Source organism: Sarcophilus harrisii, chromosome 2 (genome assembly GCF_902635505.1).
Source record: "Sarcophilus harrisii chromosome 2, mSarHar1.11, whole genome shotgun sequence".
NCBI lineage: Eukaryota > Metazoa > Chordata > Mammalia > Dasyuromorphia > Dasyuridae > Sarcophilus > Sarcophilus harrisii.
In genome coordinates this window covers 178,688,067-178,832,245 of record NC_045427.1, presented here as the reverse complement: position 1 = coordinate 178,832,245, position 144,179 = coordinate 178,688,067, and the positions used below count along the sequence as shown (strand labels likewise).

Here is a 144,179-nt window from a genome sequence, read left to right as displayed (position 1 = left end):
ATGTTTGAATAGAGAGCATCCACATCGAAGGAATCTGATTGAAATTTCAGACAGATTTCAGACCAGAGGAAAAATAATTAGCTCAAGATCACACAAGTTTTACCTAAACAGCAAAGTCAACATTCAGACCCAGGTTAATTGATCTTGTATTTTGTTTTCTTTTCATTTGCACCATACTGTCCTGCCTTATCATATAACATAGAATGTTGCAAGCAGCCAAGGAGAGCATTGTAAAAATATAATCCCTTTATCATCTAGTAGGTGATACTAACACCTAATAGTTACTAATTTATCAATCCAGAGCTGAAAGTGATAGAGTCAGAGGTATTTCCTAAAAGTGCATTTCCCATGGGCAAATGTATACATTCATTATATATTGGTGCCACACATATTATTTCTATATGGTTGCATGCTTCTCACACAGTATGTATGTATTTATGTGGGGTTCTTTTTTTAAGATAATGTTTTGTGGTTATTTTATATATATTTCTATTTAATTAGAATGTTCATTATGGACTAGTTAATTTACTATATCATTCACCATAATAGCTATTTCAAATCTTCTCCCCTCATACTTTCTACAGCATTTCTTATTTTCTCATTGTAGTACAGAAAAGAAAAAGTGACCCTTGACTCAGAGGACTTGAGTTCAAATCTTATCTTTAATGCCTCATAATTATGTAATTTTGAGCAAATCCCTTGGACTAGGAGATGGTCATGACAACTCATAAGTATTTTCTGCTAGGATGAGAAAGGATTGTAATTTGAGTTAGCTAAAGGAGCATCCACAATAATAAAATCTGTTTGAATTGTTGTTGCCTCCTTAGCCCTCAATTTTCTCATCTGTGAAATGAAAGATTTGGATTAGGTGGCCTCTAAGATTCCTTCCATCTCTATATTTAGAGTCTTGTATTTTAGTATCATAGTCCCTTGGCATGGAACCCCCACTATTTCCTCTTTTCTTCTAGTCTGTGATGAATATGGTCCTCATTTGATTCTATCTTCTCTTGTCTTCTCTAGAAAATCACCCCCAATGTGATTTCCCATTTCTTCAGTCTTTCCCTATCAACTGGGCTCCCCATCACTGCTTACAGGCAGTCTTAAAAAAAAAAAAAAAAAAAAAAAAAAAAAAAAAAAAAAAGCAAACAACCATCATTAGAACTCACGATTCTTGCTAGTTATTGTTCCACATCTTTCCTCCCCCTTTTTAGTCTTTGTCCTTGAAAAATCTCTCTGAATTTGTTGCCTTCACTTGTTTTCCTTTCTTGTCTTCTACTCAACTGAAACTTTGCTCTCTGAAGTTGCTAAATCTAATGATCTTTCTCAGTCTTCATATGTATTTACCTCTCTGTAGCCTTTGACATTGCTGATAACTTTCTTCTCCTAAATTCCATGCTCTCTTTAAGTTTTGTAACACTGTCTTTCCTGTTCTCCTCCTCTTTGCCTAGTCTCATCAAGTCTCTTTAGAGAGTCTCTTTTAGAGTCTTAGTCTTTGGATCATCAACCATGTCATACCACCTAACTATGGATGGATCTTCCTGAATCCTATATTTCTTTACATTCTCTAACTTTTTTACTTCATCAGTTTTCATGGGTTCAATTATCATCTCTATCTTGATGACTCCCAGATCCATATTTCCAGCCCTAGTCTCTCCCACTTGAGTTTCAGTCCCATATCACCAACTGCTATTTGAACATTCAAACTGGCTATGTTGAGATGATTCAAATTCAAATGTCAAGAACATAATTCATTAATCTTTCTCAAAAACTCTGTCCTTTTCCAAACTTTCTTATTAATATTTAGGGTACTTTTATCTTTCTATTCATCCAAGTTCACAACCTTACAACATCCTTATTCTTACCCACCTCACATAATCTGATCAATTGCCAATTTCTCTTTGTTCTATTTCCACATTTTGTCCCTCAAAGGAGAAATATCTTGTAATCATCCCCCTTTCTTCATTCACATTGTCACCACCTTAATTCAAGTCTATCACTTCTCATCTGAACTATTGCAACAATTGTTTAATTGATCTCTTCTACTCAAATATATCTGCATTACAATCCTTCTTCCACTCAGCTAACAAAGTAATTTTTCTAAAATGTGTCACCCCACATTAAACAAACTCCAGTGATTCCATATTAACGCTAGGATCAAATGTAAACTAATCTGTTATTTTAAATTCCTTACACGTCCCCATCCTGCCTTTTAAAAGATTGATCGAAGAAACAGAAGATCTTAGATTTTGTGCTAACAGAAACCTTAAAGACTTTGTTTAATCCAAACATCTCATTTTGTAGATTTAGTCACTTATAACAAGCCTTTGTTGTTCAGTCATTTTTTAGCCATGTCTGATTCTTTAATAACCCCATTTTTTTTTGGCAAAAATACTGGAGTAGTTTGCCATTTCCTTCTCCAGCTCATTTTACTGATGAGAAATAACTTGCCTAGGATCACACAGATGGTATGTATCTAAGGTAAGATTTGAACTCAGTTCTTCCTCACTCCAAATCCCAAACCCTTGTTTCTCTGTCACTTCCCTCTCCCAACACTCCTTGGGGCAGCCACAGTGGTCTATTTGCTATTCCTTACAATGTTTCTTCACCTTCTATCCCTGTGACTTTGTACAGGTTGTCTCCTGTACCTCTCTCTTAGGCTTGGAATGCACTTCCAAGTGCCAGATAGTTTATTTTATTTTATTTTATTTGTTTTTGTTTGTTTGTTTGCTTGTTTGTTTTTTTCAGATACTTTCTTGAGTGCTTTATCTCTGCTTCCCTGGTTTTCTTAAAGGCTTAGCTCAAGCACTTCCTCCTGCAAGAGACTTTTTAAAAAATCCTTACAGATGATTCTTTCAGGTTACCTTGAATTTGCTTTACATAAGTTCAGTGTACATCTGTTTATATATTGGTGATGTGGGTAGAGGGCGAAGTCTGGAGACTGGATGACTTGAGTTCAAATCTGTCCTCAGATACTGTGTGACTGTGGGCAAGTCTTTTTGCCCCAATTTTCTCATCTCTAAAATGGGGTTAATAACATCCACTTTCCAAGGTTGTGAAGATTAAATGAAATAATATTTGCAAAGCAGTCAGCACAGTATCAGGCCCAAATAAGCACTCTATAAATGTTAATTATTCTAACAGTTGTTACATTTAAAGCATATATATATATATGTATATAGTGTGTGTGTGTATATATATATATATATATATATAATGTTTATTCTCTGGCTGATTGATAAAAACAGAACAGAATGAAACACATTGATGTGGGCTCATAAACTATGGTTTGTAGAAGATCCTAATCCACAAAATATCTGATACTTGGAGTATCTAACTGGGGATCCAGAATGCAGCATGGGTGCTACATGAATATAAATGAAAATCTGGTACCTATAGTTGTGTCCTGACTCTCCCCAACCTCCCAAGTACAATGTAAGGTCTTTGAGGTCAGGGATTAATAATTTTTTTTGTCTTTGTAGCTTAGTGCCTTGCACATAAGAGGTGCTAGTGAAATGTCCAGTGAAGCAGTGAATGAGTAAATCTTGGTTTTAAGCTTAGGAATTCTTAGGTAAGGAATGAGAGCTTTATTTCTGACTTCTTGGGCTATGTAGTCAGGGTCCTCCTCTGATTCTTTGCAGGCATATTTCCTTACTGTTTGTTCACTGATGATTACTTTGGGTGGTTGATTTCATACAGATGCCATCAATTACTGTCTGAATCCCTGTTTAGATATCCTCAGCCCTTAAGGAGACATCTATTATTTTAGGACCAGCAGGTTGCTAGCACAGTTGGTGGTGATTTAATTTGAAGAGGTTGATATTCTCAGGCATAATCATGAACAAAGGTGTGTTTGCATTCTTGGGTAAACAGTCTGAATACTGTCTGAAAGATCCTCTCCTTTGTTCCAATAGGGAAGAAAGCAGTTAAGAAATAGGTGACAAATTGACAAAAGGAACAGGGCACTTGTATCAGGTATTCTCTGTGTTGTTAGAATCATAGGTTTAGAGCTGGAGGAGACTCAGGAATCATAGTCCAACCCTCCCATTTAGTATATGACAAACTGAGGTCCTTAAATTCGATGATTTCACAAACAAAATTTGAAGCCCACATTCTCTAACTCCAGACCCAAAGTCCTTTCTATATTGTTTCTTGGTGCTTTAAGAAATTGTGTGTTATCATAGAAAGGCACTGGATCATGGATGAGGAAACCTGGCTTTTTTCTTCAAGTCTCAATTTTTTTTTCATCTGTAATATAGGAATACATGAATGGCTTTCCTGCCAACCTATATGGTTTTGTTATAAGGAATAAATAGTTATGTTTATGACAGAATTTTGTAAAGCACTATACAAATGTGAAAGATTACATTATTATTCTTAAGAATATCTCTGGAACAATTAATTGCAGAAAAGAAAAGGACATGTTCCTTTTCTTGGTAGAAAAGTTGGTGATATTAGGTACAGAATGTTTCCTATGCTGACACGTGTATTCATTATCTTGGTCAGTTTTATGTAGTTGGGAGATAGGGTTAAGATCACAAACTGAGAACTGCAAGAGCCTTAGGGATCTTGTAAATTCAATCTCATTTTACAGATAATAAAAGCAACAACAGCAAAAACAACAATAAACATTTATACATGGTCTTGAGGCTTGCAAAGCACTTTATACATATTTCATTTTATTCTTGTGTGTGTGTGTTTGTGAGAGAGACAATTGGGGTGAAATGATTTGCCCAGGGTCACACAGCTAGTAAGTATTAAGTATCTGTGGTCACATTTGAACTCAGGTTCTCCTGACTTTGCAGCTGGTGCTCTAACCATTGAACCATCCAGCTGCCCCCTCATCTCATTTTATTCTTATAACAACCTTAAGAGGTAGGTGCTCTAATTTCCCTCATTTTACAAATGAGCAGATTGAGGCAAACAGTGATTGATTTATACCATGTTATATAGGAAGAGACTGAGGCAAGATTTGGACTTAAGTCTCCTTGGGTCCATGTCTAACAGTCTAATATAAACCTCTAAGATAAGAAAAAGGAAGCTTAGGGAACTTAAGTGACTTATCTAAGGTTATAGATACACTAGAGAAAGTACATGAACCCAAGTCTTCCAATTCCAGATACAGTGCTTTTCCCACTATACCAGTGTTGCCTTACTATGGAGCTATGTAGGAAAATATCTGTGGTATAAAAAAAAAAAAGAAAAACATCATTTAAAAATATGTTTAAAAAATACCTCTTAGAATTTCAAAACTGAAAAAGGAATAAAAGACCACATGATCCAATACCTTCATTTTGCAGTTGAGAAAATTTAAGGTTCAGAAAAGGGAAACTGTATAAGTCTGTGACATTTAAAGCTGGTAAGTCATATGAATTGCCCAGTATAATTTTCTTGTTTTACAGATGAAGAAACTGAGACTAAGAGAGAGAATATGATTTGTCCATGGTCACACAACTAGTATATGGCAGATCTGGAATTTTAATCTGGTTCTCTGACTTAAAATTTAGCGTTCTCTTCACTGTACCATATCCCACTATTCCAAGTTCATTGAGTCAGGACAAATCAATGATAAGACTCATCCTCACAATGTTTTCTGGTGAAACTTTTCTTGTTTTTCAGTTAAAATGGTTATTTTAAATCCAAGGTCAATGTTTGGATAATTGCCCATTTCTTGGTCCTATCATGAAGGCCTAGGATGACTGTTAATGACAAACACCACAGCACATCTCAGTTACTGTACTAGCATCTTTGGGAAGGTTCTCAGGGGGTGGGGGTGGGAATGACTGGATGGTAGTGCTTGTAGTCCAGGACTGACATTAATGAGGAGCTAGTGAGAATATGCAGAATCTCATTTTTGGCACCTTTTGGTAGTTGATTTTGAGTATCCTAGAGACTAAAGTCTTGAAATCCAGCAGAGAAATCTCAAATGCCTGTCTATTTTGGAGCAGTAGGGAAAAAAAAAAATGAAATACCACACAGCCTTTTGCATCCAGAAATCTAACAACCTTTAAAAATATCTATTTCATAAACCTCAATTTTTCATCCTCTTTTAAAAAAATAAACATTTTTGCACAAAATGTTGTCATCTTAATGCTGTTAAGTCATCTCTTAAGTAAAGCTTTAGTGCCAAAGGGGGCCAGAGAGACCATTTTACAGATATAGCTTGCATTTATGCAGCACTTCAAGGTTTGAAAAGCACATCACAAAAGCTATCATATTTGATTTGCACAACAACCCTGGGAGGTAGACTCTATTATTATCCTCATTTTAGAAATGAGGAAATTGAATTAGATGGAGATTATGTAACTTGGCCAGGATCACACAGCTAATAAATATTTGAGGCCAAATTTGAACCCTCCAGGTACAGTGCTCCAGTTGGTGCAGAAAACTGAGGCCCAGAAAGTAAAAGTGACTGACCTAAAGTGTAACCAGTTTGTTAATTAATAGCAGAGACAGAAGTAGAACACGGACCCCTAACTCCTAGTTTTGTTTCTTTCTCCTGTGTAACACTGTACTGTCTTTCTAAAAAGTCTCCTTTACTTATTCTAGCCAGTTCTGGTCACTCAAACCATTATAATTACTTCCAATATTCCTTCCCTTCTTAATATTTGGAAATACACACACAATTTGTGAAAGTTCCCTATGTGGCTCTGTATATGACTTCATTATGCATGTATGTGCAATAATAATAATTACTGCAAAATTCATACAGTGTATCCCCAAAATAATGGCTTGTAACTATAATAATTTTTGAAAACCCTGTTAAAAATTTTGAAGTTGCCAAACACTTCATATGCACTCTCATTTGAAAGTCCAATGAGGCAGTCCAATGGGGAAATACTACAAGCATCATTATCCCCATTTTTCAAAGAAACTGAGTCTCAACCAAAGCTAAGGTGATTTGCCCAGATCACACAGAAGAGAAGAAATTATGATACTGAATATAGAAATCTATTCAACATCACTCTTCCTCTCATGTTATATGACACATTCATATGTTTTGTATCAATCTTTTTGGTTAATACATAACATTCCCTTTGGTTCCCTTTTTCTCCCTGGATCTAAATATTCAGGATGTCTAGTTTTATAATTCCACTTTGAAAGAGACAAAGGTAAATCCCTGAACATCAAAAGGCCTACACTCTAATGGCCATTCTAGTGTTAGTTTGCTGAAAATATTATAAGACCTTGGGGCAGGGTTTTGTGTCTCGGGTGAGATGAAGATTGTTTGTAATTGACAATGCAATATAGGAGAACCTTTGAATGTCAAAATTTATTTAAAAAGTATTAGTTAAAACTTCTACAGAATAGTACAGAACACTGTCCTAGGCACTAAAGGAATTAGATATAGTTTATTTAAGACATGATACCTGCCCTCATAGAGCTTGCATGGAGTTAAAATGGGGTGCAATGGAAAGAGTGCTGGTTTTGGAGCCATATTCTCTAGTCAACTACATTATATTAACCATTTCTCTTCCCTGGGCATTAGATTTCTCATCTATAAAATGAGGAGAGATATCATCTAAGGTCTTTTAAAGCTCTAAGTTTCCAGTCTCACTAATCTTTTGTTATGTTTGTGGAAAAGCTAGAGAAATATGAGCTAAATAATAGCACAGAAGGTTCTCTCCTCTTCAATACATCATCCACTCACTTGCCTGAGTGATAGTCCTAAAGCTCAGCTCTGACAACTTCACCCCATCTGCTCAGGAAGCTCAGATTCATCTCTCGTACCTCTAGGATGAAATAGATACTCCTCTGTGGAGGATTTAAATTCCCTTACAACCTGGCTTTCACCTGCATTTCTAGGCTTATTAAAGTCTAGTCAAACTTCTTTGTTTCTCACACATAACATTCTATCTCAGATCTCCATCCTTTTGCCCTGGTTGGTCCCCCTTACCCAGAATTTGCTCCCTGTTTTTACTTCTTAGAATCACAGGCTTCTTACAAAGCTCAGCTCAAATACTGTCTCCTCCTACCAGATCCCCACAGCTGCTAATGCTTCTCCTATCCTAAAATTCCTTTAGTAGCATCCCTTTTGGTTTGATTCTCCCAACTCCTACTCCCCCATACAGATCGAACCTTCAGAAGGCAGTTGAGTGTTTCTTTCTGCAGAATTCTAGGTTTAGTTACATTAATTGGGCTTGGGAGTATGAAATAGCCATATTATATTTATATTTACTCTGTAAATATTTTGTGCATTCTTATTTGCACATGTATCAGTTAGATGCTAAGGAACTATTTCATTTTTGGTCTTTGTATCCCCAATGTCTAGTACAATGCCTGGCATGTAGTAGTTATTTAATAAATGTTTGGGATTAATGATACATAGATTGGACCTAATTGATGATTGAACCACCCTCTCCTCCAAATAATTTGATAGTTTGCTGTCAGCTTGAGTGACACTTCTGGGGGAGTGACTCACAGCATTATTCCTGGCCCTATGCTATTTAATTTTTTTGTCATTGCCTTGTCTGGAAATATAGGTGGAATGCTCATCCAATTAGCAGATGACAGAAAGTTGGGAAGGATATTTAACATAGAACTTGACAGGTAAAAACATTGAACCAAATAAAATGAAGTTTAGTAATTGTAATTATAAAGTCTTCCACTAAAAGTTGATTCTTTGAATCCCAATATGAAATGGAAAAGGAACGGCAGAAAAGAAAGTCTGGAAGCTTTCATAGAACATAAGACCAATATATGATAATTGTTAATAAGGTGGCCATAAAAACACAAGCAATCTTAAACCTAAGGCACACATTATTGACTGATTTAGGACTGGAAAGGTCAGAATGCATCTTGAATATTGAATTAAATTCTGGGTGCCACTTTTTAATTTTTTTTATTAAAGCTTTTTATTTACAAACATGTTGGAATCTTTACAAACTGTTAAGCCATTAGAGTTGATAGAGACAATAATTATCTAATTTAGCATGGTTTAATATGATTGATTTGATCTTAGAAGGAGATATTTTGGGTCAGAACTTGAAACAAGGTACTAAGTACAACTGATAGAAACGATGCTTGTGTTCATATCTTTAGAGAGCTCATAGAAGCAAAAAATATTTAAGTATTCATTGGAGTTCACATGTTTGGGAGATTTCAGGTTTAGAAAGAGATATCTGAATTCACACCTCCCATTGAAGCTCTTAGGGTCAGAGAGCATGCCGGGAGATATCCCACAATCCCACTCTTGGAGAAGCAGCATAAATACAGCTCCAATGAGCCACTTGAGGGAGTTACTTGGGAACATTCCCAGGGGTCGGAGAGGAGCACTTTGGGAGGAAGCCTACAAGCCCTTTCTCCAAGGCAAGAAAGATTCATTGCATCTTCCACCTTGGTGCTGGCTTGGGTCTGAAGAAAGCAGAGGCAGAAGCCAAGGATAAAGCTGCAAGAGCTCTTGGAACCAAACAGAGAGATAGGCCTGAGCTAACCGGGCTATACTGAAGGACACAATAAAAGATCTGAACTTTTATCAGCTGGCTGCGATTTTGGAGTAATTATTTACTTGTAACTGAAACTAAGGCTGCCTCCAGAAAACCTCCCTGAGAAACCTGCTTTCTCCCAGAGAGAATCATCATTATTATATTTTAAAGAACAAAAACACCAACATTTTGGCGCCCAAACAGGGACTGACAGGTTCTTCAGTGGATTTCAGTGGAAAAGCTCCAACCCCTGGGAAATTGCATGGGTAATTTTTCAACACTGACTCTTGCAAAACTTTTTGTTCCAGAATTTCCCCTCCTTTCCCTCACCTCCTCTCCTAGCTGGCAGGTAGTCTAATACATGTTAAATATGTTAAAATACATGTTAAATCCAATATATATATATATATATATATATATATATATATATATATATACATATTTATACAGTTATCTTGCTGCACAAGAAAAATCTGATCAAGAAGGAAGAAAAAGAAAAACTGAGAAAGAAAACAAAATGCAAGCAAATAACAGAGAGAATGAGAATGCTATGTTGTGTTGCACATATGTTCCCATGGTCCTCTCTCTGGGTGTAGAAGGCTCTCTACATCACTGAACAAGTGGAACTGGTTTGAATCATCTCATTGTTGAAGAGAGAGCCATGTCCATTAGAATTGATTGTCCTATAGTCTTGTTGCTGTGTATAAAGATCTCCTGGTCCTGCTCATTTCAGTTAGCATTAGTTCATATAGGTCTCTCCAAGCCTCTCTGAAATCATTCTGCTGGTCGTTCATTTCTTACAGAACAATAATATTCCATATTATTCATATACCACAATTTATTCAGCCATTCTCCAATTGATGGCCATCCATTCAGTTTCCAGTTTCTTGCTACTATAAAAAGAGCTGCAACAAATATTTTTGTACACGTGGGTCCCTTTCCCTCCTTTAAGATCTCTTTGGGATATAAGCCCAGTAGTAACACTGCTGGATCAAAGAGTATGCACAGTTTGATAAATTTTTGAGCATACTTCCAAATTGCTCTCCAGAATGGTTGAATTCATTCACAACTCCACCAACAATGTATCAGTATCCCAGTTTTCCCACATCCCCTCAACATTTGTTACTTTCGTTTCCTGTCATGTTAGCCAATTTGACAGGTGTAGTGGTGTCTCAGAGTTGTTTTAATTTGCATTTCTCTGATCAATAGTGATTTGGAACACCTTTTATATGATTAGAAATCGTTTCATTTTCTTCAACTGAAAATTGTCTGTTTATATCTTTTGACCATTTATCAATTGAGAATAGCTTGATTTCTTACAAATTTGAGTAAATTCTTTATATATTTTAGAAATGAGGCCTTATCAGAACACTTAAATGTAAAAATGCCTTCCCAATTTATTGCTTCCCTTCTAATCTTGTCTGCATTAATTTTGTTTGTACAAAACCTTTTTAACTTAATATAATAAAAATTATCTATTTTGTGATCAATAATGATCTTTAGTTCTTCTTTGGTCACAGATTCCTTCTTCTATAGATCTGAGAAGTAAACTATCCTATGTTCTTCTAATTTGTTTATAATATCATTCTTCATGTCTAGATCATAAGCCCATTTTGACCTTCTCTTGGTATACGGTGTTAGGTATGGGTCAGTGCCTAGTTTCTGCCATAGTAGTTTACAATTTTCCCTGCAGTTTTTGACAAAAACTTATCCCAAAATTCTTATCCTAAAAATTGGGGTCTTTGGGTTTGTCGAATACTACATTGCTATAGTCATTGACTATTTTGTTCTGTGAACCTAACCTATCAACTTCTCTATTTCTTAGCCAGTCCCAAATGGTTTTAGTGACCACTGCTTTATAATATAGTTTTAGATCTGGTACAGCTAGGCCACCTTCATTTGCTTTTCTCTTCATTAATTCCTTTGAATTCTTGACCTTTTGTCCTCCCAGATGAATTTTGTTATTATTTTTTTTTCTAGGTCAGTAAAATAGTTTCTTGGGAGTTTGATTAGTATAACACTAAATAAATAGATTAGTTTATGTAGTATTGTCATTTTTATTATAGTCGCTCAGCCTATCCATGAGCACTTAATATTTTTCCAATTGCTTAGATCTAAGCACTGAGCTTAGTGCTGATTTAGGGCTGGAACATCATTTTAGAAGACTATCGATAAACTGGGGAATGGACAGAAGACAGAAGAGAGCTTAGAGTTATTTTGTTTGACCCTAAAAGGCAGAGCTGGGAATGTTGGGTAAAAATTAAAGAAAGAAAAACTTTCCAACAAGTAGAGCTATACAAAAATAAAATAGACTATTTTGAGAGATTCCTTCCCAAAGAAAGTCTTCAGGTAAAGATTATTGGACACGTCCAGTACTATAAGGTCTGTAATTCCCCATTCAAGGGAATTCAGAAAAACCTTTTCTTCCCTCCTTCCAAACAAAGGCGCACACTTCCACAAAAGGAGATTAAGGATACCAAAGAAAAAAATCAAGAACTATAATGTGATTATACATTTCATTTAATCATATAGGTTACTTACATGGGACACAGTCTGGCATAGCTGCTAGACAATCAATGGAGCTGGATCCACCTAAAAGATCCTCATTAGATCTCATAGTAATTATAGCAATCAAACAAAAGGAGGAGGAGCTTCAAAGCATCATTACATATGTCATTGGGGATTTGCATTATACTTATTAAGCAGTTCTAATTTTGGGCTTGGGTCCCATCATACCAGCATCACACTAGAACTCTTGGATAAGTGTCTAGACACCTAAGATTATGTGGTGAACACAGTGAAGATTATGTTCTGGTCATGGTGTTCTTGTTATGTCTTGCTATAGCTTGCACTGGTTACTATATTCTTGTTATGGCTTTAATCCAATACAGACTCCAAAGGCAGCTAGGTGGTACAGTGAATTGTATTCTGGGCCAGAAATCAGAAAGATCTGAATTCAAATCTAGACTCAGATACTCACTAGCTGTGTGGATGTGGGCAAATCACTTAATCTCTCCTTCAATTTTCTTATCTATAAAATGGAAATAGCATTTACTTCCCAGGATTCTTGTGAGGGTTCAATGAAATATATTTGTGAAGTGCTTAGCACAGTACCTGGAACATATAGTTTTTACACAAATGTTAGCAATTGTTAATATTATTATATTGTATAGGGAATTCCTATTTAGGTGGGGGTTAAATTAGATGACTCCTGTGTTGTCTTTCTAACTAGATTGAATCTCTAGAGGATAGTTGACTACTTTTCTATCCAGAGTTTTAGGGTTATTTATATTAATTGGGATTAAGAATGTGAAATATCCATGTTATATTTGTATTTACTAAATGTATGCTTTGTATACTTTTATACATGCATGTGTTAGTTTGAACTAACTTTCTTTATTATATATTTTCTTTTTAAAAATTTTCAAAAGTATTTTATTTTCCAAGTACATATAAGGATAATTTTCAACATTCATTTTTGTAATACTTTGTGTTCCAAATTTTTCTCCGCCCTTCCCTTTTCTCCCCCCTCTCCAAGACAGCAACTAATCTGATATAAATTAAATATCTGCAATTCTTTTAAACATTTCCCCCATATTTATCATATCGCATAACAAAAATCAGAGTAAAAGGGGAAAAATATGAGAAAGAAAACAAACAAGGAAAAACGATGAAAATACCATGCTTTGATCCATATTCACTCTCCATAGTTCTCTTTCTAGATGCGGATGGCATTTTCTATCCCAAATTTATTGAAATTGCTCTGAATCACTACATTGTTGAGAAGAGCCAAGCCCATCACAGTTGATCATCACATAATCTTGTTACTATATGTACAATGTTCCCTTGGTTCTACTCACTTCATTTAGCATCAGTTCAAATAAGTCTCTCCAGATTTTTCTGAAATCAATCTGCTCATCATTTCTTATAAAACAATAATATTCCATAGCATTCATATGCCATAACTTATCCAGCCATTCCCAACTGATGGGCATCCATTCAGTTTCCACTCCTTGCCACTACACAAAGGGCTACTACAAACATTTTTGTACATGTGGGTTCTTTTCCCTCTTTTATGATCTCTTTGGGAAACAGACCCATTGGTTGTCCTTAATTTGAGACAGAGTTTCACAAAGCAATCTCACATCTCCCTCCCTGAGTTTTGGAAGTCCAGTGGCAGAACAAAAGTCCAGATGACTGGGGATGGCTTGGAAAGCAGTGGAGGACTTTCAACATATGACCAAACTCTAAGCAATCAACAACACCTGTTTCAGCTGCCTTCGTGGTCATTGGAACACATTGTTCTCATTTACCCATTCCACCTGGGGAAGCCTTCATATGCTTGGGGTAGTTCCCTAATTCACTGATGGGTTTGAAGCCTGTAGGTTACCTCCAATCGGTTTAACCTGCCTGCTGAGATGATTTTGATCAGGATGTGGTTGCTGAGCATGGTGCAGCTTGTGAAAGCCATCACCAAAGGTGGACGAGCACCTTTCACAGCAGAGGTGTTAATCCTCCTGAAAACTCCTGCATATATCTATATATTTATATCTAAATCTATATCTATCTATCTATATCAGTCAGACCAAGTTACCCTTGCAGCAGGATTATAAGCACATCATGACACAGCAGATGCTCTTGTTTTTCACTTCTTCCCCTCATCTCCAAGCTACTTATCACCTGTAGGACCTTGGGGAAATAATGACTTCTTTGAGTTTTAGTCTCATCATCCATAAAATAAGGGAATTAAATTAGATGGTGGTGGTGGGGCTTCTAAAGTTTCCCTTAGTTCTAGGTCTATGACTCTATGAAACAGTATAATAAATATAAAGCATTCTGTAAGCTTGAAATCACCACATAAATGCCATAAAATGTGAGTGCACACAAGGTTCCCTCTAGCTCTAACATCTTACGATCCTATGATTTCTTGTGTATCTTTCTGTTTCTTCTCTGAAATGTCACATTTTTCTAGGTTTATCTCTCTTTCTTTGTGTTTTTTAAAAAAAAAAAAAACATTCTTTTTTTTTTCTTAGCTTCTGTCTTTCTTTTAAATCTAGTTTCTAAGTTCGATTGAGAGGGACAATTGAGTCCCCCCCCCCCTTCTTTTCCTGGTATTATTAGCAGTCGAAGCAGGGTGACTCTTATAATTTCCGCAGTCTAGCAGCAGTATTGCAAACAACTTCATGACACAGCAGAGTCATAGGTCTTTGTGCTTATAAATGGGCTTGTGCTTTTCCTGTTCTCATATTTACTTTCATACTCTGTGAGGAGGGGCCATTATAAATCCTTTCAGTGTCCAGTCTACTGCTTGGCACATTCATTTAAGTATAATCCATGGCTCAGGATCTTAGATCTTAACTCCTGTGAACTGGGTTTGATTTGGGGTTTTCTGAATTTGAAATTAAAAGTGACTTAATTCCCTCCTCCTTTTCTTCCATCCTGTACAGTTTTAGTCCTTGGGAGCACTGAAATTTGTTTCAGGATTTTCAGAGATATAAAACTTCTTCCTTCTTGCTTCCTTGTTTCTTCTAACATCATTAAAGGTCTGGTTTATGAAAATAGGAGTGAATGAGTGCAAGTTGATTAAGTAAATCAATCAAATTACCAGTCCTATTTAATGTAAATGACAAAATGTTACACTCCAGTACCTTAATCAGGAGATAATGAGTCTCAAACAATCACAGTCTTTGAATAAGTGTAAAAAAAAAGTGCACAGGAAGTGTGTCTAGATTGATTGAGGAAACTTGATAATGTCCTGTGAAAGTCTATATAAAATGAGATGGCTAGATTAGAACCCAAGAGATTTGAGTAAGTAGAGAGGAAAGAATGATCTGTCTAAAACTTTATAAAAGGAATTAATGGGGGCAAGGGCCAGAGGATCAGCACTCTGGTCTCTCCCCATACTCTAATTTTTCCAGGGGAGGACATTGTAAACTTTGGAGGTACAGAGGACTTCCTATTTCCCATATCCATCCTAGAGGTGTCTTGCATAAACTAATGGAAATGGAAGTGTCTACAAATGCAAGGTATATATAGACCCAAAGTTCTACAAAGAACCTAGCAGAAGAGCCACATTCTACCTAAATGATACACTTTGAAGACTCTAGTAACTGAACTTCTAAGAATGATGAGTTTGCTGTGTGATCTCTAAGGGTGACCCTACTTCTTTCTAAATTTTCGTGTACCAATGGACAGTATATAAGCATAATCTATGGCAGTGACACGTCTATGTCACAGATTTTGGGGGGATGTTTAATTCCAATTATTCTTATGAATAAACACCTCTCTCTAAAAGCTAATTTAGTGTGGCTGACTGATTAATTGGCATTGCTAGAAGCACATTGATAGCATTAGAAAAAGACCCCCTCCCTACTCTGTTATCAACCCCTTAGGGCTCTTAGATCACTAATGGGACTTAGTAGCCATTTTCTGGAAACTGGACTCAATGAAAGCAGTATTTGGGATAGTAGCTCCAGAGAATGGTCCTGGGAATTCTAAGAACAGATAATAGAAAGAGCTGCTTCTTTAGATGAACTCTCATCCCAAAAGTCCCATAGCATATTCTCCATTTTATAGTCTAGAATTTAGTCCCAGTCTAGCATCTAGTGAATAGATTTGAGGGCCTCAGTTGAGGGAGAAGAGTGTTCAGATTATTTGCCTACTCCTTCAGGCATTTCTTCCTTTCCCTCTTATTGATATGTAAACTGTAAACCCTTATGTGAAAGGGTGGCAAACACTTATTTTAAAGTATTTTCAGGATAATTACTTGGAAGAGAGATGAGATTTGTTCTGCTTAGCTCTGGGAACCAAAACCAGGAACCATGGAAAAATTTACCCTCAAAATCAATTGATTAGTCAACTGACATTTATTAAACATGTACTCCAGGCACCATTTTAAGTACCAGGAATATAAATAAAAACAAAAGTCAGTCTTAATTTTCATGCAGCTAACCATCTAATTGATGAGACAAAATAAAAAAAAACTAGGTATATACAGTATATACTTATGTAGATATATGTATATGTGTATATATGTACATATAATAAATTGGAGATATTCAATAGAGAGAAGGTACTAGCAATAAGGCAGATCAGGAAATGCTTCTTGCAGAAGATAGGATTTTGCTGTGGCTTGAAGGGAGCCATCAGGGAAAACTCCCTAATAATCTGAACTATCCCAAAGAAGATTGGACTGTCCTGGTTTCTTCCCTTATTGAAGGTCTTCTGGCAAAAGATGGATGATCATTTGTCATATATGTTGTAGTGGGGATTCCTTTTTAGATAGTGATGGACTAGAGAGCCATTGAGGACTTTCCCAGTCCATCAATATACCCAATATCAATGTTTTTCCAATGAATCCCATCTTCTCATTATGTGATCAAAGTATTTTTAAGTTTCAGTATTTGTCCTTTCAATGAGTAGTCTGAATTCATTTTAAAAATTTTTACTTAAAATTTAAAAACATTTAAAATATTGACTGATTGGGGCAGCTAGTTGGTGTAGTGGATAAAACACAAGCCCTGAAGTCAGAAGGACCTGAGTTTAAATCTGGACTCAGACACGTAATACTTCCTGGCTATGTGACCTTGGGCAAGTCACTTAACCCCAATTGCCTCAACAAAAAACAAACAAGTAAATAATTTTATTGACTGCTTTGATCTTCTTTTTGCCCAGGAAATTCCCCCAAATTTTCAATTTAAAAGTACTGAATTTGTGATGTTCAGCTTTCCTTAGAGCCCAACTCTTACAGCCATACGATATTATTGGATAAACCATAGCTTTGACTATACCAGCCTTCATTGGCAAGATGATGTCTCTGCTTTTTAATATGCTGTCCAGATTTGCCATAGCTTTCCTTCTAAGAAGCAAGCATCTTTTAATTTCATGGCTGCAGTTGCCATCTGCAATGATCTTTAAGTCCAAGACACATGTAAAATATGACACAGCTTCCATTCTTCTATTTGCCAGGAAATGATGGGACCAGTTGCCATGATTTAGTTTTTTTTTTTTTTTTAATATTAAGCTTCAAGCCAGCTTTTATACTCTCCTTTTTTATTCTCAAGATGTTTCTTAATTTTTCTTCACTTTCTGCCATTAGGGTAGTATCATTTGTATATCTGAAATTATTGATATGTCTCCCAGCACCCTTAATTCTGACTTTTTGACATGCCCCCCAAAACTACCCCAGGCAAAATGGAGGGAATCCTCCTGACTAAGAAACAGATGCTTCTCCTATAATTATATTCTTCTTTGTCACTTGCAGCCTGGCAAGAACATATACACTTCTGTACAACAAAAATCATAGTCTACACTAAAAACACTGGATTAAATGGCTTCATCTATAAACCCAACAACTGAGGGCCATTAAACCAGCATCACACATTGACTTTGTTTTAAAATGGCACATTATCTATGTGTTATTCTATTGTTATTTATCTTGTTATAGTACAATGGATCGAACATTGAACCTGGAGTTAGGAAGAGCAGAGTTCAAATCCAGACTCAAATACTTACTGCCTGTGTGACCCTGAGTCACAATCTCTTTCTGCCTCAATTTCCTCATTTATAAAATGATTAATAATAACAGCTACTTCCCAACATTTGGGGATCAGATGAGATAAACACAGTGGCTGGCACATACTTTAAAGGCTATATTAATGTTAGCTACTATTAAATATTTCCCAATTACACTTTAATTTAGTTTGGGCTTTACTCAGGAGTCTTGTGGTAGAGTCAAATACATAGTTGAAAGATCTGATCCAGGGACTGTTATGCTTAGACATCATTCTGAGAATTGTCACAGCTGAAGGTATTCCTAGAAACTTTCCAAATTTTGTTGTTAAATGAAAGAGACTGATTAACTTGACAGTGTTAGAGGGAAATGAATCTTTTAAAAAATTGTTTTCACATTATTTCAGTCTCTAATATAGCCTCTCCTCTATTCTTCTTTTGTAATTAGTCATTGTTTGTAACAAAGATTAGAAAAGAGACTAGAGTTCAGAAAAACTGATCAACACATCAACTGTATCTGACAGTATATGTAATATTCCTCACTCCTGGCCCTCCCTTCTATAAGGGAAGGGAAGGGAGGAGGGTTCATTTTCTCAGCTCTTCTCCAGCTCTTATAAGCCTGGCCATTATGAACACATTCTGTTCAGTTTGTTTTCTTGTTGTTTTTTTTAAAAGTTTGTTTTTAACTTAAAAACAAAATAGGGAAAGGAAGAAAAATTTGCCACATGCACAGCAGAACATAATAGAGGATTCAAAATATAAATCAATAAATTTCCATTTCCAGAAAGTCTATATAATAAATGAAATAGCTCTAAAATAGCTGTCTATCTTTGCTTTCTTGTAGATTTTTTTTTGTTCTCTGCTGAACACTTTTTGCTTTATTCTTTTTTCCTCCTTTCCCAGAAGACTATAATTAAGCATGGAGATACACATACATACCCCTATATGTATGTATATAGGTGCATATATATGCATATGCACACAATACATATACTTACCCAAACATATATACATGTACACTTACATATATGACATGCATATGCATAGATATCTATAGTCATAAACATATACATACATATATACATTCATATGAATCTATATAAGACCACTGTTTGTCCTCTGTTTTTCTAAAGGTGGATCATGTCTTCACGCGTAAGCCCAACCCTTTCCATAGTTTTCTAACTCCATCAACTCATTATTTCCAACACTACAGCAATATTCCCACTTTATACTGTCTAGTTATTTAAAATAGTCTACAACAATATTTATTAAAATGACTGACATATAATGTAGTTTGCCTATTTTTCTCTTTTGATTAAATCTCTTTTAACTTTAACTTTTTTTGAAATCATGATCATTTCCCTTGCCTTTTTGTATAACAAATCCTACCCCAATCTTTATTTCATGTTTATGTATATCCTTTATTTACTGTCTCTTGACTCCTCTGCTTTACTTCTACTTGCTACCTTGTTTTCCTCATACTTCACCATTTAAATTCCTCTGTGTCAGTTCTTCCTCTCTCAACTCATTTGTAAAAGATAATTAATCTTTTCACTTTTTCCTACATGATTTTTGCTTTTTAGAATCACACCATACTCAGCTCTAATCTTTCTATCCAATTACTCATGGCAATCTTAAACACACAGTTTATATTTTTATGCATTAAAATAGTTTTACAAGATATGAAGGTATGAAGGGACTCTACTGAGTCCCTTGTAATTAGTCTTTGATGTTTACCTCACATTTTTCTTGGATTTTGTATGCTAAATTTTCTATTAAATTCAGGTCTTTTTGTAATGAAATTCTAAAAGTCTGGCAATTCATTGATTATCTTTTTTTTTTTCCATTTATGCTTAAATTTATTGAGAATGATATTTTTGGCTACAATCTCTATTCTTTTGCTCTTTGATATATAGTGTTCCAAGACCTGTGTCTTTTAATGTAGTCACTTGTGTGACTTTAATTGTCATTCTACTATATTTTAATTGTTTTTTCTTGTTGCTCATAATATTTCTCCTTGACATGGAATTTTTAGAATTTGGCAATGATGTTCCTTTAGGTTTTCCTCATAGGATTTCTTTTAGATGGTAATTAGTGATTAGTGGGATTTTTTTCTTTGTCTACTTTCTCTTCTTTTTCTAACACTTCAGGACAGTTTTCTTTAAATATTTCTTGTATTATTATATCAACATTCTTTTTTTTTTTTGATGGCTTTCAGGTAATCCAGTTATTCTCATGTTTTCTCTTGATATGTTCCCCAAATCAATTGTTTTTCTTCTGAAATGTTTCACAATCTCTTCTATTTTTTCCTTTGTTATTTCTTGGTCTCTTTTAACTTTGTTGACTTCCCTTTGCCTAATTCTAAATTTTTAAGGAGTAATTTTCTTCCTTAAGATTCTATATCTCCTTTTCCAGTTGCTTGAATTTTCTTTATACTCTTCTTGTTTTTCTTGGATTGTTCTTATTTTTTAAAAAAGATTCCCCCTTCCCCCAATCTCTTGATTTTTAAAGTCTTTTTTGAGTTCTTCAATGAAATATTTTTGGGGCGGGTGACCATTTGATGTTAATCTTTGGGGTAGGAGAGGCTTTTTTGCTTCAGTATCCTCCTCTGAAGATGAAGCACAGTCTTCTCTATTCCCGTAGTAATTTTCTGTGATTGGGTTTTTTCTCCTTTGCCCACTCTTTTTTACTTTTTAAAAAAAAGTACAGTAATTTATTATATTCACCTCTATTCCTGGGATATAGGAGATGGTGTTTTTGGCTCAAGTCTTCTTTCAGTTCTTCCCTCTGGCCTGGAACTGAAACTAAGATCTCTAACCTCTGTAAGTGCCCACTGCCAGTAGTGTCCTTGCCCCAAAGCCTCTACACTCAACCAGTATGTGTTGGTTCCTTTTCACTCAGGGCCCAGTCTCAGCAGCATAGCTGGGCCCAGTGTCCCTTATCAGCAGAATTTCTTCAATCTTTCCCAGCTCAAATGTCCTGGAAATGGAAATCCTTGTGGCTGAGGCCTAGGTTACCTTCTAATCCATTTAGCCCCAGGGTTTCCTGCTTGAGCTCCATACTGGTATATTTCTTTGGATCTTTTCCTTCTTGAGATCCATTCTGATATATTTCTTTGGATCTTTTCCTTCTTGAGCTCCATTCTGGTATATTTCTTTGGATATTCTACTGTTTGAGCTCCATTCTGGTATATTTCTTTGGGTCTTCTCCAGTTATCTCAGAAAAAACACTATTCTACTCTGTCTCTTGTTTATTTTTACCACTCTACATTTGCCCTGAGGAGCTATTTTACCTTCTTTGAGGAGGAAATCTGGAGAGCTTGGAATTTTTTGTCCCCTTCCATCATCATTCCAGAATCCTCTCTGTTGTATATATGTTGTTGTCTTGATTTTACTTGCTTTATTCTGTAACAATTCAAGTAAGCTTTCCCATGTTTGTCCGAATTCTTCATCTATGTCATTTTATGTCATTACATTTATGAATTCAGTTTGTTCAGTCATTCCCCAATCAAGAAACATTCTCAGTGTTTCCAGTTTTTTGCTATTAGAGAAATTACTTCTATGAATATTTTGTTTAATATGGGATTTTTCATTCCATCTTTGATTTACTTGGGATATATATCTATTAGAAAGTAGAGCTGAAAATTTGTCTAACTATTCTAAAAACAAGTTTGAATAAAACTCCCTTTCCCCCTCTTTTTCCCTTCTCCTCTTCCCCCCAGTCAAAAAAGTGACTCAAATATCCATAGCCATCATTACGAATTGCTTTTGAGAATGTTTGGACAGATTCACAGCTGTACTACTGTCGTATTTTTTCTGTCTTAGCAAAGCCCTTCCAAGATTGATGAATGCTATGTTTGCTAATTTGCTGAGTATTTTGCTGAGCATTTCTTTTACATTTCTTTAACAACTTGAAGTAGTCTTTCACATGGCTGTTAATAGACTGCATTTTTTTTTTTTTTTGGTAGAATTTTTAAAGAAAGCACACTAGAGGTAAAGGTACTGGACTTTAAGTTCATCTCATTTCAGGCACTTACAAGTGATCCTGGTTACTTTTCTGTTCCTCAGTTTCCTCAATGTAAAATTAGGGAATTGAACTCAGTCTTTAGGTCCTTTCTAGCTCTAATTCTATGAGTTTATGATTCTATTAGCTATACATATATACTTTGACTACAGCTCTTTTTAGGAGATGTCCATTAACTCTTTTTGATCAAGCCAAGAAGACTCTAGGACCTGGGCATTCATTGTCAACCAGACCAAATCTGTCTCTAATCTGTGGATGACTAGAGCCAGGAGAGTCAAAAATCAAACATAATTTTAATTTCAGGTGAGATAAACAGCTTGCAAGCAAGGAGAAGATCTAAAAACATGTGCCAGAATCCTACCCCTAGTGGGCCTAAACCTTTTATGTACTTATGACTAGATAAAAAGTCACCCTGTGGTATAGCATTGTCCTGAGGCACAACAGCCGCAGTGAGGCAAGGTTGTCTAGTCGCAAAAAATTCATTCATAAGCAAGGCTTCCTGTTTGGGTCTTTTGGAGCTTTTCTGAGCTCAGGGACCAGAAGGTAAGTGCAAAGGATTGTTGTTATGTCAAGCTCAGGACACAGCTTACCTGCTGAGCCTTAGCTCTGGAAAACAAAGTGTCTCTTAATAGTATCTTGAAGTTAGCAATCCATTTACGTTTTACTGAAGATTAATGTCTCAGAATGATTCGATTAACTAAGGCTACCATGGATTTGAGCTACCCTTTGGATTGGGCCTAACTATAAATAAATTGAATTAACTGGATTTAATTATTCATTCTCAATTATGTATAAAAGGACTGATAAGTGCCTGGGCTACATGAGACTTCCATAACTTTCTCAGAATCATGTCCCTAAAAAGACTGAGATCCCTATAATGTTATCAGGTTGATTGAAATCCAGTCAGCCCTTAACACTATTGTGCTATAACTATTCAGTGATACTTTATTAGCTTCAAGATAAAATAGAAAATGCTCTGGTATTCAAAGCACTTCATAACCTGGCCTACTGCTACCTTTTCAAATCTTTCCAAGAGTTACTACTACTATCACCACACCACCACCAGCACTACTGTTAACTCCCCCACTACTATTTATTACTACTACTACTACTATAGCTACTACATTGTCATCATCATCATTGTAGTTGTCAAACTATTGTTTGTTTGTTTTTTGGTCCAAATTTTTGTTTAGTCTTGAGGAAAATAGTATGTAGTATTGTTTAATAACCAAGATAACTCTGTAATCTATCCTATTTTTCATTTTGCCAACATCCTGGTTGAATAATATGGCCACTTCTTGTATTTATTAAGCTAACTACTTGAAAGTGGACCCTTGTTTTGTTTATAAATAAACAAAAAATTAGCATGCTCTGGGCCCATCCCCAGAGGATAACTTGTCAAAGTTGGATGCAATTTTGTCCCCAAGGGGAAGACTAACTAGGAGATCCTGATTAGGGTAGTTCTGATTTCCTCACCAAGATTACTAGAAACAGCTGAGATCCATGAAATAATTAGCATTCTTCAATTTAGCCACACCAGAAGGCCAACCAACTTTCCCTAGCAGCAAACTAATTTCAGGATTTCAATTCTAAAGGATTATTCCAGAATCCCAACTAAAAAGTAATAGTGAGGGGCTGAATTAACTCATTTCCTCATTAAAATGTCTACCAATTGGTATTGTCTTACCTTTGCCAGGGGAAATCCAAATGATTTACTGAGTAATCATTTTTTTTTTTTTTTCCTATCAGGGTAATCAGAAGGAATAAACCCAGGTTTAAAAGACCCTATTGAACCTCACTTGGGGTCTTTGGTCACTGAGAAAGAGCATTGACCTAATTTATTGGTTGTTGCTAGCCTAACTAATCAATATTCATGCTTAGGTCTCTGGCTTTGCTGTGGTGTTATGTGTATCACTATTTAATATACAGTAAACTGGCTCAGGAGAAAATTATTTCTCAGTGTCATTTTACTTGCCACTGTTCAGAGCTCTTCTTATACCTTACTCATTCCCATAGACTCTGCAATACAGTGACATTGTCCTCCTTGCTGTTTGTTTCACAAGATATTTTAAATCCCGATTTCCAGAATTTTTCAACGGCCATCCTCCATTCCTGGAATTCTCTCTTCCTCTCTCTGCCTCCTGGCTTCCCTGGTTTCCTTCAAGTTTAAGCTAAAATCCCAATTTCCATGGGAGACCTTTTCTTATCTTTCTTGATGCTAATTCTGACCTCTTGTTAATTAGCTCTTAATTTATCCTGCTGTATCTTATTTGAAATTAGCTATTATCATGTTCTATTAGACAGTGAGTTCCTTGAGAGCAGGACATTTTTTTTTGTTTGTTTGTTTTCTTTTACTTTTCTTGGTATCCCCAGACTTTAGCACAGTGAATAGCATGTAGAAGGCACTTAAAGACTTATTTACTGATTGACTATATTTGCTTGCTGAACCATACACACACTCTTTTCTTTAAACCAGTAAAGTTTTGATGAGTAATTTTGCATTGTGCTAATACCACAGTCAGAACCAGAAGCTGAACTCCCAGGGGACAACTTTTTTCAGAGTTTTTCATACAGCGCTGTGGTTGTTCATTAAAGAAAACTGTTCCTTAGAGTCAGATGTCCTTAGGGCATTGTGTTTGGGGAGTCACATGCAAATTATTTCCTCAGTTCTCCTAGGTAACACTGCCGGATTGGGTATTTATTCTTTAGTGGGGAAAAAACAACATGATATCTATGGTCCATCATTAAACCGAATAAGATCTATGACTATTAGCATTGCTGATACTCTCAGAGAAATGACCCCATGTTAAATTATTTAACCTTTCTGTTCCTATTTCCTCATATGTAAAATTAGGGAGCCAAACTCAGCTTCTAGGTCCCTTTTAACTCTAATTCTACAAGCCTATGAATCTATGGACTGTTCACATATACTTTGACTACACATCCCTTTAAGGGATGCCCATTAACTCCTTGTTGAAAGAGCCAAGAAGGTTCTGGGATCTGAGCACTCAGTTATATTCCACATTTATATATTGTAAGTTTTAGTGTCTGATACCTACTTCCAGCGTGAAAAGGCAATATCATTGTACAGTCAGCTTGAGATAAATCCCCATGACACGATTAGCCTATTATCCTTAGGATAAAGTACAAATTCCTCCATTTTGCAGTTAATGCCCTTCTCGGACTGTTTCTGGCCTCTCTTTCCAGATATTTCACTGTACTCCCATCTCATGCTTTATTTTTTCAGCCAGGCTAGACCACTTGCAATTCCTTAAAGGAAACAAACCCTTTCTCGATTGTTTGCTTTTGAATAAGCTGTCCCTCATGGATGGAATGCTTTCCTTTCACCAATGCCCCTTGGATTCTCTAGATTAATTCAAGGTTCAGTTCAAGTACCAACTTTATATGAATCTTTCAATTCTAGCTGTCAGTATTTTTCTACCCTCATTTCTTTGTATATATTTGCTATAAATTTTATAGTTATCTGTATATAGATTATTTCTCTATAAATTTTATACTTATCTGTATATAGATTATTTCTCCTTCAAAGGAAGGCAAACTGTTTGAGATCAAGGATTATTTTCATGTTGACTTTGTATCCCTAAAGCTGAGCACATTGCCCTGCAAATACTAGGTGCTTAAAAATGTTTGTTGAATTGAATTGCCAGTTTTTCCTATTGGTGCCTTTACAAAGCCTCCTCCATAAGCAACAGAGTACAAAGACATTTATCTTGACTGTACACTCTTTCACAGAATGGTGACAAAATCACATTTATGGATCAGATATAACAAGGAAAGAAAAAAATAATATGAACTTTGCTCTGAAACTTTGAAAAGTGGAACATTGCAGAATAAAAACTATAAAATTCCTTTTTCTGTGTCTTATTATGATGTATATTCTTTCTAGGCAGGACCCTGACTCTCCATTGCACTTTGACTATCATGCAAACCTCTTTACTTTTAGTGCTTACTTTATCTCTAAATACTTCTTATATTGGAGGTACCCTTTGACCCTGAAATCTCTCCCTCTGCTTGGCCCCTCCCAGTTCTTCCATTTTCAGGAGGAAGTCTAGGATAACGGTGGGAAAACATTATTGTGTTGTTTGAGCCTGCATGGTTTGAGAAATCAGACCTGTTGCTTAGAGACCAGATATGCTTAATACTTAACTCAGCACCTAGGTTTCAAGGATCAGAAATCCAGTCATATCTAAAGATTAATGTAGAGTTTTTCTGGCTATACATCTCAAACTACTCATGTTTCTTATCTGGAAATTGCCTCCTTGTTGGCCAATTAGCTACTGTTTCTTTGCCTCTTTGTTTGAGTCCTATATGATGTGTTAATTATAGACACCTTGGGGAGTGAGTATCCCTTTGTTCATTTCCCTCCTCTGTCAGATTTTTTCTAAATTATTTCAGTTCTGGGCTTTGTTCTCAGTTCACATAATCATGTGTGCATTTGTCTAGAGGTTGTTCTGGCTCTCCACAGGACTTTCTGTACCATGCCCCTGAGCTTTGCCCCTTTATTTCTCCCTTTTCTAGCTTCCCCACCCCCCACTTTTAGCTCCTTTTTATGTTTTCTTTCCCCATTAGGATGCAAGTAAGCACTTTGAGAACAGATTGTCTTTATATATTAATTTGTAATCCCAGTATTTAGCACATTGTAAACATTTTATTTTATTTGAAATATATTTTTTATTAAAGCTTTTTTATTTACAAAACATATACATAGGTAACTTTTCAACAGTGACCCTTGTAAAACCTTGTGTTCCAAATTTTCCCCTTCTTCCCCTTATCCCCTCCCCTAGATGGCAGGTAGTCCAATACATTGTAAACCTTTTTAACGCCTTTGCTTCTGATTGACTGGAGAAGACATTAGAATCTTGAAGGCAAAAAAAGTGAGGGTTACCTTTAGTAGGTGCTTCCACAATTAGAAAATCTTCAAGTAGAGGTCTGTTAAATGCCAAACCAGCTAGTCTGGTGACATTCTTCATCAGAAGGTTGACCATTTGATAATTATATCTACAGCCACAGTGTCTTATATCAAATATCAAATTATAAATTATAAAGCTTAGGAAGGACTTCTCAGGTGATTCAATAGTCTACATTATCTAGAAATGAGAATCCTCTTTACAAAATCCCTGATAAGTGTTTATCCAGCCTTTGCTTGAAATGAGAACGAACATAGTACCTCTGAGACAGCCCATTCTACTTTTGAATAGCTAAAATTGTAGGAAATTTTTCTTTACCTGAAACATAAATTTGCTTCTTTGAGGCTAAGACGAATAAGTCCAAACCTTCTCCCAGGTAACAGCTCTTCAAATGCTTAAAGAATACTAGCCTTTGTTATCATTTTTCTTTTCTCTAGGGTTGACTTAATCTCTAGCACTCTCATCTGGTTCATCCTCTTTTAGATATGCTCCAACTTGTCTATATCCTTCTTAAAATGTTTTATGGATGCTCTTTTGTAATTGCTGTCAGTTTTCAATGATTCCTCTCCTACAAGAACAACCTGTCATCCATGAAGACATTTCCTATTTCTTGGATGGAGGCTATGAACCAAGAGAAGTAAGACAATCCTTCACCAGACATTCAGGGTCTTTGTGTCAAAAGAGTCCGGGACACAGGGGTTACTATTATTGCTCCTACTGCTACTAAAACATCACCATCATCAAAATGAGGTACAGCCCTTAGAAAGAATGTAGAAATATTCCAAGGCCACCTGGCTTTGGGAGTCATGTAGTTGGAAATGATGTATTTCTTTCCCTAGGCTATCCTGCCCCAGCTTATTCTATATGACCAGAATGCTAGGACCACAGATATTGCTGGCTGTCAGATAACAGCCTCTTGGTCAGTGATAACAGGGTTTTTGAAACTAATGAGCAATAGTAACGAGATGCTTAAAGTTGACTCAAGCACAGACCAAATTTGAGTGTCCACCACTTGACTCAGTGACATTTCAGACCTAAAAACACATCCCCAGAAGGTTTCCCTCCTCCTCCCCACCAGTTCTGCCCCAGAACTTATGGATATTGTATCAGTCAGAGCTGGATCACTCCTCAACTCCACCTCCAAGCTATAAAATTAGCATATCAGTGACATGAAGCACCTGGTCTCTCTAACTTGTCCGTAGAAATTTACCTTCTTGTTCCTGGTTCTTTGCTAACTTCTTTTAGAATTTAGCCGGCTTTAATTAATATTATAATAAATTTTGCCTCTTGACTTGGAGATGGATCCAAGCCTGAAAATTCTTTTGAGACACCTTACGATGCCATCTGGAATTCAACAATTTGGGGGTTCCCCTTGAATCCCCCACATCATCAACATTATCATCACTAATCAACCAATATTTATTAAGTGTCTATTATGTGCCAGATGTGCTAAACACTAAGGATACAAGAAGGGGCAAAAGACTATGCAAGATAAGTAGGAAATAATCATCAGAGGGAAGGCATTGGAATTAGGAAGGGTTGAGAAAGGTTTCCAGCAAAAGATGGAATTTTAGTTGGGATTTAAAGGAAGCCAGGGAGGTCAATATTCAGATGGAAGGATGGAGACCATTCCAGGGATTGGAATAGCCAGAAGACATATTAGAACCAAGAGAGAGAGAGTCTTGTTTGTGGAACAATGAGGAGGTCAGGGTCACTGGATGGAGGAATACATGTTGGGTGACAAATTGTAAGAAGTCTGGAAAGGTAGGAATGGATTAGGTTATGAAGGGCTTGGAAGGGCAAATAGAGTATTTTGTCTTTGTTCCTTGAGGTAATAGAGAACCACTGGTGTTTGTTGAGTCAGGATGTAACATTTGTGACTTAATGAGAATGGTTTGGAGTCAGGGGGAGGGTTGAAGCAGTCAGACTTACAGCAGGCTATTGCAATATTCCAGGTATGAAGTAATGAGTTCCTGTACAAAGGTGGGGTGTCAGAGGAGAATATATTTTATTTTATTTTTTGCTGAGGCAATTGGGGTTAAGTGACTTGCCCAGAGTCACATAGCCAGGAAGTGTTAAGTGTCTGAGACCAGATTAGAACTCAGGTCTTCTTGACTTTAGGGCTGGTGCTCTATCTGCTGTTTCAATTAGCTGCTCCGAAGAGTGTATTTTAAAGATGAGGCAATGGTGAAAGCTCTAGGCTTAGGCAATAGACTGGATAGGAGGGGTAGGAAAGAGAGAAGAATTCAGAATAATTCTTAGGGTTGCAAGCCTAAGGGATTGGGAGGATGGTATTGCCCTCTATAGGAAGGGAAGGCACGAAGAGGAAGTGAGGTAGTTAGGGATAAGATAATGAGTTCCATTTTGGACATATTGAGAATAAAATGGAGTGACAAATTTTTTATATACATATTTTTAGGGCTGCATTCATATGCTAAACATTATTCAAACCACCACTATGTGAAACAAAGAAAAGAAAGATGGCTATTCATAAAACACAGCTGGTATACAAAATGAATAGTATACTTGTTGGAGAAAAATTGTATACTTAGCTTCAGGAGATAGATAAGGGAATTATTGTTGGAATATAGCTGGTCTCACTAACCCAAAGAAATGTGATCATCAGGCTAAGTAGGAAAGAGAATTTTTCCAAGATGCTCAAAACTTCTGTCTTCTTCTTCTTCTTCTTCTTCTTCTTCTTCTTCTTCTTCTTCTTCTTCTTCTTCTTCTTCTTCTTCTTCTTCTTCTTCTTCTTCTTCTTCTTCTTCTTCTTCTTCTTCTTCTTCTTCTTCCTCCTCCTTCTTCCTTCTTCTTCTTCTTCTTCTTTTTTTTTTTTAATATATTGATAAAAGGAGAAAAAGAAACACAGAAGAATAATGACTTCTTCAGCTTGCAGTTCACTAGGAGTCATTTACAGCAAAATGGCTGATGCAGAACAAAAATGAGCCAGCATGTCTTGAAGCAAGGCTTTTTCTAAGGAGGGAAACTAGGACAGAGTAGTGTCCCAAAAACCTAGAGAGAAGAAAGGATCAGGGAGGAAAGGTTGGTCAACAGTGTCATAGACTAGAGAAGGGTCAAGGAGAATGTGGATTGAGAAATGGCCATTGGATTTAAATAGTGAAATGATGAAGTCACAAATCAGATTGAAAGGGGTTAAGAAGAGTGAGAGGAAAGAAAGTGGAGGCAACTCTTATAAATGAAGATTTTGAAGATTTTGGCTACAAAAGGCAAATGAGATTATAAAATGGTAGTTAGCAGGGATTAAAGGATCAAGCGAGGGTTTTTCTTCAGGACAGGGGAGATATGGACATATTTGTAGATGGGTAGGGAAGGAGCAAAATAATTGAGATAGATTGAAAATAAGTGAAAAAGTAGAGATGAAAGAGGAGACGATCTCTTGGAAGAGGCAGGGTTGGAATGGCATTACTTGAACAAACAGAGGGTTATCTTTGCAAAGAAGTAAGGTTACATTATGTGAGAAGGGTGAGGGAGGAGATAGTGGAAGAATGCATATGAGTAATATATGAAAGGGAGGAAAAAGGAGTTCACCACAAAAAGACTCAAATTTTTTTTCCCTGTAAAATATGAAGCAAGATTCTCAGCTGAGAGAACTGGGGGAAGAAGAACCATATACCACAATTTATTCAGGCATTCTCCAATTGATGGGTATCCCCTCAGTTTCCAGTTTCTGGACACTACAAAGAGGGCTGCCACAAATATTCTTGTACATACAGGTCTCTTTCCCTAATTTAAAGTGTTTTAATCCTTATTTTTTCATTTGGGCTTGATAAAAACTCTGTCAGACAAGTGATTTATGTATTATCCCATTTTTTCAGATGAGGAAACTGAGGCTTAGAGGGGGAAAGAGAATCCAAGTCTAGTGATAGGTACTCCATAAATATTTGTTGGCTGAACAGTGATTAAATAAATGGATGAATTAATGTAGTCAAGATTAGAAAGAATACACAAATCTATTCAGTTTTGTATATGGAAAAGCTGAAAATAATTTTATGACACTTCTTTAAAAAAGTCTTAATAACTCATTATGTATATCTTAAAGTATTTGAATTAAAAGATAACAATTATCTTTATAAATAATCTCAAATTTGAAATGTTATTAATATTCCTGAAAATAAGGATTTATAAAAGAAAAAGTAAAATACAAAATTGTCAATTATATATTGAGCAAAATTCTGACAAATATTAAATCAAAGGACTTTAAGAAAAATTGAACTTTAAATGAAATGAAAAAATCTTGATAAAATACTGTATATTTTTTATAAATTGAATACATATGAGTCATCCAAAGTGATCCTCTATGTATATATTTTATTCTTTTTTTTTCTATTGTAAAATGTAATCGAAAAGTATATTTTTCTTCTTTGTAAAAGAGCAGTAGTCAGCAGAAGAGTATAGCAGAGGCCATTGGGCTCCTATGGAGCACATTCAGAATGATCATTCCTGGTTCTAGGAGATAACTTGGAAGCTGGTGGGGCCCGCTTTCAGTCATGTATGACTCTGCTGAGGGTTTTACACCAGGAGAGGATGAGTCCTCTTATCATCTAAGGAACTAGAAGAACTGAATACTCAGTGAATATACAGAATGGAGGAACAGTGCCCTCAGCTCAAGTACCACTTGGTTCACTAAGCCTTTCTTGATCCTCTCAACTTATAGTATCTTACATGTATTTAATGTAATATTTACATGTATTATAAGCTCTTAAACACATATGTAGATATACTATCTGTTCAGGTAGAATTTAAACAATCCAGGCTGGATGATCTTTTAAGGTTTCTTCCAGTTTTGAGATTCTGTGATTCCAAAAGCAAATTGAATAGCTTACTTACAAGCTAATATTTAAAAGCAGATTTTCTGACTTCATGTTTGCTGCTCTTTACATTGCATCACACTATCCCAGTTGGTAAAACAACTAACTTCTCTGCTGTAAATTTCTTTGCTCATCCACTAGGCTTCAATAGTATTTCCATATATTTCCAGTTTAAAAAGAATAAATTTGGGGGGGATAAGAATTGGATGAGTTTTTAGCATTTTGGGCTTGATGTGTGACTACCCTCAAAAACTTTTATTAATCTAGGCAATCATCACTTCCCTCTGAGTTATACATATACCAACTATTGGAAAGTTAATTAGGACCCAGAATGCCTAAGACTTCTTTTTTTTTGGCTTCAAGTTGTTTCTGAAAAGTGCTGCTTAGGGGGCAGTATAAAAAGTTTTAGTCATAAGGAATTACAGAATCACAGAACTGCTGAGGTGAAAGAGATTCTTGTGGCCATTTAGTTCAACCCATCATGAAAAAATTCCTTCGACAATATGTCTCAAAAGTGGACATCTAGTCTTTGCATGTACATCTACAAAGAGGAAACCCCTTTCACTTCTGGATATATTTCATCATTAGGAAAATTTTCTTTATTTCAAATCTAAATTTGCCTCCTTTTAACTTCAACTCATTGTTGCTTTTCTTAAAAAGAAAAAAAAATCCCAATACATTTATTTATTTTAGTATTTTAAAATTAATTTTATTTTTTTCAATGATCAAATACTTATTTTTTTCCCCCCCTCACACTTCCTCAGTGGCAGAGTGGGTGAAAGAAAAAAATAAAACCCTTTTAACAAATACATATAACCAAGGTAAAACAAACAAACCCCTCCCAGAAAGGCCATATCCAAAATAGTATGTATCATTTTGAATATTAGTTCATTACCTTTCTGTCAGGAGATAAGGAGTTTTATGCATTAACAATTGTCTGGAATCATGACTGATTACTGTATTGATCAGAACTCTTAAATCTTTCAAAATCGTTTGTTTTTATAGTGTTGTTGTCAATAGTAAATTGTTCTTTTGGTATTTCTGCTTACTTCATTTTGCATCAGCCCATAATAGTATTTTCAAGTTCCTTTGAACATCTCCTTGTTTATATAATAGTGTTCTATTATGTCTACATACCACAATTTGTTTATCCCTTCCCTAATAGATATGTATCCCATAGTTCATACTTCTTTGCCACCACCAAAAGAACTGCTATAAATATTCTTGTACAACCAGGACCTTTTCTCTTGTTAGATCTCCTATAAGTATAGGTCTGTTTTTACTGGATCTACTAGTATTTACTTAGTCTTTTTATAAAGTAGATTTACCAGATCAAGGATATGCAGCTGAGTAATTTTTGAACAATGTACCAAAAATCTTTTACAGAATGGCTTTATCAATTCACAATTTCAGCTCTTTCAATATCTTTTTTTGATCAACTTTGCCATTATGATGGGTATGAAGTGAAACCTGAGAACTGCTTTAAGTAGCATATGTATACATACATACATACACACACATACATATGTGGTTTTTTAATGTGGATAAAGATGGCCTGGATCTCTTTCTCTGAAAGGTGTCCATATTTTTTGATCATTTCTCAAGTAGGGAATGGCTCTTATCCTTTTTTTTTAAATTTTTATTTAATATCCTTTTATTTACAGGTTATATGCATGGGTAACTTTACAGCATTAACAGTTGCCAAACCTCTTGCTCCAATTTTTCACCTCTTACCCCCTATCCCCTCCCCCAGATGGCAGGATAACCAGTAGATGTTAAATATATTAAAATATAAATTAGATACACAATAAGTATACATGACCAAACCGTTATTTTGCTGTACAAAAAGAATCAGACTCTTGAAATATTGTACAATTAGCTTGTGAAGGAAATCAAAAATGCAGGTGGGCATAAATATAGGGATTGGGAATTCAATGTAATGGTTGTTAGTCATCACCCAGAGTTCTTTCTCTGGGCGTAGCTGGTTCAGTTCATTACTGCTCCACTGGAAATGATTTGGTTGATCTCATTGCTGAGGATGGCCAGGTCCATCAGAACTGGTCATCATATAGTGTTGTTGAAGTATATAATGATCTCCTGGTCCTGCTCATTTCACTCAGCATCAGTTCGTGTAAGTCTCTCCAGGCCTTTCTGAAATCATCCTGTTGGTCATTTCTTACCAAACAATAATATTCCATAATATTCATATACCACAATTTATCCAGCCATTCTCCAACTGATGGGCATCCATTCAGTTTCCAGTTTCTAGCCACTACAAAGAGGGCTTCCACAAACATTCGTGCACATACAGGTTCCTTTCCCTTCTTTATAATCTCTTTGGGATATAAGCCCAGTAGTAACACTGCTGGATCAAAGGGTATGCACAGTTTGATAACTTTTTGAGCATAATTCCAAATTACTCTCCAGAATGGTTGGATTCGTTCACAACTCCACCAACAATGCATCAATGTCCCAGTTTTCCCGCATCCCCTCCAACAATTATCATTATTTTTTCCTGTCATCTTAGCCAATCTGACAGGTGTGTAGTGGTATCTTAGAGTTGTCTTAATTTGCATTTCTCTGATTAATAATGACTTGGAGCATCTTTTCATATGACTAGAAATAGTTTCAATTTCTTCATCTGAGAATTGTCTGTTCATATCCTTTGACTATTTTTCAATTGGAGAATGGCTTGATTTTTTATAAATTAGAGTTAATTCTCTATATATTTTGGAAATGAGGAATGGCTCTTATCCTTACAAATGTGAATCAGTTCCTTAAATGTCTTAGAAATGAAACCTTTTCTTTCAGAGAAACGTCATGTAATGTTTTTTTCTTCTAGTTAACTGTTTACCTTTTAGTTTTAGCTGCAATGGATTTGGGTAAGCATTTTTTAATTTTATGTAATCAAAACTGTCCATTTTATCTTTTTGTGATTCTCTCTATCTCATTTGGTTGTAAACATTGCTCTATTCTTAGACTTGAAAGGGAATTTCTTCCTTTCTCCTCTCCATACATTGTTTCTAATTTTGTTTTCTGTAATCAAGAAAAACTGGTTCCACGTGTTTCACATGACAGGCTTCCAAATAGTTAAACACCATTATTTCTATTCTCCAGGCTAAACTCTCAAAAGGTCCTTCTCTTTAACAAAGCCTCCTTCATATGACATAATCTTGAGGTCTTTCACTATCTTGTCACCCTCTTTCCAGCTCTCCAGCTTATCTGTCCTCCTAAAATGTGGCATCAAGTACAGAACACAGTATTCTAGATGTGGTCTGATTGGGACAGAATACGATAAGACTGTCATCTCCATTATTCTGGATGCAACGTCTCTCTTAATGCAGCCTAACATTATTAGTTTGTCGCGATTTTTTTCTTGTTGCAAGAATGTGCTCTTGCAGTTCACTAAAACAACTAAGATCTTTTTTTTTCCCCAGAAGAATTGTTTATTCTTGAATGCCTCTTTTATCTTATTCTTGTAAAGTAGACTTAAAAACATATTTTGTTTTAATCAGCAAAAATATGCTGTCATTTCATTGTCCTACTCCAACTCCCCTCCATTGCAAACAAAATAAAAATAAAACTCATTACAAGCAGGTATCCTTAATCAAATTTCTATTTTTGCCATGTCAAGAATAAATTTGTCTACACTTTGATTCTTTCATCTCTCTATCAGGAGGTTAAGAAATGTGTTTCCTTATTAGTCTTTTGGAATCATAATTGGTTATTATAGTGATGAGAAGTCCTTATTCTTTTGAAATTGTCTCGATCACAATGTTGTCATTGTGTTCTCATTTTGTTCATTTCATTCAGCAATAGCTCATACAAGTCTTCCTGGGTTTCTCTGAAACCCTTTCTTTCATAACTACTATTACCACCACTACCACTTCTCCTCCTCCTCCTCCTTCTTTTTTCCTCTTCTTCTACTTCTTCTCTTTGTATTTTATTTTCAATTCATGGAACAAAACAAGCATTTCTGTAACATCGTACAATAAAAAGATGATTGCATATGAAACTATAAATTTGGCATACACAACTGGCTACTCTAAATATACCACAAAGCTGTTGTGTAAATTTTTTTCCCCCTTTTTTCTGTTCTCTACCCTCCTGCCCAAGAGATGACTACCAACAGACATAAATATGTGTGTATATGTATACACACACCTACCTATATATACATTTTGTAAAATTATTCTATATATACTTCAATTTATCAGTTCTTTCTGTAGATGCATATATCATCTTTCTTCAAATGTCCTTTATTTTTAATTTGTGTATTTATAATAGTCAAAATTATTTAGTCACTCAAAAATCATTCTTAAAACAATATTGCTGTTACTATATGCAATTCTCTTGGTTCTGTTCACTTCGTTCATTATTTCATACGAATTTTTCCATGCCCTTGAGCATACTTAATACTTAATGTTGGCCAGCAGGTGATGTCCACGTGTAGAGTTACACTTTGGGTTATTGAAAAAGTGTTTCCTATGACCAGGGAATTATCTTGACAAAACTCTTATTAGTTTCTGCCCTGCTTCATTTTGTACTCTGAGGCCAAATTTGCCTGTTATTCCAATTATCTTCTGATTTCCTACTTTAGCATTCCAAACCCCTACCATAAAGATCTTTTTTAATATAATTTCTGGAAGATATTGTAGGTCTTCATAAAACTCATCAACTTTGACTTCTTTGGCATTAGTGGTTAGATTTGTATTCCTGTGATGTTGATTAGTTTGCCTTGGATTCAAACTGATATCAGTCTGTCATTTTTGAGATCATATCTCAATGCTGCTTTTCTTATCCTTTTTATTAACTATAAGGGGTACTCCATTTATTTTAATGGATTGTTGCCTACAGTAGATTGTTCATCTGAATTTAATTCACTCATTCTTGCCCATTTTAGTTCCCTAATATTCAAGATGTTGATATTTAATCTTTCCATCTTCTGTTTGACCATATACAACTTATCTTGGTTCATAGATCTTACATTCTAAGTTCCTATGCATTACTGGTCTTTCCAGAACTAGAGTTTCCTTTTGTCACCATACTAGAGTTATTTGTAGTTGTCCTCTGCTCTTCCCTAATAGTATATTGGACATCTTTCAAATTGAGGGGCTCATCTTCCAATATCAACTCCTTTAATATTTTAGCATTGTATGGGGCTTTCTTGGTTAAGATACTGGAATGGTCTGCATTTCCTTCTCCAGGATTACCTCTTCCATGATTTGTATGGAATAGATTCATTGAGCTATGCAGGTGCTTCTACCACAACAAGTTAGTGAAGCTATAGAAAATCTGGATAGTATATTAAAAAGCAAGGGCATCACCTTGCCAACTAGGGTCCCTATAATCATAGCTATGGTTTTCACACTAGAAGGGAATTATGAGAACAGGACTATTTAAGGAAAGCTGAATGCCACAGAATTGATACTTTCAAATTGTGATCCTAGAGAAGTCTTCTGAGAATCCCTTTGACAGAAAGGAGATCAAATTAGTCATACTTCAATAAATTAATTCAGACTATTCCCTATAAGGTCAGATACTGACATTAAACCTTAAATATTTTGGCTATGTAATGAGGTGACACTTAACTGTTTATGGTCCATTCCTGAAAAGTTCCTGCTCACCAGTGCTCTTACCCCTCCTTCCCCAGCCATTGTGTCTCCCGATTGCTGGAGCTATAAAGAATCCCTGGAATTCTTCACTCAGTGCTGACTGCCTTGAGATGACAGTCCAACTCAGCCCTGGGGGCAACATGGATCCTGTTTTGTCCCCAGCACAATCTCTCCCTCTCAAATATTAAAAACTCTAATCTCTATCTTGCCTCAGTTTCTTCAGCATTACACTACACGATAGGCCCAGCATCAACATCCCTTGGAGAACTGCAATTCAACTTTTTCATTTATTACCAAATATTATCCTTCTAACAATTTCTTACTGTTTCTCTTTCTATGTCTGTATTAATTAGTCCTGTACTACACAGGAAAAAACTATTCTCAACTCCCACTTCCTGTTCTCTCATCTCCATATTCCTCAGCCCTACTTTATCCATGTCCCATATCAATCTCTCCTTCTATTACAAGTGAACACATTTTCCTTAATCTAGAACTTTTTTTTTTTTGCTAATATTTTCATCAACTAGTCCTCACTGAGACCTGGATTCCCTCTCCTTCCTCTCTACAATAATACATAACTACATCTTTGTCTCTTTCCTACCACTGACTCTTATCTTCACACCATAACCTTATTTTTCCCCTTTTATCCCTCTCCCTATTGGTCCTGGTAGGGAAATTAGAATCTGTTTTGTTCCTCATTCCTGTTTAGGAGATTAATCCTTTATCACCAGCACTCATCAATCTTTCCTCCTTTGAAATTTACAATATAAACATTTTCTACCCGATCCAGATTATAGTGGCTGTGGTGATATGTCACCAAGTACATTCATCCTTCTTTCTTAAAGAATTTAGGACTTGGTTCATCATCTTTTACTTCTCCTTAGTTCATGCCCCCCTTATATTAAGAGATTTCAACATCCCTGTTGAAGTTCCCCTAAGCTTCTAATTCCTCAGTTTTCTTAAATTCCATGACTTATCTAGCACAGCAGTTGTGAACATCAAATGAGATATTTGTAATGTGCTTTGCAAATTTCAAAGTGCTATATAAATTGATGGTTATTATAATAGTCATCATAACCATTATGATGATGATGATGGTAGTATTACTCCTTCACAGCACCTTGCCCTCCCCCCCCAAAGTGATGGTCACATTTTGCATCTCTCACTATTACTCTCAAGTATTCCATATTGCAAAAAGTCATGAGCCTCATTCTCTCTTCCAGTCATCCAAGTTCAGAGGCTAGACAAAAGTTAAGATTTTCAATGTTTCAGGATGCAGTAGGTGACCTTGGCCTAAGTTAGGTCTTTCTTGGGTCTCAGTTTGTCTAAAGGAAATACCCTTAGAATTTCTGTCCAGAAAAGAAATTAATTGCTATTTATACCATGTTAAGTCATCAAATCCTAAACAATGAGTCACAAATGCTTGGGTTGGGGGCTTTTATTGGTCATTCAATTTAAGTCTAATGACTTAGGTTTAAAAGCTAGTTAAATAGCTCCATTTGAAATAATGGAATTGTCCCAGCTTTTTGAAAATGAGAAAAAAATAACAATAAACAAGAACAATTTTTTTAAATCTAGGCTTGAAGCCTCAAAATGTTATATAAAGTATGTGACCAAAATTCTATTCTTGTGGACAGTGCACCCACATTTAGCATATGATGTCACAAACCACAGTTTAAGAAAAGCTGAAGGATATAATAGTGCTAATAAATATTAGGGGCAGAGGCTTAAGTTTCTGATAGGAGGATGCTGAGTAGGTCTAGGACACCAAGAAAAAGAGTAGGTCTGGGTCAAGCAAGCCACAAAATGTGGCAGCTGTCATGAGAGAAATGAATATGCTTTCTGGTAGCCACAAGGAGCAAAAAAACTAAAACTGATCATGTTTGAGACTTAGGAATCCTAGTGCCAGGGCAACACCAGCACCAGCAGGGGAAACAAGTGGGCTCCTGAAAGAAAGAAATAGGCCAGGGGAATATTGTCATTTGATTGAGACCCTTGAGTTGGTGAGATCCTCTTCACCAAGAGGCAAGGTCACCAAAAAAAGTTATTTCTAAGATCTTTCCCACCTTATTGTTATTTTGAATAAAAATATTCTTTGTTCAGTGATTTTGTCAGTCACAGATCAAATGAAAGTAAGAAGACTAATTTAAATAATCCCCCAAACCCCTTCAGGCTCTAACATTGGGATTGATCAAATCTAAAAAGCTACCTCTTACTGTCAGTTTAATGGAGATTATCCCATAAAGCTAAATTTAGATAAGCAGTGAGATAAAAGAAAAGGAAGGGGTCAAGGAGAGAGAAAGGATTGGGTAGAGAATAGGGTTGACAACTGGCTAGAATTTGACAAAAGAAATTAGTTACTTTGCACTTATGGTGGTGTTATGGGCTTTTTTTTTTTGGGGGGGGGGGGGGAGGATTTGACTAAAAAACAAACAAAAACTCTAGTAGAAACATGATTGATCATTCAGTTTTATGTCCCACTCCTTCAAGCCCCTAGTTCCCTAGATGAAAATTCTTTTAACTCTTCATCCTGTCAAGTAAAAGGATATTCTATGTTATATGAAAATTATTATCAGTGAAGAAAATGAAGTAAAGAAAAAAATAATCGAAATGTTTGAAGATGAGACTGCTATTATTACAAGGTAGGTCTCATTTATTTCTATTTTCTAATGGAGTCTGTATTATTTTTTGCAAACAGACCTCAAAGTATACTACTAACAGTTCTTTCCCTAGGGTCCAACTTTGGGGAAATCCCTTCATTTTTCTGGGCCATTTCCTCATCTGTACCATGAAAAGGCTATACTAGATTTCATCAGACCTCTGGAATTCTGGGATTGTGGATCACTTGAACAGTGAAATGGTTAGAATCTTTGATTGCTACAGCCCAAAAGCATGCATAGAAGTCACCTAATCAAATCTCCTTTTTTAAAATGAAAGTTTCAAATTTTTAGAAACAATGCAAAGCACAAGTGCAGGTGGCAAGGAATAGGGACTAAGATTTTAAACCAGATCTTCTGACTCCAAATCTGGTGCTTTTTCCACTATAAAATAGCAAATGTTCTTAAAGTCTGTAATCCCATTCATTCCTCAAAAATCTTAACAACAGACACCTGGCATCAAAACAGTTCTCAAAAATGAGGGAAAATGAAGCATTCTAAAAGAATTTTAAAATCTAGTATGATTTTGACATTTACAAAATTTATTGTAGCTTCAAGACAATAGTTGATTTGATTCCACAAAGAATATATACTTTTATGTTTTGTTTATGGCAAACAGAAAAAAAAAAAAAAAAGAATCTCAATGTTAATTGAAGATCTATACTTTGAAAAAATTAAATGTATAAATAACATTTCAATTCTAATATCCTGATTTTAACATTTAAAGTCTTAGGTAAGACTTAGTATTTACGTTGTAGAAGCAAACTAACAGACATCTTACCAATTTACAGTATCTGATTAACACTAAAAATATAGAACTTTTTTCTTTTTAAAGCCTATTTTGGCAACTTCAGTAAAGTTCTCAGGCATTTCATATTTCTTCTTTCAGGCTTTTCCCTATTATTAAATTTTAACTCGTTGTAGATGAGCCTCCGGACCTTATTTCCTGGTTCCTTACTGGAAGGATATCAGTAATCCAATAATGAAAGAGAGTTGCAATTTCTCTTGCATGATCTGAAAAGAAAAAAAAAACCCAAACAATTATGCATTATAAATTATAATTCTAGTGTCTGTCATATACAAACTTTGAAAACCAAATAAATTGTGAAAAATTTGCCAGAAGGTAAATCTGACAAGTAGGAATAGCAAAATACACATAAATGTAACAAATGTGATTTAAAGATGAGAAAATTCTGATGTGTATGTTACTTTAGCTTTGACTCTTGTAGATTTTAGAGTTCTCTTAGAAAATAATCTCAGAAACTATAGTAAGCCAAATAATATTTAATTTGTTTCTATATGGATATCATTAATATGACTTCAAAATTCATCACCAGATAGCCAACTCTTCAGTGTTGAGCCTCTCTGAATTTTGCTAAACTGAGCTTCAAAATGAAGACACTGGAACACAGGTGTTCAATAATTAAAGTCTTTCTAACATAATAAAACTACTGAAATCCAGGGTTGCTTTGCAATAGACTTATTTTTAAAGGGCTGGCAGCAAGCATTTATTAAACCCTACTATGTGCTAAGCACTGTGTTAAGTAGGGAGAATACAAATCCAACAAAATTAAACAGTTCCTGTCCTCAAGGAGTTTACAGTCTTTTCTTAAAAAAGAAAAAAAAAAAGTTGTATTGATTTTTTTTTAAGTATAATTATCAAGTATTTTTATTTCTTCCTTCCCAGAAAGATATCCCATATGAAAAATATTATTGTTAGTGGGGGAAAAAAAATCAGTAGAACTGGTTGATAGTTATCCTTTCCACACTGAGACTTTCCCAATTGTGGTTTCAATATATCATGGATCAGTGTGAGAAATTAAATGGGAATTTGGGGGAAGTTTTGCAGATGACATAAAAACGGCTAGCAGATGACATAGAGTCTAAGATCAAATACTTAATCCAAATTTTGCAGTAAACACCCCACAAAAGGAAAAAAAAAAATTCAGATTTCTTCTCCAGTACAAAGGGAGGTCCCATTTGATCTTTATAATTTAGTGTGTGTGTGTGTGTGTGTGTGTGTGCGCGCGCGCGCGTGTGTGTGCGTGTATAATTCCCAATTGCTAGATATTGCAGTGATGGTCCTGGAATAAGGACGATTCATCTTCATGAATTTAAATGTAGACAACATCTGTGTGATCCCCAGCAAGGCACTTAAAGTGTTTGCCTCAGTTTGCTCATTTGGAAAACAACCTAGAGAAGGAAAGTAACCACACCAGCATTTTGTTCAATGGAGTCACAAAGAGTCAGACAACTGAAAAATGACTGAACAAACAACTGATGGGCATCTATTTTGTTTCCAATTCTTAGCTATCACAAAAAGTGCTAATATAAATATTATGGAATACATGGAAATTTATCTATGGCTTCCTTGGCATATGTGCCCAATAATGCAATCTTTTGTTCATGGGGTGTGGACTTTTTTCCCCTTTATTTGCATAATTCTAAACTGCTTTTCAAAAAAGGTCAGATCATTTCACAGATCCACCAACAATGTATTAGTGCATCTCTTCTACCATACCCCATTCAACACTGCCTATTGCCATTTTTTTGTCATATTTTTTTTTCAATTTGCAGGGTGTGAAGTGAAATCTCAGAGTTGTTTTCATTTGCATTTTTCTACTTATTGATTTGGGTCATTATTTTAAAAAAATAGTTCGCTATTAGTTCGCTAATGTTCTCTTTCTATTTTGTTATTTGGCTAAAGAACTCGCTCTGGTATTTGGAAGACCTAAGTTCAAGTTCCTTCTCTATGGCATACTGGTTGTATAATGCTAAGTAAGTCACTTAACCTTTCAATGCCCTAGGAATTTCTCTATTAAGTTGCACTGTAAAAGGAGTTTTTTCCTCCGGGAGTTCTTCATATCAATGATGTCACACATTTAGTCTCCAGTTTCACTATTCTTTATTCAAATATTTTAAAGGATAATTGTTTCTATATTATTCTTTGATCCACTTATTATTTAGAATATTGTTACTAAGTTTCTATTTAGGTTTGTTTCTTTTGTTTCTATCACCTTTACTGACTCATTTTTCTTGCAATATGATCTGTAAAGGATACGTTAATTATTTCTTAATTTTCACATTTATTTATGATGTCTTTTTGCTCTGGTATTTGATCACTTTTTTATGAATGATCCCTCTGATGCTCATAAATAGGGCTATTCTTATTTGGAAACTGCCAAGGATGTTTCAATTCTAATTTTTCCAACACTTTTTTTGGATCTACTCAACCAAACTAGTTTTAACTTGTACATCATTCTCTTAAGATTCACAATATTAAAGCATCATATAATTATTTTGTTACTTTTTGCAATTTATCTAGAGTTTCCTTTAGGAACTTGAATACTATGTTATTTAAAAATAGATGTGTATGTGTATGTATGCACACATATAAACATGTATATCTATTTCTATATCTGATAATATTCTTTTACCTTCTTTGTTGCTTTTATTGATAATAAAGTTTTCCTTTTTACCTCTCTCTTGACATGATCAATTTTATCTTTGCCTTAAATCATGATTACAATTCCTATCTTTTTGGGGGATTGAACTAAAATATAATACATTTTATTCCAGCTTCTAATTTTTAATATGTAGAGGCTGGCCTTAAGAGTTAGGATATCTTTGTTTCAAATTCCATCTCTGGCATATACTACTTGTTATCTAACTTTTTAATCTCCTAGGAAAGTCTATAAAACTACCATCAATTACTGATTTGGAAGAGTAGAAGGTGTTTCATTTTTGGGAGCTTATGTTTCTGTTGAAATCACATGCTTGGAACTCCCCCAAGTCTCAAAAGTATTTATATCTTTTTTTTAACTTGTAAAATCTATTTCATTGATGACTTTCATCTTTCCATTATAGTCATTTGAGGGAAAAGACCTGTCTTCATTCCAGAATAAATTTCCCTTATGTCAAAGAAAATCAAGTAAGTACATCTATCGATAAAGTTTCTACATTTGACAATCTAAACATCATTCTTTCCCAAATGGTCCTTGTAGCTCAGGAGGGAAGTATGTTTCATTATCTATACATTTATTAGTTTAAAAATTACTTGGAGTTCAGTTTCAATGATCTTTTCATTTATATTGTCTAGTCACTGTCTATATGATTGAGTCTAATAATCCATTTCCGTTTTTTAAAAATGCTATTTTCTCTGAATTTTATATAATTGTAATTTCTTACTACATAGTGATATTTGTACTGATATACCAAAGTTTTTGTTTTTTAAGTTTTAGTCATTTCTGAACTGATGGGCAAGCCCTTTGTTTGCAGTTCTTCACTGTCACAAAGTATATGGTTGGGAATATTTCAATATACTTTACAATTTTCAATAAGTATTTCAGTATTTTTTATAATTTGCAATAAGTATCTGAATGCAGCAAATTATTTTGCTAGCTTTCTTATTCAATGTTCTATTTTCTTTCATTTTATTGATGAATTTATCCCATTTATACTTGTTATTATTACATTTATGTTTTGTTCAATTTATTTTTATTATTTTTCCTCCTAAGTCTACACTTAGTCCTTGAAATTTATTTTGACTACCTACACTAGGTCTGATCCATCTCCTTCTACAGTCTCTTTCATAATCCTTCCATTTTCCTGAGGTTATTCCCTATTCCCTGCATTTATTGTTATTATTCTCTTATTCCTTTGTTAGTACTAATATAAAACTATAAAAAGAGTACAGAAGACTGCTTCTCCCATCTCCTTACCTTCTCTAATTTGAATAACATTTCATCTCTAGTTCCCCTTTCAAAATAAAAATCCCTTTACTTACTAATAGATTCTAGAATCTATTACCTCATTTGTGGGCTTTATCTTGATGTGTTCTTTCTATTGTGTATCCATAATACAAGTGGAACATCTAGAAAACAAAGACAAGATTCCTTCTCTAGCTAGCTCATTTGTTAGTTAGGGATGGAATACAGATATGGAGTCAAGGAGATCTGAGTTAAAATTTGCCCTAAAAACCTCCTCCTTATGTGTTCTTGGGCAAGTCACCTACCTTCTGTTCACCTCACTTTCCTTAGCACCTACTCTGTAGGATTACTGTGAGGATCAGATGATCACATGGTGCCTAGAACCTGTCGTATGCTGAGACTGTCTATTAACTGAAACCTGCGGCCTCCATTATAGCCTTCTCCCTGTGTTGCAGAGGCATCCCTAATTTTCTAAGTCACAGTAGGCCCTAAGCTCTGGCAGATCCTGCCACATCAGGAATCACCGTGGTCAGATAGCAGCAGAAGGTATGATCTAGTGAAGGGCCTCCTCCCCAGAAGCTGGGTCACTTAAGCGGCCAAGACTTCTTTTAGCCACACAACTCATTGGGTAGCCTGCCAGGTCTTGGTGAAGGGTAAGCCCATACAAAAACAGGTCATTTCCAGTATTTTAGTGCAAAAATTTGATTGATTTGAAGGTTGTGAGAAAGACATAAAGTGAGACATACCTGTGGAAGCATTCCTAGCTGAGAGATTCAATATGCAAAATCGGATGAGGCACTTTTGCTCCATACCAAATAAAACATTTGAGTAAAAAATAAAAATGACTACGGAGTAAAATATGCCATAAAAAACTGTGTGTGTGTGTGTGTGTGTGTGTATTTATAGATAGCTACAGATACTTTGTGATAATATGCCTAAAAATGATTCTTTTTCATCATTTAAAAAATCCATATTACTTCTATATTCATAGTCTTTCTCAATTTATGCTTTGAAATACATACATATATATGCACATATATATAAATTAACTTTTTGTATAGTGATTAAGATTAACCTTTATTACTATCTATTCTTCACTAGCAGAACAATCAAAAGAAAAAAAATAAGCAAGGAATCTTGGATGGCATCATGAATTTAAAGCTGAAAGATATCTCAGGGGCTGTTTAGTTAATATTCTTACTTTATGGATGATGAAACTGAAGCCTTGAAAGGCTAAGTGCAAGTGCCCAAAGTTTGAAAAGTAAAGATTCAGGTGTGGGATCTTAACCTAGTTCAATTGACTAGAGAGCTAACAACCTTTCCATTAGAGAGTTATGAGGTATTGATCTTTATGTGTTTAATATTAATCCTAAAAGAAATGTGCCTTAAATTCAATAGGAAGATTTCTTTCTTTGAATTAGAATTAAAAATGAATATGGGAAAATTAATTTTAAAAACCTATCTTTTTCAAAAGTGGAATGTAGGAGGGTTAAATCTGCTATCGCTTTTTAAAAAAAATTTTAAAAGTCTTCTTATAAATCCAACACCATATGTCAAACTCCAGCTCAATTACCATTATCTCCAGGAAGTTATCCCTGATCAGTCCAATACAGTGATTTCTGAATTCCACAAATTCATAACATTTATTACTTGTATCATTCATTTGACATATAATTATAAAGAAGCTTAGGCCATCTCTGGTATGTTGTCATTTATGTCTAGTATTAGTAGTTTTAAAAAATATTTTACTTTTATTTTCAGTTCCAAGTTCTCCATGTCCCTGAAGCCCTCTTTCTCTCTACTTATTGAAGTTAGGAAAAAATACTCATTAAACATAAGTTATGTAAAACATATTTCCATTTTAGCCATGTTCTTAAAAAAAAAAAAAAGGAAAAAATCAAGGAAAATCAACAAAAGAAACAAAAATATATTTTAAACTGCACTCAGACCATCTCTTTGGAGGTAGGGAGCATTTTATATTGTAAGAACTTTGGAGTTGTGGTGGATCATTGTATTAATCGGTTAAACAAGTTTTTCACAATTGGTTATCTTTACAACACTACTATTATTATGTAGATTGTTGTTCTAGTTCTGCTCACCTCACTTGTATCAATTCATATTTCTTCCCAGATTTTTCTGAATTTATCCCCTTCATAATTTCTTTCAGTATTATTCCATCATATTCATATACCATAATGTGTCATCATTCCCTAATTGATGAGCATCCTTTTAATTTCTAACTCTTTCCTATGACAAAAAGAGCTAGCATTAATATTTAGCTCTCTCCAACTAGATTTTATACTTCTTGAGGGTAGAACTTATGGTGAATACTTCTTTGCCTCTTCTCTTGGGCTTATCATAACATTCATACAGTAGGTATTTAATATCCTTAATGAAAGTAGAGTACTGATTATCTTAATTTTTCCTTTTTTGGTTTCTAAAATTGAAGAGTACAGGAAATCGAATTATTCTAGCATAGAAAATAAAGGAAGAGAAGAGGAAAAGATAAATTTTCCTACTCCATGTAAAACTATAGAAGACTTCTTTTTGGGATTTATAAACATTCTCTGAATTAATCTCAAGATGAAAAATTAGAGTGATTATACATTTTCCCATAAACAAATCAAAAAAGGCATGAAAGTGTTTTTCTTTGGGACTATATTATTCAACCAAATCACGTGTATTATTATCACATATCCTGATTTATTATTATTTTCTTAAGGTTTTTTAAAGCAAATCTTAAGAAAAACATACATACTATGATTAATAAATTGCATTACATACCAGGTGGCATCATGCACTGTTCTTGGAATTGTTCCAAAGCACTCTTCAATCTCTTGATATCTTGTAAAAGTACCAGAGTTTTCATCTGGTGCAAAAGTATAATATCTGAGGAAGCTATGCGATGAAACTCAAGATGTTTAAAAACCTCCTGGATAGTTTCCAAACAAGCAACTGAACCAGAAGATTTAATATTACCTACAGAAAACAAGGCAAAATCATTTAACATTTTATTTAATGATATAAATTTTTTAAACTTATGACAATTATCACTCAATTACCTTATATAGGAAATACATTGGTCAATACTACAAAAGGAATGATCATAATACTACCTGATATGTATGTATAATTTTATAATGGTACTTTTATGTATATCATTTCATTTGATTTTCATAATTCTCTTAAATGGACAGCATTTTAAAAAGTCAGCACTGCAAAGTTTGACTCTAAAATCTATTGACCAATACCATGTTGCCCTCCGGAAGACAATTCAGTACTCTGACAAATGATTTGGAGGGCAGGGTGTGCACATGTGCACATACACACTGCCTTCCCCCCAATATGGAACTGAATAAGAACAAAAATCTAAACTGACTTTCACTACACAAGCATGTTTATTCTATTGATTGAAGGTATTATTGGGTATATGTAAGTGTCTTCCCTACTGTACTACATTATATTTGAAAAACGTGCAAAGCCAGGGAGTTAGGAGAGTCAGATTAAAGATAAAAGGCATTTGTGAAATGTGTCAAAGACAAAGAGTTTAACTTAAAAATAAAACAACAACTATAGACAGTCAAGCTGCTGTTAGAAAATTTTTGCATGTTTTTAAGTAAATTGTTTATAAGTAGTTCCAACACAAATGGTTAATTTTTTTTTAATCAAGCCTAAAATGAAGAAATTTATATATAGTTCACTCTCACTTTAAGTAAAATAAGAGTTGTTTCACAAATATAATTTTAGGAATCATTCAGATTTTTGTACTGGCTTTTGCAATGTAGCATCTTAGGAACCATGCAACTGAAAAATTAGCAGTATAAAGGAATGATACAATAAAATTCTTTGGGGCAGAATCAAACAAGCTATAAATTCACCTTACTATACTGTCATATACTCCACATTTTTCCATCTTCTCCATAACACTTTTTGCCAGTGACTAATCCTAACCAGAAGGGAAATTAGGCTAATTTAACTTGTTCCTCATGAATCTATATGGATTAGTCTAGATTTCTGTTAAGATGCTTTTCTGCTTTAGACCCGTGACTTCATGAAAAAGTGAGTTAAGATGGCAGAAATTATAGGAAGGGAGGCCAAACAATTCTGGTGTTCAAGTGAGATTTCAGGATTGGCTATACATTTCACATTTCAAGCCAACTACATAGAAGTAACAATTGAAGCTATAAAACTATATAAGATTGGAGGGAAAACAAAACAAAACATCAAAGAGAGAAGAGGGACTAGAAAGGATAGAAGTTTTGGAGGCCTGGAGGAAAGTCAGACTTGGGGGTCAGAGGAAGAAGATGAATCAGAGAAGGAATTCAAATAGTACTTGAATAAGAAAAATGGCGGATATCAGTATTATGGAAACTAAGGAAAGAATCTATTAAGAGGCAATGGGCAGTCCTTGATAATAAATGCTACAGAAAGATGAGAGGGGTAGCACTGAGAAAAGGCTTGAGGGTTTAGTGAGGAACAGTTATTTGCTAAATTCAGTGCTCAAGAGACCTGAATGTTTTCTGCCAGAGAGTAAAGAAAGGAAATGGAGGTTTTAAATAAATAAATAAATGATAAATAAAAACAATAGTTAGCTATCTTTCCTTAACCAGAATTTCTCTTTTCATGCAAACATATTCTATACCTTGTACATCTAAACACTGCAATCCCAGATAATCACTAAGTAGGTGATTAGGTATGACTTGCTCCAGTGGTATTCCATGTACTAACTCCTGGGACAGTTAGTCTTCATTTTATCCTATAAATCACAATAATCTCCATCTGTCACTGATTATTGCACAATCCTGAGATCTATTCCTTAGCTTCTTGGCCTTCCTCATTCTTGATTTGACCTACATACAAAAAAACTCTTATGATCAGATTTGTCTTTAATTGCTAACATGTAAGCATCTGTAATACAACTCATCATCTTATAAGATCCCATCAGCCTTGGTATTCCACCTGATCCATACCCTCTGTTAAATGAGATATGAACTCCAAAACCTCTACTTAAGTAGATAACTAAGCTTAGAATGTCTCATTTTGCACTTGGTTCCCCACCCTGCTTTTCAGTTTTATTGTGTATGTTTTCTTCTCCCATTAGGTTGTAAGCTCTTGGAAGGCTGGAGCTTTGTATACCCAGAGCTTAGCACAGTACTTAGCACATAGAGGTGTTTAATAAATGTTTATTGACTAACTACCTAAGTTGACTAGGAAGGGTATGAGCTGGAATAATAAATGTGGGAATACATGAGAAACTATGATCCTTTGCTGATGGAATATCTCACAGCTGGTATACCACTAAATCAAAGTCTGTGAGATACTATGGGAGGGACAGTTGTTTCTGTTTCCTGGATCCTAGACTCTTTTTAGATGCACAGGATGGCACAACTGGTATTGCCGAGTTTCTTTATCATATCATAAGATGTTTTCTCCATGAATTACTAATTTTATGTGGTTCATATTCTGCTTCATGAATTTTGATGCTTGTCCTATTTCTTCTATTCCATGTTCTGTTTTTCTTGATTGGGTTCTCTGGGCATCTTAATCAATGTTTGCTTCCTCATCTTTAGAATTTCTTGAATATCAGTCATTTGGAATGATTGGACATCCTTTCATTAATGGTCCAGTTGAGTAGTTGCTCTAACTTCTGGTCATTAATTCTGTTTTTCCAATCAAAAAGTAGAGAGCATTTGATAAAAAAAATCTCTTCCAATTTAATACTCATTAAATTATGGTAGAGAGGGTAAGTTTATTTTGTGTTGTTAAAGGTAGAAAAAATTTTTACTACAGCCTAAAGAAGAACTAAGGTGTCCACATAATTAATGATTTGCTGAAGTAATATTTAAATTCACTGTGCTAAAATATTTAATGGTATTGTAAATTGCCTTTATCAAAAAAAGTTTCTGCTAAATTCTTTGAGAACTAAAGAATGTTTTTGGAATGTAGATAACTACCCTCTATCTAATTTATTTATAAGTTTTTATTTTCATAAATTTAGTTTTTAAAGGAAGTTAAATTTGAAAAATAATAACTGACATAGCCTGTATACTATATAGTCTGTTGAGGTAGACAACAACAACAAAACATATCTGTGAAAAGTGCTGTTGTTAAAGGGACAGAAACTGTTATGCCTCTGGAAAATGAACTACCACCATTAACTAAAGAATCTGAAAAATGTGTATGTATAACATTTCTCAGCAGAGTCAGAACTACTCACCTAACAATAGATGAAGTTCCCTCTGTTCCAGGTTGCTGCCTCAGAAAGGAGCTTGGCTATTCCCAGGCATATGATTGCAGCCATCAGCTGAGAAAAAGATGCAGAACTTCAGGCACATGTGCCTTTTAGAACTAGCATGTGGGGATAAGTTATTTTTTCAAACACACATCTGGACCACCATGGACAAGTCATATCCCACTGCTGAGATCTCTCTTTTTCTGATGGTTTGCCAAGGGAATGCAACATTACTGACAATTGCATTTCACCAGGAAATGAGGAGAAATTATGTGGCCACTAGGAATGTGGAGGAGAGTAGAAATGATAAGGCAAGGACATTTTATTTCAAAGTTTATTTTAAGATTTTTTAAATAGCTCTATCTTAGAACTATTCTCATCAATTTTTGTAACATTTGTGGGAAACACTGGAAGGAGGACAAGAGTGAACCAGTTACCTCCATTTACAGTGAGAATGTTGGCTTTGGAAGTCAAAGGCTTTCGAGTTGAATGTCAGCTCTATGCAATCTGTGTTAGCTAGGGAATGACACTTGACCTTTCATGTTTCCTCATCTTCTGATATGTATCCTAAGCTTCTATATAGCTACTACATGTTTCGATAGCATAAAGGTGGGGAAGATAAATTAATTTTTAGGTTAAGAGAGTATTAAAGGGAAATTCAAAAAAAATCTCAATCATAACTTGAGTATTCTACTATGCAGTTTGTGAGTTGACAGATTACTTGCTATAGTATGATATAATTGATAGAGATGAAGGTACTTTTCAGGTCATCTAATTTAACCTTGCTTCTAATCCAGGAAGAATTTTTGTATCTCTGACAGATGACTATCCAAATCTCAATTCAATACTTCTATTTCTAGGGTGCACATGATGAAATAAATTCCTCCCTAACTTCATTTATTATGCAGACTTTTCCCTTTCTGAAATCTACTACAGTTAACTCTATCTCTTTCATTTTTATTTTTGTTGATCTTCAACAAATGTTCTTCATGTATGTCTTAGTAAATAACATCACTATTACTTCTTCCTCACCAACTTAACTTATTCTGTTCCTTCTGATTAAAATTTATCCTTCCAAAGACTTGGTAACAGAACATACTGCTTTAAGAACAGACCAACTAAAACCAAAACCATGAAAGATATACAACCGACCTACTAATTATGGGAAAATACTCTGCCTACCAAGGAGCAAATAATGTTTAAAAAAAAGATAAGATCTATTACTACCTTTCAGGCCTATCAATAGTTTTAACACACCCCTCACCAAGAACAGTACAATAAGATTCTAAGAATGTTATCTTTATTTTTCCGTGTTATTTTAGAAATATGTTACCTTAAAAGTTGTAGTTTCAACTTCTTTTTTGCTTAACTATCCACATTTATGCATGTACATGAATCTCATCTTATTCTTTATTCACTTCCCATCTTGAGAACATTCTTTGCTTGGTTATGTTTTTAGACATTAATTTAACAATGAAAAATTTTAAGAGTTCCTTCTGAAAAATAGTTATCTAAGTTAATTTTCATTTATAATGAACAATGATTTGCATATTTGTCTCTCAGTTTATTTCCCGGCTGTGATCACCTACATTTTAATTTTGCTTAATTAAAATTTTAGACTCCTGTTTCAATGAAGGATCCACATGAGTGGTTGATAAAATATGCCAAGTCACATCAGTGCCAAAAACAAAAAAATTTTAGTTCAAGAGATCCCTAGAGCATGTGTACATGAAAGGCTCAAATTTATGGAATTTGTCAATCAATCTTAGACACTATTCTCAGTTTTGTGGGATATACAAACTTGATAAACATTCCTTTTATATCTTTATTCAAAATACTGATAAAAATAATGAACTAGGATGAGTCATAGGGGACTCCCTCCAGAATAACAATTATTCATTGATAAACACTGAATATGATTGTTTAAATAGCTAAACCCATCTGACGACTATCATTTAGTATCTAAATCGTCATTTTGTCAAAAATGATATCATAAGACTGACAAAACTGATACTTATCAATATATACCATGCCAATAACATATCCTCAGTCTCATAACTATCAAAAGAAGAAATACATTTGCCATATTTTTCTCTCTAGTAAATCCATATTGACTGCTACAAATCACTTTAAAATAAAACCACCAAGGGGACAGATTTAAAAACCTATACAAATGTAAGGTATTATTATAATTTCACTACCATATATTAGATATTCTTTTGTATATAATATAGCAAATGTTCAATTAAAGACATGCTAAAAATATTAGGTAGAGAAGAGAGAAGAATAAAGTATTAATATTTTTACTTCCAATGACCTTAGAAAAATAAAGTTGCAGAAATTTCCAAATTCTCTTATCCCATATTGACTGCTACAGATCACTTTAAAATAAAATCACCAAGGGGACAGATTTTAAAACCTAAACAAATGTAAGGTATTATAATTTCACTATCATATATTAGATATTCTTTTGTATATAGCAAGTGCTTAATTAAAGACATGCTAAAAATATTAGTAGAGAAGAGAAAGGAAAAAAGTATTAATATTTATACTTCCAATGATCTTAGGAAAATAAAGTTGCAGAAATTTCCAAATTCTCTTATCTGTATTTACTTTATGTGAAGCATAGTTAATGATGACCACCTATCTAAAAATGGAACTATTAATTTGTTTGTGAACATCATCCTTCATAAGAACTTTGCTGAGGTTAATTGTAATATGTTTCATTAGATATAAATATCCGAGGTACAGATATATATCTGAAAAAATTAAAATATCCTAAATTTGTCTCTATACTATTTATTTTTCTTTTGAATATTCTATGGAGAAACACATGAATAATGCTGTCTGTTTTCCAAATTCCAAACTAGTACTATTATTCTAAAGATTAAATAGAAGAGAACATACTGTCAGAAAAATAAATTTCTTGTGTTGCCTTCAAGAAGTTTAGGATGCCATCTGCTTTTTCCTCGGTATCTTTAAAATCTTCTTCTTCACTATTGCTCTCAGGTTGGTATGTAAAAGTGATGGCAGTGGCTCTTGTTAACAGGCCAGCTGCTCTCTTCCTCTCTTTTTGTTGTTTCTTTTTCAGTTTCCTTTTTTTATTTTTGCTTATTTGTGGGCCATCTGTATGCTGTGGCTGTAATTTTTCTTGTAAACGGCTCTCATTCTTCTCAAATTCTGTTTGTTCTACATGGATATTATGGGCACTTTGCAGAATATTCTTTGGTTTCTGCTTTCTTCTTCTTCTTCTCCTCCTCCTCTTTGGTGGCTCTTGAGGATTCTCTTCTGTAAAAACATTAATAGGAAACCATAATCAATAAAACAAAATTGTCACAAAAAACATCTTGGTTCACAGTAATCTAAATAATTGAAATTTAGCTTTATATCCAATACTTGAAGGCAGTGTAGCATAATGGAACCAGCCTAACACTCAAGAAAGCTTAAGTTCAAATCTTGTTTCTGATCCAAACTTGACTTGATCCAATGTGACTCTTATTCTAGTACCTTTCCTCTTTTATTTCCTGTTTATTCTATTTAAGGCCTGCTTGTACATATTTGTTTGCTTATTCTCTAGTATTATATTGTGACCTCTTTGAGAGATGGAGATGTTTTTTGCTTCTTTTTGTATTCCCAGAACTTAGTTTAGACTTTGATATATATTATGTGCTTAATAAATGTTTATTGACTGATTGACTCTGGGCAAATTAAAAAGTGTCCCAGACAACTGTTTAAGACCCAAGTTATAGAAGTGCCAATCTGCATTAGTAGAGATTTCCTCACTTGGAGTTCCCTATATCAATGAAATTACAGGTCTGACTAAGAACAACAATAAATCAAATAGCAAAAATAGCAAAAACCCTAACAAGATTTTAAATACTGGAGAAGGGAAAAAAGTTTTTCATCCCTATGAAAATGGATTTTTCACTTTATCTAACCTTGCCCAATAATCTGTATCAATCATCTTACCATTTTCTTTTTAGTCCAAACTATTCCCCAACAGTTATTTCATAAAATTACCTTATACCACATAATTTGTTTAAAAATAAATATTTATGTATTTCATTCACTGGAAGACATTTCTATATTTCATTCTAACTAAGGGATTCTCAAAGCCTAACTTAGGTTTTTTTTTTTTTTTTAATAGCTTTTTATTTACAAGATATATAATGGGTAAATTTTCAGCATTGACAATTGTAAAACCTTTTGTTACAATTTTTCCCCTCCTTTACCCCACCCCCTCCCTCAGATGGCAGGTTGACCAATACATCTTACATATGTTAAAGTATATGTTAAATACAACATATGTATACATGTCCATACAGTTATTTTGCTGTACAAAAAGAATCGGACTTTGAAATAGTGTACAATTAACCTATGAAGGAAACAAAAATGCAGGCAGACAAGAATAGAGGGATTGGGAATTCTATGTAGTGGTTCATATTCATTTCCCAGAGTTCTTTTGATGGTGTATCTGGTTCAATTCATTACTGCCCTATTGGAACTGATTTGGTTCATCTTCATTGTTAAAGAGAGCCATGTCCATCAGAATTGATCATCATATAGTATTGTTGTTAAAGTATATAATGATCTCCTGGTCCTGCTCAGAACAATAATATTCCATAATATTCATATACCACAATTTATTCAGCCATTCACCAAATGATGGGCATCCCCTCAGTTTCTAGTTTCTGGCCACTAAAAAGAGGGCTGCCACAAACATTCTTGCACATACAGGTCCCTTTCCCTTCTTTAAGATCTATTTGGGATATAAGCCCAGTAGAAACACTGCTGGATCAAAGAGTATGCACAATTTGATAACTTTTTTGGTATAGTTCCAAATAGCTCTCCAGAATGGCTGGATGTATTCACAATTCCACCAACAATCCTACTTTAGGTTTTATTGATGATTTATAAGGATCTCTAATTGACCTAGGTTGTGGACTAACCTCTTAAAGGATCAGTGCTATAAACATAATGGTACCTATGCTTTTATTCTAGCATGAGTAATTTTCTTTAGGATAATTAGTTTAATAAACAACAACCAAAAAAATATCACTTACTAGATAAGCATCTCACTGGTGACTATTTAAAAATAAGACCACTGATCTCTTATTTTGGTGCTAAATAAAGAGTGTAATGTTCAAGTGGATGTCTTTATTAAGGGAATTTCAATACTGCATGTAACTAACTTGTCTAAGCTTATTTGGCCTGTGAGATGCTTTTCTAAATGTTTCTCCAATGTGATGTGTTATCTTCTTGGTTTTTCTTGGCATCATAAAGATAAAAATGGGGGATAAAAGCAATTAATTAACTCCCCTTCAGTCTCACACTGTAACAAGCCCATCTTTTTGTCCCAAACATTTCATTGATGACATCCTTTATTATTCTGCTTCTCCTTTGTAATCCCTAGTTTGTAATATGATGCAGTTTGTTCATGTCTATCATTTATTTTTCCATTGCCCTATGGATAGCAATCAATTTCAATTCTTTGAAGACTATTATTTCATGATTTGAAGTCTTACAATCACACCAGAAGAATTCTGGTATTTAAAAAGATGCTCCTTTTGCTCTGGGGAAAAGCCAGAGACCTTAAACGAATTTTACACTTTCTACAATTTATTTTTACAGGTATTTTTAATGAAATATTTAATTCTGGATCCCACTCATTGATCACTTCTAGTATCTGTCAAAGATATAAAAACTATATGTAGCTTACTACTTCATATAGCCCTTCACATAGGAGGTTAGCAGGTGCTTTACAAATGTTTTTACTATTATCATTATTAATGTTATAGTCTTCATTTGAAAGACCACATAGAAAAAGGATTTGCCCTTTTTAGACTTTGAGGGAAGACCAAGGAATTAGTAGAAATTGTAAAAAGACAGATTTTGGCTTGCTGTTAGGAAAAACTTCTTAACAATCAGACTATCACAAGGAGGAATGGGCTGATTTGGTAATTTTTAAGTTCTTTTCATGTGATATCTTTAAGGAAGGACTGGATAACCATTTGTTGGTGGGAATTCTTTGTTATATAATCCAGCTATAGACTGCATTATAGGTTACCAAGTTCCTTTCAAACTGAAATTTCTGTTATATTCAGAGACTAGAACTGAAAAGAAGCAAAAAATTTGGTTGGATTGCATTGTAAAAACTATATCGTACTTTCAATGTTTCTGAACAATTTTGACCCCAAGCCTTATATTGTTTTGCACCAATCTTTTGATGATGCTTATTTGACTGCAAAACAGAATGCTATTATCTCTGAAGAATTAAGATGTAATGGGCTGAGGTTTGAGTTGATGCAATGAGGTCCCAAGTACGTGAGGCTAAATAGTAACTGGGCTATACTCTCTTAATATACATAACTGGATAAAGAATGGTCCTTGCCCACTCTCCGTGCAAGTTCTGATGTGTTGTATAGGAAATGACGATCTTGGTGGGTGGAGGCAGAGAGAGAGACAGGAAGAGAAGCTGGGAGAGATTGGGCCTGGGTCCATACTCCTAGCTGCTGGTCGTGTGGCTGCTGATCTAGCTAGCTTCTTGACTCAGCTGCACACATTGCTATCGCCGATTATCTTCCACCTCTGATCCTTCTTCACTGAGAATAAAGACTGACAATTTTCCCCTAACCTGAATTCCTGACTCCTGCTGATTGAAAAATACACGATCTTCACATTAAGACACAAAAGAGAAATGTAGATATTCATGCCAGGAATAAACAGACTGAAATATACTTTCATCAACAATTTATATGTAAGAAATGGTTTAAAAGATATTGTCCAGGAAATGATGATTGGGAAGGGAAGTAGACTGGTCATACAGAAAAATGGTAGGTAAGTGGACAGCATCAGTACTAAAAGTATTAGTATCCAGAGCATACTAAAAGACTTGGTGAAGAGTATACAGTGAATTGATTAAATATGTTGTACAATCTTTAATGGCAAAGCACATATGGGAATTAAACAGGAGAAAGTATTACACTGTATTCTGTACCAGAGGAGAATTTATATCAGTGGATCAAAGATTTACTGACAATGAAAGAAACTGAAAAATGAACTTTTAAGAGAAAAGGACAAGGATTAGATTAATGGGAAGGATAGAAATACTCTACCAAACTTGGCATTTCCTAAAATCAATTTAGGTATAGGACAATCAACCCTGCAGCTTCTGATAAATTTTATTATAAACAGCAAAGCTAATATTTTCTATAATTACTAAGAACTCTCTTAAATCAGATATTTCAATTTCTTTTTAATGATGCTTTTCATTACCTTACTCAGCTTTTTATCAACCTGAAAACATTTACCAAATAATGATCATCACTGAAATTGGGGTAGTGCCAAATAGGTAGTTAACTTCTACTCAGTTACATTAAAAACTTAGAAAAGATTGGTTGTGTACATTTGTACAATGACAATCTTTTTGTTTTAAACTAGTTTTTAAGCTAATATTTTCCCTGTTCCTTTTTTCTCAAATTACATGTGAAAAATTTAATTAAAAATTTTTGAGTTCTAAATTTTCTCTCCCTTCACAACTCCTTGAGAAAGCAAGTAATTTTTAAAAAGATACTTTTTTCCTTTTTATATAGTATTTTATTTTTTTCAATTCATGTAATTACACTCACAACTTGTTCAATTATTCTCCAATTGATGAGCATTCTCTCAATTTCCAATTCTTTGAAAATTTGATACAGATATACATGTGCAGTCATGCAAAATATTTTCGTATTTGCCATGTTGCAAAAGAAAATGCAAAGGAAAAAAAGGAAAAAATGAAGACAGTTAAAAAATAATGCTTTAGTTTGTATTCAAACTCCATCATCTTTCACTTGAAGTAGATAATATTTTTCATCATAAATCCTTAGGAATTGTCTTGGATCATTGTATTTTATATTCTCTGCAGTTATTTTAAACTGAATTTTTCTTTCTATGTCTTCATATTTGTAATATATAGAAATGCTAATTTGTGTTTCTTTTATATCCATAACTTTACTAGACTTGCCAATTGTTTCAACTAGTTTTTTACTTGATTATCTAGAATTCTCTAAGTATGCCATCATATCATCTGCAAAGAGTGATAGTTTATTGCCATTACAGAAAGCTCCAATTATTCCTACGCTCTGGTGTTTTTCTTTTAAATAGGAATGAGTGTTGTATATTGTCAAAAGATGCACTATTTGAGATAATCATATGATCTTTGCCGTTTTCAAAATAGATATGGTCAATTATGATGATAGTTTTCCTAATATTGAGCCAGTCTTGTGTTCCAGGTGAAAACCCCACCTGGTTATAGTGTATAATCTTTGTGATATATTGTTATAATATTCTTGCATCATAAAAGGAATTAGGCAGGTCTCCGTCTATTTTTCTGAGTAGTTTATATACTATTGGGTTACTTGTTCTTTAAATCTTTGGTAGAATTTGCTTGTGTTTCAATGTTAGCCCTTTTTGATGCTCACTGCCAAGACTACCTTATTGTTATTCTCTGTTTACCAATCCACTCCTAGATAATCAGAAGTGAAAATTTGTAAATAAGAAATTAAGAGAGCTGTGCTGTTTTTTTGTTTGTCTATCAAATCTTAGTTACTTTTTTTTTTTTTTTTTTTTTTTGAGACTGTCAGTGTTTTAAAGTAAAGTTCTTACATACTTATTTTCCTCATGGACACTGAATATTGGTGTTAGGATTAAACCTTAATTGGCTACAAGAATGTGCTTGATCTTAAAAAAAAAAAAAAAAAAAAGAAATACTTTTACTCTTTCCTTCTACTTTAGATTTTCTCTAGAGTTGGAAAACATTTAAGAAGTCACTTCAAGTTCAACTTTACCTTGAAAACAATGAATCCTCCTGAAAAAAACTGATTAGATAGTCAAGTCTTGGCTGGAAGACCAAAGACAAGTTAAGGGCAAACCCACTAGCACCTGAGGAAGTTGATTCAAGTTTTAAATAGCTCTTATTATCAATGTTTTTTGTCTGGTCCAAATCTGAATCTTTCTACTTTCTCCAGTGTTCATTCCAAATTCTTTCTGAGATCAAATTTAATTCCCCTTTTACATGATAGCCTTTCAAATACTTGGACCCAGCTATCATTTACTTTTGAATTTCTTTTTGTATTTGTCCAATTGAGTTTTTAAATGAGTTGTTAAATTCTTTGGAATTTTTTTCCATTTCACCAATTTTTTTTTTTTTTAAGGAGTTATTTACCTTTTCCAGTTCATAAATTCTGTTTTTCAGGTTCTTATTTACCTTTTCCAGTTCACAAATTTTGTTTTTCAGGGAGTTGATTTTTTTTCCATTCTGTCTTTTAATGAGTTATATGCCTTATTCAGACCCTCTTGCAAGGTTTTCCTTTCCTTTCCCCAGTCTTCTTTTAGCTCTCTTTTAAGATCTTTTTTTAGTTTCTTCAGGGAGAGCCTTGTGTGATGGGGACCAGGTCATATTCCCCTTTGGGGCTTCATTTGGAGACAATCTGCTTTTAATCTCCTCAGGGTTTGAAATTTGCTCTCTTTCACTACAGAAGCTATCTATAATTAGAGTCTGCTTTGCCTTTTTACTCATTTTTTTTTTTTAAAAACTGCCTTTGGGGCAATGAAGCTTCCTCAACAGGCACCATGAAGTAATGGAAAAGTGGCAGTGAAAAGGCAGTGAACTGACAGCAGCGGTGTTGGGATCAGAGGCTGCACTAGGATCCAGCTGAATCACTCCGGGGGCTGGGTGGGTGTGGCCAAGTCCCATGAGACTCTGGCACTTTGGGGTAAACTCTTTACCCCCTGTGTTTATAGCTTCTCTGTTGATCTACTGGCTTGTAACCAGAGCAGAGTAGCCAATACTGTGGCAGAGTCTTCCCCACAGATTTTCTGCAGTGGAGACCACACCCTATCCCTGGTCTGCTCAGCATGTACCATCCTCGGTGCTCTGCCTGCCTACCAGCCTGCCTGTGCCTGTACCTGGCCTGGCCTGGTCCTGTGCCCATGCACATGATTTAAACAGACCTTTTCTGGAGATCTTCAAGATGATCTTCTTTTGGTAATGGTCATACTTTTATTTTTTTGTACTCCCAATATTCTGACAGTCCAGCACTAATTCAGAGGCTGAATTTTGTAAATAGTTTGAGGGTGGGAGGGGAACTCAGAAAGAAGCAAGTGTCCTCTCTGCCATCTTGGCTCCACCCCCTGGACCCAGCTATTATGTCTTCTTAGCTCCTGGGGACAGGGATCATGTCACATCTTAAGCTCAGCATTATCAAAGATGAACATATCACCCATCCCCCAAAGTACTCTTATTCCTCATTACCCTCTTTTTATTACAGACAGCACCACTTTCAGGTTCCTAAGCTCAAAGGTGAAGTTCTTCTGTCTTTACCTTTATTCTCTGCCTGAGTCGTCACATATACTAAATTCCAGAGGCTCTAACTTTATAATATATTTTAGGTTTATCTCCCCTATCCATTCCTACTTCTAGTTTCAAACACATTAGCACCATTATTATGTCACACTTGAACAACTGCCTGCCAACTGCTCTTCCTACTACTTCTGTTCTTCCTACTCCCTACAATCTGTCCTATACTGCTGCCACATTAATCTTCTTAATGAAGAGGTTAGATAATGTTATTCTTCTGCTCAAATGTCTTCAACAATTCCCCATCACACATCAAATTAACTTTGGGAGAGCCTGATATTCAATACCCTCCATATCCTATATTTAAACTACTTTTCCAGTCTTAACTCTTCTTTGAACCTTAATTTTCTCATTTCTCTTTCCTTTCCCCGCTTTTCATATATTCTTTACTGATGGAATCCAACCAATCCTTAAAAGATCTCTCCATGATGTTTTTTGATATAAAAACTCACTTTTATATACTATTTGAGCAGATGACAAAGTGCCTTCCTTAAGACAACTCTGGGAATTGGTTTCTGTAGATATTATTATTGCTATCTTAACAGGTGAATAAACTGAGACTCAGAGATGTGAAGTAATCAGAATTCAAATAGAGATCAGTTAATAAAGAAATATTTACTAAACACTGATAATGAACATTATATTAGGTACTCGAGGATGTACAATGAACACTGATACTGCAAACCTGGCTACTAACTAAATGGTTAATCTAGTTGAAAAATCAATTCTTTGCCTAGCAAACATTTATGAAATTCTATCATGTCCCAAGCACGGAAATTTGAAAGACAAAATCAAAAATGTCCCTCTGTTCAAAAAACTTGAACTCTATCAAAGGATACAAAATGTACATACTTAAGTAAAAAGAAACTACATAAATATGAAATCAATACAAGTAAAAAACATTTTGAGGGAAGAGACTTGCAACTGGAGGATTAGGAAAGGCTTTAAAGAAATGAGGCACTAAACCTAAAATTTGAAGGAAATATGAGAATGAAAAAGAACCTAATAAAGTAGGGTAAATAAATAATATCACATATATATTACAGATAATAAATAATGTAGAAGTTTAGACATGACTTCTTATTGGATCTTAAAAGATGTTTAGGATTTTGATAAAATATTATTTATAGAATATTTTTCTTTAATGGAATCATATTGTCTGCATGATGAAAATCTTCATGACTTTTTCCACTGCTTGTTCAAGAAAAATTTTTATTTAAGAAATTTTTGTAGCTAGGTTATATATACTTAGCTGTATGCCTATTTAGCATAAAACCTGAGTGGTTTTTTTTTTAAATTTAAACTTCATATCAGCATAAAGAAAAATCTTGGTAAAAATCTTTGATTAATTTAAAGGAAAGTGGAGTTTACAGATTTATCACAGATATTTACATTTGACAATTATCACAGCTTTATTGGTAGACATTTTGTTTTTACTGTTTCAAATTCAATTCAATCAGTTTAGTAATGATAGGATGCATATGTTTATTCTCAAAGCACAAGTTACATAATAACACTTTAGTTTAAAAAAGATTTTCTCATGGAAATGCTCAGCGTATGCACATAAAAACATAACCTAATCTATATTACTACATGGTAATTCAGTTGTCATTTACAAGTTAGGGTAATATTTTTTCTTATAGGCTAATCAAGTATATTTTAATTATTTTAATTCTTAGAGACAATGATCAAAGCACATGTGTAAAAAGTGAGCAAATGAATGGGACTGAATGAGATTAAAGAATTTAATCAAGTAAAGGTACAGACAAAATGTTGAACAATAATATTTCAGTAAAGAGTATATCAGTGTTTATCATATTGCTATTTTCAATTTTGATTTGTAAGTTGGTAGGGAAATTTCTGCTTAAAATGACCTGTCATTCATACTTCCTATTCATTAAATACATAACCATCTCAGATGGCAGAAAGGATACAAAGACATAGTTCCTTTACATCACATTTTTGTCCTTATAACAGAGGATTAAAAAGATTAAAGATTCTCTAAGTGCTAACTTGTTTCTGTAGAGTGGATACAGAGGGAAAAAATCCTTGGAAATTATAATTGAGAAGGGATGTTCAAGGAAGAAGGTAGGCAGTAAGGAGATTTTGAGTAAAATATGCTTGTTAAATCACTATGACCTGCTCTACCCTCTATTATTTGATATAATTCTGGAAATGCTAGCAACAACAGTAAGGTAAAAGAAAGGAATTAAAGGAATAATGATAGGCAAGAAGATGAAACTATCCCTCTTTGCTTTGATTATTTCCTTGGAAAAGTCCAGGGAATCAGCAAAGATATCAGCAAATGTATCAATTAATACCTTCAGCAAAGTTGCACATAACATAAGTCTTAAAAAAAATAAACATTTCTATATTATGACAACAAAATGCAAGAAGCAATACATTCCAAATAATGACAAAATACGTAAAAAATCTGGGGATCAGCCATAAGCCCATAAGGAACTTAAATAGATTTAACTTTAAAGTGCTTCTCAAGGAATTAAAGGACAACCTAATTAGCTAGAGGAATATTCAGTGCTCATGGTGAGGTCATGCCAATATAATAAAAATGAATAATAGTATCAAAATTAAATTTAATTACTTTTAATATTATAACCATTAAATTACCAAGGGAATACTTGACAGAGCTAGATAAAAGATAAAAATTTATTTAGAAAAAAACAAAAGATTTGGAATTTTAAGGGAAATGATGAAAAATAGTAAATATGAAGAGGGACTTACTTTCAGACCTTATACTATATTATAAAGAAGCAGTGATTAAAAAACCATCCGGTATCTTGTATTGGTTAAAAAACAAATAGCTTGATGGAATAGACTAGATAAGAAGGTTTCACAAATAACAGAACTTAATAATCCAGTCTTTGACAAAATGGAAAATGTAAGTTATCTAGAGAAAAACTCTTTCTCAGCAGAATGAAGTGAGCATAACAATTTATACAATGACAACATTTTATATATGAAAGAATAGATTTTTAATTAACCCAAGGATAAACTAATTCAAAATGAAGATGAAACATACTATTCACCTCTTGACAAAGAAGGAATAAACTTTAAAAAATACAGAAATATATAGCTATATGAATATGTATAGAATATGAATATATATATATTTAAATCTGTGTCTGTATCTTTAATTCATATATACAGGATGAGGTTTATGTGGGAATCTGTTTTGTCAAACTATGCAGCTATGCAGAAAACTAATTTTTTTTTTATTTTTTGTATAGACAAAGGAATAGTAGGACAAATTAATTTAAAAATACTTATTAATAGATAAAATTAAAATAAAAAATAATTAAATTTTTAAAAAAGGACAAAGGTGGAGTAAGACAAATAAAACCAGAAAAATAAGATATATAATGACTTAAATAAATGAAAGCTTTATAAATAGTAGAATTGATTAATTATAATGACCAATCTTGACTGGTAAAAACTACTGATTATGACTCTAGGTTTATGATAACAGGCCTGTCATTTTGCTTAATACATATAAATTGAGAGCCAAGGGCTTTAGAGAAACTCCTCCAATTACAAAGAAAATGTTTTGAGCCCATTTGTGGCCCATACTAGTGATGATCCCACCACCTAATTTGGTACTATTCATTGTATGAGCCCATAGATTTATTAAAATGCAACTGGGTTTGTCAATCTTTTAGCCTTGATTAATAATTAGGCACAATTAGGATGAATCTGAATTACTATCTCACTATCAGATGCCAGACTGTCTAATTATAATATTGCAGTAGGTTACTCCTCAGAATAGATTTTTGATGGAACTAATTAATTTTAACGTTTCATTACCTGAAGCACTTTTAAAAAAACATTTTCTCTTTTACTCTCTACCACATTTGTTAGTTTTCTTATAGTAGTGAAATTTAAATTGTTGCTTACTTCAATACACAATAAACTGTCTGAAGAACATTTAACTATAATAGATTTCTGCCATCAAACTTTTTTTTTACATACATTAGCTGGGTATTTAGAAATAGTTTCTTCAAAGGAAACTCAAAATTTGTTCTTATACAAATAACATTTTAAAGATTTATAATTTAACTTATATATATATAAGTAATTAAAAAAACTATTTTTGGAAAATGCATATAATAACATAAGCATTATGCAAAACATTTTTCTCTTTGAAAAATGTAGTGTTTTAATCTTCCATAAATGGATAATACTTCATAAAGAAGTTTGGAGATTAAGTTTGACAGCCTAGAAATATCATATTGTCCTCAAATCAATGTAATTTATCTACATTTGTGTGTTACTGCCAAACTTTTAGACTTAGAGAGATGTAGATGGGCAAGGGATAACACAATGTAAGAATATCTTCCTATTTTTACCTGGCTGAGAGTCATTTTGACATGGCTCCAGAAGTCTTATTCTTATAATATATTTTGGTTTTACTTTCTGAGTTCCCTGAGCCCCAATTTAACTGACTTTTCCACTTCTAATTCTCCTGAACTTCAGTTTTTGACTCATGTTCTTCATATATCTCCTTGCTAAGGATTCCATTCCATCTCTTGTTTCAAAACACAAACTGAAATGACATAGGCCCTAGGCAGACTTCATTTCCCCCACAAACTGATGGAATGTGGACTCAGTAACATTTAAAGCAAATAGGTAAAGCATATAAATCAAATCTAAAAAAATGGTACATTTGTCCTCTTATTCTCAATACTGTAGAAAACTGCAGTATTGGATTGTTCACATCTTGTGATATGAAACTAGCAGGTTCTATAATTCTGGAAGAACATTTTAAAAATTACTACAAATGTTCCCCAAATCAAAAGACTTTACTTTTTTACTTTACTTCTTTACTTTTTCATTTTAAATTAGTTATATCTGATCCATTTTATATCCACTGATTATCATCATCATTTTCTTGATGTTATTGAAAAGATGTTTCTTGGATGTGGAGCCAAGGTGGCAGAGAAAAGGCCCAAATTTCCCTTCAAAGAACATTAAATAAAACCTCACAAAGAATTTTGGAGAAGCAGAACCCACTTAGGAGTATAGGAAAGGTCTGTCTCACTCGGAGAAAGAATGGTGCAGCCCAGGGCAGATGTTGTCTGGGCAAGAGAGGAGGAGGTTTCTACCCCAGCACAGACCAGTAATCAGAGCAACCTTAGCACAGAGGCACAGTGCGCCAGTTGCAAGGCCTTCAGTCTCCAAAGTAGGTGAGCTGCCAAGCTCACAGACCCTGATGCAACAGGACTCCCACAGTAAGAAGCTTGGGAACAGTGCTCCCTGTATCCCAGGAGTAGACATCATTTAAAAAAAATAACAATTTTAAAAAAAAATTTTCAAAATACCTGAAAAGATAGTCTTCCACATTTTCCTTTGCAAAACCTTGTGTTACAATTTTTTTCTCTCTCTCTTCCCCCCACCTTCTCCCCTAGGCAGAAAATAATCAGTACAGGTTAAACGTGCAATTCTTCTAATTATATTTCCACATTTATCATGCTGCACAAGAAAGGGAAAGGGAAAAAAATGAGAAAGGAAACAAAATGCAAGCAAACAACAAGAAAGGTGAAAATACTGTGTTGTGAACTATATTCAGTCCCCACAGAACTTGCAGATGGCTCTCTCCATCAGAAGACCATTGGAACTGGCCTGAATCACCTCGCTATTAAAAAGTCAGGTCCATCAGAATTGATTATTGTATAATCTTGTTTCTGTGTACAGTAATGCTCTCTTGGTTCTACTCATTTCACTCAGCATCAGTTCATGTAAGTCTCTCCAAACCTTTCTGAAATCATCCTGCTGGTTGTTTCTTACAGAACAATAATATTCGTTAGCATTCATATACCATAATTTATTCAGCCATTCTCCAATTGATGGGCATCCACTCAGTTTCCAGTTTCCTGCCACTACAAAAAGGGCTGCCACAAACATTTTTGCACATGTGAAATCCTTTCCCTCCTTTAAGATCTCTTTTGGATACAGGCCCATAGAAACACTGCTGGATCAAAGGGTATGCACAGTTTGATAGCCTTTTGGGCAAAGTTTCAAATTATTCTCCAGAATATCAGGATAAGTTCATATCACCAACAATGTATTAGTGTTCTACTTTTCCCACATTCCCTCCAACATATATCATTATCTTTTCCTGGCAGATGGCAATTTTAAAAATCACAAATTTTAGACTGAAAAATGAGAAAAAAAATGAAACTAAACCCTGATCAGACAAAACAATTATAATGACAAAGAAGATTAAGATGAAAAATCAGAGGAGGACAACAATGTCAAAACATTTATATGTGAAGTCTCAAAAAAAAAAATAATACATACCACCCCCCTATACATACAAAAGAAGTGATCTCAGGGACAAAAATAACTTCTGGAAAAGCTAAAAAGGTATTTTAAAAATCAAATAGATGAAGAAGAAAAATTGGAATTAGGGCATAAAAACTTTACAATTAAATGCAAAAAGATTAAATGCATCCTTTTCAGATCATGCTGCAATAAAAATTACATTTAATAAAGAGCCATGGAAATAGATTAAAAATGAATTGGAAACTAAGTAATCTAATCCTTAAAAATTAGTGGGTCAAAGAAGAAATCATAGAAGCAATCATTCATTTCATTAAAGAGAATGACACAGTGAAACAAAATATAAAAAAATTATGGGATGCAGCCAAAAGACTACTTAGGAGGAGATTTTATATCTCTAAACACTTATATCCATAAAATGGAGAAGGAGCAGATCAATAAATTGAACATGCAACCAAAAAAACCTAGAAAAATAATAATTTAAATATTCCCAACTAATTATCAAATTAGAAATCCTGAAAATCATGGGAGATTAATAGAATAGGAAAAAAAAACAATTGAACTAATAAATAAAACTTGAAAAACAAAACAAAACAAAAGCAAACCAATAATAACAGCTAAACCACTGGTCAGTTTAATTAAAAAAAAAAAAAAAAAAGAAGAAGAAAACCAAAGTAACAGAATCAAAAATGAAAAGGGAGAATTCACCATCAATGAAGAGGAAATTAAAGCAATAATTAGGAGCTATTTTTCCCAACTGTATGCAAACAAATCTGACAATCTAAGTGAAACAGATGAATATTTATAAAAATATAAATTGCCCAGATTAAAAGAAAACGAAATAGGATACTTAAATAATGTCACTTAAGAAACTGAACAAGTCATCAATTAATTTCCTAAGAAAAAATCTCCAGGACCAGATGGTCTTACAAGTGAATTCTACCAAACATTTAAAGAGACTATTTGGAAAAATAGGCAAACATGGAGTCCTATCAAATCCCTTTTACAACACAAATATAGTGCCAATACATAAACTAGGAAGAGCAAAAACAGAAAGAAAACAACAGATCAATTATCCTAATGAACAGACATGTAGATATTTTAAATAAAGTACTGTTAAGTACTTTATATATCATAATGCAACATACATATGACCAGGTACAATTTATACATTCAGGGTTGATTCAATATTAAGAAAACTACAAGCACAGTTAACATATCAATAACAAAACCCAACAGAAATCATATGGTTATCTCAATGGATGCATACAAAGTTTTAACAAAATGCAACACCCATGCTTATTAAAGCATAGGAATAAATGAAGCTTTCCTTAAAATGACAAGTGGTTTCTCAGCATTATCCATAATGGGAATAAGCTAAAAACCTGTTCCAATATGATCCAAGGTGAAGCAAGGATGTTCATTATCACTATTATTATTATTATTCAATATTGTATTAGCTATAGCAGTAAGAGAAGGAAAAGAAACAGAAGGAATTTAAATAGGCAATGAAGAAACAAAACAGTCATTCTTTGCAGATGTTATAATGGCATACTTAGAGAATCGTAGAGAATCAACTAAAAACTAGTTGAAATAATTAACTTTAGTAAAGTTGAAAGATATAAAATAAGCTCACATAAGTCATCAATAATGTCTAGCAGGAAGAGCTAGAAAGAGAAATTCCATTTAAAAATAACAAGAGAATATTAAATACTTGAGAATCTACATGACAAGACAAACTCAGGAACTATATGAAAATAATACAAAACACTTTACACAAATAAAGTCAGATTGAAACAACTGGAAAAATATTAATTGCTCAGGGGTAAGCTGAGCCAATATGATAACAATAATGATTCTCAACAACACCAGCGAAAGAACTCTGGGAGATGATTAAGAACCATTACATTGAATTCCCAATCCCTATATTTTTGCCTGCCTGTATTTTGGATTTCCTTCACAGGTTAATTGTACAATATTTCAGAGTCTGATTCTTTTTGTACAGCAAAATAATGGTTTGGTCATGTATACTTATTGTGTATCTAATTTATACTTTATAATTTATATTATATATTTATAATTTATTATATATTATCATATATTATATATAATAAATTATAATTTATTATATATGTATTATATATAAAGTATAATAATACTTTATTAAATAAAGATATTTAACATCTACTGGTCATCCTGCCATCTAGGGGAGGGAGTGGGAGGAAGGAGGGAAAAAATTGGAACAAAAGGTATGGCAATTGTCAATGCTGTAAAATTACCCATACATATAACTTGTAAATCAAAAACTATTAAAAAAACAAAAACAAAAATGACTTTCAAAAAAAAATAATGGTTCTATTTCAATTAATTAATTTAATACCATACCAATCAAAGTATTAAAAATTATTTTACTGAGCTAAAAAAAACAAAAACAAAATTTATCTGGAAGACCAAAAGGTCAAAAATATCAAAGAATCAATGAAAACAAATTTAAAGAAAAGCAGCCTAGACATTCCAGGTCTCAAACTGTATAAAGTCATCTCAAAACTATCTGATACTGGCTAAGATATAGCATGGTGGATCAGTGAAATAGATAAGATATCTAAGACTTAGTAGTAAATGATCAGAATAATCTAGTGTTTGATAAACCCAAAGATCTGAGCTTTTAGAATAAGAACTCAGTATCTGACAAAAACTGCTTGAGAAATTGGAAAATAGTATGTAGACCATATAGACCAATATTTCACATGGTATACCAAGATAAGGTTAAAATGTTTACATGATTTACACATACCATAAGCACGTTAAGAAAGCAAGGAATAGTTTCCTGTTAGATCAATGGAGGAGGGAATAATTTATGACCAAACAAGAGATTGGTAGCATTCTATGATGTGAAATGCACAATTCTGAATGCATGAAATTTTATCAGTTTTGCACAAACTAAACCGATGCAACAAAAAGTAGAAGGAAAGCAAAAAGCTGGGAAACAATTTTTACAGCAAGTGTTGCCAATAAATACCTCATTTAAAAAAACATAGAGAATTGGATCAAATTTATAAATATATAAGTCCCCAATTGATGAATGGTCAAGAGATATAACTAGGTAGTTTTCAGGTAAACAAATCAAAGTTATCAATAGTTAGATGAACAAAGGCTCTGGATCACTATTGATGAAGGAAATTCAGATTAAAACAATTTTGAAGTACCACCACACACCTATCAAATTGGATAATATGACAGAAAAGGAAAATCATAAATGTTTGAGGGAATGTGGACTAAAACCCTGTTGGTAGAATTGTTACTGATCCAACCTTCTGGAGAACAATTTGGAACTATGCCCCAAAACCTATAAAATTGTGCAAATCCTTTGATTCAGCAATATCAAATAGGTCATATCTCAAAGGGATTAAAAATGGGTGAGGGGAGGGAAGCATCTATTTGTACAAAAATATTTATAGCAGTCCTTTTTTTGTAGTGTTGAAAAATTGGCAATTGAGAGAATGCTGCTCATCAATTGGGGAATGGCTAAACACGATGTAGCATATGATTCTGATGGAATATTATTGTTCTTTAAGAAATGATGCACTGATTTTAGAAAAACCTGGAAAGGCTTACCTGAACTGAGATCGAGTGAAATGAGTAGAACCAGAGCATTGCACACAGTAACAGCAAAATTGTAAAATGATCAATGTGAATGATTTAGCTATTTTCAGCAATACAATGATTTAAGACAATTCCAAAAGATTCATGATGAAAAGTACTATCTACCTCTAGAGCTGAATGCAGATCAAAGCATATTATTTTTATCTATCTTATTTTTTGTGTTTTTTCCTTTTGATCTATATCTTCTTTTATAACATGACTAATATGGCAATATATTTTACATGATTGAACATGTGTAACTTATATCAAATTGCTTACTGTTTCAGTGAGAAGACAAGTGAGGGAGAGAGAAAAGTTAGAATGAAGAATTAAAAAAAATTAAAAATAAAATATTATTAAAGGTTAAAATAAGAAAAAGAAAAAAAAGTTGTTTGTCAAGAGTCTATTTTCCTTACTCAGCTTTTCATGAAAATTAAAGCATATGTAGTATAAGTCTCCTTGGATGCTAAAAAGTGAATATATTGGGATAGCAATAAATTTACTCAAGCTATTCACTCCATAGATAAATAAATGACTACTGGTTTATTTGATTCAATAAAAAATATAAAACAATAATCCTAAGAAATAGGTTGAGAAAGATAGTATTCTATAGGACATAGAGGAAAATTTTCTCCACTCAACTTGGGAGACTTGGGTTTGATTCTCAGCTTAACCACTGACTAATGGTATGATCTCAGGCAAATAACCTTCATTCTTTGAAAATGGACTCATTTGTGAAATGGGATTAGAGTACATGGTCTTTAAGATCCTTTCCAGCTTTACCATTTTATAATTGTAGTATTCCTCTTCTTAGATAGATGCAACCAGAATTGCCCTTGATGGAACCAAACTAGTAGATGAGAGCCCTCTGGTGGAAAAAGCCCAGAAACTCACCTTCTTCTAGAGGGTGGCCAACTAGTTGGACATTGAAGGGGTACTCAACAATCCCAGTCATTTTTATCAACTGTTGATAAACATCACAATAACACTTCACAATAACAGCTTTCAGGAAAATCAAATTGTCTTTTTATGCTATTGATTATAATTGAGAATAACACTTTCCATATAAGTTCCTTGGGTTGTAACTTTTCAGACTGGATATAGGTGGTATGGTGGCAAGAGTTCTGCAACTGGAGTTAGGAAGAACTAAATTTGAACATAACAAACACATTTTCTGTGTGATCTTTAATCTTGCTATGCCTCAGTTTGTACCTACCTCACAGGGTTATTTTAAGGATTAAATTAAGTGAGGTAACACATAAAAATTTGTAATTCTTAAGGCACTACATAAATGTTAATTTTTCATAGTGAAGGGCAAATTTTATATTCCTGATGTCTTATATCTACTCTTGTCCTATATTTCAAAAACTATGATTCTATGAAATATTTTAAAGCTCCTTTTTCTACTAGTTGACAGACATACTGTGACTTAAGTGAATAAAGAAAAAATCATAAATGATGACTGCACACAGAATCTTGGTAATGTGATAGAAGCCAGAGGACTCTAGACTTATAAAGCTCCCTGTCTTCCATTCTGACCTCTGCTTATGGGGGGAAATGCTTTAAAAGGTTTAGATGTTAAAAGTCGTGTGTTACTAAAGTCTGCCACAAAAAGTATTAATAATTGGTAACTTTGTAGTACTAGCTTGGTTTTTCACTTTTTTCAAGAGTATAGAAAATATAAGAATAAGCACAACCCCTTAAATCATATAATATGTGTTTGGACATCACTGATTACAGGCTGAAGAAAATCTGCTAACTACAAGCATACTCACTTAAAAAAAAGGTAATTATAACTTATTAGCCAAATGGCTAGCATGCCAAGCAATGCCTTACAATGGCACTTCAAGATACCACAAAAAAGAGGTAGATTACAAAGGGGGAAAAAAGTAGAAAAGTATAGTATTACTTGAAACTTCTCTACATCAGAATAATGGCCTATTTAGCGTTCAAGATAGAGTTCAAGAGCAAAACAGTACAATGGAAATTGGATTTAAGCTAATTACAATATTCGTTTCTTATTACATATATACAAACTAGTTAAATTTATGATTTTTTATTTTTATTTTCACTTTTAAAATAATTTGATTTTAATGTACTTGTAGAGTAAATTAATATTAACACTTGCCTAAATATTGAAAAGCTCCTTTATGAAACTTGATGCTGAGGAATAAGACTAATGTTTTTCAAATATATATACTTTCCCCCAATTGTACAATATGTAAAAATCGTGCTATGGTAATAGGTGAATTTGTAAAAATAATGAACTGCTGTATTGGTTCTAATGTAAATCATGTAGTTTGAAATTTGAAATTAATAATAAGCATTTCTAAAATATAGTATAAGAAATCATATGTAATTATTACAAATCTTAGAGGATCTGAGTTATTAAACATCTGTTCCATCAAAGCCATCCAGATTTCAAATAAGCAAACTATTTCCACATTGACAATTATTCACTTATGTTTAAATCAGAATGTTAAATCAGAAATGTTACAACAGACGGTGTAAGTATTTTTCAGCACAGATATGCAAGGATTTTTGGTTAATTGGAACCTTAAGCAATATGAGCTGAACTGTCTTCCAGTCTTTTTTTTTTTTAATTTAATTTTTGCTTTAGGAGAGTTTGGTTTTTTTTCCTTTTAAATTTCTCAAAGTCAGACATTTGCCACCAAATTCCTTCACAGGATTACAATTTCTTATAAGCAAAATTTAAAAAACTGATTATAGTACAACAAAGTAAACCAAGTACAGGATTTTTTAATTCAAAAAAGATTAAACTTTGATATTTGTAAACACCTTCATAAAAGAAAGTTAGTCTTGGAAGCACATGAATATTTGACACTATAATAGGAATTTTTCTTTAAGACAGGTTAATCTCCAAAGTGATACTTTTTTTCAAAAATGGACAAATATGCAAAATAATTTATGACATATTAGAAGAGTTTAAAGTTTTCAAATTTCATACTTGTTCTCATTTTTAGCTTTTAACTTCACTGTGAGATAACTAAGGCAGATAAAATTCATTTAAGAGAGGAGGCAAGACCACTTATCCAAAGCCAAAACAAAACAAGGGGTAAGTGGGATGGGCAATTGCTTGGGGGAGCACCATGCAATTGTGAGTATGGAATGAAGGATACTTTTAAGTGCATAAATTTATTCATAATGCCAGAAAATTCTCTTCTCAACAGAATGTATTTATGAGTTTCTTGCAGAAAGGAGGAAAAATTTCAAACACAGGATATAGTAATGTTCAAATCTTGCCCAAGTCATATAATTTGTCCTGTTTCTGCCTGAAGTTCCTAAATAGTACTGAGCCTGCTAGATGGTGCAGTAGATAGAGTGCAGACTTTGGAGTCAAAAGGACTGGAGTTCAAATTTGACATCAGACATTTGATACTTATTAGCTGTGTGACCTTAACTCCAAATACCTTGTAAAAAACAGCAACAATAACAGTACCCTAAAACCCAAACCAAATAAATAAATAGTACTGCCAACAGTAAAAGGCATGCTCTTTCTAGATCACACTTTTATTATTAGTAAAAGAAATAAGTAGAAACTGAGTCACTCAGCATGATGATGACATTTAAAGTGATCAGTTTACCCTGGAAGGGAGATGATATTCTTTGAGTTGAAACTAAGCAGAGTTGCTGAAGACATGCATAGAAGGATATTAGTAAAGATTTCTTCATTTTTGAATCAATACTTTAATGGTAACCTTTATCATCAATCTCTCCCCGTTCCCCAAATCCACTTTCATAATTTCCCAGAAATTAGACTGACAGACTGATTTGATTTGCTCAAGGTCACAAAGCTATTAAGTATGTGAGATCAAATTTGAACTCAGGCCATCTTGAGTTTAGACTCAATGTTCTATCTACTATGCCACAAAGCTGCTTTTGATTTGTCAGTTAAATTAATCAGTTATTCACAATAAGCAGTTTAAGTCCCCTACCATGAACCAGAAACTATGGTAGGTGCTGGGAATAGAAAGAAAAAAAAAATAGTCCTTATTCTCAAAGAGCATATATTCTATTGGAAAGAGACAATATGTACATAATGTACATAATATACACACATTGGAAAGAGACAATATGTACATAATGTACATAATATACACAAAATGAATACAAAGCAGCTTTTGAAGGAGAATCAATAAATATTTATTAAGTACCTACCATATGTGTGGTAAGCACTGGAGATACAAAAAAAGGCAAAAAACAGTTCCCTCCCTCAAAGAGCTTAGATGATTCAATGGGGGAGATAACATGCAAATAAATAGAAATACAGGATAAATAGGAAGAAATGAATAGATGGAAGAAATTAGAATTAAGGTTTCTAGGAGAAGGGATTTTAGTTGGGATTTAAAGGAAGGTAGTGGGGTCAGTAGGATGCAAAGGATGGAGAGTGCTCTAGACATGGAGGACAGTCAGAGGAAATGGACAGAGGCAAGAGATAGAGTGTCTTATTTAGGGAAATGACTAGAAGATCAGAAGGAAAAGAACAGTATTTTATTGAGCATTTATGTGCTAGGCACCATGCTAAATGCTTTACAAATATTATCTCATTTAATTCTCTCTACAGCTCTGTAAAGGTGTTATTATAATCTTCAACTTATAGTTAAGGAAACTATGGAAGACAGAGGCTAGAGATTAAGTGATTTTCCCAAGACCACAAAGCTAGAGTTGAAATATAAATGTAAGATATTCCTGCTTCAGAAGCTTTAATGGCTCCTTATTGCAGCAAGGTTAAATATAAACTCCTCTTACCAGTCTTTCATTAATTTTTTATTTTTATTTTAAACCATACCCTCAACCCAATCCCCACAGTTCATGTTCCTGTCAAACTGGCTTATTTGCTATTTTTTCTACATGACATTTCAACTCCTGCCATTCTACTTTTGTACAGTTTGCCCCTATGCTGGTATGTATTTATTCTCACCTATCAGTCGAAATCTCTGATTTCTTTAAAGCTCAACTTAGACAATAACTTCTAAATAAGAACTTTTCTGATTCCTTCATTTCTTGTCCTCTTTTGAATTAACTATTTTTGTATAATTTGTGGTTTCCTTGGGAAGATGTAAGCTTTTCAAGAAAAATAGTGTTATGTGCAAATAATTGACTGATTAAAAATTTAATGCTTAAATAAGGCTAATGCACAGCATTTATTACCACCCAAACAATTCTTCCATTGCAAACTGATGAAGAAGATTGACCATGGTACTTGAGATCTATTTAATGTGAAGTTAGCAATGGTCAAGGGAAACAATTTACAAATTGACATTTTTGCATTGGATCACTGAATTTGATAATTGTGTCACTGGTCAGCAGAAACTTAGCTTCATAAAAAACAAAACAAAACAAAAAACCAGAAACACTGCTATTCCAGGCAGCTAAGATTTTTGTCATGAATGGATTGGATAAAAAAAATGTCATTTGCCTAAATGAGTAAGCTTACCATGGATTGAACTTGATGTTAAACCTTCAACATGGAGCTAATAAACATGACTCGGTTCACTTTTCCTCAAATGAAAGATGAACAAAAAATAAAAGGCAAGGAGGAATATGAAAAAAATTAGGTTGAGTAGTATAAGCAAGAACATCCATTTTAACAAAAGCAGGAAGGATGGAATCACAGACAAGGAAGTTGAAGATGAATTAAAGAAAATTACTTGAATAAAAATGTACTTAAAATTATTAGAAAAATAGAAAGACTAGAAGGTAAATGCTTTGCAAGTCACAGTTGCCTGAGATAATGTTCTGAATTTGATTGAAGTCCAGTACTGAGAACATGCACAGCCTAGAGTGGGCTTATCAATCCTGCTTTTGAAAGGATCTGTAGTGGAGGAAAATCCTGCTCCTGATGCAAAGCAGGTAGGTGATGTTTCCTGTCCCTTTAATGCATGGTGAAGAAAAGTTGTCATTAATTGGCCCCTGAGTTTGAATCTAGGAATTATATAAAAGTTCTGAAGGAGAAACTCCATCTCTGTCTCCCTGGCACCTATAAAGTGAAAGTGAAGAAATGCAGAAATGCCTTTGGGAGATATAGTTCCTCCCCAATCTGATCCCTCAGTGACTTAAAACACATTGTATCTTTGGTTTTCCTGTCTCTTTCCCCCCGATTTCAGATGCATAAGCATCAAAGAAAAAATGATTCTGTAAGCTCTGACAAGTCAGAAGACCCACCAGAAGTCCAGTGAGAAGAGTCTATATAGTAGTATATGCTGGAGCAGCAGTAAATAAGTATAAGTGTGCCAATAGAGTCCTGAGGAGTGAGCTGACAGCTGAGAAATCAAGTTCTCTAGGCAAAAGAGAAAGATAGGCTCATCCAGTTATATTTTACTCAGAAGTACACTCCTCTGGAATTTAAAAGTTTTTGCATGACCAAATTTAAGGTGCTAAATGTAAGAAACAGGTACCAGAAATTGGAAAGATGCTTATTTCTTCTTCCACAAAAGTTCTTTAGTGTAAGCACACATTAACGAAGACTTGAAATATTCCCATTATTGTAATTTCTCCAAAACGTAAAGGTACTTTGTGGGACTAAACAAACATTTCACTTTTCATTTCATACATGTGCTGTTCAAACAATTCACAAACTTTAGTCACATCTGCTAGTTAACCAGGCATGGGTCACTGAATGATGAGCCTAAGTATAGTCCATCTTCATCTTGAAAAAGCATGTAATTGTGGGAATTGTGTATTAAGTTCATAACAGGTGTAATTATTCTTTTTTTCAAGACTGATGGTTGTTGTTCACAAATGTATATTCAGGAAGAAACCTAAGGCAGCCACATCTACTACTGGTGGGGAGAGGAAGGAAGAGAAGGGAGAAAAATCTTTCAATCTTCCTTATAACATATTCAAAGGAAATTTTATAATTCCAAATAAATGTTCTCCAAAGATCAGTGGAATCTCATTTAGAACTATCTTTATAACCTACTGAGATGGGATTTTCCTCCTGATCCTCAGGTACAACATCTTTGAATTCCAGTCATTGGGACTATGGACCTGATTAGAAGTTGCTAAGTTACATATATCTTTTAGGAAGGTATTAGAGGGCATGTTCACTTTTACAGGATATACACTAGTCCACCCCATTATATATGATTCAGACTTGTCTTACGTGTTAGATGATTCAATATCTCTCTTGAAAAATTCTTTGAAGATCATCACGTGTTTAAGAAATTTTCCTTGTCAAATCAACAGCATTAAAATAAAATGTTTTTCCTATCCTCAGTTTCTCTTATTTTGGCTTTTATTCTGCTTTCTTGTCTATAAGGCTGCCTTGCTTTTTATCTAATTGCTCTCAGTTCTAGAGAAATAAGCTTGTCAAAGCAAAGGAAGGACCATTTCGTGGCTTAACTCTGTAGCCAAAGGCAATATACATACATACATACACATATATAGACATTTATATGTGTATATGTACTTAATGTACATGTATATATGTATATTTGTGTGTGTGTTTATATACACAAACACTCTTCAGGAAGCCCTACATCTTTTATAATTGCAAATATATAACACTGTAATACTAATACTTGCTTTAGTAAGTATACTAAATATCCCTTGAAAGGGTTCTAAATGAAAAGATAATTATAAAGAACTATAGATAAAATATGGCTGAACAAAGCAACTATTTTGGACATATCATCTACTCTCCAAAAGTTTCTGATCTTTCCCTACAAAAATGACACTTTCTCATCACAATTATATTTTAGAAGAGTATCTTACTTATAAAAAACTGTTAATGTTGTATATGAATCCTATTAAATATATACTTCTAAAATGTTAGTGCCAATCTTAACTATGCTCCTCAAACTACACTTTAATTCCAAAGTTCTCTTTGTAAAATAGTCATCACATCATTTGGAAGAAACTCCATAATGCTCAGAGTGCACTGAAATTCCTACTAGTTTTTATCCTATTTAAAATACAGAGGATAACCTCTATGGAAGAGCCAAATTCAAAATGTGTGAGAAAAATACTTTTAATCAAAAAAGTTTTTTGAAGTTCTTGATAGATCAAACTATATAATGATGAATCTCAATTTTAACACATCTTGGATTAGTTACATTAAAAATCCTCAATTTTAATTAATTATCTGTTTATTTAATTTTGAGATAGAAATTTTTTGTAAAGAATGATTCATGTTGAGTTTTTTTCTCCATCTTGGATTTTATATGGAATAGTGAGAGAAATTTTTAATTCTGAACCAAAACAGGTGTTCGTTGTTAACCATGTTAGTCTTCTCACACACTGTTATACACATACTCATACACAAACCCACACACACTCATACACAACTGTTACCATACTTTTAAGAATTCTATTCTCCTTTCTAATTCACCTTTTTTTCCTATCAAAGAAGCACTGGAGTTCATGGATTTGTAACTGAATCCATTTCGTTATAAATTACAGAAGAAAATATGAAGATAAATAAGCCCTGAAAAAGTAAAGATTATATGTGATACAAGAGATGTATGGACAAGGGAGGAGAATAGAAAAGACAAAACAGGTCTAAATCTCAATCTATAATCTTCATTTGAGACCCTCATGTTACATTTTTAAAAGGAACCAAATGATTCCACCTCTGATATTTGCTATGTGACCTTGAGCAAGTCATTTGACTATACCAGGCTTCCATTTCTTCAATTGCAAACTGAGGGGACTGACCTAGAATGTTAGTCCCTTCAATTTTTGATTTACAATATCAGTCCAATATTCCATGATGCAGTTGAATGCAAGAACAAAACCTTCAAAATACAAACCAGTTAAGAATATTCTAATCTCCAGCCTTTCCCCAGTCATGAAACCCCCAAATAATTATAGAAAGTATAAATAGTGATTCATTCATAGCATTCATTCAACTTCTGTTTAATGCATTCATACCATGTGTAACACTCTGTTAGAAAATGGAAAAAAAATACAATAATATGTAAGGAATGGAACTAAACAAAATACGCTTTGCAATGATTTTCAATTGACATTTAGCATGTCAAAAGCTTTTCTCCCAAAAAGTCCTCTTCAACTGAGCTCTAACAAATTTTCAGGATAATGTATTATTCCAACTACAGACTTCTAATAAAACCAAACAAAAATGAAATTCCAAGTACAGAATAAAATATATAAATGTCTTTATCCCACTTCATAATTTCTTTTAAATTCTTCTTTGCTATTCTTTACTTAAACCTCACTTGCTAGATTATGTTTTTTAACTCTAAGTGTTTCCATAGGCTTTCATCCTGTGCCTCTTACTTCTTCACTTGATGATTTCTCACCAGATGTCATATATTTAATTAACATCTCTATAATAATGACTCTTAAATCTACCCATCCTGCTCTAACCTCTCTGCTGATTTTCAATCTCACATTTACAATTTCCTTTTAGACATCTTCAAATGGATATCTAATATACAAATTAAATTAAACATGTCCAAAATAAAACATTATCTTCTCCCTCCCACCTTTCCTATAACTTTCCTCCTACCTTCTGTATTACTGTAAAAGGCTGATTCATCATCCCAATCTGTTAGGCTGGAAACCAAGGAGATATAATTGACTTCTTACTAACCCCTACATCCAATCTGTTGCTAAGGCTTGTTGATTTTACCTTTGGGACATCTTTTACATAGTCTCTTCTCTCATCTGCCACCATCACTGCTCTAGCACAGGTCCTCCTCTTCTCCCAAATGGACTACTGTAATAGTCTGTTGGCAGTTCTGTCTGCCTCAACTCTGTCTTCACCAAAACCCATACCCCATATAACCACTAAAGCAAATTTCCCAAAGTATAGGTCCAACCACTCTTCCCTCTTCCTGAATAAGCTCCAGTGGCTCTCTATTACCTCTGCCCAACAGGGCATTTGAATTTGATCGCAATCAAAGCCCTTTATAACTTAGCCAGCTCTTACACATATTCTTTGATCCCAGGACACTAACCTTTCTTTGCTGGTCCCTGAATAAGAAATTCCTTCTCTTGGCTCCAGGTCTCTTCTCTGCTGTCCCCACTCCAGGATTGCTCTTACTCTTCAACTCTGTCTGCTGGCTGCTTTTCTTCCTTTAAGTCTCAACTAACATTCAGCTTCTGAAGGAAACCTTTACTGACCCATTCTAATTCTAGTGCCTTGCCTCTGTTAATTATTTTCTGTTTATCCTGTATATAGTTTGTTTGTACATATTTGTTTGCTTGTGATCTCTTTCATTAGATTGTGAATTCCTCCAGGGCAGGGCCTTAATGCATACTCAGCATTTAGCAAAGTGTTAGGCACACAGTAGATAATGAATAAATGTTACAAGTAAGTAATTTTTATATAAACATCATTATATCTTGTATTATCACTTGTCCACTATAAATGCCAATAGATCTTGTTAGGATGTATCAAATAATATCATATTTCACTTCACAACTTAAGATGGGAAAAGAAGATTTAAAAATGAAAACAATACTACATATAATTAAAAAAAAAATTTTCCCTTGAAAATGTTTAGAGGAGACATATCCAGATACATACAAAGAAACACATATGACAGAGTGTTAGCCCTTGCTTGGATAATTAATAATTCATTAAATTGTGGTTCAATGTCATCAAACTCAATGGGAAAAAAAAAGTTGTTGGATCGAACTTCTTTCACTATTCAATTGGTTATATTGGCATTATGTAAACTGAATTAACCTCAATTTTTTTTAGGAAACTGAAGAAGGACCTGAGAATACTCTACAATTAATGAATTGAACATGTAACAAAAAAGGCTAGAAAAACATCAAATCAAAACCCCCAATTAAACATGAAAATAAAAATCTTGAAAATCAATGACAAAATTAACAAAACAAAGCAAAAAAACACTGAATTCATTTTAAAAATCACTGGCTTATCTAATTTTTAAAGAGAAGAAAAATCAAATTGCTCATAAAAATGAAAAAGGAGAATTCACACCAAATTAAGATGAAATAAAGGAATTATTATAAATCATTTTGCCCACTGATATGCTGACAAAACTGATAACTAAGTGAAATATTAAAAAACCTAGATTAAAAGAATAACAGAAAATTCAAATGATCCAATTTCATAAAAGGAAAATGAACAAATTATATATGTGAACTTTTGAAAGATAAGGGAATGAAGTACCATATAAATTTACGAGTTAATTCTATCAAATTTTGCAAGAACAATTAATCTAATATTATATAAACTATTTCAAAAAATTAGTGAAGTATTCTTCCAAATTCTTTCCATGATATTAATATCTAAGTAGGGAGATATAAAATGGAAAAAAATATAAAAAGAAGCTATAGCAACATACTAAAAAAAATAATAAATATGACCAGGTTGCATTAATACCAGGAATTGGTTCAATATTAAGAAAACTATAAGTATAAACCATGCTAAAAAATAAAAAAAATACATATCCATCTCAATAATGCTGAAAATTTTTTAAAAACAAAAATTGAAGAGCTATTTACATTTTAAAAGTTAAAAAGCATAGGTATAGATTTTTTCCTTAATTTGGCATATGACAGCTCTCTGAAAACAAGAGCCACTATCATATGTAATATATGAATACAAGGAGGCTTTTCTAGAAGGATTAGGGGTAAAGCAAGGATTTTCACTATCATCACCATTACATGAAAGCTATTTACAGCAGTGAGGTAAGAAAGCAAATTGAAGAAATAAGTAAAAAGTAAAACAAATTTATCACTATTTTTGAAAAATTATATGCTGTTCTACTTAAGAGAACCCTAGAGATATGACTAAAAATGTATAACTTCCCTAAAAAAATTAAGGAGCTGTTAGAGCTAACAGAGCCAAGAACCAAAATTAAAGTTATAAGTGAGAAGTCAAAGTATCAAATGTTAGCAGAAGTAGTAGGAAGACCAGCCTGACATCAAAGGGTAAAACCTCCCTTATATACTGCAATAATCTAATCACTTTTTTTTTTTCTCTTCAGAGATTAGCTTGGCTCTTTCCTTCCAAATGTCACTTTGCATTTCTTTTAGATGGAGTTTCTTTCCATTCTGACCTACTGCAGAATAGAAAGAGTTTCACATGTTTTCTCACTACTGTCCTGTCCCTGAAACAAGCATGGCATGCATCCTTTTATAGATTTTAGCGTTTTTACTGCTAGGAAGTACAGATAAAACTGATTGCAGTAAAAATAAGCACAGAGAAAATTATGAAGCTTTAAATACACTTAAGAAAAATTCCTATAACAAGTTATCAGTATTCAAAGGAATGAAAATGAAGCTAGTCTGTTCTTTTCAAGATTCCTTATAGTATTTCAATTTATTTACCTTTTGGGGATACCATAAACACTACATAAATATGAGCTATTCTAATTAAGGAAAATGGGGAGGGGAAAGAAAAATGGTGGTTTTTAAGATAAAAATAATGAATATCCACTGCCACTGTCATGATCAGAGCTAATCAATTTGTCCTCTAAACCCCACTAGATCATTTTATTTATGAAACTAGTGTAGGGGTTCCTTAATCTCTTTTGCCCAGGAATTCTTTAGTGTAAGAGGCTGATTAATAGAGAATAATAAGTTAAAAGGAGGAAATGCCCCTCCACTGATAAGCTTTCAGTCCATGTAAACCTAACATCAGGATGGCAGAAGGGAGAAAATGGGCTAGTCTATGAATTATGTGTCTTAGAAGCTCATCTATTATGTAAGTATGGTTAACTGCCAGTCAACCTCAAATTTCTGATCCTTTTTTGGAGTCCATTTATCTTTGAAGACTCAGCATGTTTCATTTCATTTTTTTTGGAACATCTAGATCACATTAATTATCTTGACATACATTAGGAAAATACGTATAGAGTCCTTATGGACTTCAATTCTATTGTATGAGAGTTGTCTTAAAATCTGGTAATTCAGGGTACTCTATTTCTTTTCAGAGAGGATGATTTATTGTTTAATTTTCACCTGGAGGTGAGAGGTTGATTTTTGGTGAAATACAAACTTCAAAATTCTTGTTGGGAGAGCCTCATAAGTTTTAGGAGCTCATCTGATACTAGATTTCCTTTCTCAGGAGGAGAGTTTTTTTTCCCCCTTTTTTCTATTTTTGATATTCTTAATTGTTGACTTGACTTTTATTATTTTCTTCCACTTTCCTAATTTTTCCTTGTTTTTGAGGTTGGGAAAGGCCAGCACTAGTGTAAGTATAAGACTACAGAAACTTTGTCATAAAAGTTTCATACTGGCCTAAGAGACCAAGCTATTTTATAGTTTTTCTTTGCCTTTTTCACTTTTTCTTTCTTTTTTTTTTTATTTTGAAAAAAATTTCTTTACAACATTATCCCTTGCACTCACTTCTGTTCCGACTTTTTTCCTCCCTCCCTCCACCCCCTCCCCCAGATGGCAAGCAGTCTTATACATGTTAAATATGTCATAGTATATCCTAGCTACAATATATGTGTGCAGAACTGTTCAGTTCTCTTGTTGCACAGGAAGAATTGGATTCAGAAGGTAAAAATAATTTGGGAAGAAAAACAAAAATGCAAATAGTTCACACTCATTTCCCAGTGTTCCTTTTCTGATTGTAGCTGATTCTGTCCATCACTGATCAATTGAAACTGAGTTAGATCTTCTTTTTGTTGAAGAAATCCACTTCCATCAGAATACATCCTTATACAGTATTGTTCTTGAAGTGTATAATGATCTCCTGGTTCTGCTCATTTCACTTAGCATCAGTTCATGTAAGTCTCTCCAAGCCTCTCTGTGTTCTCCTGCTGGGCATTTCTTACAGAACAATAATATTCCATAACATTCATATACCACAATTTACCCAACCATTCTCCAATTGATGGGCATCCATTCATTTTCCAGGTTCTAGCTACTACAAACAGGGCTGCCACAAACATTTTGGCACATACAGGTCCCTTTCCCTTTAGTATCTCTTTGGGGTATAAGTCCAGTTCAGTTTTTCTTTCAAAAAACTGCAAGGATTACTAGAGAGAGGAAGAAGATCTTTATATACTTTATATTTCTCTAGGAATGGGGAAAAAAGTTCTGGGCAAAGAATATGGGAGTCACCTGCAGATTCACTAGACCCAAGAAGTGAATCTATTGAGAGTGTTGAGGTCAAGAGATAGTACTGCCAGCCAGAGTATTGGGTCACATTCTGAAGAAGCACATAGCAAATATTTGCATGCCAACTTGGCCTGAGAGGGGATTTTTCTAAAGTAAATCAGCTTTCTAGAAGGAGATTTTCTCAACTCTCTGCTTCCTTAAAAAAGGAAGAAGACTGCAAACAGAGAGCTAAATATCTAAAGCTACCTCTTAGGGATGTGGGTGCTCCAATGCTTAGCACATATCTGATATATAGTCTTTAATAAATATTTATTGACTAACTGGTAGTGGCAAGAGAACTAGACCTTGGCACACTATCCTCTACTCTTCAGCCTGATGAACGTAGTACAAATGTTGTGAAAAGGGGACTATTTCTTCAGTAGCCCCAAAAATATATCTGTTTTTTGCAGGCAGGAAAAATAACAAGGTAATAAAATTCTTGGGGATATAGTGAAAGGTTTCATAAGAGATGTTAAAGAGTTGATCTAGTAACAATTATATATTCAGTCCACTTTCAAAGGGAAGCTGATTGGGTATTTGAATTGCTGTATTTATTTCCATATTCCTTTCAATCATTTTTGTGTTATAGATTTTCTCTTGAATGAAATAAAGGTTGGCATTGTATTGTACCCTTGCTTTGGAGCTAGGAGAGCAAATTTGGGATAATCATAGATAAAAGCCAGCTGGAGTAATTCCTTGTTGGGGCAACAAATCAAAGATATTAAACCAATTCTAATGGGATAAGGACCCAAAATTTAACATGGACTGTGTGAATCCAGAGTGCTGGAGGTCCTTGAGCCATGGGTTACATAAAATAAAAGTGAAAATAATAACAAAAAGCATGTACTTATACTCAACATATGAATTGTTGCTGAAATTATCATTAAATTATAAAATTACAATAAATTAAATATCAATATATTAATTATAAGAAACAGATTTTTAATCTAGAAAACAATTATATGTTATGGTATGGAATATATAATAATGACTAGTTACCATTTATAGGTGCTACTATTATCTTTATTGTACACATAAGGAAAATAAGGAAGACAGAAATTAAATCACTTGCCCAAAGTCACATGGCTAAGTTAACTGTCTCAGGCAATATTTGAACTCAGATCTTCCTGACTGGCTCTATCTGTAGAGCCGGTCTCATGGACTCAAGTAAGATTTACTGATTATTTCAGAGGGAAATTTTAACTATCTTATCTCATACTTTTCCAATTTAAAATAGGAAGTATATTCTTTTTTTTTTTTTTTTCTGAGGCAATTGGGATTAAGTGACTTGCCCAGAGTCACACAGCTAGCAAGTATTAAGTGTCTGAAGCCACATTTGAACTCAGGTCCTAATAGGAAGAATATTTTGAATAATTTCATGACACAATCATACCTAGCCTGTCGTAGCCTAGACAATCATAGCCTAGACTACTGCTGTTGAAATGACAAATTTATTTTTTCCCTTCAATTCAACAAGTATTTATATTAAGGGGCTGACCAACTGCCTGGAACATAGGCAAAACTAGCCTGGAAGATAAATATAGATTGGACTAGAAATTTTCTAGTCCAGGAACATGCCAGGAACATGGGCAAGAGACCAGAAAAAACTCTTGACATTTAAATATATGTGCTGCAGAAAGAGGAAGAACAAATCTATAGTTTCATTTTATTAAATATTCTTTAAAAATAAAATATACATGGCAATAAATCTAATGAAATTTATTATGAAAGAGAATATCTAATTTTTAATTTCATATGATCACCTTTCACATATAACTAGTATTCTTGTGAATGCATATACAATATGCATAAACAAAATAATTACTAGACTACTCAAAGAAACATATTTTTAGTGACATGAGATATTTTTATAATTTATAAACAATACATTATAAGTATAGTATGTATATGTATATATATATATATATATATATGTAGATACACATACTTTGAAATATTAGTTGGATGTTAAAATTATAAGGGCATATCGTTATAATTTTCACATCCTGTACTGCCCTTCTAAGATCATGATACTGTATCAAGATTAATAAGGCATTAATTAATATATTTATTATCATTACTTTATTAATTAATCATTTTTCTCTTCCAAAAACCCTGGATTTATCTACTTTAAACACATTATTTTGAAAATTGGCCAACAATTATAACTGTGGCATAAAAGAAAGCTTAACTTTCAATATTTTGTAAAACAAAAGTAATTAAACTTAAAAAACATCTCTGTACTCAATGACCAACTGCTAAGACTCTTACCTTCTGAGTCATCAGTGCTACTCGATTTTTCTGATTTTCTGGTATCAGTGAATTCTGGAGAATGTGGAACATATCCATCAGGAGGTGGGCTTACTGTATATATTTTTTTCTTGGGTTGGATCTTGTTTTCATCATCTATAAAAGAAAGAGAAAATTTTGTATTATAAATTTAATTGGTTGCTTATTTCATCTGATTGTCATTACAAGGCATATTATGTCAGCCCGCAGGTTATTTTTATAATTAAAGTAATTTTATTTTACTGATTTACTGATTTAACAATGAATAAGTATTATAATTAAGGAATTTCATAATCCAAACATTTTGCTATAAAATGAAATTGTCTATTTATACATCTAGAAAAGTAGATTGATCAATAGTATTTTGTCTAAGATTTAAATAGAATTGTAACATATATGAAATGTTCACATGCCATTCAACACTGAATTCCAATGCTTAGCCACATCAATATTTAGAAAAGAAATGGTCTATAAATCCTTAAGAATTATATATGTATATTTTAATAAAATGTCTATTCTATATCTACCTATAGATCTGTTTACTGAGGCAATAAGAAGATATTTTCTATTCCTCCATTAAAGGGATACTTTCACACATCATGTGTATGCAGCTTTGTGGTCATATATTTAGTATGTATATTTCACTTGTGGCTCCAAAAAATGGCAGCCATACCCCAATAAAACTGTCTTAGCAAATGAGTTGATTTGGTAAGTTAGAGAGACGTCCCCTGGTATGATGGGTAGATAGGAAAGATTTGTTCCAATGGCCATCAAGGCTGCTGAACCAGGCATTGTGAAGCATTTAGAACCTGGTCAAACATTATCTTGTCAAGACCATCTGCTGTATCCCAGGTCATTAGCAGTAATCTTGACTTTTGTTTTGCCTCTACATTTTGGTGATTCTGGAGGAGAGGGGGCTGACAACTCTGCCCAATTCTGCCACACAAATTCATGTGAAAGTCCACATCATTCATACACCAACATCATGACATCATTGAAAACAAAAGATGAATAACAATGTATTTACAAGTTAAGCTCAGACAAGTTCTACTAAGGAAGGAAGTCTTCAGGTAAGGATACAGTGATAAAATATATGTCTTCAGCAGCTCTGCTTGGTTTGAACGACAAAGAATATCCTCCTCCTTCCAGGATAAATGGATCACCTTAAATTTCATCATTATACCAAGTGACTCAGTTTCTGATATTCAATACTCTCAAATTATGAGTAACATAGTTTTTAGAATAAACATCTGTGTTCTAATTCTTCATAAAATGGCAAACTATGTAGAACATACATGATAATTATTTCTTCTGATTAACAAATGTTATCACATATGCCTAAGAAATGAACCTTGAATTTGGATTATTTGGTATTTTTATACTTCCTAGAATAGATTTAAAATGTTACTTAGCATCATTTAACATAATAATTTTTTTAAAAAATTATTTTAATAATCACAAATAAATATAAAAATTATTTTATGCAATGACTTACAAGTACTATTCAGTTCAGAAGAAGTCAACTTTGTCTGTATTGCAAGAAAAACCTGCTTCCATGAAGCTAAAAGGACATTCAACCATATACGATACTGCTTTAAAAAGGAAAAACCAAGATCAAAACAGAATCAAAACATTTTCTATAAGCACTCACACACACATGCAAGCACACACACATACACATAGAACACAACTCATTTAGATATCTAAAATATATTCACATAAGGATTTTTTTTTTAAATGGCAGAAGTCTCCAGAGAAATTTACACAGAATGGAGAAAGCAACACATTAATTATGGCTGTTCGCTTTCTCTTTTGTATAGGAAATTTCTTTCTGATACGTGTTAACCAGTTTTACTTTTCTTTTTAAATTTTTGCAATTCTAGAGAAGTGATTGGTAGAAAAGGTGTTTTCTGTTACTTTAAATATAATCTATCCAAGCCAGAACTCATTATTCTTTCCTCCTCTAATCTTCCCCATTCCCAACTTTCCTCTTACTGTCAAATGCAAGGCCAAAATCTCCAATTCACCCAGATTCACCACTCAGTTGTCATCGACATGACTCACTCACACTCAATTCATGTAACTCAATTGTTATCATCTTGTCAATTCTATCTTCACAACATCTCTCCTATACAATCTCTTCTCCACTCACAGCCACCACTCTGGCAATGATGGAGGCACTCACTGATTTATAGCTGGGCTACTCCAATGACCTATTGGTTGATCTCCCTGACTTACCTTCATTACTTCCTCCTGGTTTCCCTAACTTGCTTTAAGAAGACTCAGTTTGTGAAATGAGCAGAAACAAGAGATCATGATATACTTCAACAATGATACTGTATGAGGATGTATTCTGATGGACAGAATCAGCTACAAGCAGTGTTATTTATTACTGGGCTTATATCCCAAAGAGATACTAAAGAAGGGAAAAGTACCTGTATGTGCCAAAATGTTTGTGGCAGCCCTGTTTGTAGTGGCTAGAAACTGGAAAATGAATGGATGCTCATTAATTGGAGAATAGTTGGGTAAATTGTGCTATATGAATGTTATGGAATAGTATTGTTCTGTAAGAAATGATCAGCAGGATTAATACAGAGAGGATTGGTGAGACTTACATGAACTGATGCTAAGTGAAATGAGCAGAACCAGGAGATCATTATACACTTCAAGAACAATACTGTATAAGGATGTATTCTGATGGAAGTGGATTTCTTCAACAAAAAGAAGATCTAACTCAGTTCCAATTGGTCAATGATGGACAGAAACAGCTACACCCAGAGAAGGAACACTGGGAAATGAGTGTGAACTATTTGCATTTTTGTTTTTCTTCCCAGATTATTTTTACCTTCTGAATCCAATTCTCCCTGTGCAATAAGAGAACTGTTCGGTTCTGCACGCATATATTATATCTAGGATATACTATAACATTTTTAACATGTGTAAGACTGATTGCCATCTAGGGGAGGAGGTGGAGGGAGGGAAGGGAAAAGTTGGAACAGAAGTGAGTGCAAGGGATAATGTTGTAAAAAATTACCCAGGCATATGTTCTGTCAATAAAAAGTTATACTAAAAAAAAAAAAAAAAAAAAAAAAAAAAAAAAAAAGCTCCCAGATGGTGAAGACTGTGTTTTTTTGCCTCTTTTTTTTTTTTTTTTTTGGGGGGGTTATCTATCATTTAGCACAGGATCTAACAGACAATAAGTGATTAATGAAAATGTGAAGTGACTAGATCACCGTCTCTACTTATTTTGAGATTTCTGAGTCTTTGTGCTTGGTTTAATAAGGGTTGGAGGGAGAACCAAAAGTGGGGGAGAGAATCTGACTCATTCCATGATTGTTATCAGCCTTGCCTATGAAGTACTGAACTCTGTGTGACCCACCTTGAGCATATGTGGAGGAAGAAAACTTGAAACTGCTGGGGCCCCTTGTAACTTTTCAAGGATATGAAAATGTTAAGAGAATGATATTTCCTGGAACATTTGGTATCTCTGCACCCCTGCTCCTTAGCCTTGGGAACATCCAGACATTATATCACGTTTCACACAAACCCCATTCCTTTATCTCCATTTACATTAAGAAATGTAGCTTTTGCTCCACTTCCTACTTCTGTAGTTCCCGTTTATACTATAGGATCCCCTCCCCTTAGTGGTTATAACCTATATAAATCCCATTCTCTTGTTTGGGGCTGTCTGATTTGGGTACTTCCCTGCAGTCACTGATTACATAAAGTCTCCATTTAAATCCTATTGGTCGTGTTCTCACATCTGTATTTAGGTATAACACCTAGATTCTAGGAAATGATGTCCTACACAAGGGGTCAAGAGCTTATATAAGGAACAAAGATGTATTTAAGCAACACTTATACATAACTTCACATTTTAATGTTGACATTAACAAAATCAAAATCAGTTAAGTTTAAGAAGGATGCATATTTTTCCTTCACTTATAATCACAAATCAGTACTTAACATAATCCTTACTATAGTAGAATCAAAGTGCTTTCCATCTTCTAATGATAAAACCTTTTTCCAGGGAGTAGACTTCATATACATATAGGAACTTTGGAGCAATTTAGTATCAAAAAACCCTTACAGATAAGTTTCTCCCTTACTTTGATCTTTTCTTTTTTTTATTATTATTAAAATGGCAAATAATTTATTTATTCTGTTTTGGTAGTTAAAGTAAGAGATTATTATAGGGTTTTCCTTTTCTTATCAATTCCAATGTCCTGCTATGTTTCCTTTTTCCTTTGCCTCACAGTAAAGCAGAATGAAAAAAGAAAAGAAACATATTACTACTGGTTTGAATAAAAACTCTATAATCTTCAGTTCCCACATCAATAGGTTTCCTAGCCAGCTAAGTAGCAAGTTTCATGAAATATTTAGATCCACAGTTCCTATCAAATATTTAGGTGCTAATCCTTTTACTAATTAATTTGTACTGACTGGTCCCTTAGGAACCATCACTCATAGGATCAAATACTTAAGTCTCTGAGAAAGACAACTTTCCTTAAAGGGCTGGGATTTAGAAAACCAAGCTAAAAGGGCATACATAACTTTTAATGATTCTAAAAAGAGCATGGTAGTATTTGAAAGGCAGCATAACAAAATGAATATAGAGCCTGGAAGATCTCTTCCTCTTAATTTCTCTTAAGACACTTAAAATCTAAGTGATCAGATAAGTTATTTAACATCTCTGAGTAGTCTTATTTTCCTGATGTTAAATAAGAATAACAACAGTAGCTATGTTAGGTAAAAAGGATAATAATGTACACAAAATCTTAACCAGTATTAAAGTGCTAAATAAATGAGTTACTATCATCATTATCCGCTTGTTATTCTTCTCAACATAGTTCAGTAGAGTTCAGACATAAATGTTTGTGAGATAAGGTACTATACTTCTATTTTTTAAATGTTTAATGTTCTGCAGATTGCCGTTCAGGTGGATAAAATTATCTTTCTGTAGCTGAATTAATGTATTAGATAGAATCTCTTACTTTTTTTTGGCTAAGGCAATCAGGGTTAAGTGACTTGCCCAGGGACACATAGCTAGGAAATGTTACATGTCTGAGGCCAGGTTTGAACTCAGGTCCTCCTGACTTCAGGGCTGGTGTTCTACCTACTGTGCCATCTAGCTGCCCCTAATTTCATTTTTAGTAGATTCATTGAAAGAATCTTTGAAACAGCTCCAGAGTTCTGACAGATGGGATAATGAAGATTTCAGGAACTATTTTGTTCCCACATAGCATCCATTTCTTCCACTAGATCTTTATATTTTAAATGCTTTTCACTCCATATAGTATAAAGATTTGGCATGGTATCATCTATTAAAAATGTTCTTAAATTTTTACAAATCAATGTAATATCCAGGTGATTTTATAATATTCTAGTTCCATTACCATTTATCTGTTAAAACTCTCAAGGATTTTTCAGTGTACATTTTTCATTTGTTTATTTAAAAAATGGAGAGTAAAGCAATTATTACTATATGATCATTACTGATAAATGAACAGTGATATTTATAGAGCAGAATAGATCAAGTTTCTTAATATTTTATTTTATAGAAAAAATTCAAGAACAAGTAATTATTACCATAAATTTTTTCTTTTTTGTACAAAGCCTAAAAGACTCTCTCTCTAGATTCATATACATATATGTATATAAATATATATGTTACTCAAATAATTTAAAACATATAAATACAATATTAATAAATAAATAATAAATAAATAAGCAAAATCTCTCTACATATAGTTCTAAATATGGAACCTAGTTTAATGTTAAAAGGAAAAAAAGTAGAAAGTTAATAATCTGGTTGATTATTTCAATTAAATTGTTAATCTATATTCACTTAATCCAAATAAGAGATTCTCATTTTTGAAGCACCTAGGTGGCATAGTGAATAGAGTGCCAGATCTGGAATTAGGAAGACTCTTCTTCCTGAGTTCAAATCTGGTCTCAGACACTTATTGGCACAAATCCTTACTTTCCTTCACATCCCCTCCCCTTCCCCTGTTATACTACTTTGGACATCGCCATCATGATCTAGAAACTGAAACCTCTTCATCCTGAAAGATCACTTTAGCCTAAAACTCATCTAATCAGTACTCTCTGTCCCTAGGAATGCTCTTACTGATTGGAGGTACCTATACTTCAGTTTCCTTTCTGTATGCTGTCTTTCCCACTAAAATCAAAGCTTGCCTTTTGTCTCTTTGTATCTAGAGTGCCTTGCACATAGAAGATACTTAATAAATGTTTATTGATTAAATTATCTCCCACAGTATGAAACAAATATACATTTATTCATATATCAGGGTAAAGACTACATACTTTGTTCTGTAAATAAGAATATCATTCAATGTGAAAAAATCTATTTAATCAAGATTTATATTTACCAGCAGAATAACATAGATTATCATGGGGACAATTGGAAAGTGCTTGTACAAAAAAATCTGAATGACAGACATAAATCTGAAGTTGACACTCAAACTTTTTAAATAGGGGGCCAGTTCACTGTCCCTCAGACAGTTGGCGGCCGGACTATAGTAAAAACAAAAACTTTGTTTTGTGGGCCTTTAAATAAAGAAACTTAATAGCCCTGGGTGAGGGGGATAATCGTCCTCAGCTGCCGCATCTGGCCGCGGGGCCCTAGTCTGAGGACCCCATACAGTATAGGACTTAGGGAAGGGGCAGAGCAAGGAGAGGAAGAGGAGACAGAGACAGAGAGACAGAGAAAAAGAGAAGAGAGGAAAAAAAGCATGCAGGGGAGGGTAAATTGACAAATTCTATCTTCCCTCCCCTCCCCCGCCCTTTCCTGAAGCTTTTAAACTTTGATTTTTAAAAGCACTGACATTAAGTTCTTATATTCTTTATTGTCATACTTTTCTAAAATAGGTTTTTACTGAAATCGTTTCTACATGGTCTAAATTTCCTCCATCTTTCCTCTTACTCTCTCAAAGAACCATCTCTTATAATTTTAAAAAGAAGACAAGAAAAACAAAACAATCAACATACTGAAAAAAAATGTAAGTGTATGTGATGTCTCATATCTGTGGACCCTTATTTCATGAAAGAAAGTGGTATCTTGAGAGGGAGATGTTTTCTTATATCTCCTTTTTGGGGCCAAACTTGATCTTCATAATAAATCTTAAAAAAAAAAAAAAAAGTAAATCTTTCTGCGCTTCTCTGTATTTATCACATTCATCATTTCTTATAGCATAATAATATTTAATTAATTCATGCGCTATTATTTGTTTAATTATTCTCCAACCAATGAGTATTTACTTTGTTTCCAAGGTGGTAAATATGAAATTACATGACTGTCTTCTGATTTATTAATCAATCCCTCCTTGAGGGATATCTCTGGGAAGTAATTCCTTGAGCAGAATCTCTGGGTCAATAGATATGGTTAGTTACTTTGCCTAATTCCAAATTGTTTTTCAAAATGGTTGCACTAATTCACAGCTCTACCAACAGTATAATTGTGTTCTAATATTTTCACAACTCCTTAAACACTGACTATTCCTATCTTTTGTCATCTTTGGAAATTTCCTGGTTGAGGTGAAAAATCAGTTGTTCTGATTTATATTTCTCTTATTGCTAGTGATTTAGACCATTCTTTCACATTATTGGTAATAGTTTGCATTTTTTTTTTAGTACAATTTGTTCCCATCCTTTTATATGAACCTATTAGGGAATAGCTCTAAGTCTTAAAAATCTGTTAGTTACATATATCCTATATACCAAACCTTTATCTCAGAAATTTGATATAAGACTTTTTCCCAATTGAATCATTCCCTTATCCTTACTGTATTGGTTTTGTTTGTGAAGATATCTTTCAGTTTCACGTAATGAAACCTGTGTTTTATTTTGTCTATAATTTCAAAAAGTATAATTTTTAAAAAATTCTTTTAGTATCTTTATGATATGATTTTTAATATAAAGGCTGCATGTCTATTGAGAACTTGTTGTAGAATATAGCATAAAGTGTTGGTCAAACTTCTGCCAGACTGCTTTCAAGTTATTGAGTTTATTCAAGTTTTGAGTTATTATTTACATTGAGTTATTGAGTTTCACTGTTTCTGATTTTTCCTAGTCTAGTCTATTCCAATATAGTTTCTTATGATTCATTTTTGTACTTAACTTCTCTGGGATTCAATTTCTTTCTCATGTAAAATGAGTAGGTTGAATTAGATGATTTCTTCTAGCTCTAAATCTATGCTGTTATTATCTCATGATCACTTAGTTTGAAAAGACAATCCTTGACTTCAAGAAGCTTAAATTCTAATACGGGAAGAGGATACATTAAAAGGAAATTGAAAAGCACAAGGTGGAAGTAGGATACATGTGTTTAAAATATATGTACTGATAGAATAACTCATAGTGGTTGTTATCTGCACATTTTAGTTTAGAAAACAATTCTTTATCACCTTGTTCCCTCTTCTCTCTCCCCACCATGGACTGTTATGCTGAACTCTTTTAAGAAGCTCCACAAGGGGCAGCTAGGTGGTACAGTGGATAGAGCACCAGCCCTGAAGTCAGGAAGACCTACAATTCAAATCTGGTCTCAGACAATTAGCACTTCCTAGCTGTGGGACCCTGGGCAAGTCACTTAATTGCGTCACCAAAAAAAGCCAACCAAACAAACAAAAAACCTAGAAGCTCCATAGAATTCTGCAGTTTGAGATAATCAAGACGATATCATATACAAACAAGAATGAAGATCCAGAGAAATTCACCATGTATAGGAATCCCTCTTTCTCTGAAATTCTCTACATAAACTAATACATATGAATTTAAATGTACAAAGATATCTCATGGTTGATTTCAAATGGAAGTTAAAAGCTTAAAAAAAACTGTAACCAGATTATAAATTATTTCACACATAAAACTGTCTGGAGCAGGGCTTCGTAAACTATCCATTTGCAAACCCTTTTTCTCCAGTAAATTTTTTACATGTATATAGTTATATAACTATGTGGTCATATATATATATATATATATATATATATATGTATATATACTGTGTATATAGTTACAAAAAAGATACAAATCAAACATTTATTGATAATAAATTATAAAGAAATTTGTTTTAAAACAACTGTTATACATATAATTTTACTACTTATTAAAGATGAAAGCAAATTTGCACACTAATGAGATGGATATGTCTATTTTTACACAAAGAATAAAATCTTGGCAGAATATTTGATACTTCTTACTACTGCCAAATTTTCATGACCCCCACATTAAACACAACTGTTTAAGAAGCTTTACTCTAGAGCAAATTTGATGTTACTGAACATACCTCTATTATTTTTATCTAGATTTTTATATAAATTGACCTTAAAATATTTCACCATTAAAAGTTTTTTTTTCTTTATAAAGTCAATAACTTCAGTTAAGAAAACATGTATAAATTAAGTACAAATCAGGAAAGATCAGATAGATGCTTCTTAATAATTAAATGGTAAGGGGGAAGCTAGGTGACGCAGTAGTTAGAGCACCAGCCTTGAAGTGAGGAGGATCTAAATTCAAATGTGACCATAGACAAATGTCTAGACACTAACACTTCCTAGTTGTGTGACCCTGGACAAGTCACTTAACCCCATTCATTGCCTCAGCAAAAAAAAAAAATAATAATAATAATAAAATGGTAAAAGAAAAAAAATATCTGAAGATAAAACATTGTCTGCATATAACAATACCTGCTGAAGCCTGGTCTTTACTTGGTTCTAGTTCTGGTTTTGAGGAAGAAGTCTCTGTTGTAGCTTGAAGTTGCTGATTTGAAACAGATGGATATAGTCTCTTCAGCACTTTTTCAACGAACACTAGAAATGATAATAAATTTAAAAAATTATTGTCCAGATTATGTCTTTTAAAAATAATAATTCATATTTTAAAGAATTGCAGATGAAATGTTTTCATATTTTCCCTATATAGGTTTCTTCCTGTCCTTTTATCCTATATTTAATCAATTTTCCTCCCTTTATGGTCCTGTTTCTTAATGATTCTTTTAGTTGAAATGTAGCAAGCCAATTATTAACTAAAATTTTTCTGAATTTATGGATTTGGTATAGTTTAGTGCTAACTAAATGCTACTTTGGGAAAGCACATGTCTGAGCACTAGCTCATAAAGACAACAGGATTTCAAGATTATATCAAAGACTAGTGACTTTTTATTTTAGCTCTCATGACTTCAAAAAAATATCTGCATACACACTTTTATTCAGAGGGCAGGAGAAAATAAAAAGTCAGGATGAAAAGGGCAGTGCATCCAGTTCCTAATAATACTAGTCAAGTTTGCCCTCGGACATCTTCCCAATGTTAATATAAACTAATTTAATAAAACTATAATTAAGGGAAAATTCCAGAATAAGATAGTCTTAACAAATATGTTGAGATTTTAAAAAAATCTTGTTTTAGTTTACTTCCTCAACTGAAAGGAGAAAATATTGTCAAAAATGAATGGATTTTTTCACTTTAAGTGGTTTAATGATCAAGTACTAATTTTGAAGGGCTTTTTGCAAGATTACATCAAAGAATTTGCAATTACATCAAAGAATAAAGAACAATCCTGCACAAGATAAACTTGAAATCTAGTTAGAAATATAGGATATGCAAACAAACAATGTAAATCCACTTAAAAAGCAGCACCAGAATAAATGGTTACATGGCAAGTATACTAACTACAATTTATTAATTTTTTTTCATTAAATATATGAATTCAATTCAATTTAATAAACATTTATTAAGCACTTACTATGCACTGGGCACTATGTTAAGCACTGAGGATACAAATAAGAAAAAGAAAGTCTATGCCCTATCTATCCAGAATCTGCACAAGGATGGGGGTATTCTGGTATTTCATGTTGGAGATGACAATCTTTGGTAAAACAGTAGCTCAAGGAAACCCTGAATCCAAGACCTTTTTGTCAGTAGGTAAGCCTTTTGGAGATATGGATGGTCATTGAATTAATCAGAATTTTTCAATTATTTTTCTTTACAATGTTGCAGACCTTGAATAAATTGTTCTCCTACTTCTATTCACATTACTTGAAAAGTCAATACCAAGATTTATAAAAATGTCTCTTTAATAATTTCTCCTAGCGAAATGATATTCTATTCATATTCATATACACCAATTTGTTTAGCCATGGCGAAAATGCAACATACCAAATATGGTTTCTAGCAATACTATATTAAAAGTTCAGATGAGGATTTTTACCATGAAATTAGAATTTTATAAATTTTTATTTTTTATCATGTCTTTTCTCCTATTGATTTTTCTATGTTTCACACAAATAACAGGCCTTTCAAGTAAAAGTAGAATTAAGATTCAAAATTGGAACTCATAGTAATGACTTTACAAAACCAAATCAGATATTGCCCCTCCCCCCCACAGAAAGTGACAAAATAAGTTTTCCAGAATCCATATACAATAACTGTAGCTCTCTTTACACTTCAGTGTTTTAAAGAAATTTTGACTATGCTTATCCATTTTTATGATACCACTATTACCATTAGTACATTATTAATAGTAAGCTATTGTGTTATGGTAATTTCAAGGTTAATTGAATTTCTTGCATCATTTTTTTGAGGGAAATTCAGTTTATTTTTAACATACATAGTCTATTTAACCAAACCTTGATTAACCAAAAGAGCCTATTCTGTAACAATAGCCAACAGATTAACTATATGAGCAAGTGAAGTTGAAACTAAACAATTAAAGGTCAAGGGAACCCATATTTTAAAACTTGTTTTTGCTTGGGAGAAGAAAAAAATAAAACACAAGGAAAAGAAGGGTTAGGAAAATTTTTAAACAGGCAAATTGAAGAGGCATGATGTTTCTTATTATGTTTTCCCAAAATGCTAAGTCTTCTACCTCTCTTCTTTTTCTCTTTTGGTATTAGTAAAGGATATTCCCTTCAAGATTCCTTAGGTTTTAGTGAAGGATTTTGAAAACATATGCTAGAACAACTATTTTGGTTAAATCGATGATAAACCTTTGCAGGAAGCTTGGTGCTGACCTTCATGGAGTTTCTTCATTGAAATCATAAGTCCAGTTTCTGCTCCTTAATAGTGTATCAATACAGTCATTAAATATTTTAATGTAAATACCAATGTCCTATACAGTTAATTTCAGTCTTAAAGATATTTTTGTTAGTAAAAACATAACCTTTTCAACACAGATTTAAGACCAACAAAATATTGTTTTAGATAAAAAAGAAAGGCTTGTGAATACAGAAAGTTCCACATAGTAAAGATCTTTTTCCTTAGAAATTATACACTTAAAATGAGGAGCAATTTGACTGAGACACAATCTAATAGTAAATATGTCAAATTCTTTTAAAAGGCTATGCAAAATATATGAAACCATATGAAACATCTATTCAAAAGTTTTTCATAATGACTATAGATGTGTTGAATTTTATATAAAGATTTTGCCATAAGTCAAAATCTATTTATAATTTTTATATGATTCAAGTACACCAATTAAGTGACTATCAAGAAGGTCCTATTTATTTGCCTAATCTTTTCTGAATTTTTGATTATTAAACAAAAATATTTTTAAAAATATCTATCAATACAGTCATATTAATGGTATATTAATAATCTCATAATTGTATTTTATAATAATTCTTGAGATAATGGATATTCTTTCAGAATCCTTGAATCTTGTTTAATCTAAAATTATGATAAAATCATATCATTTATATGCTATAAAAAAGGAAATTACATTTAATAGCAAATCAAATTGTTATACTGCATAATTCCCAATACCCTGAAAACTGGAAGAGATCATTAAAAAAAAGCAAAAATAGTTCTCACAAGAATCTACCTAATGTATATGAATAATATTAAAAAAAATAAGAATGTTTTTAATTAGTAGGCAAATTTAATTTAAGTAAATCAACTTAAATCACTAGTCTAAGAAAATTTTTGTTCTACAAATCACATTCTTAATATCAAGATTTATCTTTTTCATATCTAAAAAGTACAAACTATAAAAGTTTTAAAGCAGAAATTTAATTGGATGCATTTCTAGATTAACTTCATGGCTTTATTTATGTGAAATCACTCAGAAGTGAACTCTTAATAAATCAAAAGGATAATTATAGAAATTTCTGACACCCCAAATTAAGAAAATAAGCATTCAAACCAGCAAATTCTTAAATAGCTTAATTTACCCAAATCAATTCCACATATCCTATGTTCTCCAGCAACACGTAGTGATTTTTAATGTACACATACATATATACATATGCAAGTTACTGAATTTTTAAGTTAAAATTAATTTGAAACATTTTAGCTTATTTCATCAGGTCCAAAAGAGAAATAAACTAGATTAATTATCATTAGTGCCCATAATAGGTAACAGAGACTAGCCTTCTGACACCCACAAACATCTGGAGTAACTCCAAAACCAACAGTAACCCATAAAATTTCTTTTTGGCAGGAAGGAGCAAGCCCTAAGAAGCAAACAATAAAAACAGCTAAAAATCAATGACCTTAACATTACAATTGCTATGTTGTGGGGGTAGTTAGTTCACTGACCAGAGAGAGAGAACAATTTAACTAAATGACCTTTATGTAGCTTTTTAAATTTTACAAAGCCCCAACAATTATTATCTCATTTAAGTTTCAAAACAATCCTTTGATACAGATACTACAAGTATCATTCTTCCTATTTTATATCTATGAAAACTGGAGCCCAGTTTTCAGAGACTAACCGTTGCTGTGAGGTAAAATTTGAACCCAGATCTTCCTAACTCCATTTATATCATGGAGTAACTCATAAAAAGAAGCCTAGCTGGCTGCCAGTTTTTGAAAGGCCTGTTATTTGTGTGAAACATAGAAAAAGCAATAGGAGAAAAGACATGATAAAAAATAAACTGAAAATAAGTGGGAAGAGGACAGCAGTGATTACTCATCTTTATATCACCAGAGCTATTAGTATATTGGACATTCATAATAAATATTTGTTGAGTAAAAAAATAAAGCATTGGCAATCACAGATATTAAGAGGCAAGCAACAGATGCTCTAACAGCAAAGAAGGAAATCAACAACAGAAAGGGAAGACAAAATAACTGTAGCCTGGGGAAGCAAACAACTAACTACACTTCAATAGTTCCAGAAAGTATAGTCATTAATAGGTACCTCTACTCATGTGGCAGGTATGAATATCCAGGGGCAAAAATTGTCACCTACACAGGGCACATAACATCACTACATGCAGGGGAAAAAGAGGCAGAAGACTTGTGTCATATACTAGCTACTTCTGTGTTATAGTCAAGTGAGTCAATAAGCACAAATTGGCTATATGCCAGACAGGGGATACAAAAGATACCCAAGTCCCTGCTTTTGAGCTCACAATCTAATGAGTGAGATAATATGCAAACAACTATGTACAAGTAAGTTATATATAGTAGGGTTTTTTAAACTTCTTCCACTTGTGATCTCCTTTCACCTAAGAAATTTTTATGTGACCCTAGATGTACAGGTATTTAAATTATATACAAATCAAGCATTTACTGATAATAAATCATAATTTTGTGACCACGGCATTCAGTTGTGAGCTCCCTTATGGGGTTGTGATCCATAGTTTAAAAAGCTGGGATAGGATAAATAGGGAATAATAAAGGGAAAGTATTCGAAAAAAGGAGGATCCAGACAGGCTTTCTATATTAGGTAGGAATTTAGCTAGGACTTGGAAGCTAGGAGGTAAGTTGAAAAAAGATAACATTCTAAATATGAAGGCACTCCAGTGAAAATGCCCCAAACTAAGAGATGGCATGTCTTGTTCAAGGCCGATGTCACTGGAATGAAGAAGGGGTGTGTGTGTGTGTGTGTGTGTGTTGTGAAATCTAAGACTAGAAAGATATGTAGGGGTGGCAGGTTACGAATAACGTTGAATGTCAGCATATGTTGTATTTGATCCCGGAGATGATAGAGATCCCCTGAAGTTTACTGTGAAAGGAATTGGGGGTGGGGCGATGTGGTTGAGCTTTGTGGCTGGGTAGGAATAGGGAGAGATTTGTAGCAGGCAGACCGACCAGCAGACTACTTCAGTAGGCCAGATGTGAGGTAAAGAGGGTTTGTATGAGAATGACAGTAGAATCAGAGGAGACTTAAGGGACGTATTCAAGAGATATTGCAAAGGTGAAATTGACAGGCCTAGATATGACGGGGGGAGTGAGAAAGTGAGGTGTTGAGAGCTTGGAATTCTAGAAGTATGGGGAAGTTAACAAAGGTAGAATTTTTTTGGGAGAAAAGACAATTAATTTAGTGGGGTTTTTTTGTTTTTGCATATTGTGCTTAAGATGTCTACCAGACATTCAGGTCAAGATATCTAGCAGAAAATTGGAACTGTGAGTCTGGAGGTCAACAGACCTGTTAAGATTGTGTAGGGAGATTTGAAAAATCATCATTACAGAAATGATAATTGAATCCATGGGAACCGAGGAGATCACCAAGTCAAATAGTACAGAGAGAAAAGGACCCAGGATAGAAGCTTGTGGGACACCTTGGATTAATTAGTATGACCTGGATGGCAATTCACCAAATGAAGAAATACTGAGGAGCAGTCACATAAGAAAGAAGGGAACCAAGAGAGAGTAATGTTATAAAAACCTAGAGAGACAAGAGTATCAGCAATCAGCAAATATCTGTCAAGAACTGCAGAGAAATCAAAGGAGGATAAGGCAGATTAAAAACTGCACAAAATAATGTGATAATTTACAATATAATATTCATAAGGAATCATCCTGAGTTTCTAAAAAAAAGTTACATCGTTTATTATATTCTGCTTAAAGAAGCTAAGGAAACAATCTTTTTGGAAAAGTTTCTCTCTGAAAAATAATTAAAATAAAGTTCTACTTTAGTAAAGTTCTGCTTTTAGGATTAAAGGTACAGCTACTTGGATAAACCAATGCTTATAAAAAGCCTAATTCCCAGATGTCAGTTAGCTTAAGGTTTTGCTCAAGTTACACTTAGAAAATCTTTTTTTGTTTGTTTGTTTTTGTTTTATCCCATGTAGGTTCTTAATTTAAAACAAATGAATTCAAAAGACTTAAATTTTCCATGATTATAAAAGTATATACATCATCATGAGAGGCACCTAGGGCAGAGTGGAAAGAAAAAGATTCTATAAAATAAAAAGGATTTAGGTTCAAATCCTGAAGCTGATGCTTATTAGCTGTGTGAAATCATGCAAGTCATATAACTTCCCTGGGGATCATCTGCTCATCTAGCAAAAATGAAGAGACTGGATTAGATTACCAACAACCATGGAATTGACTCTGACTCCTCCTTATTTCTATTCCCTTCTAGTCTTTTCTGAATTACATTTTCCCATTTACAGGCTGTATTCTTAGATATTCCTTGTTTATTGCATAGTTTAGTGCTCATTAAAGGTAGAATATGGACTACTAGATTTGACCTCTTTTACATTTTTATGTTAGTAAACTTAGGGATTTTACCCTATCCTCTCTTTCTTTTAATGTTGATAACTTCTGCCCTATCTCCTTCCTAGAAGAAAATAGTTAAATTATTCATTCTGTAGCTCAAACAATCTTTATCAAAATCACTTGCCATTCTTCAGAATCAGATTCAACAAACATTTATTAAATGCTTACCATGTATGAAGTATTATGCTAAATGGTAAAAATACAAAGAGAAAGGCACAAGACAATGCCTGCCCTTACAGAATTCACAATACAATGGGGGCGATAAAGCTGCAAACAGGCTAAGGAAGGCCTATTACAATTAGAAATAAAAACAATTTTAATATTAATTTTTAAAAATTCCAAGTTCCAAATTCTCTCCTTCTTTCCCTTTCCCCCTCCCTGAGACAGTAACCAATTTAATATAGGAATATACATGGCTAGTTGGTTCACTGTAAAACATGATAAATTCATGAAGCTGGGAAAGGAAATGATCTGAGGAAGTATGAATTTCTGAGTTGATTTCATCTTACAAAATGATGCATTTTGGAGATCACTAAGTCCAGAAAAGGAGACAGGTAGCAAGTGATGAGAATTTTGAGTGCCCTCCTTAAATGGTGGGGGATCAAGAAGGAGCTCCGAGATGTTCACTTTCCACCCTTTCCAACCAGAAACAGGGAGGGGTCTCAGAAGCAGGTGTACTTACATAGCGTGAATTTCAAGTTGATTTCATCTTGCAAAATGTTGAATTTTTAGAGATCACAAAATCTGGAAAAATTGATAACTGGGAAATGGTGAGAATTCCCTGGGTGTCTCAATGATAGAAGATCTTTTACAATGTCCATCCTCTACATTCTCCAATCAAAGGAAGGGAAAGATCCTAAAGACAGGGAGTCTAAAACTTCTAAAACTCCTAAAACTAGTGTAACTTATTTTTAGGTCTATATATTTCCTGCAGATTCTAACCGCCTGGTTGGAGGCATTTGCAATACAATCCTAGGAAGAGAAATGCTTGCTTAGCAAATATAGTTTCCTATTGTGTTTCCTCAGGGGGAAAAAACAATTAAGAAGCCCATTTCTCTCTTTTTTTTTTTTTTAACTTTTGCTCTTTCTTTATTTTTCTTTTTTCTTTTTTTTTTATTATAGCCTTTTATTTACAGGATATATGCATGGGTAACTTTACAGCATTAACAATTGCCAAACCTCTTGTTCCTCTTATCCCCCACCCCCTCCCCCAGATGGCAGGATGACCAGTAGATGTTAAGTACATTAAAATATAAATTAGATACACAATAAGTATACATGACAAAAACGTTATTTTGCTGTACAAAAAGAATCAGACTCTGAAATATTGTACAATTAGCTTGTGAAGGAAATAAAAAATGCAGGTGGGCATAAATATAGGGATTGGGAATTCAATGTAATGGTTTTTAGTCATCACCCAGAGTTCTTTCTCTGGGCATAGCTGGTTCAGTTCATTACTGCTCCGTTGGAAATGATGTGGTTGATGTCATTGCTGAGGATGGCCAGGTCCATCAGAACTGTTCATCATATAGTATTGTTGTTGAAGTATATAATGATCTCCTGGTCCTGATCATTTCACTCATTATCAGTTCGTGTAAGTCTCTCCAGGCCTTTCTGAAATCATCCTGTTGGTCATTTCTTACAGAACAGTAATATTCCATAATATTCATATACCACAATTTATTCAGCCATTCTCCAATTGATGGACGTCCATTCAGTTTCCAGTTTCTAGCTACTACAAAAAGGACTGCCACAAACATTCGTGCACATACAGGTCCCTTTCCCAAGAAGCCCATTTCTCACCAAATACATAAAACTTCCTTCTCCTATCCCCATAACATGGAAATTCTTTGAGTCTTTTAATTTTATCTGCTAAACTAGAACATACCATTCTTCTCTCTCCTCCACCAACATTTCAGTCCCTTCCCTCTACTGCTCTTATCCTAGTCTCTTGGTCTACTTACTGAGAAAAGAAAAAAACAACTACTATCACTTCTCTGTTCCCCTCTCTCTCTTTCCTTCTCTCAATAATCAAAGGATTTCTCATTCAGTTAAACTTTATGGATATCAATTTACTTTAAGGGGAACACAAGATTTTATACTTCTTTTTCCTTTTTCTGACTCCTTATAATAATCCTTTGTATTCTAATCTCTCTTTGGGGAATTGATTATGAAAACCACAATCAAAACCAAAACCAACTAATATTATAAGCAGCAGGAAGAACGAAACCAAGTAACACAAAACCATATAGAGTCGCACAAGATTATGTAGTAATTATTAAAAGGAAAGCTTGAACTTTGATATGCCAACAAGCAAAAGACCTTGGAAGTAATTTACGTAATATTGGACTTAATCATTTCAGAAAAATAAACATGTTCTTTTATTATGAATTATTATATTCAATTTTATAAGAGAAATTAATTAAAATATTTACTTATGCAATATTATACAATATTTATGCAAACATCAAATAGCTATAAACTATAGAAATCTCTATTAAGACAACTTAGTTTCCACTTCATATCTAGCACAGTAGTAAAAATAAAAAAAAGATGAAAATGGCAGTTGTTGGAGAACATATTATCACAGATCTAGAGTTGGATGAAACCTTGGAGACCATCTAGTCTAGTCTCTAAATGTGTACCCAGACTCAAGAAGGATTAAGTGATTTACTCAAGTAAGTATGTGTGTATATGTGTATGTGTACATACATGTATTTATCTGCCAGACATTCTGTCTATTGTGCTACCTGACTGACCATATATGTGAATGTATGTGTGCATGTATATATGCATCTATATCTATATATATGTGTGTATCTTTCACTCTTTCTCTACAAACACACATATCTAATTCTCCACAATATAAACATCACCTCTTTGCAGGTTTCATCATTGGTCTTCTGAAATTATGAAGTCATTATACTTGCAATTTTTTATAACTTTCGTGATTGATTTTACAATATTGCTATTATTTTAAAATAAATTTAAACTAAAATTTTCTGCTTCTTACATCAGCACAGTATTCAATGAATTCTTCTCCTAGTTCCACCTCCCTGAGAGTCATCCCATATGATAAGTAGCATTTTAGAGAGCAAAAAGGAAAAAAGGTCAATACAACTTATTGAAAAATTGAAAACATTTGAAAATACATGCAATGTTCAACCTCTTTACAAAGGCATAGGTTGGGATTATCTTCTCATATCTCTTAATTTGAGTACCACTTGATCTTTATAAGGACATTACATTTACTTTTTTGTGTCTTGCTCCTTCCATGTATGTACATAATTTCAGTTATTATATATATTTTTCTTGACTCTTCTTACTTCATTATCCATCAGTTCATAAAAGTCTTTCCATGATTCTCTGTATATATCACACATCATTTCTCATAGCACAGTAATATTACATTAATTTATAACAATTTGTTCAGCCTTTCCTTAATTGATGGGCATCTACTTTATTTTTTGCTTAACTTCCTCTGTTCTTCAGATCTCTGTCCTGGTACCAGCAGTCCTCAGAACTTTGTAGCCCAGGGGCATCTGAGTTGTAGGCCCTAACAGACTATTGCTCCACAAGGGCTATAGCAAAACTGACTATTGAGCCCTAGGCAAATTTCGACATTCTGGAGCTGGGGTCTCCATAATAATGAAAAAAGGGAGAGGGGACTAAAGGATTGAGTGTGTCCTTAGATCAGCTAGTGCAGTAGGGAAGGTGTACTGAGAGCTAAGTAGGTCAATGAATGTTAATTTCTAGGTGGTTTTTTAAAATCTTCTTTTGGATTCTGGGTGTTATAAATCATGTAGCAATTGAAGTTTTATTTTTATTGCAAAATTTTTGTTTTGGAGAGGTTTGAAAAGGTCATGGAGATTGGGGGAAATGCCTCATTCACCATCTTCTTGCTCACATGATCCAGAAGTCAGAGTAATATATATTTTAAATTATTATGACTATGATTCATAACAAAAATAGAGGAATGCTTCAACAGTAAGAGAAATACTAGGTCATTTTCTTTATTTTGGTTTAGACTTGTTTGGGTCTGGCATTAATGTTTGGAGAAGAGAACTCAAACTCCTTAAACTTCCCCAAAAGAGGAGTTAAAGAGAAGGTCATTTTCTGGGTTCTACACCACTGAGAATCAAGTTCACTGGGACTTATATTTGTCTTGCTACTGTGACTTTCAGACTCCTATGCATTGCCACATGACATTCCCTGCTACCAGAAGGCACCTACCATCTACCATAAGTAGGCACCTATGAGGTCATCAGGCATTTTCATCTACTCTTCAACTTAACTTTCTGATGTGTATCATCTCAATTAAAATGTGAGCTCCTCGTGAATAGGAATTTTCTCAGTTTGCATGCTTAGTACTTAGTAAAGTGCTCATCATTATTATATATATCCATGACAGAAAAATCCTTTGACAAAATATTGCACTGATGTTTTATAATTCTCCTAAAAAGCACAGGAATAGAAGCATCTTTCTTAAATATGATCTAAAGTTTTCATTAAAAAAAGCTTTAATTATTTGGAAAAAAACAATTAATAAACACACATTCTGTAAGTTCTTTTCTAATAAGATCACAGAAAAGCAAAGCTGTCCATTGTTTTAGATGATGTTGAAAATTTTAGATATAAAAAAAACATAGGAAATAAACGGAAAAAAAAGAGGAAAGCAATTTGGAATCATGTAAATAAAGTGACTAAATATCCATACCCTTTGAACCTGATACTCCATTACTGGGCCATCAATAAGGAGAAAAAAAAACACAGAATAACACTTTCTGTAAGAGTTAAAAATTGGGGAAAAAGTAGACATCATTTAAGGAATGACTGAACAGACTGTGATATATGAATATAATAGAAAAGTACTGTACTGTAAGAAATAATGTATGTAATGAATACAGAGGATCATGGAAAGATCTCTATGAGCTGATACAAAGTGAAAAAAGCAGAATCAAGAAAACAATATGCATCATAACTACAACAATTCAAATGGAAAGAGAGAAACACCCAAAATAAATAAATAAATGCAATAAAATTATAAAGTAGAACTCAAATGAAGCAATACAAAAAAGATAACCCCAACCTATCCCTTCATGGAGGATAGGAAATGTTACATTCTGAATATTTTTTGATTTTCTTAATATTTTGATGAGTTGTTCTGACTTCTTTTTCCTCTCTAAAAAAATACTGCCACATGAGATAGCTCTTTAGGAGAGGCAGAGCAAGGGATACATAAGGACATCATGGTGACCAAAAAGAAATGAATAAGATTGATAGAGTACAGAGGTAACAAGAAGGCAAAGAATTGATCCTTAAGATAACAACCACATTAAAAAGTCAAGATGAGGAGAAATAAGAAAAGCAGTTGGAGTAATGACTGATTCCCAATAGCCAAATTAAAGGTCCTTACGGTAAACAAAGGCAAAAACAGAAGCCATATTGCATACAAGAAAATTCAATTATATATTTTTCCTGTCCCTATTACGTCTACCACCCTCTGCACAGTAACCCTGAATTCTTAGCTCCTGGTCTTAAATTAAGGAGAAGTCAATGGCCAAAATATCAACTTCCCCCAGAACACAAGCCTGAGTCCTACAGGTCAAATGGTACCTCAGAAATATTTTAACTTGAGTTTCTCTTATTATTAGTGATTTAGGACATTTTTTCATGATTATTGATAATGAGGATTTATTCTTTTGAAAATTGGCTATTATATCTTTTAATTATCAATTGGCGCTTATTCTCATAAATTTTATTCAGTTGTCTATAGATCTTAGAAGTGATCATTATCAGAAAAACTTGCTGCAAAGATTTCCTCTTGCACTCTTCCCATTTCCTGCTTCTCTTCCAATTTTAGTTGCATTGATTTTATTTGTACAAAAACTTTTTATAATTTTATCTCATCAAAATTGTCCATTTTACCTCCTGAGAACTTCTCTATCTTTTTCAGTCATGAACTTTGCCTATGTTTATCACATGTCCTGGAGCCACTCCCCGCCCCCCCCCCCCCCCCACTTCCTCCTCACCTCCTACAGGCTGGGTCTCCAAAAGGCAGCTGTTGTCTTCTTCTGGGGGCACCCTGAGAATCCACAGGACATGTCTAATGCTTATAAACTCCTGCAATTATCAGATGATATTGTGGTTGTTGTCTTTTGTTCTCAAAGAGTACCATAACATCAGGGAGAGGATGCCATGACAGGCAAGTGAGTTGGATTTAAATGAGGGCTGGACAAAGTCCCTGCCCCACTTTTCCCTCCAGAGTCATCTGGGTCTAGTGGCAAGATATAGATCAGAACGACTATTGCTGGTTCTGGATACAGTGGGAGACCTGGGACTTTGTAAGCAAAGGTCTTCAATAGGTCTCAGTTTGATGGAGGTTGCACCCATTAAGGCTAGTCAACAATTGAAGTAAAGAAAATCCTCCTTCAACTAGTCAAAAAAAGGGGAAAAAAATCCAAATAATTAAATGAATCTGAGAAGGGAGGACCCTCAGGGTTTCTGGACAAAACAGAAATGACTGCTATTTACACTCAATCTTAGTCAAAGAAGACCCAAACAATGACCAAAATGGGGCTGGCCTGGGACTTACAGATAGCCAATCAATGAGAATCAGACTGGTTTTGATTTAGGCCTGGTCCATAGGAAAGAAATCTAGCTAGTAAACCCCAAGATATCTCGGGAGGGTTCAGAATTCAGAGGTGAAAAAAATGTTTTGAAGAGCATCTCCAGGTAGCATCATCTTCATGATGTCATGGTTCTCTTTGAGAACCAAGGACAAACAACAATCTTCGTTCCTTTCTCCTTTCTTCCTTTCTCGGTAAGAAGTCCTAGACAATTCTTAGAAATCTTTTTCTTCCCTCCAAGAAGCCCTTCCGAAGTTACCCTTAGCTATGGTGTCATTTTCTCCTCAGCTCACTAGATTGTAGAGCTTTACAATCTCACTGTAGATTGTAGAAGCTTTTTTTTCTCATCGGGTCAACTTTGTGTTCAGCTCCTGGTGCAGAAATTGCTCCAGGGCCACTGCTAGGATACCTATAAGACATTCAACTCTTCCATCTCACCAAAGTTCAAAACATCTTTCTTTGGTCAAGTTGAGGCCAGGAGATGGAGAGGAGTGAGGCTCTTCACCAAGTGATTCCTTCTAAGGGACTTGGATAGAAGTGCCCTCTTATTTAAATGTCAGATTCTCAAATGTTTGGCTGCCAAACTGGCTTACTGCTCTGTAAAAGGGAAATCACTCATATTCTTGAGCTGTTGGGTGGAACTGTGAATCTGTCTTGTCATTCTGGAAAGCAATTTGGAACCATGCCTAGAAAGTTACCAAACTGTACATATCCTCTGAACCACTATTCTACCAATAACTCTACACTCCAAATAAATCAAAGAAAAAAGAAAAGGATCGATATATGCAAAAATATTTGGTCTTTTCATAGTAGCCCACATTTCAAAATGAAGGGAATATTCTCCTAATGGGGAATAGTTTCAATTTCAGAGAAAACTGGGAAGATCTTTATAAACTGATACAGAGATAATATTTGTAAAAGCTCTCAGCATCTGAGTGTCTGGCAATCAGGATATACTATGCAAATGCTTGTTCCCTTCCTCTCCCTCCAATCAAGAGGACAGTCACTAAATGTAGTCAGAGGTTATTGAAATGAAGCAATATCCATGATGATGGATTTCTGTTAAGTTCAACCTGAGGAGAAGCATGATATTTGAAAAGAGGTCAAAGGAAAGCAGAGCAGCTAGTAGAAATGAAGCAAACACCTACAATACATTATTAAAAGGATGCTTCGTAAAAATCTAGAAAAAGAAGTGGTGATAAGAGTTAGCATAGTTTCATCAAGAGGAGTTCATTATACACTGATTTTGTTTCATTTTTTTGAGAGGATACAAGACTGGTATATCAGAACAGTGGTATAATTTATTAGAATTCAGTAGAGCATTTGATAAAGCTCATTAAGTGGTAATGTGAATAAGCTCACTATCAAGTAGGTGAAATTCTTGACAGAAGGAGGAACTTATTGGAGGAAAAGGGTTGGTAGGGAAGGGGGGAAATAGGTACTTAGGGAGATGAGTTGCTTTTGGACATACAGAGTCTGAGATGCCTATGAAGTACCAAAGCAAGGGGGATGGTCCTGAGGAATTGCAAGTCTTGAGAAAAATGAAGGCAAGATAAAGAGATTTGGCTATATCTTCTGCATAGAGATGATGAATGAATTCATGAGAACTGATGAAATTATCAAGACAATTTATAAAAAGAGAAGAGGGTCTAGGATGGATACGTAGTGTGGTGCAGCATTAAGAAGGTGAGATGTGGGTGATGATCCCACAAAAAGACTAAGACAAAATGGTCAGGCACATAATACTAGAACCAGGAGAATGAGTTATCTCAAAAACCTAGCTAATCTGAAAAAACTATCCCCAAATGGAATAGACATTCTAGGAAACAACTGGGTTGTCCTTCACTTGAGATATTCAGATGAAGATCTGATGAACATTTGTTGTGGAGATGGTACTGGTAGTTTTTGTTCAGATATAAGTCAAATTCTCTGTTTCTGTGAGGCACTGTAAGAAGTCTCATATCTGCTACTTAGCATAACTATGTAACCTCAACATCACTTAATTAACTTTTCCAAGTTTTGGTTTCCTTATTTATTAAAAAGAGACAGGATTAAGTGACACTGAAATCCTTTCCTTCCAGTTCTGACATTATGATTCTATTAAGAATCTGTAATCAGAAAGACAAAATAAAGAAGAAATTAGCACCAGCTCCAGTAGCCAAAACAGTAAATAATATTCAAAAGCTCTTTATAAAATAACCAAATAGATTAACAATCATCTTCTTATCATAAAAAATTTAACCAAATAAAATCATACTTGATGATAATTATTTTGTATTTCCCCTAATATGCATATAAAAATAAAATATTTGTCAGATTCCCATGAACAGGTCGTTCTTGAGAAAAATATAAATATCAAAAGAAAATACTTCTGCTCATTTGTTAATTTGAGGTTGTTTAAGAGGAATTATGCTTATATAATATTAAATATCATTTAATATTAAATATCATTTAATATTAAAATGTCTAGACTATGAAGAGCCTAAAAATTAACATATTAATATACATTTTTATGTGTATTTCCCTAGGCTTCAGAGACATAACGACAAAAATTACAACCTTCCTTCTCTTTAAGAGAATACATTTTCTTTAGAGTGGCTAAAACATATACATAAAATAGAAGAAAACAAAATAATTTGAGAACCTAACAACTTGGAGAATATATGGAAAGATTATGCATAGGAAGTTGCAACTGAGCTCATAGGCAATCTAGAGATGAAGATTTGCAGAAATATAGCTTTCTAAGGATGATCTCCAATTTATTCTTGTTTTGACATAGTTGTTTGCATTCTGTATCCAACATTAAACTTCTAAGTCCCTTGAAAACAGGGACAATCTTCTGCCTTTCTCATACAGGAAGCACTTAATAAGTGCTTGCTGACTCACATGTACAATATCTACCATTTCCTTGTATAATCTACATTGATCAATAAATTAATAAAATCAGCAATAGCTTTCCAGTTATTTTTGATGTCAATGGCTTGGTCTTGCATTGCAATCACAAGCCATTTATTTGAAATTTCTTTGGGGATATATTGATGGTTAAGTTCATGTAAAATAAGCTCATGGAAGGCCTTTAGATGTTAAACTGAAAAAAAAAATCAGTGGTATGTAATTATTGTCAGCTTTTATTTTTGTTTTATGAAAAGAAATTTATAAGTTCTAGAAATATTTTTCTAAGTTTTTAACCTATCATTATTGTTCTTGTTATAATTACTAAATTTAAATCTTCCTGACTACAAAGTCTATCATTTTATTTACCATTCTATTTTGCCTTTCAGAAAGCAAAAGACCTTTGTCATTACCACTGATAAAATCATGTCAGTTTTTTATGGTGATCCATTTGATAAATGCCAAGAGCTTTTGTAGCAAGATTTTCCTTTCTGGTTTATTAGCATTTGTGTTTGTAGCATTTTCAGGAACAGATATCAGACTGCATTTCCCAATTGGTTCCCAGAATGATGGCTGAGGGCATGGGAATAGAAGTAATGTTACCAAGTCTCTGGTTTCAGAGTGTTGGGCTTTCTCCATCAGTCTGAATGAATAGATGATAAAGTGGTGATGTTGTGTGACTTGCAGCTGTCGTTCAGCTTCCACATGTGTTTTCCTCACATTAGAATGACAATGACTTTTTTTTTCCTTTTTTTTGGCAAGGGAATTGGGATTGAATGACTTGCCCAAAGGCACACAGCTAGGAATTAAGTGTCTGAGGTCTGATTTTTTGAACTTAGGTCCTTCTGATTCCAAGGCCAGTGCTCTATCCGCTGCGCCACCTAGTTGCCCTTCCCATATTAGAATGTAAGCACATAGGCTCAGTGTACATGAATGAATGAATGAATGAGGCAATCTACTACAACGTACTGCTACGGTATAATGAGGTGATGGAGGGAAAGAGTAAGAATTTATTAAGAATCTACTAAGTAATGGCACAGTGGACAGAACACCAACCCTGAAGACTGGAGTTCAAATCCGACCTCAGAGAATACTCGCTAGCAGAAAAGTGGGGAGGGATATATAAAAATCTAGGACTTGGTTATACACATGATATGAATGCTATAATCTTAAAACACTTTTTATTTCAATGTGTAAAACTCCAGAGTTTTTTGTTCTAAACGACCAGGGCAAGTCAATGATGCAAAGAAGAGCCTAGGGTTTTATAGAAAGGGGAAGGTTCACCTTCAGTTATGTTTGATTAGTTTTTCATCACCTCAGAACAATTCAAAGTACCCTGTAGTACAAAATAGCCATTTAATAAACGTTAAATAAATGTCACTCTTGCAACTAATTTGATTAGTTTTATTTGCACACTGTAACAGATGGAGTTGTTGACAGGAAGATTTTATTCTATAAATTGAAAAAGTCTGAGAAACACTGATTGACTTGTAACCAATATGTTATGTCAAACTTTCTTTTATTCTGATAAAGTCTGCTGTTATTTTCTTTATATAAGTTGTTCAATATGTGTAGAACATAGTCCTCCTTTACCCCTACCTTTTAGAAATACTAGTTTTCTTCAGATCTTAATTTGAGAGCTATTTCCTGAGCTCCTCACCAATAAATGTTCTTTCTTTCCTGAACTATTTTATATTCAGATGGACTGTCAGCCTGGAATTGGGAAAATCTGAGTTAACAATCCTGTCCTAGACACTTACTAGCTGTGTAACTGTGGACAAGTTACTTAATTTCTGTTTGCGTCAGTTTCCTCATTTGTAAAATGGGAAAGACAATAATAGCACCTATCTCACAGGACTGTTGTGAGGATGAAATGGGAAAATATTTATAAAAAGTACTTAGCAGTGTTTGGAACTTGGGAGGCATTACATAAATGCTTATTTCCTTCCCTCTTTACTTATGTAGTATTTTGCCTTTAATACCTTCGAAGCAAGGGCAGTTTCTTTTCTGTCTTTATATCTTTAGTGCCTAACAATGCTGCATACAGTAGGCAGGTAATAAAAGTCTGATGAAATGAACCAAATTATAATGTAATTATCTAGAGAGGAGGCTAGATTTTTTTTACATGAGAAGAAGTAGTCCAAACTCTTTTGAGAAATTATAAACTTCCCTAAAGAGGATTTGCAAAATTTTATGGCTTGATACTATCAAAGCAATGTCATTTAGAAAGAATAGCATCAGTATCTATAGAGAACTGGCCATCTTCCATGAGAGCAACAAAAAATTTCAGTAAGCACACAAATATATTCTCATGTTATTCATCACTTGATATCAATAATAAAAAGGTAGACCAAAGTTACTTTTGTTCTAAGATGTTTCAAGGAATCATTTAATTTTTGACAACCATAGGAGACACTTCGTTGAAGAAGAGCCTTTAAATATGGCTTTTTGCTCTACTGAAGCCAATGATTTTTAGTTAAGCAATAAGCACAGTGGGAACTTATCCTCATTGAATGATTCTGTAACTACAAAAGCAGTTTTGTGACTATAAAAGACATTTATTTTATTATCTGAACTATGACAGGCAGTTGTATGAACAATCTGTAGGAATGATTCATTAGACTAGTATTAGACTGATAAAGTAATTCCACTCTTGCATCTTAGATATTTCTTAGGCTTCACTTTTGGAACCGACTTGAATAAGAGAAAAGCAGTGGGCAAAATTACTTTGGAGAAATTGTATTATTCTTTTAATGACTACAAGATTCTCCCTGAAACAAAAAATGATAATTTTTTTTTTTTTTTTGGTGGGGGGAATGGAATTTGAATGTCATGTATTTAAGGTAGATTATACAATTTGTTCTTTTTCCCATGGCTATTCCCCTAATTTCTAACACTAGCCACAAAGCTGTCTGGAAGATCATTAAATCTGAACAGAAGAGTCAGGAATTCAGGACTTATAGATCACTAAAGAGTAGCATATTCAGTCAGTGCTGAATTTCATCTCTCAGACTGAAAGCTCCCTTCTGAGCCTTTTGAAAGGAGTTAGGCATAAGGGGGAAAGCTTCTAGAAAGATCCCCATTTTATTCTAGGATCCTTCTCCAAAGGATTCCATTCTCAGAACACTTGAGGATAAATAAGGGAGAGAAAATAATTTTCCTTTACTCCAGCAGGGTCAATTCTCTCAATCTGTATCACTTACATAGACATTTGCTTCACTAGCTCCACAGTTCATGATCAACCTCAGCAGAAGTACTATTTCCTTCTTGACCCTACACAACACCTCTTTTATGCTGTGTTTATAAACAAAATGCTGGAATGGAGGAAGGATTACTTTCTAACTACAGCCAATACTTAAGGTTCTAGATGCTACCTTCTTATCTTCCATGATCAAATGGAAGGAAGCTTCAGGCTACACCAATTCATAACATCATCAATTTGCACATCTCTCTCTCTCTCTCTGCCATTCTTCCCTTGACTTATTCTTACTCCCAGCAGTACCTAGTTTATAGTTCTCCAGAGGATTCAAAGTAGTGTTACAGGACCATGATTTTAACATCAAAATTATTCAGTTGATGCTGACTCCTTGTGAGTAACAGAATATCAGTCTCAAAAGTATTAAAAGTTATAGGTCACATAAAGATCAATAGTGAAATGTACGGTAAGCATAAGTAGAATATAAAGACATTCTCAATAAATTCTTATTCATTAAATAAAGAACTAAGTGGGAGAAGTGCCATATTTCATCAAAGAGATGTTTGACCAGAGAAGGAGGCTGGCCAGTCATATAGTAGGAACAAGAAATAACTTATAGATGTGCTCCACTGATATTCAAGCATTGTCAGGTAATACAGAAAAAGAATGTTGGGTAGACCTGTGATGGACTATGGGAGGATATAGGAGTTATATGGGTTGTGATCTGCATTATTTGAAGGAATATTCACATTACTAAAGTATCACAGTGGATGACTACTAGTATTTAGATATTGATACATTTATATGAGACACAAAGAACATCCTCCTTAACTTATTACCTATAAACCACACATTTTATATAACATGCAATTTAGATGAGATTTCTACATTTGAGTTTCCTTTATTTGTGAATGGTAAACTTACACTTTGCAACTTTTCCTCTATATCCCCTTTATAAATTCATTTATTGCCCAGAGTGTCTATACCATAATTTTTGGGTGGCTATATACTATAAAATTAGGGTGGCTTTGAAGAATAATAATGCACACATAGCATGGGAAGGGACATCAGATATTATTCAGTCCAATCTATTCTAAACAGGAACTATCTCCCTTTTCCCAATAAATACATATTAAATTTTTGACAAGCAGTCATCAGATAATGATTTCCAGGTATGAGAGCCTAAGTCAAACCATTCCACTTTTGAACAGCTAAGAAAGTTTTCCTTATAGTGAGTCAAAAGCTGTCTCTTTCTAACACACTACTATTGTCCCTAGTTTGCACTCAATAGCTACATCAAGCAATCTCTTTTCCATAATCACAGCCTTTCAAATACTTACAGATGAAAACATAGCAGTAATTAATAGAACTCATTGTTTCCATTGAGGCCACCATCATTCTCAACCAGTCACCCAAATTCCTAAACTCGGAATCAGTCCTGATGCTTTTCTTTTTCACATATCCAAATAAGCTAAAAAGTCTGTTATATTTCCACAACATATCTCACACTTGTCCTCTTTACTCATATAAACATCATTCTAGTTCAGATTCTCATCATCTTTTGCCTAAATTGCTGATCTCCAAATTAGATTCTGTATTTTTAGTCTCTTCCTTTAGGATAAAACATCACTCTTATGACTGGAATTTAAAGCAATTTGTAATCTGGCTCCTGCTTACCTTTCTGGATTGATTTCACATAATTCCCTTTCATGTACTCTATCTTCTAAATGAAATGGCTTTCTATTTCTTGAATTCAATATTTTATTTCTCATCTCCACACTTTTGTACATGGATGGCCCCTAAATCTGTAATATACTGTTCTTACACATTCAACTCTACCTCTCAGAAAACTTATTTTCTTTTAAAGATCAGTATAGAGCATAGATATCATCTCTGAGAAGAAATTTCTTGCATTCTCCCTATCCATTAGTGATTTCTCTCCAATTATTTTGTATTTACTTTTCGGTTTATTAGTTGTATCTTTCCATTGGCCTCCTATGCCAATGCCCTTCATCTTTCTTATTAAAATGTAATTTTGACCAAAGAAATTTTTTTTTTATGCCTTTTACATTAATGGCAATTAATGTTTGCTGAATGAATTGGCCCTTTTCTGAATAATCAGTTAGCATTTCTAAAGTATCCTTTGTTCAGCTGTAATATTCCCGTGATTGGGAAGTAATGGGATGAGAAAGGACAAAAAGGGAGATATCATTTATTGGGATGACTTTTATCTTCAATGAAGGTTTCATATTTAGTATTATAATACCTCTGTGACACTTCAATCTCAATAGAACAGAGTAAATTCACTGATTTATCTCTGTTGTTGAAACAGGATTTCATAGCCATATTTTTAAAGGGCAGAAAAAAAGTAATTTTTAGATGAAAAAATCTACTACTATATCTTCAGTTTAAACTTTGTTAAGTTCCTATTAATCCTCCAACCTCAAGTTGTAAGTGTTGCTCAAAATATTGATCAAAGCAGAAATTTTCTACCTGAAAAGAGGATCACATGACCAAAAAAATTAGACCACAGAGTTAGAACCTTAGGTAGTTTAAGAAAACTAAAGGAAAGGGGTTGGAGAGACACCTCTTACTCTTTATTAGTGATAAAAAGCAAGACTACATTTCTCAAAATCTTCCTGAAGTTTCCAAATGAATCCAGAAATTCTATCTTCAGAAAAATCTTCTGATGACCCAAGTCCCAGAATCTTGAAGTTGGTAAAGGACTTCACATCGAGGTAGCACAGGAATCTCCTCTATAGCATCTCTGACATGATCATGCACCTCCTATTGAAAAACCTCTGGCAATGGGAAGTCACTATCTATGAAATTTGCCCATTCAAATTTTGCACAATTATGGTGATTTCAACAATGTTTATTAAGCATTTAACATGTACAAAACTTTGGCCTAAGCAGAGGAAGGCTGGAGGAGTTAATGCAGCTTAGCTCCTAAGTGGTCCTGGCACTGGAAAATAGGATAGAATGCGTCCCTACAAGGTGGGTGGGGGGAAAATGGCGAACAGGGATGATGACAAGGTTTGGAATCAATAGGGAGTTTGAAGGCTAGCGACGAGGAAGGAGACCAGGCTGAAGTACAGGGATAGAGAGAGGTGTGAAATAAGGAGCTGTAGCCGGTGGGGGTGGGGAGAGTAGGGGAAAGGTCCGGGGAATAAGGACGAGACCCAGCTAGGTGCAGGGAGGGGGTGGGGGGTCAGCGTTTGGGGAGGGACTCGGCCAGAGAAGAAAGGAGGAGGGCGAAGAGCGAAACAGAATTAGGGACTGGACAGGGGAAGGGTGCTGGGACCAAACTGGGGACTGGAAAGCAGCTGTACCTCCGGCCGGTCCAGCTAGTCCCGGTGGCATCTTCTAGCCCCGCCCAAGGGGCGGATAAACTACCCTTCGAGGTCCAAGAGCCTCCGAGGGAGTCCCTCAGAGGGCCGGCCAAGAGGCGCGGGCAGGTCCGGCCTCACACAGCCCAGGCCAGAGCCCCCGCAACGGGGCTCCACAGACGCCTGAATAATCGTATCCCTTTCCAGGCCGTCCCCGAGAGGCGCCTAATTCTCACCTTGCTGTTTGGCGCTGGCCATGGCTCCAGGAGACGCCGGGAGAGCTCCAGCTGCCTGAAACCAGAACCATCACTCCGTTCCGCACCTTTCCGAAGGCCTGCCCCCTAAATCCCGCCCACAAAGGTTTTTTACCCAATCCTAATCCGGCTTGTCGTTTATTTTGCTGTCAACTACTGTCATTCTGGCCTTTGATTGGCTAGTTCGAAGCGAAGACGCAATTGCTGCCGGAAGTTGGCTTTTGGACATGCGTGCTTTGCACCGCCCAGTCACAGGTTGGACGGCATTCTCTCCTTAGCAGAAGCTGCAGCTGCCGTCGTCTGTCGTATACTATTAGTTAATATGGACCGTAATAGCCGCCATTAGTTTACTGATTGGGTTGTAAACCTCTCATGCGCAGGTACTCTTTGTATTAAGCGCATAGTAGGTGTTTAGCAAGTTTTTATCGATTGAATGTTTGATTGATTCCTAAATGAGACCCGAAGAGGGGCCTGAATCGAGGTTTCCAGAACTCCCACTCCAGTGGTATTTACAGGATTAATAAATTAATTAACAATAAAGAAACCGCGGGGCAGTGGTTGGAGTGGGCGGAGTTTTGGGGTTAGCGCAAACGAAGGCCGCTAGGAGGCTCAGCCAGTGATGTTCCTGGCCCGGAGTCAAGAGCTTAGTTCAAATATAGCCTCAGACTCTGACTCCTTGACAAGTCACTTAGGCTCTTTTTTTTTTTTTTTTGCCTCAGTTTCCCCACCTTTAAATGGGGATAACAATAGTACCTATCTCCCGAGATTGTTATGAGGATCAAATGAAGCAATAATTGTCATGTGTCTGGCACCTAATAAGTACGATATAAATGTCAGTAATAGCATTTATATGGGGCTTTGAAACTTGTCAAGTATTTTACACGTTTTCTCATTTGATCGTCACAACCCCATTTTACAGATGGATAAACTAAGGATGAGAGTGGTTGGTGACTTGCTCAGGACCACAGAACTAATAAGCTTTTGAGATAGGATTTGAAGTCTAGAACTCTACTCACTGTATCCCCTAATTCCTAAGATAGAGTATTTATCAATAGCTTATCATATATCAGACACTATACCACATATTGTTCCAAGAATGAAAAACATTAAGAGCATTAAGAACCTCAGGGTAAAAATTGTGTTTGAAAGACTGGGAACTAGGGGATATAAGGTTAAGGAGGAGCAAAGAGAAAGATACCAGTTAAGCAAAGAGTTTGGGGAGGAAATGGAAAAAAAAAGTAGAAGGAAAAAAGTATTTGAGAAATTGGGCAGTGTAGTGAAGTCACACTGACATTCCAAGATAATTACTTGCATGTATAACATAATGTAGTAGAATGAGAACAGGATTTGGATCCAAATATTTGTTGTTTTTTTTTTTATTCATTCATTCATTCATTTATCTATCTACCTATTTATTTATTTATTTATAACTTTTTATTGACAGAACCCATGCCAGGGTAATTTTTTTTTTACAACATTATCCCTTGCACTCACTTCTGTTCCGATTTTTCCCTCCCACCCTTCACCCCCACCCCTAGATGGCAAGCTTAGATCCAAATATTTGTAATTGAAACTCGACTGCTGTTTATTTCTTGTATGCTGTTAGACAAATCAGTTCCTCTCCCTGGAGACTCATTTCCCTCATCTATAAAATAAGGGACTTGGACTGCATGATCTTTAAAGTCCCATATATCTCTAAATCCCAAGAAAATCCTCATGTCCTTGGAATTTTGTTGCAAATTCTAGATAACTGTAGATAGTGAGAGTAGTTCCTTCTAACTATGTTAACATGAAACCAAGTGGAAGTAGACTTTGCTTTATTTTTTATTATTATTATATTAATTTATTAATAATTATTTTATTATTTGTTTATTAAATCAGCTTTTTAGACAGATTTGGGCTCTAATGTATATGTGCATTAAGGTTTCTTGGTATTTGATTTGCTTTTCCTAGTTTAATTAGTATGCATTTTTCTATAAATGTTCTATTTCACCTCTGAAAAAAACACCTCTTGAATCAGTTCCCTTCCTCTCAGACCACCAGAAGGCATATTTGGACTATTGCCAGAGCCTCCTCCTGATAGATTTTCCAGCTTCCACTGTTTCCTTTTTTCCAATCTATTTTTACCTATCAGTGCTCTACCATAGTTGGCCAGGTAACTTCTGTGCTCAGAAATCTTTTCTTGGAGGCTGTTGCCTATAGATTAGTAAAATAACTTTGCTTGTCATTTAAGGCCCTATGTACTCTGGCCCCAATTAATTTCTGAGTGACTTCATGTTATTTCTTCCACCTAACAATTAAGTGGTAGAGTGGCTCCAGTGCTGGATCTTGAGTTAGAGAGACTTTGAGTTCAAATCTAACTTCATTTACTAGCTGTGTGACCAGTAATGTGATTTAGACAAGTCCCTTAACAGTTGTGTGCCTCAGTTTCCTCAACTGTAAAATGAAGATTATAATTAGCACTTACCTCACAGGATTGTTGTGAGGAACAAATTAAATATTATTTGTAAATATTGGTATGGAAAATAATATAAATACTTATTCTTTCCTTCCTTCCCATGCTAAATTTTAGCCAAACTGGTTTCCTACCTGCTACTTTAATCTCCCTTGTGCTCTTATTGAAATACTATTCCTGAAGAAACAGTGTGACTCAGCAGAAAGATTTAAAATCCTAGCTGTTTACTATCAATCTTAGAATGATTAAATAACTTCTCTGAACCTTAGTGACTCCATATGGAAAATGAGAAAAGGTCCCTTTCATTCAGAGATGGTATGGTGGAGTTGGAAGAGTAATGAGCTTGAGGTGCTATATTTGGAGCCATTAAACCTGAGTTCATAATTTCTCTCTCCTACTTATGAGCTGTGTTATTTTGATCAAGTCACCTTTCTGAATATTCTTATAAAATGAAAGCATTGGACTTATGATTTCTAATGTCTCTTCCAGCTTTAAATTCTAAAATGACTTTTCTGTATTCCTGCAGGGACCTCCCTCTTGACAAGATGAACCTCCTTCCTTTTTGAATATCAACTCAAATGCCACCTCCTTCAAGAAACCTTCAAGATCTCTGATAGAAATTCCTCTTTGGGCACTTTATTTTGTAACTCTCCAGTATACTTAACCATATATAATTTTCACTTCTCAGAATTATGTATGGTAAGTGTATTAATATTAATTCTAGTATCCTCTTGCTGGATTGTTAGGTGTTGGAATCTTTTACAAAGTGTTAAGATATTTCTTTACAAAATGTGAAGACATTGGAGTTGATTTGATCTGATTTTGGGCCAGAACTTGAAACAAGGTATTAGGTGGAACTGATTGAACAATGCTTGTGTTCACACCTTTAGAGAGCTCAAGTATCTAAGTACTCAATGGAGTTCACACGAGAATTCAGGGCTAGTATGAGAGCTGAATTCACACCTTCCTTAGGACCAGAGAGCACTCTGGGAGATAACCCAGAATCCCTCTCCCTCCAGAAGGTGGAGTTAACCTTTGGGAGATCACATAAATGAAGGAAGCTCTTGGAGCGGGAGAGGAATTTCTCTGGAACATCAACAGGGCTCTGAGACAGAACACTCTGGAAGAAAAGACTACTCGCCACAGACTGGAGATTGAGAAGCCACGAGTCGGAGCTGGCTGGAGACTGAAGAAAGCAGAGGCAAGATCCAAGGACAAAACTACAAGATCTCTTGGAGCCAGGCAGTGAGATAGGTCTCTGAACTAACCGGGCTAAATTTGTGAGGAAAAATAAACGTTTGCATTTTTACCAGCTGGCCGCGATTTCGAAGTAATTATTTATTTCAACTAAGACTAAGGCTGGCCCCCAAGAAAACCTCCACAGTTAGTCCTATGAAGATGAAACTGTGTCTTAACCAAATTTTTTTATCTTCCTCAGTGCTCTGCAAACTATTCTTAGGGAAGTGTTTGACTGAATTAATAAATCCTTTCTTCTTTTTTCTATTTGCTTTTTATTTTCAAGACTGCCCCTTGGATAAGTTGAACAGCTCTTCTTTTTTTCCCTTTTTGTAACAGAAATTGTGATTTAACCCAAATTAAGGAAAAAAAAAAAACTACAAATGGCAGAAAACTAGAACTTATATCTTTTGAATGCCAACATAATGTGCTTTTTGTTAACCTACTTTTCTCCTTGATCTCCTTTCAAAATTTCTGTTTTGGAAACCCTGGGAGGGGTCACCAAGACGGGCTCCATGTACAGAATCTTCAAGATTATCACATCTTCTTTAGAGTGAATATCCTCATCTTTTTTTCTTGGTTTGTGTTAGGTTGCCTTAGAGTGACTTAGACTGTGGACTCACTGAGCCAACTCCATTTAATCCTGTAGTATGCATTTTCTCTCAATGTAAGCCTTTTTATGAACAAGAATAGTGTGGAACAGCAGCCCAGGGAGAGAGCTGTGGGATTTTATTCTTCCTAGGGATGATACCATAGGAAAATTTCACTTATTGGGAAGTAGGCAGTTTAGACACAGTGGGATGCTCAATGCTCTACTCTCTTAATAAAGGAATGTTATATAACAGAGCAAAACCACTACAATAAATTTCTACTACTGCTGTGCTACTTACTAGTTATGTAGCCTAAGGCAAGTAAGTCACTTTCCCTCTCTGGGCCTCATTTCTCCATATGTAAAATGAGGTAATTTGAATAGACTATCTTTAAGGTTCTTTCCAGTATCCAATCTAACTAGCGTGACCTTTGCAAATACCTATAAAACCATTCATTCATTCATTTATTCAAGTCATTCATTCACAGAATGTGTGCCATTATTGAAGGGACATTATTTATTATAAACCATGCTTAATGAAAAATCCCTCTTAGAACTCACCTAGTAATCATTCAGCTTTTGTTTTAAAACCTCTTATTATAGAAAATCCATTAACTATAATATAGGGGTTCCGTGATATACTTTTAGATGGCTCTGTTAGCATAAGTTTGAGTCTAAATCTGTCTCACTGCAACTTTGCTCTGGACCAAGCAAGAAATGTGATTTTTTTCTTCAAGTGTTAGTAACCAGTTATTATATCTCCTCCCTCAGTTTTTTCTTCTCCATACTAAACATAACCATTTCCTTAAAATAATCCACAAACATGTTCTTAAAGCCTTTCACCATCCTGATCACTGTTACATGAATGCTATTGAGCTTATTAATGTTTTCAAAATATGGTACTCAGAGATGAACACAGTACTTCAGAAGTGATCTAACCAGAACAAAATACAGCACAAACATTATCTGCCAAATCCTGAATATTGTGCCTCTTATTGCAATTTTAAGATTACTTTTATAGATGTTGTATCACACTGTTAATTCAGATTGAATTTGTAGTCCACTGAAACTACAATTTGTTTTTCCAACAAACTATCCTCCTTTTTATACTAGTGAAGTTGATTTTTGAACTCAAGTATAAGTCTTTATACTTATTCTGAAGATATTTAATCTTATAAAATTTGATCCAATATTCTAGCCTGTTGAGATTTTTTTTGAATCCTAATTCTTTTATCTAATATGTCAGCTATTTAAAAGATAATAGAGAATTCTATAATTCATAATTTGATAAACGTGATTCCTATCCCTTCCTCAATTGGTGATAAAAATGATTTGAGTAAAGTGCAGATCTCTGAAGTATTCCACTAGAGGCTTCTTTCCAAGTTGACTTTGAGTCATTATGGATTACTCTTTGGATTCAGTCATTCAATCAGTTCCAAAGCAATATAATTGTATAATTATCTATCCCACAAATCTACTTATTCTACTAAATAACATTACTTTATCATATGTATTCCTAAAATTTAGGTAAACTATATTCACAGCATTTCTTTAATCTATTCTTCTAGGATTCTTGTTTTAAAAGGAAATTATATTAGCTTTGGAGGACATATTATTGATAATATCATGCTAGTTAAGGCCAAGCTCACTCACCTGTAGTGTGAAAAATCTATTCTTTCTTTTCTTGAAAACTGTGACTTAGTCTTCAATCCTACAGCATTTCTGCCATTTTTTTAGGATCTCTAAAAGATAACTGACACTAGCTCATCAATCATATTTACCTACCAATCAAGAAACAAGTATTGGTAAACACTAACTATATGTAAGACACTGTGCTAGGAATTAAGAGACAAAAAAACAAAAGTGAAACAGTCCTCATTCTCAAGACAATGTTTATATATTGTTGGAAGATGCAACTTGTTCCTAGGTATATACAAAATAAAAAGAAAGGAATGGAAGGTGAAATTCCTCTCTGAAGAATATCAGGAGAGGCTTCTTGTGGATAGAAGAAATTAAGCAGAACCTGAATGAAGCTATACTTTCTAAGAGGTAAAGAGGAAGAGTTTTCTAGTTATGAGGGGCAGCCTAAGTAAGAGCACACAGGTGGAAGATGAAATGTTGTATATTCAGGGGTATGATTTTGGGCTTGATGATTTTAACTTTATTAAGACTGCTAAATATCTTCTTAATATTTTACTCATTTTTGGTTTTTACTCCCCATTTTTTCCCTTTTGTCCGGTCTATTCCAATCTATCATTCCTATCCTTTTATTTATTATTCATTAAATATTTATCACATTCTAGTTGACAGATATAAACACAGACAAGATAGTATCCTTGTCATCAAGAGACTTATAATCACCACAGAGAGATGAGTTAAGTCCACAAAAACATTATAAAACTGTAGTACCTTCTCTGGTGCTGTTTTCTCAATTCATACTCATACTAGTGGAAAGAGTTCATCAAGGCATCTAGGATTCTGAGGATTTCTAATACTGTCATCTATATAGCCCCTAATAGTGTGTTTTCCATTATTAAATAACCAAGCATATTCCATTAGGTTTTAGAAAAGGGATTTACTAAGAATAGTATAAGACATTTCTCCCAAACTGCGAATATATAATCTTTCCTTGCAATCTTGTGTTTGCAAGGAAGAATGGGGAAGAGTGGGCCCAAATTTAAATTACAAAACTAATGGGACTAATGTGACAAAAAAGTATGTCCTACTACTAACCCTAGAAGTCATTTTCTCCTTTTGTGCAGCATGAAATTCCCCTAATTGTAACTATCTGTTGAAGACCATGAATTAGTGTTTTTAAAGTTCATTGTTGGTGCTTCTCTACACCACAAGAAGACTCTGAAGCTGCTGTCCCCAAGTGATTGTCAACATCTATAAACACTTAGGATCTCTCCTCTGGGCTCAGTTGGATTCCAAATATTACAACAAACCAGTGTTGACTCCAGGGTGGCACTGAAGCATTCAAGTTTCCCTGGCTACTCTGAACTAACAGGCAGAAGCTGAATTTAATTATGGAAAATTATCAAAAATTATGGATGCCTGCAAAGCAGGCATCAAAAATTTCTCCAGGAATCCCTAAGATGGGGAATCCAACTAGAAGATCAAACTCATCCTTCACAAAAATAAGCAGATAACTTTGAAAGAAAATATACACAAAAGTCCCTAAGATGCATGAAGTTCTCAGAAGGGATTAAGTACTTGGAGTTGATTATCTAAGGTTCATAGACTAGAAAGGCAAACCTCATCCCATGGATCTGCAGTTCACAAAGATCTCAAGCAAGGTGTCTGAACTCATATCATAATAAAATAAATACCTTCTATCTGTTTAAAAATAACAAAACAAATAACAAAAAAAACAAAAACAAAAACAAAACAAAACAAATAATTATAAGGTCCTGGAAGGTCTTCCAATGTTTGGGGTAATTATCACAAGAACAATTGTGATAGCAGTATCAATAGCAAGATCAGGCTTAGGAAAAGGAAAGCCTTTGGCAGTGGAGGGGGAGGCAATAAGACCAGATTTGGCAGTTTGATCTTCCAAATATCTATTGCAGTGGTGACTGTGAAATGCCTAATTAATAATAGCCCCTGACAGGCAGTAGTGATAAGAAACCACTATATTTTATTTTAATTATTGTGATAAACATACTATTATCCTTTGATACTTATCATTCCTTTTTTTTATATGAGCTTAACTAGTTGGTTCTAAACCTAATTCATGTTTGTATTTTGGGTATTTTTTAAAAACTGATTTCTCTTTTGGAGAAACTTTAGACTACAGTCTCAGAGTCATATCCTGAATAGTGCTTAGGACTGAGTGCAGTGAGATTAACTATCAATATAAGAATTTTAACTTACTCCCCATATTGATAAGTAAAGCTCTTCTAGCAATGAATTCTGTAAAAGGAGCCTGGATGGGTACAAGGAAAGGAGGAATGAATAACTTTGACCTTCTGTTAGAGAGCATTTGCTTCTACCTTTCATGTTAGAATATATAATAGATTATATGATAGTTGTGTCAGAGATAAAGAGTGCTAGGAGAAGAGGGAGGAAATCACATTAATGGAAAAAATAGGGGGTTGGAGTACTTGAAAGTCTTTGTAATGCCTTCTTTGTCTCCAGTGATGTTACTTTTCTTCTTCATAATGGGACTAGAACATCAAGATCCCCTGTGTGTCTCTACAATATTATTTTAGTAGCACAGGATCTAAAGCCTTATTACAATCCACTCATTTTATAGATGAAGAAATTGAAGAGAAAGAGATTAGATAGTTCGAGCTGGTCCACACGATAACAGAATAAAGATTTAAACCTGTCTTCAATGACTAGAAATTCTATGTTGTATCCACTCCCGGACTATGCCTTTCTACAATTTTACGGGGGATTTAACTTGCTAACTGCTCTTAAACCCAGATAGAGATCAGCCTGATCAGTATCGCAGACAGCTTCTCTGGGGAGCTTCCCCGTCTCTGTGTCCCTGCATGGCCCCATATCCTTTCCTCATTCAACAGTTGGCTCAAATTGGAATCTGTGATTCTCAGCCTTGCTGGTTCTCAGCACCTCCTGAAAAGAGCAGGACACTGAAGGTTTCTTCAGGGCAAAATGTCTTTCCGACTAGGTCCGGGCATGCTCAGTAGCCAAGACTGCTTTGGGTTGCAAAGAGACATCTTTGGCACTCTATTTCAAAGCACCAAGAAAGAGAAGCGCTTTGGACCTTCTTTAGATGGAGCCTGGAACGGGACGGCCCCCCAAGTGCGTCGGTGCCTCCCAGTCTTGGAGACTGCGCAGGTGCAGACCGTGAGAACCAGTTTGAGAATCTGAAGAGAGCGCGCGCCTGTGTGTATGTGTGTGTGTGTGTGTGTGTGTATGTGTGAGTGTGTGTGCGCGCGCGGGGCGGGGGTGTGTGTGTGTGGAGGGGGGGAGGGAGGGAGGGAGGGAGGGGAGGGGGGGTTCACAGAAGCAGCCTCGGCTGTAGCCAGAAGCAGGAGCCTTAGCGCATGGAATGTCCAGTACAACCTCAGCCACCGAGTCTGATGTTCTGAGCACGGTTCCCCTGTCCACTTTCTCACTGAACCTGACCTAGGGGGAGTTGGCCACCTCATCATGTCACCCCGAACCTGCTGAAATAGTAATGCATGAGAATGTCAGCGCTGAAAAAGGTAAGAAATCCACCCCCACCTCACCACCCGTGAATTGCACAGAACCAGAGAGGGGGGGAACCCAGAAAACTGGCTAGAGGATGCAATGGTGAGAAGTGGTGAGAAGGGGTCTGTCTAGTTGTGTGCTGGGGTGGGGGTAGGGGGCTGGTAGACTCCACAAATGTCTAGTTAGCATTCGGGTTTCGGTCCGATTTGGGAGTTGGCAACCAGTGTGGCTTTGGTACTGCAAAGTCTGGAACGACCGACTCTGTTAGAAAAGCCACGGACAGAGGAGGTTGGTTGTTGTCGGAGTGGAGCTGGGGAGAGAAGGGGATGGCAGGGCAACAGCACCCACCGACCACACTTAAGGGGAGCGATGGTGAGGTGTAGCAGCTGCCGGTGGACGTGCTTCTTATTCTCAACAGACGCACCAAAGCATTGGGGGATGGAGTTTGGCCGGGGGGCTGACGGTGGACCGGCAGCGTGTCCTGTGTGTAACTGCCAGCATCTCTTTGATTTTCACTGTGTCTTGCTTTCTCTCTTCTACATGGGGTCCCGGCAGCTAGGGGTTATAGGAAAGAGATAGGAAAGGAGAAGCCAGGGCTGGGGATTGAAGGGATGCAATAATACTGGGTTTAGAGCACTTGATTCCAATCTTCACCAAAACTACCTCTTGGACAGATTTAGGAATTTGGGGGTCAGGGGGCGAGTTTCTCTTCCGCAATAGGGTCACATCAGGTGCAGCAGCTGCGGAGGCGGTCTGGGGAAGGGTGCTTTCCTTCTGCGCAAGGGGTCTCCTGGGGTCCCGAGCCCCTAGTGTGTGGGGCAGCAACCCGAGGTATGAAATTACCAATTGCGGTTCTCCGCCAGCTGGAGAATAGAGGTGGTGAGTGTTGGATACTTGCTTCCATGAAGCTTGAGAGTGGAGTGAGGGGGCATCCTGCGGTTCTCTTGGGTGGGTGGGTGGGGGCAGAGGTTAGAGAATACTTTCCCCGACCGAGCTTTTGACGGACCCCACAAGATGAGCCCAAGAGTGGCAGCAAGACACCAACATGGATTTGGAATGACTGCTGTTAAATGTAACAAGAGTGTCCAAGCTGTGAAAGGATGAGGTTCTGGGAGGAAAGAGGCTTACTACCTACAGGGTTGGGAATGGATTCCTGCGAAGAAGTGGAAAGCTCTCTTGACAAATTGGGGGATGGGGGTGGAGAAGGAGATTGTTAGCAGAAGGGGTGAGTGTCCCCCGCTTGTCAAATGTGAGTGGGGAGCACTGGGGCTTTTTAAAGGGTGGTTGCTATGCGAGGCAGAACCCAGCACAGGATTTTGTAACTAAGCCTCCCCCGGTGGCGGCTGTTGCTGTTCTCTGGATTTTTCTCCAACGATTACAGGCGATATAATGATGATGATAATTATTACAGTCCTGGCATACTGAGGGGGTGGTGCGTGTATGTACGTGTATGCGCGCGCGTGTGTGTGCTCCAGGAGAGGTGGGAAAGTGACTGTCCTGAGCGCATCCCAGGTGTGGTCCAGTGCTCAGTCTGGGAGGGGGCAGTGGTATCTAGGATAGGGATAGAGGATCTGGGCTGTTATCGTGGATAGAGTGCTATAAGGAAAGTGGATGGACTTCTTTGGAAACCGGAGCTCTTCCACTGAAGGAGAAAGAGCTGGGCAAGTCAGAGTGGGGAGGGAATTCACCAGTAGATTAGAGTTTGAAGAGAGGTGGAAAAGGGGGAAAGAAATCGAGCATTAAAGAAGGTTTGGAGATGGAGAAGAAAAGCAAACTGCAAGCATAAAAATGAATGAGCGGGTTTATTTACTTAATTTAATTTGATTAAAAAACATTTGTTACTAAAAAATCATTTTCTGTTCCTTTTGGCTTTTCCCACACTCCTTAGGTCATTGTAGTCCAGCTCCCGTATGTATGTGGCTTCTCTGAGGTGAGGTGGTGACTTTCCGGAAGGGCTTCGAATTTGGATTCAGTGACTTATCCGTTGGAGGTTGCCTTTTGTATTGATTAAAAAATAAAGCGTTTGGCAGTGAATTTATTTTCCGTGTTTATTACCTCTGCAAGCCTGTACTGTGGGTGGCTTTGAAAGCTCGAAAAGATGCGGGAGGGGGGAGCGTGGGGCGCGCCAGAGCTTTCTTTCCCTGTCATTTCTAGACTTATGGTAGGGGAGAAGAGCTCTTTGATTAGGTACAGGGGCACTCAAGTAATTGGCTTTCCTTACGAAATACATCTTGGTGGCCTTGAATTTGTGCTAGCACTAACCAGCTCTTTTGGAATTATTGCTTCTTTGTGTATTGAACACAGCAGGGCTAATTGTGACTCCCCGCAATTCTAGAAGTGATATGTGATTTTCTGCTTGCCCTTATTTGTAGACAGGGATTAATCACAATTGAGATTAAAGAATAACTTGAAATTCTTAGTGTGCCCCGAGGGAGTCCTATCTCCATCAGAAATGTTTTTTCCCCCCTCCCCTCCTCATCTTGAAGACTACTTGGATGTGAGGTTAATAAAGGATTATGAAACATTTTTTTTTCTTTTAACTTCTCTCCAGGTGCTCCTGGAAAGAGTAATAGATAATGCAAGCAGAAAAGGGGGAGATGAAGGGAGTTTGGGCAGGTCAGGTTGTTACTGTGCTTAAAGGAAAATGTCATTAATCAGGATTTTCCAGTAGCCAAATTGTCTTGTGCAGGCGGCTGTGGTGAGTCACAGCTTTGGTTCTAAGAGTAATTGTAGAGTATGTATATACCATTTCCTTTTCTGATAGTGTGACTTTTTCATTGCTTGGTAAAGAACAAATTAGAATACTTTATTCTCCACATCTGGGGACATGACTAGCAGACTAAAGGGAATTCTATCTGCTCAAGTACATCTGGGCTGTGGGAATTGTATAAAGGAGAGAAAATGGCTGTCAAATGCCTGCCTTCTAAAACATAGTATCACTTTGTTTTACTTGACTTATCAAAAGTATACAATGCTAAGGATTAAACAATTATATATTACAATGTCAAAACTACAAAGTAGATTCTTCTTTGTCTTTGTAAACAATGTCTGTCCTTTCATTTCCTTTCCTTCATCTTTCTCTGTATTGCTGAACATAAGAGTTAATATGCTTTAGATCACTTAACCTATTCTTTCACAAATTCACATTTCATTCTAAAATGAACTCAAGAAGCAAATGGATTAATACTTTACATATCGAAAGTAAATAAGTATTTGAGATTCAAATTCTTGTGTTGCCTATCAAGTGTTTTTTCCTAGATCATCTTTAAAAGTCAGCTTTTGAAATGGTTGAACATTTAGTTCTTCCAAGAGTCCTTTATATGTACTATCTACAGTTATTAATGTAATACTGCTAGAACTAGCAGCATAATATAACACTGTGGACTATAGTGGATAGTCAGCTTCAGAGTTATGAAGACCTAGGCTCAAGTTATGCCTCTGAAACTATGCGATCCTATGCAATAACCAAAGGTCTCTCCACCCCTGGAGAATTAAATTTTAGAGTAGTTGTATATTGATAGAAGGAATTTCCTCACTGGAAGTTCTCTATGCTACTGAAATTACAGAACTAGTCCAAATTTTTTTTTTCTTTTTATTTCTTATAGTGTGTGATAGGTACATTACTGATATCTTTTTTATTTTTATAAAATTTGGATTTTAATGTATTTCCCCATTGACATAAATGTATGTTTTTGTGGTATTTTATTGCTTCAAGTTAATTTTTTGCCTTCCATCATAAGTATGAACTGATTTAATGTATAAGAGAGCAAGAAGAATATCATATTTTCATATTAAAATATTTTAAACCAAAACAAGTTCTTTGCAAAGCCAGCCAGCCCATCAACTAGTCAACTCTCAAAGTAGTTATTTTTTTTCAATTTAAAAATTGTTACAGTATTTGCTACTTTTGTATACAGTGAAATATTTTTTCTAGGTGAACACAGTAACATCAAAGAAGTATCTTTGTACTTAGCACATAGTAGGCACTCAATAAACACTTGTTAAGCCAAATTGAATTGAATTGATTTACTCTATTCTGTTCTATGTACCTTTAAACCTTTCACTTATTTGAACTGGTAAGTATTCTGATTTCAGGTTTTTGAATGCCATGTTTCATCATTTAATGTTTGCTGAATATCAGAAATGGATATACCATAGTGGTTCATTGGCTGCAGCTGAAAAACAACAACACCCCAGCTATGATTCATCATTTTGGGCATTGGGAACAATATTTTACAGTGTTGCCAGTATGTTGGCTATTAAAGAATAAGAGGCTACCGAACAGGTCAAAGCATGGGGCAGTGAACAGTTTATTTTTAATCAGTCATAATTATACCTTAGAGATATCTGTCATTGAGTAATCACATTCATTTAGCCATATACTGAATTTCTTAAATAAAAGTTTATTGTTTTAAAGCCTGGAGTTATGGAAAAAAACTTTACTTATGAATTTTCCAAGTGGATATTTATGAAAATCCCAAGTCAAATCTTTGATGTACATTTTCAAAACAAATTTACCATTCATTCATTCATTGAACAAACATGTAAAGTGGTTTGTTTTTTTGTGCTAAATCCAAATGATGATAGATAGTCTGGTTTTATATTTTAAAGAGATAGTGAGTAGGAGATAAGTCTTTCTTTTTTCTTTTCTGTGTATGGAGCCATTATTGATCAAATACTTTCAGAGAGAAATTTCTGATATGATATCCCTTACACATGATTAGGAGATAATACAAGATTTGAAGAATCTAGCACTGCACCATGAGCCTAATAATTTATCAATTTGTTTACTTCACATGTTAAGTTAAATATCCATTCATGGATTTCATAAGGAAGCATATGCTAAAAAATAAAATTTTTTGAGAAACAATTGCTAAAGATGCTTTTGAGGAATTGCTTGGATAAAAAATAATGGAGTCAATATAGTAGAAAATCCTACTGGAGGAAGAGATGCTATTTTTGGGATTTGAAGATTAAACTTTGGTAAGTTAAAAGATAGGATGTGTGTATTACTAAAGAAGGTACTAAATAAATTACTACTTTTATAACTAAAGACTAGGTATCTTTTAGATTTAACTCTTATGAGCCTATTCTTTGCTGATGAATCCTTAGTTTGGTTACAAAATAAGTTCTTATTCTATTAAAGATTACTTTCACTTTCCCCAATTTTGTGTATGATGCTTTGATTGCTTATAAAACAATTTTTATGGATATATTAATATGCTACTTGTTTCCAGATACTCTGAAAATGCCATTTATGATTTAGACATTTTAAAATAATGAGTGAATATGTGGTTTTAAATTTATAGATGCAACTATGTAGTATCAAAACCAAAATCATCTTATAAGAAATAGAGATAGGAATAGGGACTATATGTGTGATTTACTTGGCATAGGGGATTCTTGAATAAGGAAACTTTTCCTGACTTATATAGGTCTACATTCAAACTTTTCATAAATGTCATGAGTGTGAGTCTAATCTCTCTTGACAACTCTCAAGTACTTTGCTTTTGCCTACAACTGACTTTCTCTAAATGAGAAAACTTCTGAGTTACTGCACTCTGCCCTGATGGTTACCTTCTTAGATAAATTTAAATAAAATAAAATTTCCTTTATCAAAAAACATACATAGTACAATAGCTGTCTCTTTTATCACGTGTAACATTTATTAAGTGTAGTCTCTAACATTCATGTTAGTCAGATGATTGGCTTCAGTAGAACATCTTGTATAATAAAAATATTGTCATATATTCTGTGATATATCATAAGTTGATATTTTTGTGATCATTATAGTCTTAAGGAATTAAAAAAATTCTACCATATTTTCCCTTATTTTAAGCATTTTCCCCCTAAATGATTAATATTTCCTTTTTATTCATATCAGTTCCATTTTCTTTCTTCACTTCCATGACTTTTATCTTAGCTTCAATTTGATTGTGATATAGGAAGCTGGTATCCTATTCAAGATACTAAGATGGGAGTCATCTAAATGTCTATATGCTTGCTCTATTCTACTTGAAATAAATATATTGTGTCTTCTTTACATGCCAAGAACACTAATCCTCAGAAGATTTTTTTCTGTGACTTGTAGCAGAACACAGGGCATTGTATTCCTTCTTTTAAATGAGCCATTTTAAAAAGTTCGATAGAATTATACTTTAAAAGAAAATCAAAGTATTTAAATTTAGTCTCTGAAAAATGTCCAGTCCAAAAATAACCCATCCAAAATATCTGTCCCTGGATTCCTAGATTTTGATTTGATTATGAATTGAATAATTTTAAAACTGTCAGTTCTTTCCTTGTGTTTCTTATATAATCAGGTGTCAATAGATTCTTTAGATTAGTTTCCTTCCCTTGAAAGATTCATATTCATTGTATTATTGATTGTTCAAAGTTTTCTTTGAAATAATCTTTGAATTAAAAGGTTATTTTATACCTGGGCAGAATAGGTGAAGTGACAACACATGTCATATAGTCTTTGTTCTTCTATAAATGAGACTGAGACATCTGTGGTGTTGTGTGATTTACCTCTGTGTTGTGCTTCATTATAAGTTGAGTTAAATAAGTACAACTTAGTGCCTGATTTTTCCCAATATAAAAAATCACAGATTAGTTTATGGACCTGAATTGTGGAGGCAATCTGAGATAGTAGAAAGAATATTATGGGGCTAGTTATTATACTGCCTTTGCTTCTGCTTAGTTATGTGACCTATGAAAGATACTTTACTTTTCTGAGCCTCAGTTTCCCAATCCCTAAAACAAAGATAATAATGCAAATGACAAAGCAACTAAATGACCCCTTGTTGTTCAATTGTGTCCAGCTGTTCATGACCCATTTTGGGGTTTTCTTCGCAAAAATGCTGGAGTGGAGGGGAAACTGAAACTGAGAAAAGTTAGATGACTTACCCAAGATCATATGGCTAGTTAGTAGATTTGAACTCAAGTCTTTCTGACTCCAGACCTGACACTCTATCCACTAGGCTATCTAATTATCCTAAGTGACATAGTAGATAAAGTTCAATTTGAAAGCAGGAAGAGGTGATTCCAATTGTTGCTCTGAATATTACTAGCTCCATAATTCTGCAAGTCATTTAACTTCTGTTTCCTTACATGTATAAAATTTGATTAATAGTATTTACGGTTTTTTTTGTAAGGATCAAATGAAATTTATCAAAAGAGTTTGACCTAAGTATTCACATAAGAAAGAATAAGTGAACAAAGAATGTCTATTGCTTAAATTGTGACATGCAATTAGATTTGTTTTGACGTTACTAGAGAATTTTAGAATTTGCAGGGATTTGGGGTAAAAGATAGTTTCAGTTTTGAGCATTTTGAATTTAAAATGCTATGTGACATTGGTTTTGAGATGCCCAAAAGGCAGTTGGAGATGTTAGTTTGGAAGTTAGGAGGGAAATTTGGGCTGTATAAATAAATCTGAGAATCATTAGTGTAGAGATTATAATTGAATCCATGAAAACTGATGAAATCCAGTATAGAAGAAGAAAGCCCAGGACAGAGTCCTTGGAGACAACCATCATTTGTGGGCAGGACTTGCAGGTGGAAGGACAACTAGAATTAAAGTAGTATAACAAAAGCTTAGAGAAAAGAGTAGGGAGAGAAAACTATCAAGAGAGAGTATCAAGGAGAAAAGAGTGATTGACAGCCTTTTCAAAGGCTGTAGAAAAATCAAAGAAGATGAGGACTGAGAAAAGGCCATTGAACTTTATATATAAGATCATTGGTAACATTGAGACAGAGCAGTTTTGATTTCATGATGAGGTTAGAAACTAGGCTATAGAGGTAAGAAGCAAGTAAGAGAAAAGAAACAGATGGGTTGAATATAGATAGTCTTCTCTAGGAATTTGGCTACAAAAAGGGAGATAAGGAATGATAGCTAGCAGGGATGAATAGACTTAAGTATGGCCTTTTTGAGAACATATGATATCTGGGCATGTTCAGCTGCTCTGACTTAGACAGCAGACAGGGAGAGACTGATGATAAATAAAAGAGTGGAAATGACAGAGGGGGCAATCTGCTGGAGAAGATGAGATGGAATGGGATCACTTGGGCACAGAGAGGGGTTGACCTTAGCAAGGAAAAGGACTACCTCATTAAATGAGATAGGAGTAAAGGAGGGCATAGTGGCAGAAGGCATCTGAATGATGTGATATGAGTAGGAGTTAAGAGGGAGATCTCAGCAAATGGACTCATTTTTCCCCCAGTGAAATATGAGGCAAAATTCTAAAGCTGAGATAGTGGGGGGGGGGGGGATGGGGAGCTATGGGAGTTTTGAAGAGCTATGAAAAAGTTTGGAAAAGCCACTGCAGTGAGTGGGGACAGTGACATAGATGTGAGGGGAGGTATAAAAGGATTTCCTTGTCACAGTCTGGGTCCTGTTGAGATTATATAATGTAAATTTGTAGTGAGTGCAGGCAGCATCATAATTTTCTTAACTTTTGTCAAACAATTATGATTTTGAGAACTAGATGATCTCCAAGATCCCTAAAACTGGATGGCACTAATGCCTGAAATGTAATACTAGCAGTGAATTCAAAGAATACAGAATGGTGGCAAGAAAGGACCCTTACCTCCTACACAAGCCTTTTCTAATTCCATTGGCTACTAATGTAATTCCAATTATGTTACAGGAGAACCTGTTAGCAGCTGCTGGATATTACAGGATCCAACTGCTAGTGACTGCTGGGGATCTAATTCTGACCAGCAGAATAGATCCCTTCCTGTGAGAGGATGATAACAATACAAGAAGACTGAGAAGCAGTTGCATTCTCTGACCTTCCTCTTTTTCTCTCTTGCCTCCAATTTATTTCCTTCCCAATTCCCAAGCAACATCTGCATCAGTAAAGGCTGATTTGCAATTCCTTCAAGTGTGTTATGATTCATAGCTTGGGGCTTTCAGAGAATGACCCATCCCTTAATAATACAGTTCCCTTTAACCCTTTACAGGCTTTCTGGGTTTTGTGTTTAGGCATAGTCCTCAACACAATTATAATATATTTATTTTGTGTGTATGTATGTATGTATACACACACACACACACACACATACCCACATACACACGCACACATACACATATTCATATTCTGTCTCTTCTGATAGAACCTAAGATTCTTGAGGGCAGGAGTTTTTTGCTTTTAGGTTTTGTAGCCTCAATGCTGACAATTAGTAGGCACTTAATATATGTTTGTAACTTTCAGGATATAATTTTTTGGAAATAAGATTTTTAAGTACAGAAACATCATCACTGAGCTACCTTAGTGTTACCTAAATGCCATTATTATTTCCACTAACGATCATTTTAAAAAAGAGACACAGATTGCATGCTTCATAAGGGCAGAGACCAAGTCTTATAACTTGATTCATTCAGGGCAAGTATGAACATCTCTGTTTTGCAAGTGGGAACACAGAAGCATTGCAAAATAAAAGGCCTTTTCTGCTCTAAGACACAAACATGAGTGAGAAATAAAACATAAATCCCTGGTGTATTGTTTTAGCTGTTGAACCATGTTACTTCTACTCATTGGGGAAAAACACAGCATTTGGTTTGTTCTGAATTGTTCCTTTAGAACCAAGAATGAACTTTAAAACTGTGTGTTTGGAGGGTATATAGTAAAGTGGTTAAATCAAAGACCTAAAAGTAAGGAATAACCTCTTTTCAGTACTTTCTTGGCCTTATTTCTCTTGCCCATACATGTCAACCCCATATGCAGATAGGTAAATCAGTTGGCTTATTTATACTTTAGGTTTATTGTTGGTAAAAGGAGAATGAAACATTAATCAAAAAAGACCTAAAGGATTAAATTCCATTTAGTTATAGTTATCCCTGTTTGGTAAATGTTTATTAAGGAAGAAAGTAAAAGTAAGAGAAAGTTAAAAAAAAGATTCTTCCTACACTAGAAGCCTCAATATAGAGATCCTTTGTCTCCCCAGATTACTAGATTAATTTACAATCAAATTGATGAGATTACAAAACACAGGCCTTGGTCTGGAGCAACCTGTAGAGCTCTCTTGGTGAGGAAGGCATCTTATTGAGAAGACATAAAAGTCCTCTGATTGGTTCAGTGACTGGAGTTACCTTCAAGATAATTAATCACTGAGAGTTGGGGACCAGAAGTAGAAGGGGCTACGATACATCCTTATTAGAAGGAGTCTTCCCTACACCATGGGCTATAAAAATAAGTTGGTCATGGTTTTTTGGCTTTGTTTTTCCTCTATTTCTTGTGGACTTCTAGGCCAGAATATAGAAGAAGGGAATCTTCATAAAGGTTGAGATGAAGGAAAGTAGAGAAATCCTGGAACAGTTAATGGAGATTTGAAACAAAAGCATATAGTGAATTGAAGGTGCTTGCCCTCAAGTTTCTTGGCCTTAATCTTTCTTCCTTTTTCTTTCTTTTTTCTAAGCTCAGGTCAGAGACTAGAGTTCTGATGATAATCCTTCCCTGCTCAAAAAGCCAGGACATTCATTAATGAGAGTTGCTACAGAAGCAAATGACAGAAATAGATACAATTGCACACTGAGAGGAGATGCCCTTAGAGTGGATTTTATCAGACTTGCAGATGGCTATGTTCCAAAGTTCATCCACTATACTGACCTCTTAGAGAGAGATGTATGCTCATTGGAAAAGGAAGAACATCTCCAGCAGGGCCTCTGAAGCAAGAAGACTGGAGCCATGCCAACTCTTTTGGCTATTTCTCTGAATTGCTCAGATAGTATGGGTCTAGTGGAATGGGTATTTCTTGTCCTGCAACCCTGCAAGTACACTTACTTTCTGGGGAAGAATCTAAAGCATTATTTGAGTGCTTTATGGATTTCTATATCTGCTCCTGAGCTTTTGTCAGTCTTTTACATCTTCTGCATTTTCTTTAGTAGGATAAAATAAAAGACCATTCCATAACCAATACCAATATAGTATCTTGAGAGCCAATGCTGAGGTTTAGGATCCCTGTTATTTTTGGGGAAACATATATATATATATATGTTTATCAATCAGTTAATTAAGGTTTTGCTCTAGAATTAGACCCAATCCATATGAACCCAAGGCATTTGGTTGGTTCTGTGCCACATGTTATGCATTCACTCACAATCTGAGCTCTGACTCGGCTTACTCTTATTCTCACTTTTAGGTACTATATTTTCCTTAAAAAGATTACAATGCCAATTTAAGTTAAAATGTCAATTTAGAAAAAATGTTATGAGACCAAATATGATTAATAGTTGCTTATTCTTAATTATGGCATGGCAAATAGAGCAACTTGGAGTTAAAAAGATATGCGTAAAAATTCTACTTCAGACCCTAGCTTTTGGATATGTTATAATTTCCATATACCTCAGTTTCTTTATCTGTAAAATGAGGGGGTTGGTATCTAAGGTCCGTCCTAACTCTAAATCTAATTTTCTGTGATCTTGTGATGTTACATTATAACAATATGAAAACTCTCAGGACTCAGTGTATAGATAGATAGTGCAACTAGGCTCTATACCTGCTGTAGCATTCACTTCTTCCATAGTTCTTCAGATCATTCTTCTATCCTGCAACCAGGTTCTTTTCCCCTGCTTCAGAATCACCTACAAGAAAATGAAATTACCAAGATCCTGACACATCCTCAGATATACCACATTCAATCCCTCCATTTGTAACAATTTACCATCTGTACCAACTTGCCATACACTTTTAAGAAAGAGATTCTCCCATTATCTTACCAGCCTCAAGTTGATATTTGAGTCTTAAATAAACTTGTTTCTTATTGGCAGCATCAGGAAGTTATATGTCCTTGTTCTCTCTTAGCAGTTGTCAGGTGTTTACACTTCAGAGATTTTCTGCTTTCCATGGCTGAACCCTGGCCATTTTTCTACAGTTGGCAGAGCATTTTATGCTCTAGGTAAAGTTTGAAAATTGTGTCTATCTCTTTCTTCCCTTGTACAAAAATTTGAATGTCCTGCATATTGCTTTCTATTGGAGGTATTAGAGTCTTATTTGTAAGACCTGAGCTATCATAAAATAAATAACTGTGTGCCACAGCTGGTGGAGTTTTCTGGCATTAAATCTAAAGCCTTCCTGTGTATTGTACTCTAAGTAAATGCTTTCCCATCTACCCCACTAGTTGCTTTTTACTGATCTACTACATGGCATTCTACACTTTCTTCAAGTTATGATAACTTTTGAGATTTACATTCTTATGACTAGAGTTTAAGGCTTTTCATTTGAGAGCATTGTTGTTTAATTATTTCAGTTGTGTCCAGCTCTGTGTTTTCTTGGCAAAGATGCTGAGTTAGCCTGTCTTTTCCTTCTCCAGCTCATTTTACACATGAAGAAATTGAGGCAAAGAGGGATTAATGATTTTCCTAAGGTCACATAGCTAGTAAGTGTCTGAAGTTGAATAAGATCTTCTTTACTCCAGACCTGGTTCTTTATCCATTGTGCCATCTAGCTACCACTTGAGATATTATCTTTTGCCTTTCTTTGCATCTCTAGCACTTAGTACTTGTAATGTAATAGTTATTTAATAACTGCTTGTTGACTGGCTGATTGAAAAGTTTCCTCTTTTTTCCTAATCTTTTCTGATGTCTTATAAACTTATTCAAAACATTTGCTCCAATCAACAGTAATTATGCCTGACATTTATATAGGACTTTAAAGCTTACTAGATATTTTACATAATTACCTTGTGTAAATCTCACTATAGTCCTGTAATATATTACAGGCATCATTATTTTAATTTTACACATGAGGAAACTGAGGGTCAGGGAGGCAATGTGAATTTTACATCATCATGTAACTGGTAAGTGGTGAGGACAGAGTTTGGACCCAGGACTTCCTGATTCCAAATCTATCTAATGTTTTTAATCCCCTAACAAGGATTCTTCATTATTGCCCTTTGAGGGCATCTAATTCACCCCACATAAGGTCTCATGATTCATTAACTCAACCACCTCACCTTCTTCAAACCTAATTCCAAACTCCTTCCTCCAAGAAAAATTTTTCAATGTACTCTACATGACATTTATTATTTCTTTACTCTTCTTTCCCTCTAGACATATGTACTGACATACTTGGAACAGTACTGACATATTGACAACTCCCCTTCTGTACCCCATCTCCCATTCCTTATGGAATTTTGTAATAACATCATTAATATATCCTAACTAAAGTACTACCTTAATACCCACAAATATTGTAACATTAGAGTCTTGGGGAATTAATTACTGAGAGCAGCCCATAATTTCCTGTCTTTTGTCCTTTATTTACTTCCCTCACTCTAACCTCTCTATACCCTAGCTTCTCTACTAAATTCAGTCCCTGTGACTATTTACTGGATAGTCTGTAGAATAAGCATAATTACAAGTTGTGTTGATTTTGCAATTAGAGGAACTAGGTTTGAAACCTGGCTTCAATACTTTTAAGCTTTGTCACTTTATTCAAAGAACTTGCATTTTTCAGGGCCCAGTTTCTTCAGCTGTCAAATAAGGGGATTGGGTCAGATGACAGCTAAGCTTCTGAATAGTTCTTAGTTTTACAATTATCTTTTTGAATTTATTATTTCAACAAATGTTCAAACATATGTAAGCCTTAAAAACTCATAGATTTTCATTTTTCTATTTGCCAAAATTGTCCTTACATAGATTTATTAATTTTACATATCTTTTAATTCAGGCACCATTGTCCTCTGAATTTTTCCTCTACATAAAAAGCCATCTAATTTGTTTTTCCCTGGTGGTTTTAACGCCTTTAACTTATTCCCATTTTCTGTAACCAAATGGCTTTAGTTTTAGCTCCTGTCTAAAAGTTTGTCAGTACAGATTTTTCTTCATCCAGTAATAACTAGACAATGAGTTAACCAACTGAGAAGCATCTAAACATTCATTGTGTGTTTTGTACTGTCCTAAAGCTGCATCCTCCTGTATTCAATTAATCAATGAACAAGCATTTGTTAAGCACCCATTACATGCCAGATGTTGGACATGCACTTACAAAAATGAAACATGTCTTGCAGTCATTCTCTTCCTGCATTGTATAGAGCTGTGTGTGACAGCATATACCTATAATTATAACATTAATATATATTTTTTCTTCTACAAAACATATATATATATACATGTGTACGTAAATATATAGTATTTGTGTATATATAGTGTGTATATGTATATATATATAGTGTGTATATGTATATATATAGTGTGTGCATGCATATGTATGAATATTTACATATATATAACTTCCTATCTCCCCTCTATTAAAGATGAGAAAACTTCTTCTAACAGTTCAGATCAGCACTTTTGCCTTCCTGCAATTTATGTTTTAGAAAGTTGTCTAGGATAATGAGCAA

General features: G+C 34.4%; 1 protein-coding gene across 2 annotated transcripts; it reads right to left on the bottom strand.

The window, feature by feature from the left end:
- Window positions 1–36,336: 36,336 nt before the first annotated feature.
- ERICH1 (glutamate rich 1) lies at window positions 36,337–120,483 on the bottom strand. 2 transcript variants are annotated; one of them, XM_031951152.1, is made up of 7 exons: window positions 120,376–120,483; window positions 97,331–97,453; window positions 87,609–87,743; window positions 53,834–54,214; window positions 47,479–47,673; window positions 44,795–44,858; window positions 40,917–40,999 (listed from the first exon to the last, which is right to left on the bottom strand). In XM_031951152.1, the coding sequence occupies exons 1-6, from the start codon at window positions 120,395–120,397 to the stop codon at window positions 44,809–44,811; spliced, it is 906 nt and encodes a 301-aa protein (XP_031807012.1). In that variant the 5' UTR covers window positions 120,398–120,483; the 3' UTR covers window positions 40,917–40,999; window positions 44,795–44,808. The 2 variants fall into 2 exon arrangements, with proteins under 2 accessions (XP_012395365.1, XP_031807012.1); XM_012539911.3 differs by lacking the exon at window positions 44,795–44,858 and having other exon boundaries at window positions 36,337–40,999.
- Window positions 120,484–144,179: the final 23,696 nt, after the last annotated feature.

What these genes read in the sequence shown, in the direction of transcription:
- ERICH1 (XM_012539911.3), bottom strand. Translation starts at nt 120,397, where the DNA reads ATGGCCAGCGCCAAACAGCAAG. An exon ending in GGCCAGCGCCAAACAGCAAG is followed by an intron (nt 97,454 to 120,375) that starts GTGAGAATTAGG and finishes TATCATTTCTAG; the next exon opens with TGTTCGTTGAAAAAGTGCTG. An exon ending in TAGCACTGATGACTCAGAAG is followed by an intron (nt 54,215 to 87,608) that starts GTAAGAGTCTTA and finishes ATGTTTTTACAG; the next exon opens with AAGAGAATCCTCAAGAGCCA.